At 29.8% G+C, this 111,136-nt stretch overlaps 7 protein-coding genes and 3 pseudogenes across 22 annotated transcripts; 6 read left to right on the top strand and 4 right to left on the bottom strand.

The window, feature by feature from the left end:
• The first annotated feature begins 749 nt into the window (after positions 1–749).
• LOC149886472 (uncharacterized) lies at positions 750–1,787 on the top strand (annotated as a pseudogene).
• Positions 1,788–2,353: 566 nt separating this feature from the next.
• Positions 2,354–11,223, top strand: LOC149886473 (uncharacterized). Of its 2 annotated transcripts, XM_090092668.1 has the most exons (3): positions 2,354–2,463; positions 2,970–3,090; positions 5,013–11,223. In XM_090092668.1, the coding sequence occupies exon 3, from the start codon at positions 5,634–5,636 to the stop codon at positions 11,007–11,009; it is 5,376 nt and encodes a 1,791-aa protein (XP_089948794.1). In that variant the 5' UTR covers positions 2,354–2,463; positions 2,970–3,090; positions 5,013–5,633; the 3' UTR covers positions 11,010–11,223. The 2 variants fall into 2 exon arrangements, 1 of the variants encoding a protein (XP_089948794.1); XR_016454019.1 differs by lacking the exons at positions 2,354–2,463; positions 5,013–11,223 and adding an exon at positions 3,506–4,968 and having other exon boundaries at positions 2,856–3,090.
• A 1,352-nt stretch (positions 11,224–12,575) lies between these two features.
• Positions 12,576–14,108, top strand: LOC149886474 (uncharacterized). Its single transcript, XM_090094401.1, has one exon. The coding sequence runs from the start codon at positions 12,576–12,578 to the stop codon at positions 14,106–14,108; it is 1,533 nt and encodes a 510-aa protein (XP_089950527.1).
• A 503-nt stretch (positions 14,109–14,611) lies between these two features.
• Positions 14,612–27,501, bottom strand: LOC149886475 (uncharacterized). The gene is made up of 3 exons (XM_090094402.1): positions 27,246–27,501; positions 19,059–19,585; positions 14,612–14,617 (listed from the first exon to the last, which is right to left on the bottom strand). Exons 1-3 carry the CDS (start codon positions 27,421–27,423, stop codon positions 14,612–14,614), a joined length of 711 nt encoding a protein of 236 aa, XP_089950528.1. The 5' UTR covers positions 27,424–27,501.
• On the top strand, positions 22,177–23,210 carry LOC149886476 (uncharacterized). Its single transcript, XM_090092687.1, has one exon. It carries the CDS (start codon positions 22,311–22,313, stop codon positions 22,896–22,898), a length of 588 nt encoding a protein of 195 aa, XP_089948813.1. The 5' UTR covers positions 22,177–22,310; the 3' UTR covers positions 22,899–23,210.
• A 626-nt stretch (positions 27,502–28,127) lies between the features above and the next one.
• Positions 28,128–33,605, bottom strand: LOC149886477 (uncharacterized). Its single transcript, XM_090092688.1, has 8 exons — positions 33,236–33,605; positions 32,492–32,600; positions 32,174–32,405; positions 31,913–32,089; positions 31,700–31,757; positions 31,159–31,305; positions 29,617–30,855; positions 28,128–29,572 (listed from the first exon to the last, which is right to left on the bottom strand). The coding sequence occupies exons 1-7, from the start codon at positions 33,487–33,489 to the stop codon at positions 30,378–30,380; spliced, it is 1,455 nt and encodes a 484-aa protein (XP_089948814.1). The 5' UTR covers positions 33,490–33,605; the 3' UTR covers positions 28,128–29,572; positions 29,617–30,377.
• LOC149886478 (E3 SUMO-protein ligase ZBED1-like) lies at positions 28,805–29,521 on the top strand. The gene has a single exon (XM_090094403.1). The coding sequence runs from the start codon at positions 28,805–28,807 to the stop codon at positions 29,519–29,521; it is 717 nt and encodes a 238-aa protein (XP_089950529.1).
• Positions 33,606–41,076: 7,471 nt separating the features above from the next.
• Positions 41,077–80,486, top strand: LOC145184430 (uncharacterized). Of its 15 annotated transcripts, XM_090092682.1 has the most exons (21): positions 41,113–41,196; positions 54,048–54,155; positions 58,278–58,570; positions 58,689–59,241; positions 59,403–59,454; positions 62,400–62,456; positions 63,285–63,312; positions 63,470–63,524; positions 67,609–67,760; positions 68,470–68,592; positions 68,910–68,957; positions 70,322–70,421; positions 72,433–72,654; positions 74,007–74,113; positions 74,226–74,317; positions 75,091–75,163; positions 75,249–75,322; positions 75,940–76,098; positions 76,711–76,770; positions 78,672–78,760; positions 78,886–80,486. In XM_090092682.1, exons 8-16 carry the CDS (start codon positions 63,499–63,501, stop codon positions 75,142–75,144), a joined length of 924 nt encoding a protein of 307 aa, XP_089948808.1. In that variant the 5' UTR covers positions 41,113–41,196; positions 54,048–54,155; positions 58,278–58,570; positions 58,689–59,241; positions 59,403–59,454; positions 62,400–62,456; positions 63,285–63,312; positions 63,470–63,498; the 3' UTR covers positions 75,145–75,163; positions 75,249–75,322; positions 75,940–76,098; positions 76,711–76,770; positions 78,672–78,760; positions 78,886–80,486. The 15 variants fall into 15 exon arrangements, with proteins under 15 accessions (XP_089948797.1, XP_089948805.1, XP_089948795.1 ...); XM_090092678.1 differs by lacking the exon at positions 58,689–59,241 and having other exon boundaries at positions 41,083–41,196; positions 75,137–75,163; XM_090092675.1 differs by lacking the exons at positions 78,672–78,760; positions 78,886–80,486 and having other exon boundaries at positions 41,084–41,196; positions 58,689–58,934; positions 59,017–59,241; positions 75,137–75,163; positions 76,711–76,975.
• LOC149886479 (uncharacterized) lies at positions 49,775–50,898 on the bottom strand (annotated as a pseudogene).
• Positions 79,430–80,095, bottom strand: LOC145190676 (histone-lysine N-methyltransferase SETMAR pseudogene; annotated as a pseudogene).
• Positions 80,487–111,136: the final 30,650 nt, after the last annotated feature.

Here is a 111,136-nt window from a genome sequence, read left to right on the forward strand (position 1 = left end):
TGAAAACTTTGTTGGTACTTAAGGTTTTATACCGTCGCACAGTGGGCCAGTAGGTGGACAAAATGGGAAAAATTTTAGTTGTCTAATCTTGAAAACCTATTTAATTTTAGTATCTACATATATTAGGAGAAATCTATTGATAATTTATTTATATTAAATCCCTTAGTTACCAGGACTCTAAGCATTTGAATATTGAGATAAAATAAAAAAAAAAATTATAAATCATAATATAATTCCTACAGAAATGCTTAAGGTGGTACATCCCCATTAATTTTGAAATTTTTTAGAAAAAATCAATTTTTTGAAAATTGGTTTTTTAAATTCAAAATTTTTCTTAGAACAATATTATTAATTTTTTTTTTAATAAATAAATAAGGAAGTGTGTAAAATTATGCGTTTTGTGGCCATAGTAAATTGAGAAGTCCGTAGCAACGCCATAGCAACGCATTTTAAAACAAAAAATGTAAACTTGCTCAAGCTTATAAACATCAATAACTCTTTTTTACTGCAGCTTGTTTATTTTGTGCCAGGTTTCTGTTGATGGTACCTGACAAAAGAGAGGCCATCAATCTTTAAATGGTATTGTCACTGCAATATCAAGAGAGAATGGAAAATGTCTTGATTCAATTTTGTTAACTAAGTTCTGCAAAGCTTGTAGTTATTGGAACAAAAAAAAGTCAACACCAGGTTATCAAAATTGGAAAATAAATCATGTTTGTGAAGCTAACCACAATAAATCATCAGGATCCATGGAAGCTTCTGGTGCTGTTTCCATTTTTCAACGGTCAATTGAACTGCATGGTTTGAGATATGAAGGATATATTGGAGACGGTGGCAGCTCAGCATATAATGATGTTGTTGCAAGTAATCCATATCCAGGTTTTGAAATAAACAGACTTCATTGTGTTGGACATTACCAAAAGAGACTTGGAAATTGTGCGCGTAACCTTAGAGTGACACTTAAAGGTCAGTCTCTTTCAGATGGAAAAAAAATAGATGGAAAAGGTCGACTGACAGATAAAGCCATAAATACGCTTCAAAATTATTTTGGTATGGCTATCCGTCAAAATGTGAATAACCTATATGCAATGAAAAAAGGTGCTTGGACTGTTTTATTTCACAACAGTGACATAAGTGAAGAGTCAGAGAGACACAAATTTTGCCCACGAACTAGAACTAGTTGGTGTTTGTGGCAGAGTAATAAAGTAACAGGTGAAACAACATACAAAACTAAATTAAGCTTACCATTAGCAATTAAAGCAGTACTTATGCCTATATTTACAGATTTGACAAATGAAACATTATTATCAAAATGTTTGCACGGACAAACTCAAAATAACAATGAAAGTCTGAATGCCTTAATATGGAAGAGATGTCCTAAAGATTTTTTTATTGGGAAAAAAGTTCTTATGATTAGTATGAACTCAGCTATTATAGGATTTAATTATTGAAGCACAGCAGTTGAAAAAGTAATTAGTGCTGGAGGTATCGAACCAAGTATATTTATGCAGGAAGGACTTCGTAAATTAGACTGCAACCGAATTAAAAAAATGAATCACAAATCAAGTGCTAAAGGTAAAATAAGGAGAAAACAGCTTAGAGCCATCAAAAAAGGTTACATAGATATTGAAAAAGAACTGGAAAAGGACCCACAATATAAAAGTGGAGGTTTTTAATTGGGCTCGTGCTTCTTTTCCTAATATAACGAACTTTTATTTTGTTTTTTGTGTTTTTCTCAAAATGTCATTTTTACCAAATACCTAAATTTTAAAACGCAATATTTTCAGTTTGGGACAATATGCTGACTTGAAATTTTCAGGGTGTTTTTGTTATAAATTGGCTTAGGTAATGAACCAAAACTACAAGTAAATATGATGTATAAGTATGTTTAAAATCTTTTTTTCTTGCTTTTTTTGTTAAAAATTTTCTTAAATATATAGAAAATTATTTTTAAAATGTTCTATGCATCTTTAATGCATGATTTTGGTTCATAACCTCTTCGTACCTTTTAGGAACATAGTGTGAAAATTTCAGAGTTAAAAGATATATAGAACTGGAGATATCTTGTTTTAAATTACACCCATATTTGGCAATTCGTATGGAATAAGTGAGGCAAAAGTTGAGCAATCGAGATTTCTTATTTAAAAAAAAAATCAACACACTTGTTTTAACTTGTGTATTGTAGTTTTAATTTTGTATTGATTATTTTAAGGAAATTTTTTAGAATGGGGGTGTACCACCTTAACGTTTAACGTTTAATGTTCAACGTCGTTTCGTCATTAGTTCCTAGGCTTTGAATTAGTTACTAGGCTTTGAAAGAGCGCTTTCTTGAAATGCACGCGGCCATTGGAGAAAGATATTTTGAGCGAGTTAAAACTTTTTTCCTTTTCGAATTTAATTATTAGTTTAGATATATTACATAAAGAATCATCTTAATCAATTATATATCATATTATAATTGAAGTAAGTATATGAAATAGTTATATATACATTTTTATCAGATAAAGTAGAAAGGATTAAAATTTTTATTAGATAAAGTAGAAAGGATTTAAAGTAGAAAGGATTTTAATTTTTTAAATCGTTTAGATTTTGTTTGTTTTAGTTTTTCTTTTAGCAGTTTTATTTTTATTATTTTATTTTTTAGAAAGAAAATAGGGGTATGCAGGCTTGGTCGGGAAAGGCGTGCGATCGCACTTTAATCTTGACCACGCATAAAATATTTATTTGCGACAACTTGGCCACGGCTCTTAAGATGTTTTCAGAACCTTTCAAAAGTATATGAAGCCGTGGGTAAGTTGTCGCAACAAAATATTGTATGCGTGGTCAAGATTAGAGTGCGATCGTACGCCTTTCCCGACCAAGCCTGGGTATGGATGTTATTTGAAGTTATACTAATGCTATTTCCATAAAAGGGTTATTAATACTTTGAAATTTCTGTGATGCTATTAACTATTTTTGTTCTTTTTTAGAAAATTTAGAAAAAAAAATTTAACTTTTGTGCCAACACTGACATGGCATGCCACATGTTATTGTATGTAAAGGTTAAACGTTGTTATGAAGATTACTGTTCTTATGAGAAAAAAAAAGAAGGTAAAGAGAATTGTTTGTAAATATATATTTTGTATCTTTTTAAATTTTCTTGCGTCATTTTTAGAATTTTTGTTTGCACACGTTTATTGTTTGCATATATGCTTTTTTGATATGTATGTGTATGTGGTAATAAGTGCTTTATAGTTGTTTTATCAATGTGTTTTTATAATAATGTAAAGTGTTTTTTTACTGTTTGTGTATGTGTTAATATGTGTTACATAATTGTTTTAAAAATGTGTTTAAATATGTATATAAGGTATTTATTTATTTTAGTATATATTCAACCTTATATACATATTTAAACACATTTATTGTGCTTATAGTTTTTACATATGTTTATATTATGTTCTTTCCGTGTTTTTAAAGTGCTGTGACTTGGTAAACATCTACCTGAAAATCAATTAGTGTATTTTAGAGAAGGAGCAGAAAATATGGCTTTAGATCGTGCAGCTCAGCATGATATGCACCTAATGGCATGGTTTAAGTTAAATACTGAAAATGAAAGAGCATATTGCTATTCGTATGTAGACATTCCTTATCACTTTATATTTGATGATAAACATTGTAAATGGAAGGTTAGATAAAGGGGTGGTAATAAGGTGATAGTAAGAATGTATAAAGTTAATCCAACTGGAGAATTGTTTTTTCTTAGACTGTTACTTTTGCAAGCAAAAGGAGCAACATCTTGGGAGGATGTGCATACTGTTAATGGTATTGTCCTTGAAACGTTTTGTGAAGCATGTGTTTTGAAAGGTCTGTTGTAAGATGACACTGAATGGCAGAATACTTTTTCTGAGGCGGTTTTAACACATATGCCAAAGAAAATTAGACAGTTGTTTTCAATTATTTTGACCTTTTGTGAATCTGACAATCCTTTACATCTCTGGAATACATACACATTTTTTATGATGGAAGATTTCATTCACCACTCAGTCCCACTTCTAATAGCTGAACAAGCTACTCTTCATCAAATTGAAAAGATTATTAATCAAATGTGTTATATAAAACCATATTTGTTTATAGTTGTATATATGTTTAAATTATGTTGTTTCCATGTTTTCAAAGTGGTGTGATTTGGCATTATGTTGAGCAAGATTGATAACCTTGCCAGCCAAGCGATGTACTTATAGCAGAGTTGTGACTTGGCAGCATTTAGTGCCAGGCGGAGTTACTGCTTTGGAGCTAGGTTGTGTTGTCTAGCCTTTTTTAATTATTCTCAAAACACATAATAATGTCTGTTAATGTTTAGCGTAATGTGTATGAGAGTATGCAACCTTGATCTTTAAATCTAGGGTGTTTTCATGTCCTAAATTTGAAGTAATTGAATAACTAATATTGAACATAAAAACAAATATATATTTTTATGTATTTATGTGTTTAGTTAAAAGTTAAATATAGTTAACTTTAAATTGGTTTTCTAATTTTGCCTTTCATATTTTAATTTGGTTTGTTATTTTTGCTGGATTTTAGGATCAAGGATGTAAATATTCTATTGTTATGTGTTATTGTTGTGATGTTTTGTGTTGGTATTCATTTTTTACAATAGACACCTTCATGCTGGTGACTATTGTAAAAAATGAATAATAGGTTGTTTCATTATTTATACTTACTGCTTTTATTTATATACTGAAAGCCAAGACAACATTATGCTAAAAATGCAATTTATATCTTTTGGTTTTTGTTTTTTTTTACATATATATAGTAATTGGTTTTTTTTTTATATATATATAGTATTGTTAATCCTTTTTTACTTCGAAACAGATTTTATTGTTACATTTTCGATAAATGTTTATATTAACTGCCATGTCAAAATGGGTTACTATAAATAGGTAAATCAATTTTCAGTTTTTATGTGGTGTTTTATTTTTATTTTTGTTGTTGTTGTAATTATAGTATCATAATTCCTTTTTTTTTTTCTTTAGGATTAACGATTGATGCATTTATACAAGTTATAAAAAGAAACCTAATTTCCTTTTATTGTAAATTTTGGTCAGTTAAAATGATATAAATGTATGCAATTAGTGCAATTTTTTAAAATATTTCTCTATTTTAAGCCTAATAATTTGCTGTACGTAATTTAGGGAATCTTTTTAAATGGGTGGTGAATATTGTAGTTTAGCGCAATTTTCAAATATCGAGTTAATTAAATTTTATAAGGTTTTTAACTAATTAATTAGCTTAGTTTGCATTTGCAACACTTTTGAGGAAAGAAAAAATTCTTATGTATTGTGAAATCTGGTACGGTGGAGTTTTCCCGCCACGGCGCTCCTCCGTGCCTCATGGCAAATCCCTCTTGTTGTATTATATAGTTTTAGTTGAAAATAAAGAGTATTAGCTGGAAAGACGTGTCTATATAAAAATTGAAAGTCTTTTCCCTGTCTTAAAATAGTTTATATTTTAAATTGGCGCCCGATGAGTTGAAAGTTGTTGCTTTATTGAGTTAGTTTAGTTCTTGTTTACATCGAGTTTGTTTAAACATCAACAAAGTTGTTTGACATAAGTTATAATTTCAGAGATTGTTTTGACATTCATACTCATTTATTATGGCAGCCTTAAATAGGAAAATATCGCGAAGAGCGGGTCTACAAAACGACATAAACGAAATTAATGAGGAAATTGAAACGAACTTGTTAAATAATGGTGATAATAATTTAGTCATTCTAAGAGGATTGAGGAACTCATTAAGTAGCAGTTTAATAGAACTTAGAGAAGTCGAGGAAGAAATTATTAATTTAAAGGAGCCAGACGACATTGCTGAATTCGTCATTCAGTCCAAAAGATTTGTACGTCATTCTAATCAACTTCTTGCACAAATTGATTACAAAATAAATTTTCAAAAAGTGTCACCCAATTCTCAATCTGTTAGTTCACAAAGCATCTCATTTAACTGTAAATTGCCTAAATTAGAAATACAAACCTTTGATGGAAACCCTCTAAAATGGTATTCATTTTGGGACCAATTTAATGCCACCATTAATCAAAATGATTCCTTAAGTGAAATAGATAAATTTTCATATTTAAAAAAATATTTGCTTCATGCTCCTCTATCAGCCATATCAGGTTTAACATTATCAAATGAAAACTATAAAGAAGCAATTGATATTTTAAAGCAACGATATGCAGACCCTCAAGTGCAAATTACTGCACACATGAAAACCTTGTTAAAAGTTCGTCCTGTGACATCAATGGATAATCTTGAACAATTGAGGAAGCTTTATAACGAGATTGAAATCTGTATCAGAAATCTAAATTCATTAAAAATGGACATTACTTCATATGGTTGTCTATTTATACCTATTCTTAATGAAAGAATACCTGAAGAGTTAAAAATCCTTATTTCAAGAAGGTTTGGTAATAATATTTGGTCGTTAGAAAAAATGTTGGAATTTTTTAATGAAGAACTTTTAGTTAAAGAAAGATGTCAAAGTCTTCATGGACAGAAAGAACAGAAACGAAATAATGTGAATGGAAACATTCAATTTACTACACAAAACTTACATGCCCAAGGAGGTCAAGATTATAATAAGTGTTTGTATTGTCAAGGTAACCATTCCTCTACTAAATGTCGTGTAGTCACCAATATTGAAGCTCGTGTAGCCACTCTAAGAAAGTTAGCAAGGTGTTTTGTTTGTCTACGAAGTGGTCATATAAGCAAAAATTGTAGTAGTAATTTTGTATGCAATAAATGTGGTAAACGCCATCATATCTCAATCTGTCAAAAGGACAGTGATCAAAGTAAATATAAAAACCCAAAAAATCAAGAAGCAAAAGAAACTAATGCAACTCACACATGGTCAAACAACAGCAATGCTGTACTTCTTCAGACTGCCACAACTCAAGTTTCAGATTGTCAAAATTCTCAATCAAAAAAAGCGTGTTTAATGTTTGACAGTGGAAGTCAGTTTTCTTACATAACTGAAGAGTTTAGAAATGCCTTAAAACTAAAAACTTTACGAAAAGAGAGGCTCATTATTAATACCTTTGGAAACTCAGTTGGTCAAGTAAAAGAGTTAGATGTAATTCAACTTTATGTGAAACACAAGATTAACAAAGGGTGGACATATTTAGAAGCATTATGTATCCCAGAGATTTGCACCCCTATTAAAAGGCAAAATATTGCAGAAGCCGTCAATAATTATAAACATTTGAAACATTTAGCACTAGCAAACAATAAATTTAATACCACAATGAGTATTGATATTTTAGTTGGAATTGACTTTTACTATTCCTTTATCACTGGTGAAGTAGTTCGTGGTTCTGATGGTCCGATTGCCATTAAATCATCATTAGGCTGGATTTTGGCAGGCCAAAGCAAGTTATCAATTCCAATTGACTCAAATAAACATTTTAACAGTCATTCCATGAAGTGCAGTGTTCTTCCTTTACGTAGTAATGTTGATAGTGAATTAAAAAACCAATTAGAAAAATTTTGGGAGCTTGAGTCCATTGGTGAGTTTAAGGACAGTGTTATGCATCAATTTGAAAAAGATATAAAATTTAATGGTAAAAGATACGTCACAAAATTACCCTTTAGACCAGACCATGTAATGCTGCCTGATAATTTTAACATAGCAAAGAAACGTTTAGAAAACCTGTATAAAAGGTTAAAATCGAATGAAAAGTTGTTAAATGACTATAATAAGATATTCATACAATATGAGAAAGATGGTATAATAGAAAGGGTTACAGGTGATGAAATTATAAAACCACCTGGATCAGTATGTTATCTTCCACATCATCCTGTTGTTAGAGAAGAAAAAGAAACAACAAAAATGCGTGCTGTTTTTGATGCTTCATGTGCTGTAAATTTTCCTTCATTAAATGATATTTTATACCCTGGTCCAAACTTACTCTCAAAGATATTTGACATTCTTATTAGATTTCGCTTGAATGTTTTTGGTATTACGTCTGATATCAAGCAAGCCTTTTTGAATATAGAAATTGTTCCTGAACATAGAGATTTTGTTCGTTTACTTTGGTTCAGTAATTTAAGTCATGATGGTCAATTAGTTATTTATCGATTTACTCGTGTTGTGTTTGGTCTTACTTCAAGTCCATTTATTTTAAATGGAACAATACAGCATCATCTCAATAAGTTTTTGTGTTCTAACCCCGAATTTGTTAAAAAGATCTTACCTGATTGGTATGTGGATGACTTAGTTTGTGGGTGTGACAGTTTAAGTGATGGTATACAGTTTTATCATACAGCAAAAGATATTATGCTAAAAGGAGGTTTAGAACTTAGGAAATGGACAACAAATAATTTAGAATTACAAAGCCACATTAATAACATTGAAGGAATTAACGTTGATAATGATGAATACAGTAAATATGATAAAGTCAATATAAATACTCCATTGAATAATAAAATGATTTTGGGAAATGGTTGGGACATTAAAAATGACCAGTTTGTGTTTAAGTTTCAATCACTTTTAGAAAAAGAGAAGTTGTTACCCAAGACGAAAAGAAACATTTTACGTTTGGCTGCATCAATCTACGATCCTCTTGGGCTCATATCACCAATTACTACTCGTGTTAAAACTATATTTCAAATACTTTGTAAGGATAAACTGGAATGGGATGAGGAGATTCCTGATAGCGTCAAGTTTCTATGGGAGTCCTTTGTATTACAGCTTTCAAAAATTCAGCATATATGCTTTCCACGATACGCTATAAGAGAAATTAAAGAAGATATTATATCAATAGAGTTACATGCCTTTTCAGACAGTTCAACCCAAGCATACGCTTCTGTTATTTATATTCGTGCTATATCAAGAGCATCAATAAAAACCTGCTTACTAACCTCAAAAACTAAAGTTGCACCACTTAAACCCTTGTCCATCCCGCGATTAGAACTGTTAGGTTGTCATTTGTCATCCAAACTCATGAAACAGGTCAGACATTCCATTGGCGATAAGGTTATTGTATCAAAAATTGTAGCATGGTCAGATTCTTTAGTCGCATTACATTGGATAAAAGGTAGATCATGTTGTTGGAAACCATGGGTAGAAAATAGAGTAGTAAAAATTAGGGAGATAATTGGTTGTGATAGTTGGCACTTTGTTCAGGGTGAAATTAATCCAGCTGACATTCCTACTCGTCCTGATGATTTGTCTCATTGTAAAAGCAGTAGATGGGTGGATGGCCCAGAATTTCTTAGGGAGGAAAGTGTCATTTTTCCAATGTTTGAGTTTGATAAGAATCATTTAATAGGAGAAGCTGATAAAGAATGTAGTAAGCATGGTAAAATAGTTGATTCAGAGGTAGTTAGCAATTTGTCTTCGTGTACTTTGTTTTGTGGGGAAGTTGTCCTCAAAAACATAATTGATATAAACAGGTATAGCTCTCTACAACATTTAGTTAGAGTCACCGCATATGTTTTACGTTTTGCAAAAAAATTGTTAAAGAACATTAGAAATATTAATGACAATAGCTTAACATGTGATACACTGACAGTTGATGAGTACAATTATGGTTTACATCTATGGGTTAAAGAACATCAAAATGAGATTTGTAAGGATGAAAAATTTAATAAAGTAAGAACTGCATTTAATTTGTTTGAGGACCAATATGGTTTATTACGACTAAAAGGACGTTATTGTAACAGTGAAGTTTTAAATTTTGATCAAAAGCACCCTATCCTTTTGCTGAAAAGCAGTTATTTGTGTTATCTTGTAATTCAAGAGGCCCACAAAAGGGTATTCCATCAAGGCGTCGAAAGCACCCTTAATGAAGTACGAAAATTATTTTGGATCACCCAAGGTAGGAAGACTGTTAAATCAGTGTTACACAAATGCTACATCTGTAAATTCTTCCAAGGACGAACAATAAAAAAAAAGGGTGAACCTGATCTTCCAGAATTCCGAATACAATCAACCAGGAGCTTTAAATATACTGGACTTGATTATGCTGGTCCATTGTTTATAAAGGAAGATAATGAAAGAGCTAATGTGTTAAAGGTGTATGTATTATTATTGACTTGTGCAACAACTAGAGCAATTCATTTAGAGTTAACAAATGATCTTCAGACACCTTCATTTTTAAGAGCTTTGAGAAGATTCATATCCAGAAGAGGAAGTCCTGAACTTTTAATAAGCGATAATGCAAAAACCTTCAAGGCAAAACCTGTGCGTGAATTTATGTTAAATAGAGGCATCCGACAACAATTTATTCTTTCTGCTTCACCCTGGTGGGGTGGGTTTTATGAGCGATTAGTACGTTCTGTAAAACTTTGTCTCAAGAAAACCTTATGCAAAGAAATAGTTTCATATGATGAGTTGTTGTCAGTTTTATGTGAAGTTGAGTATTCAATTAATCAGCGACCGTTAGTTTATGTTAGTGATGAGGACTTGTGTGAATCATTAACTCCATTCCATCTAATGTTTGGTGCTGACATTTCTCGTAGAGAGTGTATAATATCAGATAATGTACCAATCTGTTCATATCCACAAGACTGCTCCAATCGAACAAAATATATTAGAAAACTGTTTGAAAGTATTTGGAATAGATTTTATAATAGTTACCTGAACGAACTGAGACAACATAATTTGTACAGGAAAGAATGCAATGCCTCAAATAACTGCCAATTATCCAAAGGTGACATTGTATTAATCAAAGGTGAAAACAAAATTCCCCGTGGACAATGGAGGATTGGAAAAATTGAAAAGTTAATCACTGGTCGAGATGGAGTTGTACGAGGAGCAGAGTTAGCCGTTATTTCTAAGGAGAAAAAATGTACGAAAACTGTTAGGCCTTTACAGAAATTAATTCCTCTAGAAGTTAGTACAACACAAAATGTTGAAGAGTTAACACAAGAAAATGAATCTGAAAATACCAAACAATTTGGAGCTACTCGTCCGAAGCGTAGAGCAGCACTTGTCGGAGAAGAAACTAGAAGAATCTTTGAACAACTTTATTAAAACGAAATTTTTTCTTACATAATAGTTTGTTGGTTATATTTGTATTGTTGACTACAAGGGCTGTAGTCAACGGGGGGAGTATGTGAAATCTGGTACGGTGGAGTTTTCCCGCCACGGCGCTCCTCCGTGCCTCATGGCAAATCCCTCTTGTTGTATTATATAGTTTTAGTTGAAAATAAAGAGTATTAGCTGGAAAGACGTGTCTATATAAAAATTGAAAGTCTTTTCCCTGTCTTAAAATAGTTTATATTTTAAATGTATGTTAAATTCTTATAAATATTAAAAAGAAAAAATTCTTATACACGTAAATTATTGTTTTACATTTCGGTTTTCTGGTAAAAGGTCTTCATTAAAAACTTGACTACTCTTAATAAAAATATTCTCCTGACCACCATTAAGGCAAAAACGGGGAAGGGAGGTCCTTTATTAGTGTCAAAATATTTAAGAGAATTAAATTTCGAGTAACAAAAGAAATTTTTAGTAAATGGTAGCAAATTACCGTTTATTAAAAACTGTTGAAACAAAGAGGCCATATATAAAAATGGTCAGATTAGTGCCATATATAGTAATGGTCAGTTATTTTTAATAAATTTATTTGGTTGTGTGCATTTAACGTTTTAAAGACAATTTCCTGTTTTAAAGAAAAATGTATCAAGGGGATACCAAAAAATTAATAAATCATGTATAACTTACGTTCGCTTAATATTGATCTTATTAATTTAAGTTCATGTTATAAAAAATATAACAAGAATATAGCGTTACTTTTTCGTCAATTTAAAGCATGATAAAGTGTTATTATTTTGTGTTAGTAACTAAAAACATGTTGTACTTAGTATCGAGGAAAATGGTTCTGCCTTACACTGATATGATCTATGTCAGTTGTAAATTACTCAATGTTAAATAATTGGTAAATTATTTCACCTCCGCATACTTTTTATTTTAATTTTACAGATGGTTCAATTTTTTCAATTTGAATGCGTTTTTCTGAAAGGGTATCAGTTAAGGTTTCGCAAGTTTAAATAGTGGAAAACAGCCGCTGTAAATTAAGTGACAGACCGACCATAACCCGTATTACGGGTTGCTTTTTGCTAGTAACTAATAATTACCACAATTTGCCATGTGTTGTCTTATATTTATTTGAGCTATATGATGCTTCAATCGAGTTTTAATTGATTGCTCGTCCCCTTAAATCCCCGTTCAGATTTTATGTAAGTTTTAACTTGGTTGCTATGGCACTAAATTTTGCATAGCAACAACTCATTTTTACATTAACGTTGTTTTAACAGAATTTTACTTGCGCTAAATACACAATATTGGGGGTATGTATTAAAATGAGATTCAGAATTCTTATGAGGTTAACTTTTTTTGGTTACTATGGATACCTTACTTTGCATAACATAGCAACAACATATTTTCGGTAGTTGTTAGTAATTTAATTACTTTTAATTTTAATTACTAACACTTGTAGTAACTTAATTACTAACAAGTATTAGTAGTCCAGGCGGCATATATATTATAACATTTTACTTTTAAATACAAAATACTTGTTACAATAATTATTTAGATATGGTTTTGTTAAACTTAGACATTCATAATTTTCTCCAAAAAAGCAATCTTAGTATTTCAAAACAAAATATTACTGAAGATATATTAAAATTTATTCAGCCAAAATTTGCTGATTTTAAAGACGTTGATTTTAGACATGCTGTTCAACGATTTGTTTACTTGTATAAAAAAAAGTGGAAATCTGCAAACTATACTGTGAAAAATTTTGAAAAGAAGTTTGTGAACTGGCTTAATGAATATTTAATTGTCAGAAAAAAAGACAATGAACCAACTGCAAGTAGACGTGGTCGAAAACCAGTTGCATTTGATAATAGTTCTAATAAAACTAAAAAACGGCGTGTATCTTGTTTAATTGAATCTCATTCATCTAATGAATTATTTTTTGCTGCTAATAAAAAGTTTAGAGATGAATCTGTTGTTATTGCTGCCAAGAATGTTTTAAATATATCAAATACAGATAAAGCAACTAAATATTCAGCAGACGAAGCACTGGCTTTAATAATTGATGCAAGTCTGACAAAAGCTTCCTATCAATTGATTAGAAGCGGAGCCTTGGAGAAAGAATATAACATCTACCCCGCTTACAATGATGTCAGAGATGCAAAATTGAAATGTTATCCTGCAAACATAACAGTGGAGGACTATTCAGCTTCAGTTCCTTTAAAAGATTTAATGATTCATACTTTGCAAAGAATCTGTGCAGTTCAGGAACCTGTACTAAGGCACTTGATATTGAACGACAAAGCAATAAAAACAATGACACTAACGTGTAAGGCTGGTTTTGATGGTGCTACTGGCCAAAGCATTTATAAACAAGTTTTATCAGAACCCGACATTAACAGAGATTTAAAGCGTGAAGAATCATTATTTATTACTTGTCTTGTCCCATTGGATTTGACTGGATTTAACAACAGCAACGAAAAGGTGCCTATTTGGAGAAATCAAAAGTCGTCCTCAAGAGCCTATTGTAGACCCATAAGATTTGCATACAAAATGGAATCCAAGGAATCTGTGATTGAAGAAGATCAGTACATTAAAAGTGAGATAGAAAGCTTGGGTATGATTTTATTAGAGGTTTGCGGATCTTCTATTGAAGTGAATTGTATTATTGAACTTACAATGATTGATGGGAAGGTTCAAACAATATTATCTGAAAAAAATAACTCATACCAATGCTGTTCAGTGTGTGGTGTCTCTCCAAAATATATGAATAGTCTTGATATCCTTAATATAGATTATACTAACAGAGAGTTCAAATATGGTCTTTCCAGTCTTCATGCATGGATTCGATTTTTTGAGATGTTATTGCACATTGCATATAAAAAAGAAACAAGAAAGTGGCAAGCAAGATCTAAAGAAAACAAAGAAAAAGCATCTGTAGCTAAACAAAAGATTCAGACTGATTTTATGAACAAAATGGGATTTGTTGTTGATTTCCCTAAAAGTGGTGGTTCTGGAACAAGCAATGATGGCAATACCTCAAGGCGTGCTTTTGCAGCATATGAACAAACAGCTGAAATTCTGGGTTATTGATCGAAACCTTATATTCAGATTTTACATTATCTTGGTAACGCTCTCTTCAGGATATGAAATAGACTGCTTAAAGTTCAAGGATTATTGTTTTGACACTTTTAGACTATATGTGTCCCTTTATCCATGGTATTACATGGCTCAATCAGTTCACAAAGTATTGATACATGGAGATGACATAATTAAAAGCCTTACATTACCCATCGGACTTATGTCAGAGGAAGCTCAAGAGGCTAGAAATAAAGACTTTAAATCTTATCGCGAAAATTTCAGCCGAAAAACATCCAGAAAAGCAACAAATACTGATCTTATCAATAGACTCCTAGTTTCCAGTGATCCTGTTATTTCATCATTGCGTAAATCAACATCACACCAAACAAATCATAAAGCATTTCCTTCAGATGTTTTACAATTACTTAAACAATCTTCAAACGATATTATTGTTTTATAATTTTTTAATGTAATTTAAAATCGATAATGTTTTCTGGCACTATTTTTTGCTTTTATTATTCCTAAAACATTATTCACATAAATACTCAATTTTAATTCAATATAGGGGGGCCAAAAATCCGATAAAATATTCAAATATCAATTTACCACTTTGTAAGAGAGGAAAGTATCCGGTAACTAAGCAATATAAGTATCCATAACAACTAAATTTAAAAAATTATCACTTTTGTAAGAAGTGTGATCTCAAATTGGTACTCATGCCAAATTTAGTGAATATAGCACTTATAAAATATATGCAGATAACAAAAGTAGGTTGTTGCTAAGCAAAATAAAGGTATCCATAGCAACGAAATAAAAAAATATTACCTTCATAAAAAGCGCAGACATCATATTAGTACTCATACTAATTTTAGTGAATATAGCTCTAATATTAAATTAGTTATGAATTTTGTCCAGTAAAAGTGCATTCTGGCCCACTGTGCGTCGTACCGGCAATCATCAAGTTTAATACATATTGAAAAAAATGTAACAAATGAAAACATTAAAAGTAACAACAAAAAAAATGCCGTTAAAAAAGAATTGTTCTTATTACTGGCTTCAAATTAGTCTTTACAGTCAAATGACGCAACCATGTATTTATTCATATGCCTACACTTACTCACCAGCTCTTGTTTTTTGTTTAATAAACTTGCGCCCTTGTAGATGACAATTTCATTTTTTTCATTTACGCATGGGGTGCATCTTCTTGTGGTTGCCTGGTAAGGTTGGATTTTCTGATGATACTCCATTTAATTAATGGTTTTCCGTTTTTTTCTTTTATTATCTACACTTCTTTAGATACCTCTTTGTCGTTTTTGTACCTTGCAGTATTAAGCGACTTAATGTGGCTTCTGTATCGTAACTTACAAGTTTAGTTCACTCATGCCCATAAATACATTTTCTAAAAAGAAATTTGGAAGGTCGGAAGAAAAAGCAGCTTTTTATAGTGTGTTTTCAGTCAGGAAAAGTTGTTTTAGGGGACAATGCAATCTGCTGATACAATTGCAGGATTTCTTATTTTGTGCTTATGCCAGTTTATTATAGATTTTAAGTTCGGCATGCAGCTGTAACAAACTTTTAAAGTGTTTCTGTTGAATATCTTGTTCAAATTATGCTTTGTTGAAAAATGCTTGTTTACTAAACCAAGAAATGATTTGTCAACTTTTGTGATGACATTTTTGCTAAATGGTGGGTTAAACCTTATAATACTTCACTTGGATTATTAAATTTAAATTTTAACTTATAAAACTTTAACCTGTTTTATTTAACGCTACTTTACAACACGGAACCTCTTTGATGAATATTTTCTAATCGGATTACAACTTTATTAATCTGAATTTTAACGAAATGGATATTTGTTTAAAAATGTTAGAAGGTGGTTTGATTTTAAATTCAAATTAATTCAGAATGGTTTGAGTCAAAGTGATATCCAAGTAGTTAACAATTTTTAAGCTGAATTTAATGGTAAAACTTAGTTATTAATCAAATAACTTTTAGTTGTTTAATAGTCAAAACCAGACTCGCGGCATTTTCTCATGCAAAATTATGTCTTCACTAATTTTTTTGTTTGTTTTTTTGTTGGGTAAACACAATTCACAAAACCATGCTTGCAACTAGAAGCTTTTAAAACACAAGTTAAAAATAAATTTTGTTTTGAGTTTGCAATGGTTTTTCCCAAACTCTTTGACACTTTTTGCGCCTCTTTAAATCTTTTTCTTGTTTCCCTTTTTTTGAATTTGCCGAGTTTCATCTAAAGCTTCACTGAAATAAAGCTTGGATTTCTTTTATTGCTTCTATTTTGTAGCCTTGACATATTATTGTTTTTATTACTTAGTTTTAAATAATTGACACTGGTTTTTTACTTTCGGAATGTTGGTTTTTTTTTATAAGTCAGCATGACGGGGGAGTGAAAACTTTCTCATATAGCTTTTGGAACTTTCCGTAAAGCGTTGCAGTGACATTTGCGCAAGTTGCTTGTATTTCAAAAATATAAGTACAAGTCATTTTTGTTTTCAAATTTTTTAGAACTATTATATATATTTACATTTTCATTAACTACTAATCATTAAGTAATTTAGCCGCGCTCATCTGAGTGCATAACCGTGATCAAATGGCATGTTTACTCTTCCCATGTTAAAAAAATGATGAAAACATTTCCTCGGTTATTCGCTCACGACGTTTTTCCCAAAGGAACAAACTCCATTACGAAATTATCGCCGTAAAATTTTCTACAAAACTTAATTTCTTCTTTACGGTACCACACCTTTGTAAAAATTTCTATAAACATCCAGAGTATTCCAGGAATTTCCCTAAAGTTCCAGTAGGTTAAAAATTTTTTTAGAAAAGCTGCAGAAAGCCATACTTGCAACTATTCTTAATATAGCATTTTAGAAACGGTGTGTTATGTATTTTTGTTATTATGTTATGTGTTATGACTTTTGTAAATATTTGTATATATTTGTATATATATTTGTTATATATTATGTGTTATGACTTTTTTTTAAAAAAATGAGAGTAAAATCCGTTTTCATCAACTTTTTGTAAAAGTTCATCGGTTTATGATACAAGAAATAAATCATTTCTAAAAAATTTAAAAAGTCATAACCAATATGTATGTATGTATGTATGTATGTATGTATGTATGTATGTATGTATGTATGTATGTATGTATGTATGTATGTATGTATGTATGTATGTATGTATGTATGTATGTATGTAATGTATGTATGTATGTATGTATGTATGTATGTATGTATGTATGTATGTATGTATGTATGTATGTATGTATGTATGTATGTATGTATGTATGTATGTATGTATGTATGTATGTATGTATGTATGTATGTATGTATGTATGTATGTATGTATGTATGTATGTATGTATGTATGTATGTATGTATGTATGTATGTATGTATGTATGTATGTATGTATGTATGTATGTATGTATGTATGAATGTATGTATGTATGTATGTATGTATGTATGTATGTATGTATGTATGTATGTATGTATGTATGTATGTATGTATGTATGTATGTATGTATGTATGTATGTATGTATGTATGTATGTATGTATGTATGTATATATGTATGTATGTATATATGTATGTACGTATATATATATATGTATGTATGTATATATATATATGTAATACTTTTGTTGTGTAGCAGTGCATTTGTTATAACTAAATATGTTGTATTATACCCATTATCTACTACACGGTCGTTTACTCAAGGATGTATTAATAGATGGACGTTCAACGCATTGTTATAGATCAGAGGTGCCGCCAATTAACCAAAAATTATGCGTGTTACCGTCAATTTTCTAAGTTCATAATACAGATATTCCGACTTCTACCCGTCAAATTTGTTTTAAAAAACCTCCCTCAGTAAACCCATTATAGTTATGCATTTACTGAAACTTATGATAATAAAAGACAAAAAAATTAATCAAGAATAGCTCACAAATCTGAAAAAGGTTGATTTGAGCTATGAACTTTGCTTAATAAAAATTTAGCTGTTTAAACTTTGACGTCTAAAACTTGGCTTTTGCAAAAAAACTAAATATGGTTTGCTAGAATGGATAGAGTAAAGTAAAACAAATTTTCCTTGTTAAATTAAAACTGCTGTGATATAGTTTAAAGGTCAAATAAGAGATTTTAAGTGTTCTTTTCACCCCACTCTCAGATTGTGCTTCCCACTTTAAGGCTCAAATCAGAGAATATTTCTTATTTTTGTCGGAAATGTCGAAGTTATTTGCCTCGCTTTTTTTTTCTCTTGAATTTGTAATTTTTTTTATTTTTCGCGAACGTCCTAGTTATTAATTTTCTAATTTCTGACACCTAAATCGCATTTTGTCTAAAGGTATTATGACTAAAAGCATCTTAAAGTTCATAAAAAACTATTTATTTTAGAAGTTGGAAAGAAATATCAAGTATGTATTTTTTATGAGCATTGTTGACAAACCATTTTTATAAAGTCAGTCATGTAAAGCTGCTTTAACTTATAATGATCTTATTATTTTTATTATTGTTGTTACTAATAGTAACAACATATGATAATAAAAATAATAAGACCATACCTTTCGTTGCATATTCTTGAGCCTTCTACTAGTGGTGTACAACCTTATTTTTAACATTTTCTAGATAAATCAAGAGGTAAATAATAGATAAATCAATAAATCAATTATATTCCCATCTATTATCTAGGGTTCGTTATCGAAATCGAAAATTTCGAAAATTTTCGATTAAAACGGTACCGAAATGCTACTTTTTTTTCGAAATCTATAAAAATTTATGAAAATAATCGAACTAGCCAAAATAATTTCGGAAATAAAAAAGGAATTTCGAAATGTGAAATTAATTTCCAAAGAAAAAAAAAAATTTCGAAAAGTGAAATTAATTACAAGAAGAAAAAAAAAGAATTTTGAAAAGTTAAATTTATTCCAAAAAGTAATTTTAATACCTTATATTTAAAGTTAAAAACATGTTTAAAAACATGTATATCAGGAAGACTTGTATAAAATTGAACTTTTTTTTTGTCTTTTATTAGTTTAAAAGTAGCCTCATCAACTTGATTTTTCAATTTTTTGTTTTTCTTGATGAGTGCAGTATTTATATTTTTTAGTTTTAGTATAATATATTTTGATTTCATATTTTCCTTTTGAAGAAGTTTAATTTCTGCTTTACTGTCTTCTTTTAGTTTTTTAATTGAATTTTTAAACTTCTCGTTTTCTTCTTTTAACTCCTTTATAATTTTGACAGTTTCAGATTCTTCAACAATTTGTTCTTGCAAACAACTGTTAATACTATTTTTTTCATTAAGCACTTTTTCAGCATTCCTCTTTTTTAAAAGATTTGATCTTTCTGAATATATTTTCCTTGATGAATTACATGACATGTCATTAAATTCAATAGGTATACTGTTTTTTCTATTAACTTTTTTAATGGAGGGAACAAAGTCAGCATGATTTTTATCATCATTTTTTCTTCCTAAAAAATAAACATATATATATATATATATATATATATATATATATATATATATATATATATATATATATATATATATATATATATATATATATATATATATATATATATATATATATATATAGGTACGCGGAAATCGCGTTTTACGGAGCCGATTTTTGTGCTAAAATTTTGTTCCACGTTTTTTTCACTTTTTTTTAGGTAGCGTCAGAAAAACGTTTTTTTGTGGTGTTTTGTTTTAGAAACATATATAAACCTAGATATTTTTCTGAAAGAAGAAGGGTTAATCTTGATTTTTATGATGCTTTTAATGTATGGTTACTAATTTTTTATGGTTTGTTATGGTCCTGAAAATATAGTGTATGTTCTCACGTTAGTTTATAGTAGAAGAAATGTCGAGCCCGCTTTTTTTATTATTGATTTAACTTTCTATATGCATTTTCTAAGCACATGCCAATTTTCAATGAAAAAAAAATGGGAGCAGATAGTTTACTATGTGTTATTCTAAAATACCACTTTTTTTAGGTAGCCTTAGGCAAACGTTTTTTTGAGGTATTTCTTTATAGAAACACATGTAAACATAGAAGATTTTTTGAAAGAAGAAAGGTCAAACTTGATTCTTATATTTTTTTTAAAATATGGTTGCTTAACTTTTTTATGAATTTTTTTGCTTACAATTTTCCATGAAAATTTAGTCGATGTTCTCACATTAATTTGGTATCGAAGAAATGTTGAGCCCGCTTTTTTTATTATTTATTCTATTTTCTACATGTATTTTCTTTTTCCCTGCCATATTTCAGCCAAAAAAAAAAGGGAGCAGATATATAACTAAGAACAGCACTTTTGGTACCTTATTTCTGTTTTTATGAATTTTTTTCGGTAACAGCGAACTATAAAAATACGGGGGCGGATAGGGGGGCCAGTTCTTAGAAAAACATTTTTTTTTTCTTATTATTTTTGTTATTAGGTAACAGTAAAAATGGAAAATAAAGAGATTCAAAAATATATAGATTCTTTACCAGATAGTAAGCAATTTTTTTTTCATAATTGTATTATTGCTAACTATTTTTAAAACAATAACATAAATGTAAAAACCATATTTTTTTTGTTTATCTTAGTAAGATAATCTTAAATATAAAGTCTTTATACTTAAGATTATCTTACTGAGATAAACAAAAAAAATATGGTTTTTACATTTATGTTATTGTTTTAAAAATAGTTAAATAGTTAAAAATCAAAGCAGTTTTAATGTAATATTATTAGATTAAAACTGTATTATTAAAAATGGATTATTAAAAATGTATTAGTAATACATAAATGTAATAATATTAGATTAAAACTGTATTATTAAATATGGATTATTAAAAATGTGTTAGTAATACATAAATGTAATAATATTAAATTAAAACTGCTTTGATTTTATTGATAGATAAAAGTATCATTTCACAGATTCATTAAAACACCATATAAGTATAAAAATTTGTTAACACGCAAATAAGTATTAATAATACTTATTTGTGTAATAACAAATACTTTGTTAAGAATAAATTATTTTATGAGATGTATAATTTGCTTCTTTCCTTCTTATTTCTATGGAAGTCTACAAATCAAATTTACATTGATTTATTCTTAACAAACATTTTTTAGTGTTTAGTTGAAAAATGATATAAAAATTACATTCATCTTCTTTTATTATTTTTCTGTTGTATACTACTTCATCCTTTAAATATTAATTAAATAGTTATACAAACATGTCTAATATTTGCTTCTTGTTTAGATCATAGCACTATTATTAACGATTTCTTGAGATTTCGTAAGTACAGTTCCCATAACATTTTTCCATTAACTCAATGTTTCTAAGGTTTTTTTTTTAAATATAAGATATAATTATTATTGTCTATACCTTTTTATTGATGTACATTAATTTATATATGTTTTTTGTTTACATAAGTATATACCCATTCTGAATGTTAGCTTCTTGTTTATTTACATATAATCTTTATATTTTAATTTTTTAGTTGTTATTTTTTGAACTTACTATTGACAATTACAAGGTGTTATTTTTTATTGTACAATTTTTTTGTTACCTTTAGTTGAATCGACAAGGTCAACCATTGGTAAGTTTGTATATTATAACTTTTGTTATGAATCATAATAACAAACGTTTAAACATGTGTCTAGGTTTAACTCATATTTTGTTTAATTCTCCTTTCATTACTTACTATAGTTAGTAATTTTGAAAACAAGTAATTTCTATTTTGTGAATATATTTAATTCTAAACTTCTGTTTTTTTTTTATGCGGTGTCTTACTCCTTTTTTAACTTTAGAACCATCTTCATCTGTTACAGTTGGTAAGTTCTAAAAACCTGTTATGCATTCCTTATCAAATAACACATTTATTTTTTTATAACAATCTTTTAACCTTAGTTCCAACTTTACAACAAGTGGTAACTTTAAAAACTATTACTTTTTAATATGTGTATGCATTTCTCAACAAGTGCAATATTTATTTTCTATTAAAACTTATTTACCTCAGAAACATCCTCATCTGCTACTATTGGTATATTTTAAATACTTTGAAATGACTTCTGCTTGTCTTAATGCAGTAAAGGATGTTTGACACGTCAATATAAGAGATATTTCTCCCTTACTATTACAGAGGAACTTAAGAAGGAGACAGCTAGTGCAAGGCTTCACAATATTGATAGTGAAGAGTTAATTGGTATGTTTAGCGATATCAAAGGACGATGCCCTAATGCAACAATTAGTTACATATCTAGCAAATTAAGGTCCAAAAAAAATAGAACTATAGATTATTTTGATAATCTTGAGGAGTTGTCAAGAGAAAAAGTAGTTAAGTGGTCTATTTACATGGCGCGTAAAAATAGAATTAGAACTCGACTATTACACAGTGAAATTCGGGCAAAGATTGCTGATAGAGAAGCATCTAAACGACAAAAAATGGATGAAAAACAAAAAAGAAAGTTGGAGCATGAGCTGCGTGTATTAACTACCAGCGAAATTATAAATTTGTATAAACACTTATCTGCCAAACAACTTGATGATTTAGATGATGCTATATCTGAAAGAATTGTCGGAAGAAAATTTTGTCATGAATGGTATGTTGCTAATGATTTAAAAACAGTTATTTATGATGGAAGAGTAGAAAAAGTAAACAAGAGACAACAGGATATAATTTACACTATTTCTTACTGGAAGCAAGATGAAACTGATATTGAAGCTGTTGATTATAAGATGAAAAAAATCCAGCTTGTTGCTGATGTTATAACCGGAGAATTAATATTTTCTTAATTTAAATAAAATTAACTTATATGCATTTCATAAAAATGTATGGCTTATTATTAATTATGGTATGCAAAATGGGTACCACAAGTTTTGTAGCTTGCAAATATGGCACAGCAAGTTTTATGGCTTGCAAATTTTTTTTGATAGACGGCTCTGGCTTACCTTCACGTGGTCTCTATTGTTAAAAATGATTTAATTTTATTCATTAATGGAATTGAAAAATTAAAACATTCACTAAAAGCCAAGACAAAACTTAATTACATTTTTTATTTCAAAATACTTGTTGTTTTTTTGTGCTTTTTGTTTAGGTTGGAGTGGGTAATTGGTCCCTTTAAAGGACAAAATGGATATTCAAACGCATCTTGTAATGTGGTAAAACAGTTTTTTATTCTAATTTCTCTCTGTTTAAGACAGCATTTTAACATTTTTTGTGAAAATTGTTATTAAATTTTTTTTCAGGTTTATGGCGGCAGGGGGAGGGGCGGCATACGCCCCCTCCAAAAAAGGCAATTTTATACACCACTAGTTACTATTTTTCAAAGAATTAAAATATTATATTTTTTTTTTATAAATTAGGGGAGATGGGGGCGCATTGATCGCCGTAGCAGTGTTTTGAAAATTGCGCAGAACCTGAAAGAGATGTAAAAACTTATTAACTACGAAACACATGTAGAACTATCTGGCTTTTGGAATATATAAATATTTTGATTTAAAAAAATGATAAACATGAATAATTTTAACTTTTAAACAACCCTCTCAAAAGATCAATGTACCCCAAACTATGGGGTACTATGATCTCCGACTTGGGGCACATTGATCTTATATGCGTAATATTATCTAAACGTTTAACACTTCTATAACTAAATCTTGTAAATAATTTAGTCAAAGGGTAATATTGTATAACATATAATACATCTAAATTTTTTAATTATTTTTTAAATATAGCAGTTAAACCCACTAGTCTAATTTTTAATTAAAAAATGTATAAATCACAGCAGCTATAAGCTACCCGCTTTATATACGTTTAAAACTTTACAACAACTTGAAATTTATAAGAACTGAAATATAAAGACTGAAACAAGAATACAACTTTTAAGTTTACAAAACTTGTTAAAAGTACAATATTTTGATTAAGAATATTTCATCATTTGTGAAAGTCAAGTTGTGAAGCAGCTTTTGGTTTACATTGTTTTTTATTCCTAAGCAAGTAATTCTTAGTTTCTTTCTTATCTTTTGTGGAGACTTTTTGTTGATTTTTGGTTTGCTTCAAAATTTTCTTTTCTTTTGACAAACGAATTTTATTTCTGACAGGAGTATTAGTCAAGATCCTTGTTTTTAACTGCCTACTTTTAACATTTTTTTTTCTGGCAGATGCTTTTGGGTAAGGTTTTAAAACCTCAGGTGAGATTATAGAAGAAACACTTGTTGACACTTTGTTTAAAATACTTGTTTCAATATTTACTATAGTTATTTCAGACTCTATGTGATTAACATGTGCTGGTATCATTTCAGATTCCATGTTGTTGACAGGAGTGATAGTAACTGTATCTGGAGCAGCTCTATCTGTAACTGATGATGGTAAATATTCGTCATCTTTGAAAATTTCAGAATTGAATGGCTCAATGCCAGCTACTCTAAATCCTGTCTGTATATTAGATGGTGAGAAAGCTTTTGTATACGGTTCTCGAACTATTGAAACAATATCATAAATGGTCATTGGTCTTGGGTTTGAAACCATCCAATTATCACATGCAGAATTGTAAAACATTTTCAATGGTCCAAAAACAGTTCTATCTAATGGCTGCAATTTATGGCTGCAATGGGGAGGAAAACTTATCATTGTAATTCCGTGTTGAATTGCAAGCTCCAAGCCTTTAACAGAAATATGACTTTCATGACTGTCGAGAAGTAACAAAACTGGAGATTCCTGAGAACAGTTTGAATATTTAACAAAATGTTTAATCCATTCTATGAAAATTTCTGAGTTCATCCAACCAGAAGGATTTGCAAATCCCACACATCCAGGAGGTCCTTCCTTAATCATGTAATCATGAAACTTTACCCTAGGAAAAATAAATAATGGAGGAATGGAATTTCCAATAGCATTAGAGGCACAACATGCAGTTACCAATGTTCCTCGTTCTGCAGATGTGATTCTTCAAACTTGTTTGCTTCCTCTACCAGCTAAAACCTTTACCGGCTTTTGAACGGTTGTTAAACCAGTTTCATCAACATTATATATACAGTTAGGATTATATTTATATCGATTTCTTACCGTTTTAAGATTTTGAAAAAACTCTCTTACAGTGTGTTTGTTAAAAGCTGTTGATCGAGCGAAGCTCGTTGCTTCAGGTGTTCGTAGAGACAACTCTGGTTGTCTTTTCATAAAACCTTGCAACCAATCAATGCCTGCAATTTTATTTTTGACCCATGATGATGGGCATATCTTATTGCTTTTTAAAACAAATTCATATGCCAATAATCGCGTTGACCTAGTTGAAAGGCCATAGTTCATTTTTGATGCAATTAGTAAATAACTTGATAAACTTTTTTCATCTTCTGCTGTAAAAACTTGTCTATTGTTGTAGTTAGGCTTGAAAGCTTCATTTGGATTAAGCCTCTTTTTACGACAATATCTTTTTAAAGTCATTCTATCTATGTTATACTGACGTGCTACAACATTCAGTTGTGTTCCTTCTAAAACTTTATTAACAGCTACTTTCATTGTTTCACTTGGTATAGCAACTTTATTTGTTTTTTTAATTCTATTTCTAACCATTTTAAGATCTGTAAAAAAATATATCAATAAAAACATGTTTTTAATAAATGCTAATATTTAACATAATAATATTATGTTAAATATTTTTTAATTATTATGTTAAATATTATTATTAAAAAATAATAGTATTATTATAAATAATATATTGATATTAAAAAATAATAGTATTATTATTACTAGCTTATAACATAAGTAGATTTCAAAAATGAAATGCTAAAAGCTATTGTTTGTTTATATATAGTTTTTTTTAAAATTATAAATACAATTCCATTCGTTTAACTGTATTGCTTATAAACAAAAACATGGGGCACTTCGTCTTCTATGGGGCACTTTGATCCTCCAATCAATGGGCCCCGCATAGTCAAAGATCAATGTACCCCAATAGGTATAGGTAACATATTGATAGCAATACCTACTGTATAAATTGCAGCCAAATAAAAATTATATATTATATTATACACCTAACACTTACAAATTTAAAATAAAATTGTTGTTAACCCATACAGACATCTAAATAAAAATATATTTGAATTATAGTACGATTTAAAGAAATCACTTTTTATGACGAAAAACAATATTTTCTTTACTTTTTTTGACGCTGATAACCTTATGAAAAAATATTACGAATAATCAGTTAGGGAAGCATAATGGTTAATTAAATTGCAACCTCACTTTTAGTAAGGCAAAAATGAACGAGTAAAAGCCAAAAGATCATACTGCCCCGGCGATCAATGCGCCCCCATCTCCCCTACTCATTTTAGTAAATATTACGATATTTAAAAGAATGAAATTTTAATAGGGTGTACCTTACCCACAACCTAACGCCCAACTTTAAGATTGACCTGTTATACTCGCTAGCGATGTAGAATAAAGTAATACCAACATGTTATTCATAAATATTATCAGTTTCATAAGAAAAACACTCTTTTATGGAGAAAAAGTGTTTTTTTGTGAGGTGTTAGTGATGGATTAGCACCCCCTCTGGAGCCCTTGATGCGCCATTTACCTTGAAAAAAGTTTAAAATTAAAGTCCATTCTTACACCTATTTTTTGATACCAAGTTATAGATTTTTGAATAAGAATTGATAAAGTTACAACAAATTATGTAAAAAAAAAAATTTTTTTGACCACAGTTTTATCAAGAAACCCATATATCGAAAATTTGCTACTAAAAACGTCATACCTTTTTATAGAATTATCCTATTTTCGTAATTTTTTCACCTTTGAAATACTGTATTTGAGGGCTTTCTAATGATATATAACATTCTAGTATTTGAATAATTTAAAAAAATCAGTCCACGTACCTAATATATATATATATATATATATATATATATATATATATATATATATATATATATATATATATATATATATATATATATATATATATATATATATATATATATATATATATATATATATATATATATATATATTGTTGTATATAACTATATATTATTGTATATAAATATATATACATATATATGTATGTATTTATATGTAAATTTATAAGTGCTCATCTGTTTAAGTATTTAACATTTAATAAATCCACGCAAGAAGACTTGACTTACCAGTAATAAAATGTTCACCGCAAATGTAAGCAAACCCCAAATTCAGCAAAATCTTTCTATTTAAGAAAGCAATCCATAACCTCCTTCGCTCTTCTTCTATCGGAAGCCTATGAAAAGGAATTGTGCTACCTTTAATTTTTCTGTTTTCACAGTATGGTGCGCAACAGCTTTTTACCATTTTTACATTTGTTTACATCTTTTTGCCACCCATCATGGTGGATATAAAATTTTGCGGACGTTCGGCGCTCATATGAGTATCATGCACTGATCTCTATAATAACTGGATAGCGCAACTCCGAGCAAAACTTCTTATTTTTTGACGCCAAAATCGCCATATTGGAAAGCCCCAAAAATTTTAATCCCGTAAGCTTTAAGTTCTGTTTTTCGGCTTATCGCTTTATAGCACATATCAGATTTCATTGTTCTGGGACTTTCCAATATGGCGATTTTGGCGTGAATTTTGATATTAGAGATGCGCTATCCAGTTATTATAGAGATCAGTGGTATCATGAATTCTTATATTTAATTAAATTCAATACATTATGTAATGATTGGTACACAATATTTCACAATGGGCATTATCAACGATTGGTTTAACTCCCTTTAGACAGTATTAAAGATTAATATACAAATAAATCCCTTTAGAGAATACTCCCGCACGAAGTAATTCTCCTACGAACGCACTTAAAAGCCGTGCGACTAAACTTAAGAGAGACGAAACGACAGAGAACAATGAAGAGATTTTATGCTATTCCTTTGACTTAATTTTAATATAAATTTTATTTACTTTTATTCTCTTTTTATGGTAGAAACAAAATGTTGAATAATAATTTTCATAAAAATAGAGTCTGGAATTATTTTGTAAAAAACAATGACTCTACATAACCACGTGTAAATATAAAGATGCATTAACAAACGAAATTTGCAACAATGAGCTGAAGTACAATAAAAATACCAGCTCAATGGCAAATCATTTGTATAGTAACCATCGTATTAATATTAAAGAGTCTAAACTTCCAAGTACAAAAACTGGTCATCTATATATCAAAGCTGCATTTGCAAACTCTTACTCATATTATTTAAGCTCGCAGAAATATAGAGATTTAGAAGTATCTATGTGTAACTTTATTCTTCAAACAGGCCAACCGCTTTCGATTGTTGACAACAAGCATTTTATCAAAATGCTAGATTCGTTTGATAGCAAGTACAAATTACCGACTAGACAAAGGTTTTTGTATGAAATAGTGCCGCTTAAATTTGATTCATTTAAAATAAAGGTTATGAATCTTTTAAACGAAGCTGAATTTTGCCATCTAACAACAAATGGATGCACATCACAAGCCTCGCATTCACACATCGGTGCCACTATACATTTTGTTGATCAAAATTTTTGTTTGAAATCGATTCGCATTGCATTAAAGCACAGCCCAAAAGCTCATACCAGTGTATATTTAAAGGAAAAAATTGAATTAATTCTAAATGAATGGAAAATAAACGATAAAACACTTTAAACAAGTAGTGACACTGCTGCATATATCAAACATTGTCTAGAAGATCTAATGAATAAATTGTACATACCTTGTTTTTGTCACATATTAAATTTAGTTGTTAAAGATGTTCTTGTAAAAGAGAATGAGCAATCAACTGAAGAAAATGATTGCGTTTTCATAATTTTAAAGAAATGTAGGAAACTAGTTGGCGTATTTAAACATAGTAATAAACTTTCTGCTCAGCTAGTTAGCTGTGTTGAATTAAATAATATGAAAATTGACAATCCGGAAGATAAATGTTCAATTAACAAATTAAAACAAGACGAACTTACTCGGTGGAATTCGACCTTTTTAATGCTGCAATCAGTTTTTAAACTTAGCGACTCTATCAAAGACGTTTTAATCAAACCAGAGAACAAAGATAATAAAAAATTGTTGTTAAAAAGCTGGGAACTGGGAATCATTGGCGAGCTAATTAATTTATTAGAACCAATACATAATTTTACAAAAATTTTGAGCGGATCACAATATACCACTTGTTCAATTATATTACCAGCCGTTTATAGATTAACTGATTATTTTACTAACTTTAAAAGTGAATCAAATAATCGTATAATTATGAATCTTGCCATTAAACTCAAAGACAGTTTTAATCGAAGATGTGAAGATTTTCTCAAAATTGAAAAGTTATACGCAGCTACATATTTAGATCCTCGATTTCGTGCTTTTAAATTTATATCGACAAAACAGCAAAAACTGCTTGTATTAAAAAAGCTCATTCTTTAGTTGTTCAATTGAGCAATGAATTGCAGCTCACACCGACAAGTCTTTATAGCACTATTTTTCTTTTTTTTGATGGAATTCCTTAACTAGATGACGACTCTGACCCAGAGTCGTCATCTAGTTAAGGAATTCCATCAAAAAAAAGAAAAATAGTGTTATGCGATGAAACAGTGTCGTCAAAAGATTTGTTATCAGTGGACGAAGAAATCATCAACTATCTAAATATGAATATAAAAGTATCAGAAAATTCATGACCCCTTGCATTTTATAAAAATAATTTATGCCAATTTCCCGTTTTGTCAAAGGTAGCGAAGATGCTTTTTTGCATAACTGCTTCATCAACGCCTTCAGAAGAGCTATTTTCAAGTGCTGCCGAAATAATCACAGAACGGCGAAATAGACTTAAGGATTTGGCTGAAAAATGTGTCTTGTTGAGCCAAGACATATAAAATGCCAATCTTTGTTTTTTTTTCTTCTTTACTTTGTAATTGTAATTTCCGTTTTATTTTGTTTGTTAACTCGATTTTAATTCATCTAGTAGATTAGAAGAACTAAAATCGAACAAAAAAATGCTTTTGTTATAGCACCATGTATTATTATAACAGTATAGCATATCACCTAGTTTTTTTGTTTACTCTCTTGAAGTTCTATTTGTTTCATAACATCTAAAAAGTAAATTGTCAAGCAACATTAAAGTATATGATAATAATAAAATTTTTTATTCAAATATTTCGACTAAATCGACTTTTAGTCGACTTAGTCGATTTTTAGTCGACTTAGTCGATTTTTAAAATGCATTAGTCGATTTTAGTCGACTTTAAAAAATACAAAAATCGATTTAGTTGACAGTCGAATAATTTCAAAGTCGTAACAACACTAGCTGAAACGCATATGATGTCAGAATTTCTTTAAAATTTGCCTCAGCGGAATTAGGTTCAAACATATCAACATATATTTTTTGCATTTGATAAATAGTTTGATGGTCTCTTTCATTCCGCATTGAGGCTAATAAAACATAGAATTTATCAAGGAAGTTTTCCAAAGTACTATTAAATTCAATAACTTCTTTTAGTTTACCTTTAAAATTCTCTAAACGGTTATTAGTGGTATTCATAAAATTTGTACAAGCATAATTTAAACCAAAAACCCACTCATTACGAATGTTATGCCAGTTATCATTAAAATATTTCAGAACTGATGAAACAAATATCCCATAAAAATCATTGTATTGGTCCTCTGACGTTGCATAAGCTAATTTCTGAATGAGCTCAAGACATGATGTTCGTTGTCCACTTGTGATCCCAAGCTTGACGGTAGTAATTTCACGATTGAAAGTTCTTAATATAAAAATTAGATTATTTTATTATTTACAAAATACATAAATTTGTAACACTTGAGTTTTATATGAATAATTACATATAAAACGTTTGCATGAGTTGGATATTTCTCATATTGTCGTTTCTCCATTACAGACTTTATCAACAGTTGATGTGGCAGCAACTCCCTTGCGGCCTCTTCCCTTAATCGGTGGATGTATGTACAGAGATATCTGCCATCCCCACAAAAACAAGTGACGACATATTGCTGATCTAACTATATTAATTGTGCAATTTTACAATACATTTATAAGCTCAAGTTACCTAAGAGTGTGAAATAAGCAAAGTAACAGAGATGCATCTGGAAAAGCAGCACGTAAAACATGTCTCTCTGTCAAGTCTTTGTCTGTCATGATGGCATTAGTCTTTGACCAAGAAACATTGTTTCTCTTAAACGTTTCCACAAACCAACTAATAATTAAAAAAAAGAGTTTATTGTCAATAATTTAGTTTCAAGTGTAAGTCATAAAAATATTTTTGTTTGCTATGACAGTAACTTAGCTAAATAAAAGAGATACCAATTAAATCTGTATTGCATCTGTAACTGACATCTTTGAACATCACTGGAAGAGCATAGGACTGTCCCGCAGAGCATATTTCCCCCAGTTGCAATAAGACATTAGGATTTCAGGTTCAAAGTAACAGGACTGAAGAACTTTTTTTTCCAAATGTTAACTTCTTCAGGTGCTCTAAGTCACCACAATATAGTTTAAAAATGTGACACAAAATGAATTTGAAAAGTTTTTTGGGGGCTACCTATCCATGGAAATCAAATATACGTACTGCATGAGAAAAAAAATCAAACCTCAATGATGCAGCATCCTCATTTGTAAGTAAAACTACAGCAGCTACTTCACTTTCACCTGTTTAATGATATCAACATTAATTAAAAATATTTCAAATCAAATACACAAATTTATTTAAAAAAAAAAAAAAAAGGAAATAATGAACAACTTTGCAAAATATATTGATAGTATGTACAAAAGCAAACATAAAATGTATAAAGCAACATAATAACCAGCACTATCTCCACAAAGTATAATATAAACAGGCAGTCGAATTTGTAACAGTTTATAAATTGCATCTATACATATGAACTCTGGACAAGCATTGTATGCACTATGCATAAATGTGTCTTGGAAAAAAATCCCTTTTAAATTATTTTCAGAGTCTGTTAAAACTTCAACATTAGCATCTAAAAATAATATAATTATGTTTTTATATAAATTCAATGAAATAGTGAACGTAAGAGTACAAAATTATTTCAGAGATTACTTACTATATATTCTTTTTAACGTTGTAACAAAGGTTCCGATATCAGTCCGGGTGTCAATTTTATGAGATAAAGCAGCAATATTAGATATATCTCTAAGAGTTATTATTTTGCCTGTGGAGTTTATCAACTCTTTTTGCAGCAGTTTTTTGTTAGGTTTTAAATGAATTAACTCTGTAGCTTTTTGAATAGCATAATCAGGGAGTCTTCTTTGATTAGGCAGTTGCTTATAGAGAATCTGAATTTAAAAATAAAGATCAACCTGTGAAAAAACAATTGGGTAATAAAGGGGAGTATAAGAAAAGAAATAAAAGTGTAACTGACTTCAGATATTTCATGGTTATGTGTTTTATCCATATCTTGTAAAACTAAACATTGTCCATCTTCTGACACTTTAAAATGCAGGTAGAAAAGACCTAAAGTGTCAGAAGTTCTATAATAATAGTTATAATCAGAATCCAAAAAATGGTCTAATTTAGATATATATTAATTTTAATTGAAATAAAATCATTCAAAAATAAAGCCACCTTAAATGTGAGATTTTTTAAGTGAAATTTTACTGGTTTTTTAAGTTTTTTACAGAACAAAATTATCTCTAATACTTCAAAAGTTATAAGAGTTTTAGTAATACCCTCTAAAATGAATACTTAAAAAAAACAAAAAAAAACAAGAAGCCATACAGCTCATCTTGAAACAGCCATTCATAGCTTTGTTTGTTTAAAGTTGTATCCAACTAACCTAGGGGTTTTATGTTACTAAACTTGAGGTATTAGTTACTAGTTGTATGTAACTAAACTTGAGGTATTAGATATTTCTGCTAAAGCACTAAGTGATAATTACTTGCCACATCTAATATTGGATTTTATAAGTAATAGACATCAGTGTGTAGTAGTCGATGAATTCTATTCAGACTAGGTAGACGTATTGAGTAGTGTTCCTCAGGGTCCTGTAATTGGTTCTGTAAATAATATTGTTTCGTTGTTCATAAATGATATCTCTGAATTGGTCTAAAAAAATTGTAATTGATTTTTTCGACATTATCCTGCAAAAAAATAAACAATAATTTACGAGCTTTTACGTTTTTCCTCTCCACTATATTTAAGTTTTTGACCACCATGTATACAACAATACTTGATGAAATAGTATTTAACCTGAGGTGCTATAACAGCAGCTTTCTTTGGAACAGATTTTCTAGCAGCCTCAATAGTTCTAACATCTCTAATCCATAACTTAACAAAATTAGTATCCTCATACTTTTTAATAGCTTCTTTTAACAATAAAAATGATGAAAAAAATTCGGAGGAAGTAAAAGCGATTGCCATTTTCACTACATGATATTTAACACTTCGATTTGTTATGACACCTGAAAATATTTATTCCACCGAAATTTCTTAAAATTATTTTTTCTACCGAAAGCGTGTTTTATTGGTTGATTTGACACGTGAAATTCTTAGCCAATGAAACGGATTTTCGGTAGGATAAGATTTTATTTTTGGCTACCGACTTTCGGTAGGCTATCCACGGCGATGTAATATATGTACCTACATATACATATATCATATATGTATATAAAAATGCAGCTGTTTATGCAGTAGATTTATTGCAGACATGTGTATGCACACAGAATTATTAACTGATTATGTTTATTTCAACTATGGACCTTGTACTTGTTGTCTCAAATAAAGTAATAAATAAAAAAATAAAATACAACCTTAGTTTTTATAAAACAATATCTTCATTGATGCTGGGAGCATACCAACAATCTTGCACATGGCCACACAAAAAATATGTTTTATTTGCCTCCAATGATTTATATACTTTTGTATTTTCTTTTGTAAACTCACTAGGACACTATGAGAAAAATTAAAACGTCTCTCCAAGTAATGTCAGGCAACTTCGTAATGTCTTTCTTCTAAACACTTTCATTAAAACTTTCTGGATTTAATTCAATTGCGTTTGAAATATTCATTTTTTATTTATTGATAACTGATTTTAATATTTTAAATAGTTAAATTTATCAAGTAAAAGTAAATGTTGACTATAGTTAAACCGCTATTTTAGTTTTTTTTTTGCCTGCCAGTATCCGCGCGCTTATTGTTTACATTTTGCTTATACGTCACATGAAATTATTCTATAAAAATAAATTTTCTTAATTTTTGATGAGTTACTAATCTTTGATCAAAAACTAACTATTTAATTACTTATTGTAAATTTCTGTCAAAATCATTTTTTCGCCTATGGCATGGAAGTGAAATTTCCACTTTTTCCAAACTTTTGTTTAGAAAAACGGCCTCCAAAGAATTTTACTCCCAAAAAAGGTTTTTGCAACGGCCGCAGACTGAGAGGCGGAAGCCAGAAAATTCTTCAGGTAAAATAATTGTTGAAAGATGGTTGCTTATAGGTTTCGCCTCCCGAAAGAGTTGGCCTTTCGACAGAATATTAGTTTGCCTCTGGGAGCTCTGATTTTTTTCCCGTGAATTTATATCATTTACGGCATTTTATTGCGCTTTCGAAACCTCAGTGGCTTGTAATTAGTAATTTTGCCATAACAATTGAAAATTTGTCGGAACAGTGCTACCATCTTAAGCCTAACTTATTTTTCCCAAGTTTTTTTTATCAGGTCTACAATTTACATTCTCAAGAATCTTTATATCCTCGCAGACATTACCATTGGAGTTTACTAAGTTCTTAATAAAAATGCAATTCACTATGGTTCACTTACATTTGACTTTGACGCCATGACTTATTCAAAAGCTTTAGTGATTAAACTGTCCGCACGTTATAAAACAGTTTTCTTTTTGGAAATAAACTCGAACTTTTCATAAAAAACAGATTTCTATACTTCTTGTACTTCTTATACTTCTTATGCTTCCTATAGTTCATACTTAAAATTTTCATATACTCAGTGGCGTAGCTAGGTAACCAAGGGCCCTGGGGCAAATTAAAAAATGGGGCCCCACTGCTATGTAAACTAATTAGGTTTTATCAAATAAAAATATGAAATATACAAATTCTTTAAAAATGCTAAGGTACTTAAGCTCTTTTTTGTGCACTGCAGGGCAGGTAATAAAAATATTAAACAGAAACAATATAAATTACAATTAATACTTGGTGTAGGTTTGGCTAATAAAACGAAATAAAGAAGATTCATGGGTTTATTATATAAAGGTCGGGCCTACCAACTGACTAAATAGCAATTATATTTCAAATTTTTTCCTAGCTTTAGTTTTCGCCAAAGTATCAATGACTTCGTTTAAATCCAGGCTTGATGCGGTTTTATTTTCAATAGCTATTAGCGATAAATGTCGGAGTCGAGTTTGGTCCCTCTTATTTCTTAAATAATTTTTTATTATTTTTAATTTGCTAAATGACCTTTCAGCTGCTGCAGAAGTGACAGGAATTGTTAAGAATAATAACATTGCTGCCCAAGTAGCAGTACTCGTATGGGCCAATGCCGTCTACGCCAGTTCTGGCAATCCATTTACGGGACATTAAAGTTCCATGAATGGCATGCCGGAGCCGATATGAACAATAGTTGTAAAAGATTCATCAGAGCTGGTTTGCCAGATAGCAACTGTCATGTGGTCCATTTGCGGCATCCCAGTCCTGGATATCCAATAATGGGCCAATATATATACACAGATGGCACGCCAGAGCCGGTTAGCCACAACTGAACCACTGCTCAAAACATAACTGAAGAGCGTATACGGCAATTTTTTTGAAGCCTGTCTTGGACTTTCAAGATGGCGACGGAATAAACGAATGCTTATACAAAAATTTTAAAACTGATTGTAATGAAGTTTTATATTTTGAGTTCAAATATTGATAAATATATAAGTTTCAAATAAAAATCTGTTTTTCTGTTTAACATAATATTTTTTTCGCAAAAATATTTACATAAATTTCAATATAAATATATATTTTTTGGTTTACAAAATATACTCTCAGAATAATTTGTTGTATGTTACCTTTTCTGTTTTTCGTTTTTTAGAATAAATATGATAAAATAAGGTAAAAATTCTCAGTAAAACTAAGTATAATTTTTATTTGAAGTTTTTTTAGTGAAGAAAGAGTTATCTAAGTTTTAAATTTAGACCAAAGAAACCTAGCTATAATATACAGTATTGGACAAAACATTTGCAAACAACATCGAACAATGCTAAAAAATGTTCCTAATTTTACATGTCTTAAAAACGAAACGAACTATACTACCACAGCAAACAATTCAGGAGTCTGGAGTCATAGCATGCTATGACATGAGCAATCAGTTGACAGGTGACAGCACACAGGCAGAATTTTGTTCACAAGTGCCATTTTGCAGCGGACAAAACAAGTGCAACATTTTTGGTTTGTTTTATTTTCTTAAGTCTGGTCCGTGTCAACGTCACGGAAGTTTTTTAATAATTGAAGGAAGTATCCAGAAGTTTCCAGAAGCATGCCGAAGCTTCCAGAAGCTTCCAGAGGTTTCCAGAAGAAGCATCTGGAAGCATCCAGTAGCATCCAGAAATATTTATTATTTTTATGACTTCAAGCGCAAAAATGGCTCCCGACAGTCTTGGATTGGAACTAAAAAAGAAAATTATTGGCGATTACGTAAGTGGAATGTCACAAAAAAGTATTTGTGATAAATATCGCGTGAAAAAATGGACCGTATCAAGACTATGTTCCAAATATCGTTCTACGGGGAAGTTGGCAGCAGATAACAAAGGTGGAAGACTGCGTTCCACCACTTCTAGAGAGGATTCTATGATTGTCAGATCTGTCAAGAAGGATCCCTGGATATCATCAGTCGAGATACAAAAGCAATTAGAGCTGCCTGTATCGGACCGAACAATCAGACGACGTGCTGTTGAAGCCGGATTGTTTTCTCGACGCCCTGCAAAGAAACCGCTGATTACACTAAAAAATTAGAAGAAAAGACTCCAGTTTGCTACATCTCATATTGACTGGAATATGCAGAAATGGCGAACTGTCCTGTTCAGTGATGAATCGAAGTTCAACATTATTGGGAGCGATGGCATTTGCCGTGTACGTCGACCGGCCGGAAAACGCCTCGATTTGCGTTACTGCCATAAGACCGTGAAGAATGGTGGAGGCAATGTAATGGTCTGGGGGTGTTTTTCTGCTAACGTTCTAGGTCCAATACATCGAAACGATGGAATGATGGACCGTTTCATGTATAAAAATATCCTGAAAGATGTTATGTTACCTCATGCTGAATGGAATATGCCAATAAAATGAGTTTTTTAGCAAGACAACGATCCGAAACACACTTCAAAAGTAGTCAAGCAGTGGTTTCAAGACAACCACCTATCGATGATGGATTGGCCGCCTCAATCTCCAGATCTCAACCCTATCGAGAACCTGTGGGAGATCGTCAACCTCAGAATTAATCGTGAAGGTGTTCGTAATAAGGACCAACTGTTTGAACAAATCCAAAAGGCCAGGGCAGCGATTCCACAAAGTTTCATTAATTACCTGATTGAATCTATGCTTCGAAGATGCAAGGATGTGATCGACAACAAAGGATTCGCCACGAAATATTGATAGCGAAATACAGCTTGGTTAACATTTTGTCGAGTTGCACTTGTTTTGTCCAGAAGGAAATCAACTTTCTTTAATACTTTTGATTAATTTATTAATTTTCGTGTACAAATAATGAACTTTGTGATGAATAAAACTTGAAGAACTTTGTCTCTAAACAGTTACATAGTTATTTCTCTATATTGAAAAAATGCAGCACTTTTATATAAAGAAACTAAATTAGCATTATTTGGTTGCAAATGTTTTGTCCAGTACTGTAGGTTTAAAATAATAATTGCTAACCAACTTACAACTGCTGGGAGCTGCCAACATAGTAATTTAATAATTGCTTGTGTAGAAATCTCAAACAATAGTCAGAATTAGAGTAAGTATAACAGTATAAAATATTAATAAAAAAGTGTAGCAGATGATTAAAATATTTCTATATTCAAAAATTTGTTATATAATACATTATGAAAAAACTTAAGGTCTTCTTACATGCATTTATATCTTAAACTAGAAGGGATTATTCCTAAACTTTAAGGGATAATTATTAACATTTAAAGATATAAACTTATATGTATCATATATTTTTTGATAACATGCATAATGTTTTATTTTTAGTAGTATGATTAGTAACAGGTAATGTATTTTATTCATATACAAAGGATGTATATTCAAAGAGGCATTAAGAAAAAATGGTCCAACCAAAGATGCATCTGAAAGTGACATCCAAAAAGCCGTTGTTCATAGGCTTAGGACTAAAATGATATCCTTTTATCCTATATCATTTTAGCCTTATTCATACCAAAAAGATGTGATTTATATACATTTAAATGTATAAAACCACATCTTTTTGATATTTTTGTATAATAATTTATATTATATATTGCAATTGTGTCATAATTTATATCATATATATTACATCAATAATTTACATTATATATAATATAAAAATTAAGTGAAAAATAGTTTATTTTTATTAACGAATTCTTCTTTAAAAGATTTATAAATAGCATTTGTTTGTTGAATTTGGTTTTATTTTGATGAAGCAACTTATATTCATTTTGTTTTAAATTTATAAATCGAAAAGAGTTATTTAACTTAATGGTATTTTTTCTATTCCAGTAATAAGGAACATTTAAATGGCAGGCTTTAAAAACTTAATTAAAATAAATTCATAATCTAAAACTTTGTTTTCACATTTGAGTGATATGTACATGCAATATACAAAACTGATGAAGAGGAACGTTATTATAATAGCGAATAACTGTTTTTGGCCCGTCACCGATTCGGCTCTGGTAAATCTATGGGCTTACATTGGACCTTAAAGCATTTGCCAGTGGTGGCCCGTTGAAACGCCAGAGCCTGCAATGGCTAACCAGCCCTGGACCATAATTAAGCCAATGTGCATGGTGGCACTGCGCAAGGTCTGGCAAGCCAGGCCCAGCCATGTTCCGCAGCCAGAACCGGACTATTGTCGGGTCATATAAAGATTGCTAATTGGGTGTAAATACTTCCGTTAGGTCGCATTCTAGCACTCCATATTTGCTCATTATTTCCTTACATAATTGGTGAACAGTCCATGCTTGAGTTAGTTGAGATAAAACTAGATGGTAAATGTTAATAAATTGAAGTGAAAAACTAGGGCCCTATTATATCTGAATATTTACTTTGGAATTCGAAATTATTTCTATGAATTTGCAACTTTGCTTAGTTCTCTGCTAAAACTTTACTCGCCTCGCCCAAATTGATGTCACATTTTTGTAAAGTTTTGGATGCATAATTGATGTCGTTTAGTATACTCTGGATGAATTCGCAAAGCAACACGAACTCAAAATTTAGCATTTTTGTTTTAATACTCTCTGCTTCACTACGCTCATCTTTATTAAGACTCTTTAGAACTATTTCTGATAATGCTTTAATAATATCAAAATAACGAAGCTGTATTGCAGATATCATATTGACCCTACTGAACCATCTAGCCGGACTTAGTTTTTTTTTGAGTGGTGTCCAATTCGCCAGTGAATTTTAACAGTAGTTCTAAAGGTTTGATGCTGTTACCAAAAAAATTATACAAATCTTGCAACGTTGCGAAAAAAATCTGTATTTCCACACAACCCCTAACGGCATCATTTATCACTAAATTTAAATTATGAGTGGCACAATGTACGTACTCTGCGTTAGGCTGGATATCCTTAATATGTTTTTGTACACCATTATACACACCACTCATCACACTGGCTCCATCATAGCCTTGCCCCACACATTTTTTTAAATCAATATTTTTGTCGATAAATAATTTTGTCACTTGGTTGATTAAATCTACAGCGCCATGTTTGATGGCTGCATAAAATATTGTTATCCACTCAAAAACATTCAAAAACGTTCTAAAAGTTTTATGAATGTTTTTGCTTTCAACAGTAGACGAAACATACAACTATAACAACTTTTCCGATTATGTTAAATATAATTATGCACATATTTATTTCGAAAGCTTATTTTGTCCATAGTTATTAATTTTTTTATTTATGTAAATGAAAATTTTATAAATAAACTTGACATAAATATATGAAATAAAATATCTTTTGACAACTTAATAATCGCATAAACTAAAAAAATTTTAAATATTATAAACAAATTTGTTTTAGAACTGACGCGCTGCAGCTCTCAAAGGGTCACAACAAATGCTTTCATTGGTTAAAACGCGCGAAAAAGAGGCCCACCCAAAGCAGTCAGTAGCTTACTAATTAACATCCCATCCCCTGCTGTAACCCAGCCTGGTTCACCCAGGGTTTTGTGAGTGTATTCAGAAGCAATGAGCAACGGACTTTCAAAGTAATAATAACAACAAATTAAAAGTGCGTTAACTCGCGATAAAATAATTGTCAGCTTTAATTTATTAATATTATTAGTATAATCACTGACGACGTTAAAAGTAAAGTAAGCGGAACAAGAAATACACTGATACGCTACAAGTGTCGTTGGGGAATGACGCACATATCACTATCCGTCAAATTGACAACACTGCTAACCTACAGAAAGAATTTAGGAGAATTCCCTAGGCATAACTTTTGAATTTCTCTCAACTGAGTTGTCATGATTAAAGTGGGGTTGCAAATTGCAACCTGTCATTTATTGTGAAAATGGGAGAAATTTCCAAAAGGTCAGTTCGATCGAGATTTTTGGTAAAGAATCTAGGGCCCCCTGAGCTTGAGGGCCCCTGGACACTGCCCCGCGCTGCCCCTAGGTTGCTACGCTGCTCCATATATTATTACAAAATACTAAGCACACTTTTACAAAGGCGAAATCCTATTTAATCTCGTTGCTTTGGTAACCTGAAGAACGTCATTAAAAAAAGAAAGTTCTGTAATAAGTTTGTATGTTATTTAACTTAGCTCTAAGTGGATTAAAAGCGGGAAAAACATATTGCTTCTGTTTCAACTAAGTAGTGTAATGTAAAGTTGTTGGTTAAAAACGAAGGAGATCATTGTTTTGAAAACCAGGTAAATGGTTTTTTCCCTATCTTTTATTAACTTCTATTTTTAAACATGATTATTTTTAATGTTGATTTTAACGCAGCATCTTTTAATGTTAATGAGTATTCAAACAGAAGGCAATTAGTTTCTTTTGATTTACAGAAGCTTTTGTAGAGTAGAATATAGTGCACTGAGTACCAAAATATTTTTTTTGAATTTAAGCCTGGATGATAATATCCTTTACAAGAAAAGAATTCAAAGCAATTCATAACTGTCTTTTCATCCCTAATTTGATCTGATTGAAAAAATCTGGTTGTTCTTTTTAAAAAAATTAAAACTCAGTTAGATATTTTTTGTAAAAATAGGAGTTCTTGATTGGAGTCCTTAAGTAAAATGTGAAAAAGATTTTTGAATAACTGCTTATTTGGTTTTTAGCCCATCTACTGTTTATAACAATCAGACATTTAGGTAATTAATTTTTTACCAACTATAAAAATAGGAGTTCTTGATTGGAGTCCTTAAGTAAAATGTGAAAAAGATTTTTGAATAACTGCTTATTTGGTTTTTAGCCCATCTACTGTTAATAACAATCAGACATTTAGGTAATTAACTTTTTACCAACTATAAAAAACAAAAAAAAAGTGCAAGAAAATATTGACAATCAAAAAAATTGCATCAACAATTTAATTCAACTTTAATATTGTGTGGATATGATTATTTGAGTAATTACAAAGGAAACGTTTGTAAATTAACTTATGCAAAGTTACTTTTGGATGCAGTAGCTAAATTAAATTTTTACCCAAATATTTGAAGGATTTTTTTAAGCGTGTAAACAATGCGCTTAATGTTAATTTATTTGATAAACAAAACTCTTAGTTTAACTTTTTATATTGCGTCATAACCAACAGTAAAAAGTTTGTTTACATTTTATTTTTTTGTGACGGCATTTAAAGTTAACATCTTAACGTGAGTTTCCATTCATCCGCTTTAGCTAAGGGAAAGGGAAAGGGATAGGAAAGTTAATCACGTGAGCATGCGCAGTTTGTAATTTAATTTTGAAAATTAATCACTGCGCATGCTCACGTGATTAATTTTCCCATCCCTTTCCCTCACCCGTAGCTAAAACGGATGCGTGGAAACTCACCTTTAGAACTTTGTTTTAAATTTAATTGGCGCAAAATCCTGCAAAGCAATTACATATAACATTAACATGCAATACCAATAACATGTTAAAAAGTAAAAACTGAGGGGCTGTTTATATGAAAAGCGGGCTAGCTCGTTTGCTGGGCAAGCCCGTTTACCGAGATCTCGATGTTGCCCTTATTTCAACTTAATTTTATTTTGTGTTTATATGATTAAGAGAGCTGGCCCAGCAAGTGAGATCTCACTGTTTTTTGCCGAGATCTTGGCAAACGGGCTAGCCTTTGTCCATATAAACAGCCCCTGAGTCTTACTTATTATGAATTTTTAAAGAACTATTCACTTTCTTTTTTAAAACAAAAATTTTTCCATTTGATTATTTATCTATTTTGACTTTTTCCGTTCTGCGTTTGTCAAAAAAAACAATTCCCAAGGAATCGGAGTTTCTGAAAAAAGTTTTCTCTGAAAAAAATTTTCGTCGGAACTTGATTGTCGCAATTTTTAAAAAATTATGTTGGCTTCGGAATTCCGCGAACAAATGTAATAAGCACGAATAAATACAAAATTTTTACCTGTTGGAATAAAGTAAGAGTCAGAATGTCAGAGTTTTCCGGAATTTTTCGGATATGACACTATTTCGACGGTTTTTTTGGTGTTTTTGATCATTATCAACACTTTAAATGTTGTAATTGACATTTGTTTTAAAATTACTGCTTGTTTTTGTTTAAAATCCCAAAGTTCGATTTTGACACTAGAATGTTTTCATCAGAACTTTCTTAGCAAAATTATTTCTTTTCGAAAAAATTCCGCACATTATTCCGAAATGTAGTCGGTTTCAGACACTTTCCGTAAGTTCCGTTAAAAACTAGAGATTTCGTCAGAAAATTCAAAATTTCTCACGAAATTTTGAATTTTCTGACGAAAGAATTTGATTGCATTTAATTGAAGTTCTTTTATTTCAAATCCGACAAATCGGAAATATTCCGTCCGAACTTTTTTAAAAATAATCTGATTCTGATTACGTCGGAATTCGGAATTTGCTATCCAAAGCGATTAAAATTGCTCGGAACACAGACCCCTAATGTCTCTAACTGGTACAAGACTAGATACAAAAGTTGACTTAGATTTGTTTGGACTTAAGGGGTTCAAAAGTTTTTCAAAAAAACAAATACTCCAGTATTTACCGCAATCTCTTTCACGAAATAAAAGAAATAAAAAAAGTTGCCAAAATTGTTAAAAATTTTTGCTGTTGTTTAAAACTCGGTGTACGTAAAGGTGTACGTAATTAAGACAAAACACACCGTCAGTTCACATATACCTATTTCTACTACTAATGGTCAAATGAGCCTTCCAATTGTTACATCCAATTATTACATATGTCTAATCCAGTTACCATAATGGTAAAATAAAGCATTTTTACAAAAAAATATTCAACTATTCAAATTTTTTATCTATTGAACAAATATATATATATATATATATATATATATATATATATATATATATATATATATATATATATATATATATATATATATATATATATATATATATATATATATATATGTATATATATATATATATATATATATATATATATATATATATATATATATATATATATATAATCAAAAAATATAAATATATAGGAATAAGTATACATTCAGTGAGTCCAAAAATTATTCGCACTTCCTTGGATAACTACTTTATCTTGGCTGTCATATGAGAATAATAGGAGAAAAATACTACTGAGTTTTTATTTCGATTGCTTAATTTTTAAAAAAGATTTAAAAAAAAATCTTTAAAAAGTAAAATGAATTAGAAAATACAATAACAAAAGTAAAATGAGTTAGAAAATGCAATAAAAAAGAAAATGTTCAAAATATAACGCTGGTTTATTTTATGTTTAACATCGTGCAGCAACTCCTGGATTCTTCATTTAGGATAGGGGTGACTAGAACATAAGCTTAGCACTATGCTTTTTCTGCAAGTATTATTCCGATAACAGGTAAAAGTTGTGGAATTTTTATTAATTGTTATAGAAATTTCGGCAGAAAAAGATGATTAGCTGTTTATAAACAGAGTAACAAAAAATGTTCCTACGAACCCAGAAAAAACAACCATATATACAAAGTAGTGAATGCGATTGACTAAAATAAATTCAAAATGCAGAATTAACGCGATGAAAAGGTGGAAATGAAATGATTATTCAGTAGTATGTCATTAAATTATGAAGAGCTCATTTTCAAAACGCGGTCCAAATGATGGGTTTTGAGAAAATCAATCCTTTTTTCTACACAATGAAATTAAATGTTTTGAAATTACAATTTATTAATTTTGTTAAATATGTGTTTTGATTAATAAGACTACGATGACTACTAAAATCAAGCTTGATAAAATCAATATTTATTTTCAGTCGTTACTTTTGTTTTATTTCAAAACGCTGTATATACAAATATTGCTTGTTAACCAAACACTTTAAATCCATTTTAATTTATTTCTTTAATAAATATTGCGTTGTATATTCTAAGATCTACTTGCGAAACACAGATTTTCTTATATTTCTAATACTGTTTTGATAATATTGTTGTTTGATATTATTTAGGGGACGTCCATAAAGTACGTGCGCAGTAAAACCAATGCTTTTGGACCCCTCTCCCCCTATGTACGCATTTGTACGCTTTTAACCAACTCCTCCCCCTCTGCGTACATACGCGTTATTTATTAAAAAAGTATAACACCCCCCCCCCTCCTACCCAAAAAAAAAAGGTTTTCAAAACATTATATACAAAAAAGATCAACATTTTTAGTTAGAGATTTTTCTGCACTTAACTAAAAAACGGGCAGTTATTAACAAAAGGAAAGAAAAATGATTTAGAAAGGATTCGTGTTGCGAGTATTTTATATTTAGCCTTTTATATTTCTACAAATGGTGACTAAAATAAATAAAGTGTGTTATGGAAGACAGGGATAAATACTGCTTCTAATCTTTCATTGGTTATCTCCTCACTGACTTCTTCACTTTCACTTAAATCACTCTCCATTTCAATCTTTATCTTTTGCTTTTTGTGTGCTTTCTTATGTCGTTTCATTGCAGTCTCGCTCGGCCAGTATTTGTTGCATTTGTCGCAAATTTCGTTTAAAAGCTTTTTTTCCAATAAAGGACAATACAGATCAAATGGTATAATTTTTTAATTTAAGCCTTCTGTAGGTATATCTTGTAGCAAAAGCCTATGCGCTAGAGGTTCAAAGTTTGAATGGTTTGATGCATTTTTAAAATATCGAGACGGTTCCATCGCTTTGTAACCATTCTCGTAGTACTCGTAGATGGCCGAAAATGGAATGAAACGTTGGGGGATGGTATTCAGCCAATTTGTTTCAAACGATGAGCAACATAACTTGTCCTGGCATTTCACAATTTGTAGACAGTGTCGCGATTGCTGGGAATGTTTCTCTACCCAAACAGGATCAGGATTCGGCGGTTTATATGCTTTCCCAACTGGTACTGCCCGGAAATTAACAAGGTAACCGTCGATGACGATTTTCTCTCAAACTTGGGATAAAATGTCAGCCGCTTTTTGGAAGTTTTCTACCTCCAGTTCATGGTTGATTGTCTTCCCAGAAGAATCAATGTGATTGCCAAAAAAATCATGGGGAAGAACTATTCTAGCCAAATCACAAGAAAGAGATGCCATTCTTCTTCCAATGGGGTTGAAGGCTGAAAGCCCAGCTGCATTCACACCATGAAGCAAGACATATAAATCCAGCAAGCGGAAGAGACCAACAGCAGTTGCTAACGTTTTAGGGAAGCGTAGTGCCTCATCTTGAGCTCAATAAGTCTCCATTAACATAATTGGTTTACGTCTAACCAACTTGGTTTCAAAAAGCTCCCTAACATCAAAAGCATGTGTAAAAGCATTCGATGTATCGCGTTTCCCATTTCTTATGCGTATGAAAGTGTCTCCACTGTAGGATACATTTCCATTATTGTTAACTTCGCATAAGCCACACATCGATGGGATTAACTTGTGCTGTGGGCGAACAACAAAGTCATGATCCATAAGTTTGACCTTGTATTCCAAATGCATCAGCAACGGCGCTTGAAGGTTTGCAGCAGTAAGACCCAACGGTACCCTGGTTTTACCATCATTGGGCATAAAAAGCACTGCTTTTGGTTCAAATAATTTGCAAACTTCAAACATGTCATCAATAAAAGATTTGGCAGACATTCTATCATCATTTCTTTTTCGCAGTGAATTTTCTGGACGTAGTAGCTTCACTGGAACTGTGTTGACATGCTTTTTTCCTTAAGAAGTGTTTCCACGTCGTGGTAAAAGACGAAAGTACGAACCACTTCTACTCAAGTTGAAGCCTATCTTCATTAGCTCTTTCTGAAGATCATCCAAAGTGGAGACACTACGAAGACATTCTGTTCTTCGACGCTCGTCTGCTGCTGATGAACTTTGCACAACTTTTATGATTGTTGATAAAAGTTCTGGTTGATTAGTTTCGAGCCGTGGTCGTCCAGGATGGTTTCGCATAAACTGTTTCAAAGCTCTTAATACTTCAGGGTTGTTTTGACAAACTGTTTCGATGCCCTCTTTAAGTTTTGTCTCCGTTTTCTTTGTCATGCCGATTCACGAATCATTTTGAAAACAAAATATTACACAAATCTTTGATTCCGTTATAAAACCTTTTATACTTAAGGTTTCCTGGATTCTGCGAACTTTGTAAATCCTCAATTAGAAATTTTTATTGACAATAAAATTTTGAAAGTTTCTGCCTGTTTAAAAATTTGGTTCATATGGCCAAGACGTCTTTCTATACTCTTAAATAAGCTCTATTCGATATATCTCTTAACATTTACCTTTCCAAGTTTGTTTTTTCTCTTCTTATGCTTTCTTTCACATTGTCTAATTGTTTCCTCGTTACAGTAGACAAACAAGAATCGCGTACAATTATCAAGGATGAAAGCTGTGATTCAAGATCTGAGATTTATAGAGATTGGATGTATAGAAATTGGTCGAGTTGTCCAATTATAATTAATAAAACTATGCAATTGAGATTTAGTCGTACAATGAAGTTTAATTACCAATTCGGTTGAATTTAATATATAGAAAATCACGAGAGAAAAAGTTTGTAAATTATTACAAAAAAAGGCTTTTTAAGTTCCATTCTATCAGGTTCTGTCGTAGTTGCGTTCGGAAAACTTTGTATTTTATTTGACGAAGACGGCACTGGATAGATATTTTTTTAATTTTTGCTAGGCGGTGATAAAGCATTTCTCCAGAATGACATGATTGATCCTTTTGACTTATTTGTTTTCACTTTTAATTTTTTTTATTTTTTTTTCATACAAAGGCTGATCATATTTTATTATTTTCCATAACTCCTGTGCGTGCTGATACTACTTTTGTTTTTCAAGTATTATATATGCTTTCTTATATAACTCAAGGAGTTGAAGATACTTTTTCTTGTTCCCGACAAATTCGTTCGACATCTTGGGAGTAAGCAGTTTTTTTTTGTTGCAAAGTTTTCAGTTATTCGAATAGAAAGATAAAAAAATTTTTTTATTTGGAAATAAACGATTAAATCATAAGATTCAGTGTTTAAATCATAAGATTCAGTGTTTAAATCATAAGATTCAGTGTTTAAATCATAAGATTCAGTGTTTAAATCATAAGATTCAGTGTTTAAATCATAAGATTCAGTGTTTAAATCATAAGATTCAGTGACGTTAAAGCAAAGAACGTAAAAAAAATAACCCGACTTAAATTATTTGCAGTTACATTTCTCAATGAAAAGTATTGGTCTCTATTAGCATTAAAATAGTTGTTTTTAAAAATAATTGTTTTTTATAATCGGAAAAAATACATTTTAACTTTAATAATAATTTGAAGTAGTAAATTGTTTATTAAAAGCTAATAATAAAATATTAATTTTAAATGACAAAAATTAATTTGTTGTAACGTTTTAATTGAAAAGATAAAAACCAGATTGCGTAATTAAAAAAAAAAACAAATCAGAAAAAAATTTGCTTTTAATGTCCAATCAAACGACAGTACTGAAGATAAAAATTAATTTGAACAGCAATCACTCGCGTTCTATTTTCTAGGTATGTGCGTATCTGGGTTTTTACGGCACAGATTTTAAAGACAAAAACTGTGACCTTTTTTTTCACAGCTTGCTCGAAGTCGGTGTGGTAATGATGTATTTACTTGTCTTTTTTTTTAGAATTTTATATCAGCTTAGACTTTATTAAAAAAGTAGAATGTTCTACGTTGAATAAATTATGGTTTTTTTTTACGTTTAATAAATTTTTTAGTTTTTTTTATTGCTATTTAAAATTGTGTTCCTGTTCTGGCAATGCATTGATATTGAAGGCATGTTGGTACATATTTGAAATTTTCCAGTCAACTGTATAGATCTATTTTCTATTTCCCTGCCAAATTTCATCAAAAAATATTCATGAACACATACCCTATTGTTCCACGCAGTGGAGGTATGTATTTCCGTTACATAGTGTTAGGGGGAGGGGCGGTTTTTGACAGTAGAGAATTCAGTATATTTGTTTTTTTTATTCGTTATAATGATATATTTTATTAGAATTGTTATTTTTATAAAATTTTATTATAAATTTTACTATTACGTTTTAAATCATTAAAAATACTTTGTTTCTTTAATTCGAAACATTTTTAGTTACGTTTTTTAATCGTTTTGCACATTTCACTATGCAAAATCATGCGCAAATTAACAATGATTCTATTACAAAGCTGCCGTTAGCCGAACGCGAGTTTTATACGAAAGTTGCATTTTTCTTAAGCAATGCCTCATAAAAATAATGTTACTTAAATGAGCATAACTCTTTTTGTAATGATTCTTTTTTCATAAAGTTTTCACCATTTTATTACAAATTCAGAGCTCTTTCGAACCATATATAAAACTTGAATAAATAAATGGTTTGAAATTTTTACACACATACCTATATTTTCTTTGAGTGACCGAAGTCAGAAAAAAACAAGATTATTTACATTCAAGAAGTTCATTGCTTTTTGTTAATATACAGATCAAGTTTTAGGAATAATTCTTGAGAAAGATAGTCAAACCACGTACATACTCGCTGTCTTGAACACCCCCCTCCCCTTGTACGCATTTGTACGTTTTTTGGTAACCCCCTCCCCCCATATTTGCGTACGTACTTTATGGATGCCCTCTTAGTTTAAATAATTATTTAAAATTTTTTTTAAAACTACTCCAATAGGTAACTATAAAAGCGTATAAAATGATAGTTTATGACTCTTCTCATTAAATAGCTTTTTTTGATTTGATAAAAGAAAATCAATTTGATAAAAAAAAAAACAAAACAGAAAAAACACAAGTTTATGCTAGAAAAAAACGTTTGTTTAATATTTATACATCAAACGATGTACACTAAAAGAATTCACAGCTAAAAATATAAATAAAGTTATGAACTGTCTTTTTCACTAAAGTTAGTAACATCTTCACTGGCGTTACAGAGTTGTGTTTTATACATGGCAAGTATAATGTCTTCTACTCCTAGAGTAGGAAGTCGAAAAACATCATCTTTTTCGGCAAGCTTAACACACTTCTTTAATTCCAAATATTTTGGTCGGAAATTGTCCCATTTCTTTCCTTTTTTAAGGAGATTGTGTGATATGGGCTCAGAATGGTAACTGCACGAAACTACTTCTAGCTTGTCAGAACAAATAAGGAGTTTTTTTGCTTCACTGATTTTAAATGTTTTTTTGTTCTTGACAAACTTCTTCACTTCTAATTTGAAGTCAAGTGCGGACCAGCCTTGCCCATAACCCATGACTTTTCGATGCTGGCTAAGTATGTTTATGTATTCATTAGTCTCAAGAATTTTATCTTTTTTTTTTTATATCGAGCTGTACTTAACCAAAAATACGATCTGCTGACAGATATGAGTGCCCACGTTCTGGAAACATTGCTTTCTTGAAACATTGCTTTCTTAGAGCAAGAAGAATAGATGCCATATTTATGTTTTTGTTCTGCTCATAGCATGAATCAGAAAGCAGCCGAAGTGATGAAACATCTGAACACTTTCCATTAGATCATTTTTTAATAGGTGTTGTACGGCTGAACAGATCATATTTGAATCTTTTCAATTCTCACACTCTACCCACGTAAAAAAAAATATCGTTAACAGACTGAAATTTATTACGCCTATGAATAACAATACCTAGAACATATAAATAAACCTGCCAAGAATGGTAGGCTTTTTCTATTGATAATTTTGGTAGTACAAGATTCTCCACCATGTCAAAGCAGATAGTAATCTCATTTGGGTGGATATGATTAAGCAAACTGTAAAATTTTATTGCTTTCCTTCTGTGAAAAATGAAGTGCAGTTTTTCTTTTTATTTTGTCATCAGTAATATTTTGGTTTTTCATAGACAATTTGAACGATTGACATGTAAAACATATATCTGTTGCTGGGTATCCAAATGCTAAATTGTAATATTTTATAAATATCCCATAATAATAATGGTAGCCCACATTTTGAGCAATAGTTGTACTATACTTGTCCAAAAAAAGTTTGTACATTAACAAAATACCACGTGACCAGTTTAACAAAACATGAATTCGTATTCAGCTCATGTTACAGAGATGAATAATTTTTTTTTTGAATTTAGTGAGAAATAATGAATATTAAATAGTAAATGAGTTGATGCTCATGGCGATTTCAACTTAACAGCATTATAGTTTTTTTAAAAATGCTTCCAAAAAGGTTTGGAAGGGAAATATAACGAGATCACATTTTTTGATCACTGATTTTATTTTTTACTATAGTTCCAGCATTTTTATTTTAATTACTTCCTCAATCTCAATAAAAAAAAGTAAAGTTAAAGTCATGTCTGTAAGAAGTTAAATAAAGTTTATTGGTATTTTTAAAGATTTTGGTAAGCTTTTGGTAAGTTTTTATTATAATGTTTAACGCCGAGCATGTTAAAGCTACTCGAAGAATACTTCTTCATTATGTGATCTTTTTCGAGATAAAATTTAAAGATTTTCATTATTTAAACAAATTTCAAGATATTTTAAGGACCTGATTTAAGACAGCAAATTGCTTTTACCTAAATTGATTTTTCGGTAAACAAAATTATTAGCAGCTACAGGTTTTGATTGGTATTCAAACCAAAACGTTGTTCATTTTTTAAATCTATTTGTGAAAAAGATTTTTTGAAAACTTCTTAATTTTTAACGCTAATTTTGAACAATAAAACGTAAAAGAAAAAAAAGAAAAAAAAAGTAAAATACGATTACAAGAATTCTTATGGCTTTGATTGTTAGCTTTATTTTCAGCAATATTTTTTATCCGACGTAATTTCGTGTGTGTTGTCGTGTTTTAGAAATGCAGTTTTAGGATTTTCGTTTCTGAAATTACAATGCAAAAAGTATTTTCTTAATTTTTGTATTTCGCAATCAATTATTACATAAAATCCATGTTATCACTGATTTGATAGTTATTTAATGAATACTTTTTACAAATATATATGAAGCAAATCATATCTATTTTCAACGAATCATAAATTAAAAAAAGAAAGGTTTTATTAAAGTCAATAAAATTTTTAGATACATTTATCAAAAATGATACTTGCAAAAATACACCTTACGTAAAGATCAACATGCGGTCGGAAATAAGTGAAAATGACTCACCTGTCCTAAGAATTCTAATTTAAAACACTTCTTCTCTTTTAAGTTTTGTTCCATTTAGCTAATTAACTTGTGGTTTATAAAAAACTTTTTTTAGTAAGCAAATTGCAAACGAAAAAAGCCATGTTATAAGAATGTCAAAAAGATGGTCAGCGGAGTAGCTAGATGGAATAAATACAAAGATGGAGTTTAGAGTTAATTACTAGTTAAAATATATCCGTAAGTTAGATGAAAAACTCATTAAGGGCCTGTTTATATGAGAAGCGAGTTGGCTTGTTTGCCGAGCCAGCCCGTTTGCCGAGATATCGACGTCATCAATATTTTAACTTAATTTTATTTTGCGTTTATATGAATAAACGAGCTAGTCCGTTTGCTGTGATCTCACTGTTTTTTGCCGAGATCTCGGCAAACGGGCTGGTTAATTTCTATATAAATTTGTACGCATGCGTATAAACTTACATTTTTTAAATTTGAAACCTTCCGCGTAAAATAATAAATTTAATAATAAAACTGACAACTTCCGTGTACTTAAAATTTTAGTTGTTTTGCTTTTATAATTTACCAAAGATCCAGTATCTTTTAAGTAATATAAAAGTAATAGCTACCTATTTATCTGCTGATAGAACTCTAGAGTTAGGAGAAAAAGGGTCAGGAGATAAATAAGGGCTTAACTCTGAAACCAAATTCATGAAAAGAAACCGTGAAAGGCTAAAATTTGTTTTCCATACATCAATGGGAGCTACACTAGTTATTAAATTATGCTAACATAAATCAGTTCTGCCAGTTTTAAACCAGCAACTACGACTTTTTCTTTTAAAGCACCTCTCTCTTGCTTGTTTCATCTATTGAAGTGATTGTGATCGTTTTTGTAAAAGAATAATATTCAAAAAAGTATCAAGTTTAAATTTGTAAAGCTTATATAACACAATTAGGCTTGTAAGAAGCATTATTTGTGTTATAATACCAGTTAAACATATTGTTAAAATGCAATGTGTTTTTTTTTTTTGTTGCTAGCCGCCATCTTTAAAGATATTATTTTACCGATAAAGAGGCCAGCCCTGCTTGAAAAAGCCAGGCTGACCTCGATATCATTTTTTATTTTTTTGGCAAAAATTCATATAAAAGCAATTTTAAAACTGGCTCGTTTTCCGGGCTAGCTCGGCAAACGGGCTAGCCCTTGTCCATATAAACAGGCCCTAAGTCGAATTTTTCCGAAAGTTAAACTTTTACACAGGACTAATTACTTTGACGTCTATTTTCTTGTGGTCATTTGGTCAAATAACCAGTCCTTGTCTTTTTTTTAAATAATAGAATTTTTTCACTCAGTCAGAAGTTTTAGTTAAACGAATATTTGTTAAAACATCCATTCATTTCAGAAATGTTTAGCTAACATCAAGATTTAATTCAAATAATAATAATATTTTGTCTACTTAAAACATCAGATAACAAAAAAACACAAAAAAATCTTTATTTAATTAATATAATTACAATGTAACCCGTGTTATCTCAAAAATATATATTTTTGACTTAATGAGTTATTGGCCAAGGCATATAACGTTTTGTTATAAACACTCCATCTCAGATAACTTTCAGTAAAGCCATTGAAGGTTGAAACGCTTTCACATATTTTACCATGAAAAATACACTAATTATTTGGGTACCAAACTCCTTGCCTAATCGTAACCCAAAACTCAACTTAATCAATGCACAAGACTTTTTATTGGCAGATTATTGCTTTTTTTTGCTGAAAACTTTTACACTTTGAATTGTTTTATTTACGTTATAATTGTATTGACAATTAATAGTTAGATCCTTCATCGGAGATGATGAAAGGTCTATTAACAATTCTTAAGTTCTCAATATTACTTGCTAAAACAAAACGCTTTGTGACATTTTGAAACTTCAAATAAAGATGCAATTACGGAGACTGTGTAGATGGTGGCAACAATCGTGATACCATTTTGCTATACTTTATTTAATTTTATTTAGAAAGAAGTTTCCTTAATCTGTGAGTAATGCCATAAAGTTTCTCTCATTAGATTACACTAATAACCATGAAAGTCCGAGATGCGATTAGAAAGCTGTTCTACAGCGAAGGATCGACTCCATTGCCGACAGGAATTTGTTTGATTTTGTTTATTCTTAATGTAAGTGCCTTTTTATTTGGAAATGTTTGATATGCAGTAGATATGTATACTTATTGTCATTTTGGTTGACATTAAAATAATTATTTCGTTCCCTTAAGAAAGCTTTAAAAAACATTTTGAACCCTAGTATTTTGAAGTTAAAAAATTTTTATACAAGATGTAATTAACTTAAGTCTACTCAATTTCTTTCAGTATAGAATTTTTTGTAAATTAAAACAACCCAGTCGGCACAACTCGGCGATATGTTACGCGTGGTTTCTGTTACGTGTTTAAAACTCGCTAAAACATAGAGAATAACACGTTTTAAGAATCGGTTTTCAATCCGAGAAATAAACTTGCTCTATTAACCGAAACACCAATTACAATTGTAATGTATTTTATAGAATATTCTGTTTTTATGGATGGTTTCACAGTTGCAGAATCGTAGTATGACTTTGTAATAGGTTTTTGTAATGGTTGTGAAACCAGTGATAAAAATACTCGAATATTTAATAGTTGATTTACGCGCAGAAGCAATTACTGAAAGTGGATATGACGTATTTCCTTAAAATCCCAAAATAATAGCATTAGCGGTTTTTTTTTTTATGAAATTATTTGAAGCATTTTAAAAAGTATAAATTGAAGGAGAGACTATTGTAAAGCAGTTTTTAACGAGTAAAGAAGATTTAAAATTAAAAAGTTGTGTTCCCTGCAAGAAAGTAACAGCTGCTTCATTTTATATTTTCTTGAAGATTCAACAGTATACTTAGAGTACATTTGGGGAAATATTTGTCAAAAAAAATATGTTATTAAATATATATTTATATGTTAAGTAATTACAGTTTTTGAATGTATTAGACTTTAATGTTTCTGCTTTTCATACATTTGTTCCCTTATGTAGAGTTTAGACCAAGCCTATGCAATATATTAGATATATCTATATTTCTGGTAAATATTATTTGTTGTTGTTGCCATAATGTACATTAATTTGTTGGATATAAGCAAAGAAAATGTTGAATGCTATAACAATAGTTGGATGGGTAAAGCTACAGTTAAGCGGCCTAAAATAAATTTACATTTTCGCTTTTTACGCTCTTGTTCGCGGAGACTAAAAGCATCATAGAATAGTAGATAAAACCTAAATAAATTTCAAAGTAGTTTTTTTCGTTTTTTTTTTTTTTGAATTTGAAACTGTGTAATTTTTATATAACATTTTCTATTTTTATTATGTTATTTTTATGATATTGTTTTTACTTTGTTACTTTAATACGTTATGCGTAGATTTATTTTTGATTATTTATTTACTAAAGTTATTTGTTATAATTAAAGAATATAAGTTTATATGATAATTGTTTATGCTGATGTGTTTTTAAGAGATATGTGGCTATGAAAATAGCCGTATTATAATAGCAAGTATTTACCTGACAATTTTTTAAGTTTTATAGAAATATAAGATATAGTAATTTAAAATCAAGCGCACTGTACTATTTTTATTCCACTTCTTCTAAACTTAATATAATTCCACTTCTAAAATTTATTTCTTTTTTGAAATCACTCATGCGTGCATACTATTGTTCTAATTAAATGCATTCAAACTCTCCACCGTATTTTTAAAAGCGAAAATGTAAATTTATTTTAGGCCGCTTAACTGTAGCTTTACCGTTGGATGTTATTACATTCTCAATAAAATGATAATGTGTATATCGGTAATATGGCAATATTATGGATATATACCTATATTTATATTTTTTCTCATAATTAGGTTTGTTTCCTATATTTTAACATTTTACAAGTTTTAGTAGTTAATGCTGTAAAATTAGCAGTTTAACAAAAATGAAGACAGAAAATTCAGCATCATATATAACAGAATATATGAAGAAATGTCAAGCAGCTTTAGCTGGAAATATATCTTTGGCTTGTGCTTTCAATTCATCTTCATCAAGCTCTCATTCTCAAACTAATTTCTTAGAAGAAATGTCAGAAGATTGTGAGAGTAATATTTCAAAGTGTTTTCACAATGATTCCCTAAAGATAGCTTTAAGTTCAATTAGTCATTCTCATTTTGATTCCTCAGAAGAAACTGATCCTTTTGAAAGTTCAAGCTCAGAAAATGAAGACACATGTTTAATTAAGCAAACTGTGCATGAACTTTTATTAGTTCTTACCAAATGGGTAGTAAAATACAAACTCCAAAGAGAGTATTTTGATGAGTTGTTAAACTTGAAACAAATTAGTGGTTATTTCATCAAGAAGACATTCCAAAAGATTCTCACACTTTAATGCGTATGCCTTGTAATATAGATGTTGATAATTGTAATTGACAGTATGTTTACCTTGGATTATGAAAGGGTATTTTATCAATTTTTCAAAGAAGCACTAAAGAAATTAGGTCTGTTAAAGTGGGCATAAATATTGACAACTTACCTGTACATAAATCATAAATTTCAGTTTTGGCTGATGGAATTTGGCAGCGTGGAATTTCTATTAATGACATTGAATTGCCATTTCGTGTTCTCTCATTTCTTTGTGATGCACCTGCACAAAGATTTATTAAATGTTTAGTGGGACACACTGCAATGTTTGGTTGTGAAAGATGCTCAATTGAGGCAGCACTAGAAAATCATAGAATAGTTTATTTAAAAATTGGTAGAAAATTGAGAACTGATATAGTTTCGTAAAGGATGTTATCCAAATAACAAACTATTTGATAGTCTTCTTTTTCAGCTAAATGGAATTTAGATCATTAAAGATTTGCACTTGAAGTGACATTTGAACAGGTTACCTCAATAAATGAGTTAGTAAAATTTGAAAACGCCTTTAGGACAATGAAAGAAAAGTTTAGGTGTAAATTTGATGCAAATGAAACTGTGTGTAAGGATGCAAAAGCGCATTGTTATGCAATTTTAGACTCTGATGACGAAAGAAATGCAATCAAAAAGTAACCTTATGTATGGTAACCATGTGCCAAACAAGCAATATGCTGACCATTTGTCATCAACACATGACTTACCTTTGATTTTGTCGACAGATTTATTGTCATTAGTGACACGGAAGATTCCTGAAAAACAGTTAAAGACTTATTTAAGTGAAAGGTTAAAGCAAGGAACAAAAAGACCGCTTTCTGCCAAGAGACTGATCAATTTATGCATTTTCTTTTATTTCCCGTTTTTTAAATTTGCATATATTTATATATATTTATATATATATATATATATATATATATATATATATATATATATATATATATATATATATATATATATATATATATATTTTAAGTAAAGTTTTTGAAGAAATATAGCTATGTTAATTTTTTGGCGTGGAGGAAATAAAGAAAAGTAGAATGTTATAAATATAATGTAGTAAATAATGAAAGGAACATCGATGTTCCTTTATTATGATAATTTATTTTCTTTATTATAAGTTGTACGTTGAAAATGATTATCTTAAACGAACAAGTTATTCTAATAAAGTAAAATGATTTTAAAAGTTTCCTTGATTGAAACTTTAGTATAAACACGTGACAGAATTAGTAAAACTCACGTAAAATCTACGTATTTTTGGTTACGCTTAACCCGTCTCGTACACGTGTTTGATCAAGATTTAGGTTCCAAATTAAAACTTCATTTAATACGTGCTTGAAACCTTATAAGACACGTGTTTAAAACCTCAATAAACACGTGTTTGAAACTTCATAAAAGACGTGTCAAACACCAGTAAAACTTTCGTAAAATTTACGTGTTCTTGGTTTACGCCTGGATCGTGACGAATACGTGTTTATAAGGGTTTTAATTCCGAAATTGAAACTAGATGTGCCGACTGGGAAATGACGTCAAATTTGTATTAATTATAAGATTAAATACCAAGTTTCAATTTGTTTCATATATCCAATAACAACTTTAAGTTCATTGAGACTTCTTAAATCATCCTCGATGTGGACAAAAGAGACAGCCAAGGTTAATGTCTTGGCACTCAAACCAAACCTTTTTTTTTTTTAATAGTATAATCCATATAGTCTCAGAAAAAAAGACTTTTTGATATTAAAATGCGTTGCTATCATATTTATTTCAGATATAAATGATTTGTTAGACTGTAGGAAAAATTCTTAAGTTTCCGCTGGTTTTCGAAATGTATTATTTTTAGTACTGGGAACAGCTATCAGTAGTTTTAAATTGTGGACAGATGTCTTGTGACTTTATTTGTATCAAGTAATTCTCTTAACTAAATATGAATTCTACGATTTGTTGCTGCTAAGAAAAGTACGTTGAAATATCAAATTCATTTTAAAAAGTAAATAAAAACTTAGAAGAACAAGTCAGCTGATTTGAACAGCAAATTCTAGCCATGAGTTGTTTGTCCTGTGAGCAGAAGAGGTCTGTATAATCTTAAAAAGTGAGACTCATCTCGTGGCGAATGAGGAGCTGAAGTATTTCGAGGTATATTAAGTAAATTTCACATTCCCATTTTCATCATTTTTACTTTATTACATTTATTCTTAAATGTACTTTAGTTACGTCGAATGGAAGATCTTCCAAAATCTTATTGTAATTTTAGGCAAGAAGAAGTTGGCTTTATATAATGTTAGTTATTACGTAGTTTTTGCTTAAAAATGTGAGAATGGGATATTCGGCTTATCTGAGGATTATGGGAAAAGGGCATACAACGAGGATCTCAAGGTAGAGAATGGGATAGACTGGAAAGTTTTCAAGAAAAATGTTACAAAACTTGTTACTCTTGAAAGAAATGTGTCAGAATCATGGTTTAATTCCAAGTGCTGAGTGTTTAAGAGGTTTTCGAAATGTAAAAAATTGTTATTTTTCTAGCAACTTACTAATTGGTTTTAAAGATGCAATAACAAATCTAAAGAAGTCGTTTTTTTCAGCGCAAGAGGCTGCAGTAAAATTAGATGTAAAAAAGTTAATAGATTATTGAAAGTCCACACTCTGCAGTGTCATCTGCAACCCTATTTGGAAACCTATAACCTTGGATTGGATAACTTTGCTGAACAATTCGGAGAAAGTATTTTTGCAAAGTTTGAACAAACATGGACAAGGTTTAAGAGACAGGTCACGGGGAAAGACAACCATCAGCAGTTGGTGACTTTAGAGCAAGAAGAATTTGATTTTGTTTCTATCAAAAAAAATTTTGCAAAAAAAATATGAGCAAAAATAATTTGATTTTGTTTTATAAGTTTGATTTTTTTATAAATAAATATTATAAAACATGTACTTTAAAGAATAGTTTTTTAAACATTTGTATCCTTTTCAGGACAAGATAAAAAGTTGGACGGAAGTTTTTATTCAACAATCTCATAACAAATGTAAGTCACTATAAACTTTAAAAAAAAAAAAAAAAAAAAATCGAAAAAAGAAATATCCCCAAGGCTTTTAATGTCCCCTTAAATTTATCTCTTTGTCACGTTTTTGACACTTAATGCTCTTTTTCAGATTTTAAAGACATTCATTTCTAAACTTACAAGATAAATGCTTTAACATTAAAAATTTTGTTTGAGTGCCGCAACATTAAACCTGGAGTCTCTTTAGTCCATAGTGTCCTTCAACAAAACTCAAAGCTTTAAGCTTTAATTATTTAGATATTAGAATTATTATGGAATTATTTTCTCTCAAAAACTCATTTCAAATTTAACTTAATGATAAATCTAATGCATTGAAAATCAATAAATCGATAAACACTATTTGTTTTCATAATTTTATACCAGATGTTAAAAACATCGTGAGCATTGGAAGGAAATAAGGGGTGGGGTGGGGGTTGGGGGTGGAAATTAAATGTTCGCACGAGCTTTAAACAGTAACTCGTGTATTGTAAATATACCCGAACGCCTATCTCAACTAATTTAGTTTTATGCTATTTTTTTCCTCTGAGTTTTCGAAAAAATCCCAACTTTGCGCATATTATAAAGAACAGATAATTTAACAGATATGAAAAAGCAGTTTCTTGGTTGAACAAGATATCTTATTTTTATTAATTAAAAAACATTGGTAATTACAATAAATGATAAAAAGAAAAAAAGAAAAAGAAACATAACAATATCAAAATAAAAAATTAACATAAAAGTTTACTAATATTATTTCATATGATTATCAGATTTTCTTTATAACTAAAAATAGTCAAAAGGATCCCAGCAAGCACACAACGTTGAAACAACGTTGAAATAACGTTGATCAACGTCGATCAACGTTATTTCAACGTTATTTCAACGTTGTTTGCATGCTGGGATGTACCTTAGAGGAGCAAATTGTTTGCGAAGGAAAGTTAAGCGGAATTTATTTTAGCGGGTGCTCATTTAAAACTGAGTGTAAATTTAGGGGGTATAAAATGAATAATGGCGAAGCAATTGTTTTTCTCATGTAGCAAAACACTTCGATGTACTTAAAAAATTAAAAACCTTTTATCTACAGCTCTTATAAATACTATTTATTTATCTATAGCCCTGTATAAGTACTGTTTGTTTGTATATACTAACTCAACTGTGGTGGTTCAAATAGTGATATAATTTTTGATGTCTGGTTGCTATGTATACCTTTTTTGCATAGCAACCAGATATTTTGTCTCAGCTATATTAGGAAAATATAATGCTTTGAAATATATTTTTATGTATACACTGCTACAAGTACCATTCTTGTCAACTCCAATGATAAGAATATAATAGTTATATACTTTGATTAACAACAAAATAATTCAACGTAGTATGAAATAGCATGTAGGCCAAGTAGGACCTATCAACTACGACAATAAATTGTCAGAAACGGAAATCAAAATATTCTTACAGATCTGCTCTACCAGGAAGTGAAGGTGGTTTTCAAGGTTGCATCACTTCTAGATCAAATGGTTTCTTTGTAATTGAACTTTTTTTCTGTAACATCTGAAAAGTGGATCTGAGGAACAAAGTAGTCTATTTCACACATCCGTGTCAGTTTTTATTGGTTAACGTTTTAAGCGTGAAAAATGTTCTCAGAACTGCTTAAAATCCTTGTTACAGGATTCTTGAAGTTTATTCTAATATGGTGATCGCTCTTAAAAAAATTGACCTGCTGCTCTATCAAAACCAATTTTTTTGCGCAATGTAAATTTTTATGTTAGGTTTCTAAAGTAATTAGTCTTTCTAAAAATTAACTAGGCAAGCAGCAGTATGGTCTAACAAATTATGAAGATTAACAGAAGCTGAGAAATCAGTAACACTTAAGTTGTCTCTAATATATGACATACGTTTCTATTTTGCTTCTTGAATAGAATTGTGAATGGTGAATACAGTTTACAGCCTGCTTTAACTGCATTAAAATGAATCTGCTGATATCATCTTCATTGAGAACAGGTGTTAAAATCAGTTCATTTTTCAACCATCCTTTGTTTTTTTCTTTGAAGCGAACTTTGGATCTTCTACATATATGCTACCTTTCATTATAGATGCTTCATGAAAGTTGATAGTTAATCATTGACAGTTAAGTTCACACCATTTGCAGTATTTTTTAAATGCACTATTCAAAATTTTAGAATCAGTCATCTTGTACAATAAATGAATATCTATATATTTCAAGGTCTAACTACAAAATTAAAAAAAAAAAAAAATTATATTTACAAATTTGCAAGATACTATAAATAGATAATGTTTTAAGATGTTAACATATAATGTAAGTTTCCAACTAAATATCAAAGTTTAACTGAAACCTTAAAAGTAAAGTACTGTCAGTCAGAATATAATAAATAGAATATTGTGTATGGCGCAATAAAAAATAAGGTTGGTCATTTGGCTTGTAGACATGATTAATAGAGGATGACATCTGATGATGTTTAATCAAATTTAAGTTGTTAACATACATATTGGCATAGGTGTTTCTGCAATAGATATCAGGAGCTTGGATTTAGCAAATAAAATGCAAAAACCATTAATAGTTGTGTAAATTATTCTTTACTCTATGGTACAGAACTCTCAAATATATTGGGATTTTTTAAAAACACAAAATTCAGATTAATTTTTAAGGGATAAACTGCAAGAAAAAATCAAAGTGTGTTTGCAAATTCATTTTTTTGAATTTTGTAAACTCACTTTGATTTTTTCATAAACAAAAGAGGCAAGTTATTTATATTAGGTAAAAATATAAGTTGTGCTTCATTGAACATAAAAAGGCAAGTTATTTATATTAGCTAAAAGTATAAGTTGTGCTTAATTGTTTTTAAAAATTTGAATGAAATTATTATTCTCTCTATTAGCAAATAGTGTTATATAATGAAAGTCATTTTTTTTAGTTTTTTAATGCTGTGGTGTTGACATCAGTTTTCTCATATATTCCTCATCTTGTCAAGGTATTTCATTTTTATTTATGTTTTTTCAACAAAGATGCAGTCGTTTAACAACATAAAAAGAGCTTAATAAATAATTGATGAACATAAACTATAACAACAAATGGATTACAAACAAATTTTCATTGAAGTGCTAATTGTTTTAGAAATTTTATGTTAACTTTTCTCATTCAAATGAACAGTTCTAAAAGCCTATGAACCAAAACTTTAAAACCAACTTGTTTTTGTGGACATAAAAGATGTATTTCAAAATTGCCACTACAGAATGTGGGGACATGTCTATCATCACCCTATAAAGGGGGGACTCTCATGTCAGCTACTTGGGCACTATCCCCAAAAAAAGCAACAATAGGGCCAGTGTCATTTTCTAGTAAAGTTTCCTATTGAAATTGAATTAATAAGATTCTTTAATATTTGATTATTGACATTTTTTTGTCGCATAATTATAAAAGAAGGTTTATATCTTTAATTAAGTTCAACCCAAGTTAATATTATTATGCCTAGATGTTTTAATGTATTTTCAAAGCCAAAGTAAGTGAATTATGTTGAATATTATATGAATTGTTATTATTATTGTTGATGCTATTCACATTTAGTTTTAGCTGTTATTTTTGTGGTTAATTTTATCACTTTTACTGATATTATTTTCGTGCAGATTTTTATCAAATTTACTTTTACTAATAAGTAATTAGAATTAATATTATTAATCATGAAAACTCTTACTGTTTATATTTTTTGTTGTTTTACTTTTATGAGTCTTACTTTATTTTTACTCTGTTTCTTATTGTTATTCTGTATTTAAGTGATATGAGCCGAGGTTGTTATTTTTAGGACTATGGAACCACTGAGGTGGATACTGGTAAAGCAATTTGAAAATAATGACATTTCTTGTTGGCTGTTGAAGTTTTCTATCACTTAGAGTTTTTATATATTTATAATTTGTGTGTAGTGAATTTTTTTATTTTTTTAACAAATTCAACTAATAATTTATAAAAAAAAATTGTTTTTGGTTTTAGGAAGAAGAACAGGAATACTTGCATCAGCCATGTTTGTTGCCAGAATATTCAGCAGGTAATTTTTTTATTTAGTATTTAAAAACCTTTTGAAAATTAGGAAACCTTTGAAAAAATATTTTAACCCCTCACAAAAATAAAAATAATAAATTTAAAGTAATTTTTAAAAATAATGATTAATATTACCAATTACATGCAAAATATTCTTTGTTTTGAATAGATGCATTTTTATTTATGAATCAAATTATAGTAATTATAATATTCATTTAAATTTTTTCAAATTTCAGTTTTCTGCAGTTAATCCATATTCAAATGCATTACCTGCTGAAAAGCATGTAATGTTGACTGTGTGTACTGAAAGACTTTAAACGGTCATAACTTTTAACCAAGATGTCTTTTTAAAAAGAAATTTGTAATCTTTCAATGAATTTTGATCTAGCTTAATGTAACAAAAAAATTGAAAAGAACTCATTGGAAACCATATCCATGGGGATGACTATTTAGGGGTCAAGTAGGGTTTGTTGCAATCTATTAAATATTGTAAAAAAAACTTTCTGGTTTTTATGGTTAATTTATTACTATTGATATTTTGCAGTACAAAATGATATTAAATGTTTGTTCATAAAGGGATTTAATATTGTACTTTTTACTGTGTATTTTAGTGTGTTAACTTTGTTTGGACTTTACTCTCCAAATCATTCATCAAAACTAATTGAAATCCTAATGAATGGATTGGAGAACCCTTAGTGAAATCTTTAAGCTTTTTGCTTGTTTATCTGTCATCCTTGCTCAATTTCTCTGGGATTTTTTTATTATTCTAACTCAGGTTTTTGAGTGATTGACAGAGAGTAACTTTAAGGAATCCTTGCCTTCCATCTTCATCTAATTTGATTTCAGCCTCCTTTGTTTCTTGATTTCTATGATGAAGCTTCAATGCTTCAAGCTCTTCAATTTAATTGCACTACATAATAGGAGTATCTTTTTCTACCAACCATACATACATAAAAAACTAAAATGAGTTATTTATAATGCAATTTAATTCTCTAAACAAATAGTAGATAATAGTAATTAACCTATTATTTTCATTTACTTCAAATAGCAATAGAATTCATCACCATTGAACAATTTTCTAATCAGCTTGATGCTCTCAATCAGTTTAATATTGAAACCAGATTTTATATTTCCATCCTCTCTCACTTCTCAAAAATTGTACTACTTCAATTGTATTGCGATTACTTAGAAATCATAACAAAACCATTACGAAAATTGGCTTTAAACTTATAAGAAAATTGTTTATCAACTATTTTTTTTGCAGCAAAATCTTACTTGGTACCATGATTTGACTTAACAAAGTCCTAAATTTAGTTATTTTAACTAGCAAGATGTCTAGTTAAAAATAACTAAGATATTTTCCCCAAATGTTTATTTTCATATATATATGAAATTTGTCCTTTCTTAAATTAGGACTTTCTTAAAGCATAGGGCTTTGTTAGGTCACACCATGGTATGTAGTTTTAATTAAAGTTTATTCAATTTATCCAAAGAAAAGAAAGGTTTCTTAATCTAAGTTTTTCTGAAAATAAGTTGCTTTGGACCAAAGGTTCTCAGAGCTAAGGTGTTCCCAAATTCATATATACTCAAATCTTTTTTTTGAAGCAGACAGAACTTTTCCTTGTGTTTCAGGGGATATTGGTTTTACAATGGCTCTCTAATTCTTTTGTTTTTTAAACTTTAAACAGGAATCGTGAATTGGAATGTTGCTTGTGCAATCTTAAAAATTATGACTTTCTGAAATTTTAGTTGAAACATCTTCAGCTTTAAATTTTAAATAGTCATAAATCTAAAAAGAAAAAAGATTTTTTGATTAAATTTAAGATCTATTGGTGAAATTTGATCAAGCAAAAAAACAAGTTTTATGATTTTAGGCGAAATACTAGGAAGGGTTAGGTTACCTCTAATTTCCCAAACTTTTTGCAATGTTTCTTCATTTTGCACCATTAGCAACATACTAGATATTGTCGCATGCCTCTAAGTTACCTTTCTTAAATAACAAAATTCCTGGACACTAAGGTCTTAGAGCATATTCCTATTCACATGTGTCTTATTTCCTTTTTGATGATTTTAAACATACTGCTGATAAAATATGCAATGGTGTTAAAAATATTACAATCATCTTTAAATTTCATTGATTTCTTTGGCTAGAGCATGGGTTTTTTTATTTTTTCATCTACATAAAATAACATTTTAAATTTACCTAATATCAATATTAATTTATAACAAAAATAAGATTATTTTGCTTTTTAAATCAGTTTATAAAAATGTTTTAAAATTTTCAGGCGAGTTTTTCTGGTTTTCTTTCTTTTGTAAAAATATGCAGGCTGTCTGATGATACACTATTTTAATGTTTTTAAAGTCATTCTTTTTTGCTGTGGAACAGTATTTGAATACCTAGAAGCTTCATTTTTGATATTTAAGTAATTAATTAAATAATAAAAATATTCCTGATAAAAATATTCCTGATAAAAAAATAATTAAAAAAAAAAAAAAGAGAAGTCAGTGACTTAAGTCACTGACTTCTCATTGCTAAGCATAACAGAAAAAAGTTAAAAAAAAGAGGTTAAGTATAAACCCTGCTGAAACTTGATACATTCTCCCAAAAGAGCCAGTCAAAAACAATGGTCTTGGTCAGAATAAAGTTCATTCCAGCTAGCGAAAACTTGAAATAAGAATGAAACCATTTCTGAAATGCTGCGCATCTGGTTAAAACTTTGTCTTACACCTTGTACCGAGCAATTTTTAGTGACGAAGTGCAGGATAAATAGGTAAATAACTAGCAAGCAGTTTTGGGATACCGTGGAGTAGCATACTAATAGGGCTACCACTAGTTGTGTCAGATGTCATCTCATCCAGTCAAGACTCACCATTCACTGACTGAGGAAGAAGTCTCTACTGGGACCCAAATGTCACCAGATGACCAAGGATTACCAACATTGGACTGCTGCTGATTAGAGCAAAGTTATATGAGTGACTTGAATCTATTTTATAACTTTTTATTGGATTATTATACATTTCTAACCTAGATCATAAAGTTTTTACTGTTACTTTTTCTTTTTTGGTAATAAGGAAACCTGACTCAATGAGATGGCGCCTAACTCAACTACTAAAAACTTTGATATTATGCTGTTCAAGTGCAGATTAAAATTGTTTGACTCTTTTGCTTATTGTTCAGCAGCAGTTTTTCCTGCATTCCACCACCAAATCAAAAAATTGAAACAAAAAATGCAGAACCAAGTTGTTCTGTTTGATGATTAATGTATTCACCCCAAGCATGTAACTATTTATATCTCTTATTATATATATATTTATTTCAAGATCAGTTAACAAAAATAGTTTTATACAACTTTAAATAGAAAGCAAACTCTAATCTCTTATGCATGTTTTTATAATGCGTTCCATATGAATGCACTTACATAGTTTGTATCAATGTAATTACATAATTTTTTACTTTCAAAAATAGTGATAACAAAATCAGTGTTTCTGAGACAATGTCAGTCCCATATCAAGTTTTCTCTTGAACATTATGAGCTCCTCTCTTACAAAGACCAACTTTCTTGGCAAACTCCCCTTAAGAAAATGCATAATGATTTAGTAGGGCTTCCTTACCTCTTTTTCTTGGTTTTCTGAGGATCAGAAAAACAAAAAAAGTGTTTAAAGATTAAGAATGGAACATACTAAAGTTAAATTTTATAAAGCTGCAAGGTATGCAAATACTGCCCCAAAGTAGAAAAAATAACTGTTTGAACGTTGTATCTTCAGACTTTCAAGACATTTTTACAAAAGATAGAAAAGCAGACCGCCTGAAAATCTCAAAACTTTTACTAACTTGTTGAAATTTCAAAGTATTTTGTAATTTTCTACAAATACAAATATACATTAGCTAATTAAATACTGTTGCTAACTTGATTTAAATGAAAAACTAAAAATCTCATGTATCAGCTAAGGAAACCAATCAAATTTAAATACGATTCTAATATTTTTCTTACCACTGTACAGAAATAAATATATACAAATTGTCAAACAAGTATTTTCAAAATATTTCATTGTTTGACTGTTTTTTTTTAAATTACTTTTTTTTTTTATAGTTTTACATGGGGATATATTAGCGATAAATGTGGAAGAAAGTTATCTCTCCTAGTGGCTGGAAGTAGTCTTGCAGTTGCAACACTGATGTTTGCCTTTTCTTTCAACTACACATGGGCTGTGGTGACAAGATTTTTGCAGGGTCTGAGCATGGGTAATAAAATGTTACTAATTTTTTAAGCAAAAATCCCATTGCATGGTTTTGTAAAGACTATATTTATTTTAAAACTGAAATATATTTTGTTTTTATCTTATACTCTCTATCTGCTTTGTCATTATGATATAGGTAATTGAATCAGAATTAGGAAAATGAGTAAATCTTTTTATATGCTAATTGATATAAAAGTAGAATATATAGGTTTCTTGAAGAAATTACAAGTTCTGACAATGATGCTAAAGAGAGGAAAGCAAGAATCTTGTTAAAAACCATTAAAAATATTTTTATGCAAGTTTGGTTAAAATCATTAAGAATTTTTTTATTCAAGTTTGGTTTTTCCTCTAATTTCACAAGGATGATTTTTATTAAAACTTTAGCATGAATATCATAAAATGGCATTACTTTTATAGTTTTAAGGAATATGTTAAAATCATTTTAAATTGGAAACAAAATTTAAATACAAATGCTGTTGTCTTACAAATGAATTTAAAACAGATAGGGATTTGGTTCAATGAAGAGAAGTAATTCAAAATAAAGTAATAAAAAAACTCTTCTTTAAACATAGGATCATAAACTTTTTTCTTTTTTTCACCTGTTTCTTTCAATCAAAGTTTTTCAGAATGTGAGAAATGTAAGCATTTTCACATTCTCAATTCAGTCATTTATGCTAAGTGGCTTCAATTTTAAATGGTGCATTTCTTTTCAGGAGTTCTTGTGATTGCAAAAGCTTACATGTCAGATATTGCTGATGACACAAACCTTGCAACTGGTATTGGTTTAATATTCTCAGGATACAATATTGGGTTGATTATTGGTCCTAGTATGGCTGGTGAGAATACTACCATTTTTTTTGCATTTTTAAACCTTATAAAATACATTTACAGACCTGCAGATTGTATTTACAGATTGTAAGAAATAATAAATTTCTGATGATCAAATAAATGTCCATTTCACTCTGTCAAGGATACAAATGTGATAACTTTGAAACTGCACTTTTTGAAGCATAGATTGGATTTGACTGGTTGTATTGTAAAATCAGATTGCATACAATGCAATCTGATTACAAAATACTAGCAGCCATAGCGCAATTCAATGTTGCTAATAACAGCATGAACTTTTAGTTTTTTTTTTAAATTTTTCTTTCAGGATTTCTAGCCTTTCCTGCTGAGCAATACCCAAAGATTTTTAGCAAAGGTGAAAGTTCTTTTTATTTTTTGAAGATAAATAAAAAAAGTTAAGATAAGATAAAAAGTTAAGATAAGTTAAGATAAGATAAGATAAGATAAAAAGTTAAGAAAAGTTAAGATAAAAAGTTTATAATTGAGTTAAAAGTTTTAATTATTGTTTTTTTGATACCTTTTTTTATTTACATGTTAAAATACTTTAACCTATTTCAAATGAATGCATTAAAGTTTTATAAACTTTGTAGTTATTAGATACTTCTTTAACTAATTAAGATCTTTTAATAAGCTTGTCTCAAAAGATTTTTAGGAAAGGTAAAAGTTCTTTTTATCTTTTTAAGATATATATTTTTTTAATACCTATACAACTAAAAAGTCCTATCTTATTTGTGTCACTGTACTGCAACTAAAAATAGCTAGGTGTTCATCCTTTAGTTGACATGGAATATCGGTAGCAGTTTTTTTTGACATTTGTAGTTGATTGATGTTTAATGATACAATCTACTTTTTTATGTGCTTTTCTTGGTCTTCCACTATCTTTTTAAACGATCAATCAAACATCATATTTTAAACATTATCCACAATGGTATTTTACAATGATATTATTCATAATCAATTTGCTTATCAGTAATAGTGAAGCAATTTCAGAACAAGATTTTTGTTCCTTTTAAAAATTTCTTACTCTATCATGAATTTGGATATGCAAATGTCAAGCCATTTTTATTCCCTTATGATCTTTTATGAACCAAATGTAAATATTTGTTTTGCTATTATTTGTAATTATAATTTTGAACCTTTTACTATGTCAGTTTACATTATGTGATCAGAAACATTTGCACATGTAAATATAACAATTACAATAAATGTATTACCAAACATAAATAATATATATTTTCTCTACATTATTTTGCAAACATCTTTGAATACAAACATCTTTGAATAATTACAAGTAATTTTTTAAAAAAATATTAGAATTCGAAATGTCACTGGCCAGAAACTGTTGCACGCAACTGTATGTAATGACAGTATCTGTTATACTTTAGCAGTTTTTTATTCTCTTCATTTTTTCCTTTTCTTGAAATTTTCTTCATATTCTTTATATTCATCATATTCCTCCCATATATTTTCTTCATTCACTCCTCATATCTTTCATAAATTTATATCCTTTATATATAATCTTCATATCTTGCACTACAAAATTTACATTAAAACTTTCAAACTTATGCACTATGCAATGCATAAGTTTGAAAGTTTTAATCTAAATCTTATATAAATTTAAAAACAGTTTTATTTAGAATTAAAAGTTAAACAATTTTATTTATATTTGTATTTACTTTTGGTTTTGCTCCATCTCTACGAACTGTAATCTGATTTTAGGTTCATTCTTTGACCATTTCAAAATATTTATCCCCAACATAATTATTGTTGTTGGGACAACATTAGCATTGTTTAGCGCTGTCTTTGTTCTTCCAAAGAGGTAAAAGTATGTTTTTTTATGAATTTATTTAGACTTAAATATTCACACATAAAAAAAGTGTAACAAACTAGTAAAATAGTTTCAATTTTTTCTCAAAAGTTTCACATTTTTAGTGAAGAAAAAGTGTATCATGATAAAAATTATTTTTCAGTTTTTTTTATCTTTCCAATTATTTCTAAAGTTAATGCCAAATCAAATATTTTCCATTTCAGATTATTTTTAATACAATGCTCGGCAGTGTGGGGAACAATCCCTAAATAAAAAAAGTTGAGATAAATGTTTGTACTACACTAAAAATGTTGTTGCTGGGGTTTTTGTGTGTGTTTTAGATTTTTCCCAATTCTGACTTAGGAAAAGTTGCACTCTTTTAGAAATATAATTCAGTTTTTTAAAAAAGAAACAAAGCACTCCCTTTCAAATGTCATTTTAAAATTTCAAAATGTCATTTTTTAAAAAGAAGTCAACCTTTTTTAAAACATAACCTCTGAAAGTCAAAATAACATTTGTTAAAAAATTGTTTTCTTAATTCTGACTTAGGATTTTTGGGAAAGGTTGAACTTTTTAAAGTTTTGACTTACAAAAAGTTAAACTCTTTTAAAAGAATAAATGTTTTTTTTAAAAAAAACCTGCCTTTCAAAAAGTCTAACAATTTAAAAGCAAAATCTTGTTTTTTAGAAAAAGTTTGGCTTTTTTATAGCTTTTTTTTCAAAACTCTTTTATTAATTGTTAATTGAAAAAAACAACTTTTAACCATTTTATAACCTGCTAATTAGAAAAAAATGCACAAAGTTTTAAATCAAAAATAAAAAGCATCAAGGTTTGATTTTTTAATTTTGAACAATTATTAACAAGTAATAACAAACTGCTGTATCAGTCTTAGATTAACTGAATTTTCTAAAACATATTAAAATATAACTTTATATGCATTTAAAACGGCAAAGCATTTAAAGAGACAAGATTATTTTCATTAGCTATAATTTTATTATTTAAAACTTATAAAAATTAATTTTATTCAAATAGCTTGTAAAAATAAGGTTTTATTTGAATATTTATTCTGTGCAATCTCTTGAAAGGATGAAATAAAATCACATGGAGAAGAGTCAGGCTTTTTAAAAAAATGCAGCTTCATAAAAGTGCATCTTTTTTAAAAGAATGACATATAGACTTTATGAAAGTCAAAACTATAAAAAGGTTCTTCTTTTTATAAAAACATGACATCAAAGTTTGAGCTTGTTAAAGGCAAAACTTTTTTAAAAATAAATAGATTTCAGAGCTTTTACAATACTGATACAACTAAATAAGCTGTTTATTGCAGTTATTTCAATAATTGCCTAATGTTTATTGTTTACTTTTTACTATTACTTATTAAAGATTTTTAACTATATATGTTTAACTAGATGTAAATTTAAAATTTAATGTCTAGTTAGACATGAATTTAAAAATCTGTTTACTGTCTCTTTCTTTAAAAGCATAAGCTTTTTTTTCCAAAAATTCCTTTATATTATTCATATTCAGAAATATTTTGAGTTTAGTAAACAAAGTCGTGTTTGTAGGTTTTGTTTTCATAACCAATCTTTAAGTTCTTAAGCTTAATGATTTAGGTTAAGTTAATCATTTTTTGCAATACTTTGGCATGGAGTAGCACTTTTGATAATTTCATTGATCAGATATTTGGGGTTTGGTTAACTATGTAGAAATATTAAATGTTTAGTTTTATTTTAAAAAGAATTACTTAAATTCAATTGTGATTAACAATGCAAGTACCAGTCAAGAGTATTTTTGATTATTATCTTAATTTTTTCACTTTTTTTTCAAATGTAATTGAAAGTAAATACTTTTGACCCGAAAATACTTGTTTGGTCATAGGACCAAACAAAAAGCATTCTAGCATCCTAGAATGCATTGTTCATCATCTTTTTGCTTCTAAAAAGGGTTGAAAATCAAAATTCAAAACTGCAAGATGTTTTATATTAAAACAGTAAAGTTGTTAAGTTTTATTGTTTATTTACAGAGTTTCCCGTGATGTGGTATCAATAACTATTCAAGACAAGAAAGAAAGCTCTGAGGACACTATGGATGTGGATGCTTATCTTAATTGTTCTATTGATAGTACGTCGCTAAGAAAAAATAATCAACCAATCTCTGAATCATCAAGATTGATTGATCCCAAGCCATCAAAAGTTGAAACATACTGGATATGGTTGAAGGATAGTAGCTTTGGAAAACTATTAAGGTATTAGTTCAATAAAAAAGAAATTATATAAAAAAAAAAAACTACTTATAAACTTAAAAAAAAATCCATAGCTTTAAAAATTGCATCAAAAAAATGAGTTCTTCATTAAAATAGTTGAATTCTTTTTGATGTCATATCAAGTATAATTTTAAGAATCTGTTTGTGGGTTGGTGAACAAACAAATTAGGTAATTTTTTTTGTGTAAATGAAAAAAATTAACTAATCAAACATGAAATAAAACTGAAAACTAAAAACAGATTTTTGTCTTTTCCATCAACAAAGATTCACAGTTGATTTGAAAAATTATAGAAAATCATACAATCTGATCCAAAATAACAGTAATTCTTCTTACCAAAGTATTCTCAATTGTTAAGAAATTTGATCTGATCTGATCTCAGTCTTGATAGAATATTTCTGGTATATTTTGGACAAACAAATTTGTAAACAAGCATTTAAATGCAGAGATGACCTGAAAGAAGCTATAATGAGTGCATAGGATAATATAACAATGGGGGAGACACAAAATTAAGTCAACTCAATGTCAAAATGTCTAGCTGAAGTCATCATGGCCTAAGGCAACCCCAATTTTCATAAAATTTGTTTTTACAAAATCTGGTTAGTTTAAATAATTTGGTTATAAACATAAAAGATAACTTTCATCTTATCTTTTATGTTTTTGACCAAATTATTGTAGTGGAAAGTTTTTTAATTTGAATATAGACCTTTTTTAACAATTGTTTAATGGTTTTGCTATCATAATATCAGTTTGTTAATATAATAACTATGTACTGGTCCTGAATTGCAGGATATATTATCCTACTGACATCCTTATGGATGTTAATCAGCCAAGGCATCAATTAGAATTCTATATAATTAAATTTACATGATATAGTTATACTTAATTAATATAATTATATTATCCTGCTGACATCTTTATGGATGTTAATCAGCCAAATCATCAATTAAAATTCTATATTATTAAAATTGCATAATATAATTATACTTAGTTAATATAATTATATTATCCTGCTGACATTTTTATGGATGTTAATCAGCCAAGGCATCAATTAAAATTCTATATAATTAAATTTACATTATATAATTATACTTAACATAATTATACTTAATATAATTTAATTAAACTTAAAGAAAGATTTTGGTTTTACTATTTTAAAAAAAAACTTTTTAACATCTTTTGTCTATTTCAAAATAATTATCATTTGCCTGAAGTGACAGAAATTAATATTATTATTACTATATTATATATAAATATTTATTTATTTCTGTTGAAAATTTTCTTTTTTTTTAATGTTTTTTGTTGATTTTTTTCTAATTTTTTTTTTAAACTTTAGAAATAGAGACTATCTACTTTCCGCTTTGCTGTATGGTTTATACACTGTGTTTACCATTGGTTATGAAGAATTGTTCCCTGTATTTGCTGCTACTTCAGTTCAGTATGGTTAGTCTTTCTATTTGATATACATGTTTGCATAAACATTTTGATTGTTTTTTATTTGGATAAGTTTTATCCTTTGTTTGAATTTGGCTTTTATTGTTTTCATTTACTACAGGGGGTCCTGGAATGTCACCATCTGAAATTGGTTTACTGTATCTACTTGTTTCAATTGCTATGTTTATTGCTCAGATTGTTTTAGTCAATAAGGTAAGATCTTCTTGATGTTTAAAGTTTAAAAAATGGAATGAATTGCTGAAAATTTTGAGTTTAACTTGGTAAAGATTTTTCAACAAATCCTAAGTATTTATTTGATATTAATAACTATTATGTCGTTAAATTACAGGATCCTAAATACACCAGTATATATACAAATACATGTACAAATGTATATACAAATGCATATATTTCAGTATACATACAAGTATATATATATAAGTATTTATATGCTAAAAAAAAGAAAAAACAAAAAATACATGTAAATTGAAAAAAAAAATCTTTTAATTTTCTTTTTAATTAATTTTCATTTTTAATCATTTTTAAATTTGATTTTGTACAATGTTCAATTTTATTTCTTATTTTTTTATTTTTTTTGTAAAATAAAAATGAAATTGAATATATATAAAGTATTAGGCAGTTTTAGATTGATGCTTTAAACATACAATATCCTAAAAACCTCCAACTGTGCATTGTAGTTATTTTTTATTGTACTGAGAATGTTGTATTGTTTACTCTTTTTTCTAAAACTAAAAAGTAAAATGTAAAACATATCATGGTTTGAATTCTAACTTGGGGTTAAAAATTTTGAACTTGAAGATTCTTTGAATTAAGCTTTTGTTCCCAAAACTTGTTGTCACTAAAACAAATATTCAAAAACTTATTTATGATATTGTTAGTTTTATTGTTAAAAATATTATTTATCAATCATCATTGTTAATAACTTTAAAGTTGCTACAAATGCAATTCTCTATTCTTTATTGCAGTTGATGCATTGGTGCGTATATGCTATAGATTTTTATGTGATTATAGATGATTGACCGGTTTGGTTCAAAAAAGGTAAGTTATTTAAGAACTTCAAAGATTGTAAATGTAATCCAGTTACGCATCTCGCTAAGATGTCTGACCCTTTTTATGTCTGCAGATATTTTTGGCGTCGTCTCTGCTTTTTGGTGCATTAATGCCATCAATCCCCTTAATTGGTCTCATAAAAAAAAAGTAAGTAATTTGTTCTACTCGTTAGGGGAAACTGGGGCTATTTATTGCTCATTAGGGGAAACTGGGGCTAGTTGGCTATAGTTGATTTAATTTCAGAGATTTCTGCCAGAGAGAATCAATTCATTGGCCATTTTTACTTGAGACCAGTTTGTGTTTTTGCATAATAGTTATCATGATTAACGTTTTTTTTACTAAGATATTTTTGATATGATACAAATATTTAGATAAGTTTAGAAAAGGTCTGTTAAATTAGGATTATTTTTTTGTCTAAAGTTAAAATTAAAATTTGTTTTTTTGGCTAAAACTTGTTAACATCCTAATAGGATTATAATAAAAAAGATTTCTACTTAAATTTGGCCCTGAAGGATTATACCGTTAATGAAGGTACTCCAAAAGATGATACTCATAAAAATGTAACCTTTGTCTTTTTTTGGTGTATTTTATTCCTTTTTGAGATCGTCTGCTTGTTATATGAGATAGAGATACAAAGCCTTAACATCTGGTCACACTCATCAAATACTTGCAAATTTTTAGGTTTTCAAAAACATCAATCATTTTCATCCGATGTTTTCTATTTGAAAAAAATTATATGAAAGCTTTCTGTTTTTATTGTTTAGAACAGTTCTTTGGGTTGTTTTGTGGTTTAATCAAGTTATTGTGCGCATAGCTATGATGTCAGGCTTCGTTGCTATAAATGTGTTTATAAATAACTCTGTTGAATCAGCCTTGCTGGGCCTAGCTAATGGGATTGGGATGTCTGTATCTTCTGTTGGAAGGTGAAGAACAAGTTTTTATATTTACGAGGGTAATTTTGAAAATCTGTGAATTAACATAATTTGCGGTAAATTAACTTTTATAGTGGATTGCAAAGTCACCCCTATCTTGGCCTTAAAATCTACAAATAATATGCAAAATTGTTTATCCAAAACATGAATTTAAAGTATTTTTTTGATTGTTAAAAGGAATGATAATTAGGATTTTGTGTTTGAGGAGAGGGGGAAATGGGAACTACTACGCACTGCTAATTTTCACAGAGTAGAACGATAAGACTTGAAAATTTCATTATCAGCTTTTCGATTAAGTTGATCTATTTGTTTGAAAAAATAAGTAAAAATAATTTATAAAAGAACCTATAAATCTTTGATTGTTAGATTTTTCTTGTACCCATGCAACTTTTGCATCCAAAGTAAAACTTGCAGCTTTATTAAAAGTCTTTCATATTTCCACTCCTAATATTAAAAAATAATTTCTCGTTTGATTTCTCGTTTTCTACTGTCTGTTTAGACTTATTGGGCTTGTGGGTAATACTTTAAAAAAATCGCTTTTTTTTAGTATGAAAATGTTGACAAAGCTTTTATTTTATTTTAAAACTGTAACTTTCAATTTAGATCCATTGGAGCTGTAGGTTTTGGTAGCGCTTTCACCTGGTCTTTGGGAGACCAGAACAGGTCGTTTCCTTTCAACCAATATTTTGCGTTTTTTTTAATTGCAATTGTTACTGTAATCGTGTCGTTGATCACCCTTCGTGTTCCAGAAAGCTTAAATAGAAAGAAAATTGAATCACTTGGACAAAAGCAAACAGTAACGGTTCAAACTAGTATATTTAAGTTAATTCAATGAAAGTTTTTTTGCTGTTAAAAAACATGTGAAAAAGAATTACTAAGGTTGAAGTTATTTGTTGTGGCCTTTTATGGTGGAGATAATGATAAATTTTTTCTCCTTGAAAAATTATTGGCCGTTCTTAGTATATGGTGCTCAATAGCCCGCCGTCGAGAGCAGTTATATTGAAAATACAGCAAAGGGCAATAATTTTGTTGGTACTTTAAGTTTCAAGTTGGCGTGCCGGCATATTTTAATTAAATTACAATTAAAAAACCGTTGCAATAAATAACATTAAAAAAAATTAAAAAGCCGTTAAAAAATGAACTGTTTTTATTAATGGATTCTTATGTCGCAAGCATGACTTTGTTCACATCTACACTTGCTGACCAGTACTTGTTTCTTGTTTAATAAGTTTGCACCCCTAAAGATGGCTTTTTTTTTCATTTAAGCAAGGCGCAGCTTATTGTTGTTGGTTGATAAGGCTGACATTTCCTGATAATACTTCATTTCATTGAAAGTTTTTCGTTTTTTCTTTTATACGCCACACTTCCTTAGTTGTTCAGTGTCATATTTGTGCCTTGCAAAATGAAACCATTTGATTTGTATAACGTAACTTAAATGGTGGTTCATTTGTACCTTTTTATAGATTGTCGAAATAATTCGGAAGGTCGAAAAAATAACGGCTTCGTATAGGGTGTTTTCAGTCAGGCAAAGTTGGTTTAAGGGGCGATGCAGACTGTTGATACAGTTGCAGTATATCTTATTTGGGTCAGCAACTTCGTCGATAACTTTGTGTTAATGCGAGTTTGTTTTAGATTTTAAATTTGGCATGCAGCTGTAGCTAACCTTCAAAATGTTTCAATTGAATATTTTGTTCAACATGGTTTGGTGGAAAATGCTTGTCTAATAAATCTGTAAATGATTTGCCAACTTTTTTGATTACTTACCTGCCTAATGTAATGCAACTTCATAACATGTAGTTGTCTGACAAGTATTTTCTCATTGGATTACAACCTTTTGAGTTCTAACAAACCGTCTGAGTTGGATTCTCATTGGATTACAACCTTAACATTCTGAGTTCTAACAAAATGCATATTTCTATAATAATGTTTGTAAAGCGGTTTGATTTTAAGCTTAAATGAATTTAGAGTCGTTTGAGCTAAAAGTGATATCCAAGTATTTAACAATTTTAAAGTTACATTTAATGGTAAAATTTAGTCCATAACCTGTAAACATTTTGTGACAATCAGAAAGAGTTAACAAAACTTTGTTAACTCTTTCTGATTCTGAACCCCTTAAATATACCCACTAATTCACATTATTAGACTAATTCACTTTTTTTAGTCCCGTTATTAGTAACAATTGTCACATCAAATAAACAGCATCATTTTTTTCATCATTTATTTCAGCCTTTATTACCGTGAAACGGAAGAGATTTTCTAGAGTGGTTATACTATTCTTTTTTCTTCAGCTGTAATATAAAAGCGTTTCTCAGCAATAGACATTTTTCTCAACAGATCTCCACAAAAAAATTGATAAAATCGTTAATATTAAAAATGACGAAATTATCTAGCCTCTTATCTCTTGAACACTCTTAAGCCATTCTATTACGTTCTGCGTGTTTTTCGATTGGTTTAAATTCAAAGTGCTTCTTATATATATATATATATATATATATATATATATATATATATATATATATATATTGTGTTAAACTTGCTTATTTTTTCCAACTCCTTTTTTGCAGGATTTGTTAACCGTGCATTAGAGAGCGTTAACCAATATCAAAGCAAATACTCTAAGTTAAATACTCAGAATAGGCGAATGAAAACGCAGGTGTGCTTTAATTCGTTTTAATTTAATGACTTGTTAGAACATTTGTATCAGAATGTCACTAATAGCGCGAGAAATAATGGCTTCAAATGCTTCAACCATAGTTAGCTTATCAACTAACTCTTTAGACTTAACACAGCTCCAAGAAGTCTAAAGGTGTCTATCATACAAGTTCGGTGGCAAATTCACCCGATGGAGACAAGAAATGAATTGATCATCAAAATATCAGGCAACCAAAAAAGTTCGTGCGGTTTTGCAGATCCATAAATAAATACACATAAAAACAGTTTTAATAAAGTTTATTCTAAAAAATAGTCTTCTTTAGCAAAAATAACTTTCTCCCATCGTGAAACAAGCTGGTATATTCCATTTTTATAAAAGTCTTGAGTTTGGTAGCTAAAAAATTTAATCAACTCATTTTCGAGATCTTCTCTATTTCGAAACTGTCGATTCCTCATAATTTTCCAGGGCCAAAAACAGGCGATAGTCGCTTGGCGCAAGGTCTAGTGAATAGGGAGGGTGAGGTAGAATCTCCCCTTGTAAACGTGCTAGAGTTTGCCGCGTGATTTTTGCGATGTGCTGTCTGGCGTTGTCCTGGTGGAATACCACACCTTTTCTGTTTGCCAAAGCTGCTTGTTTTTGGTGAAGAGCAACCGAAACTCTAAGATATACTCAGCCCAATTGGGCTGAGCATATCTCAGCAGTAATGGTTTGTCCACTTGGTAGCAACTCATAGTGAACGATACCTGCTGTAGTCCACCGTACACACAGTAAAACCTTTTGTTGGTGAATGCTTGGTTTAGGAGTCATCGGTACTGGATCGTTACTGGCTAGCCAATGATATGTTTGTTTTTTGTTGCAGTACATAATCCATTTTTCGTCGCACGTCAACATCCGGTCAAAAAATGGCACTAAACTGTGGCGGGAAAGCAACGAAGAACAAATGGTTAAGCGCTGTAGCTTGTTTGTTTCACTCAACTTGTAAGGTACCCATTTGCTCAACTTCCAACGTTTTCCAAGTTGGTACAAATGTAAACGAATAGTTTCATCACTCACATTAAATCTTAAGGCGAGGTACTGACATGTTTGACTGGAGTCCTGCTCGATCGCCAGCTTGATATCCTCGTTGTTTACGATGGATGGTCTTCCAGATCTTGGTTCATCTTCAAGGTTTTCTTTTCCAGAAGAAAATATTTTAAACCACTTTAGACCCGTCCGTTCTGCTATGGTACCTTCCCCATAAGCAGCGCATATCTTACGACAAGCTTCTGCAGCTTTGGTTCCAAGTTTGAACTCATAAAGTAAACAGGCGCGAATTATCGCATCTGACACAGCCATACTCCACTAAAGACTTTTAAATTTAAGACGCACTAATAAAACTTATGAAACACACTGATTGATTCTCCTTAAAACAAGCTTTAATTTATATGCAAAATCATCCCCCCACCACAACCAGTTTTCTTAATACATTTCTTAGAAATAGGCAATTAGGATAAACCGCACGAACTTTTTGGGTTGCCTAATAATAACGCAATAAATCCATTATTTCAAAGGCTGTATAACAAGAAGCAGAGTATTAATGAAACCAATTGTTGTCAACGTCTTGAGCTTCAGGTTCAGGCAGCAAATTATGACGTCGCGATAACGGACGCTATTCACAGTTAAATTAGCACTTGCCTCATCTTTGAAGAAGTATGGACCGATGATTCCACCGGTCCATAAGTCACACTAGACCGTTGTTTTCAATGAATGTAATGGCGGTTCATAAACAGGTATAAGTTACTCTTCACCCCAAATAAGGCGATTTTCCTTATTAACGTAGTCAATCAACCAGAAATGAGTTTCATCGCTGAAAAAGACTTTGGTTGGAAACAGCGGATCTTATGCAGAGCCAAAATTACATAGCTAAGGAAGTTCGTTTACGTCAATTTTTGCTCAATTACAACTTTATATGCCTTCAAACTAACATCTTTGCGTAATAAAATTCCCGATTTGTTCCATAAGACAAACCAAGTTGTTAAGAGCGGTGTGAAATTGACTTCAGGGCTATCGTAGAAACTCTCAGCTACAGCCATATTATTTTCTGCAGGTAGTCAATTCCGGAAGTGATTATTCGGGGAGTGCCATCTAATAATGTAAAATGGTTCTCAATTTTGTTGATGGTCTGCCGAATAGTAAGTTCGGTAGGTCGATTTTGTTGACTGTAAATTGGTCTAAGAGTTAAATAACGCTCTTCACAAAAAGCTGATTTTCATAATATGAATTTAAAGCGTTGTTGCAGCGTAACGAAGCCATAACGATTTGGGATTGCAATCCCGGAGGTCTTTTTCAATCCCGGGATTGAAAAACAGATACAGCATCTATTTAGTATTAAGTAGAATAAAAACAGTACATTTAAGTAAAAATATATTTATTAAATGAATTCAGTTTAACATGTTAATTAAATTTCACATGTAAATTAATGTTAAAAAATTATGTTAGAAATAAGGAGATATATTATGTTTTTTGTGCTTCGAAATGCGACTTCAGGAAGCATAACGCGTCCAAAGTTTCATCGCCCAAACGGTTATGAATTTTTGTATTGAACCGTCCAGCGGAAGAAAATGCCCGCTCAGCCTCAACACTTTTCGGATTCACGGTCATTAGAAAGGAATAAACTCTTTCTAAATAATCGCCACGTGTACCCCCATTTTCAAATAGTGTCATTTCTTTTTAAATTTTTGATGACAATGTTTCATGTCTAATTGGCTGTATTGGTGATTGTCCTTCTTTAATAACATCAAGTTCCTTTCAATACTTAAAGTATTACTTTCAAACTCAGGTACCGTTTCAGGTTCGTAAATCAAATCCAGCATGTCAGACTCAACTGATACTCTTACTAGAGCAGGATTGGAAGCATTTAATCTTTCCAGCAATTCTACGGAAAGTTTTCGACATTCAAATGAAGAAGGCACTGTAATTACTTGTTCATCGACTTCAACGGGGCTTCGACCATTATGCAGGTATTGCATAATGGTGGAAGCCCCGTTGAAGTCGATGAAGCAATATGTCGTCGAGAGTCTAACCTATTGACAGCCGACATTTCTATTAATTTCATGGTTACAGAATTAAAAGTTGCTGACAATAATACAAGCAAAGAAATGCGTAGCGCTTTAATAACTCCAATGCAAAATTCCGTTCCAAAAAACATGATTGACGAATCTCTGTATTAAATGTAATTCAGGAACACGGCATTTAGCTATAACTAACATAGAATCTGGTTCGTTAAAAAGTGGAAGGTTCACTGTGCTCATAGTGTTTGGGGCATCTCTTTTTTTTATTCCTCCTAATAGCTGAAACCTAATAAAATATATATTAAACATATATTAAATGTTTATTCTTAAACAGGTGAAAATACATTGATAACAGAAAATTATTTAAAACATGTTGTAAATTTTTAACTGTTGTAGGATCTTCTTAGATCACCATATGTTCACAAACCTGCACAGTTATAGTTCAAAGATTTCAAAGAAATATCTAAATTGCAGTTTACACCGCATATATTTTCTTCCTGCTGTGTAATTAATCCTCAGAGTGACCGTAATTTAACGTAGCAATATGAACAAGGATTTGTTGAAGTGGCTGTCTGCAGACCATTGACAACCAAAATTAATTTAAAATCTGCTACAAAAACAAAAGGAATCCTATCTAACTTAATTAGATTAAACAGTAGTTTCATGTTTTCATAAGATTCTTTGATTTGAGGTACTATACAAAGTATTATTAATCCGTGAACAACTGTTAACTTTCCTTTTTTGCTAGCTGTACTCCCTTCAGAATACAAGGATTTTTTTTTTTTTAGGAAAGCTCAACTCCTCCTAGTTTTTTAACTCTTCAGTTTCATCCTAGGTTAATTCACGATTTAGCTCTGGATAGCAACCAGACAAAAATTATATCACCATTTAAACCACAACAGTCGAGTTAGTGTTTACAAACAAATGGTACTTATAAGGGACTAAGATAAGAACTCTATGTAAAAATCTACCTAATGTGTGTAAGAAGTGAGTACCATGTTCTTGGTTGCCTTTATAGATGGTTTTTTAGCATTTTTTTAATGAAAAAATTAAAAAAAAGCAGTTGCAATACAATCAAATAAAAATCTTTTATGAAACAGCGATTACTAAAAAGTATTATTATGTTCAGATAAGAAGTTAATAATCTTTTAGTTAATAATCTTCAGATAAGAAGTTAATTATCTTTTAAGTACTTCAAAGTGTTTCGCTGCAAGAAGAAAACAGTTGCTTCGCTATGACTCATTTTATTTCCTGTAAATTTACATTCAGTTCTGAATCAGCATCCGCTAAAAAAATTTCTGACACAAGAAAATGTTCATCCGTAATTTTCAGTCCCGTTTAACTTTCTCTCGCAAACAATTTCCTTCTTTAAGATTCATTCTTTCGTCTATCTTAGCTACATAAGCGTAATATTCCTCAAATATGTTCTACTTAGAAAAAAAGCTAACTGAAAAAAAAACGTTCAATGATTTTATAGTTAAGTATTGTCGATTTGTCAAAGCATATAAATTTAGAATGTGCTATCAACATGATATTTGTAAACTTTAATGTTAACTTTTATTTTTTAATTATTTTGATACTTTGATTTTATTTTGTTTCTTTTTATTTTTTCTGCAATTATTTAATGTACTTCGCAATGTTTTTTTAATTAGTAAAAATGAAGATATCTTGTTCAACCAAGTAATTGCTTCTACTCAACAGCAAGTGAAAAACTTGACTGCATGCATAAATTATAACTAGAAAATTATAGCTAAAATTTAGTGAAGACAAAGATTTAAAGAATTAGTACTGAGGATTATAACAGCTTTGAAAAATATCCGTTCTTTAAAAAACGCGCGAAGTTGGGATTTTTTCGAAAACTTAGAGGAAAAGGTAGCATTAAATGAAAGTAATGGGATAGATGTTCGAGAATGTTCACAATATACGAGTTACTGTTAATAGCTTGTGCTAACCTATGATCCACCCCACCCCCACCTCTTCTTTCCTTCCAATTTTTTGACTTTTGGTGTAAAATTACAAATAGTGTTTATCGGTTTATTGACTTTTAATGCATTAAATTTATCAATAAATTAAATTTGAAATGAGTTTTTGAGTGCAAGTAATTACTTAATAAGTCTGCTACCTAAATAGTTAAAGGTTTAAGTTTTGTTGAAGGACACTGTGGGCTAAAGAGACTCCAGGTTCAATGTCACGGTAATCAAACGAAACCTTTTGAATATTGGAGTATTTATCTTGTATGATTTGAATAGCATGGATTTAAAAAAACGTGGCGAAGGAATAAATTTGAGAGTGGTACGACCCATTTAAAACCTTGAGGACATTTGCTTTTTTTGTTTTCATGTTTTTAGTTTTTTTAAAATTTATAGTAACTTACATTTAAAACAAAACTTGTTACATAAAAATTTCCATCCTTCTTTTTACCTTATCCTGAAAACGATACAAATGTTTGAAAAACCATATTTTAAAGTACATGTTTTGTGATATTTACAAATAAAAAATCAAACTTTTAAAAACAAAATCAACTTGATTTTGCTCCAAAGTCAACAACTGGAGATGGTAGTCTTTCCTCATGATCTGGATGCTTCTTTTGTCTCATAAACCTTGTCCATGTTTGTTTAAAATTTGCATGAATACTTTTCTACACTGTTTGGCAAAGTTACCCAATCCTTGGTTATGGTGTCTTACATTGTACATTACACTGCAGAATGTGGACTTTCCATACTCTATTAGTTTTTTTACATCTAATTTTACGGCAACCTCTTGTGCTGAAAAAAACGACTTCTTTAGATTTGTTATTGCATCTTTAAAACCAATTAGTAAGTTGCTAGAAAAATAACAATTTTTTACATTTCGAAAACCTCTTAAACACACAAAAAATGGAGTTAAACATGTGAATGATTCTAACAAATTTCTTTCAATAGAAACCAAGTTTCCCAATACTTTGCTTAAGAAGCTTTCCAGCCTTTACCATTCTCTACCTTGATATACTCGTTGTCAAGCTCTTTTCCGAGAATGCTTAGATGAACCAAATATCGCATTCTCACGTTTGAAATCGAAAAAGACGTATTAACTAACATCTTGTAAAGCCAACTCTCTATAATGCGCCTAAAATTATAATTCGATTCAGGAATATTTTCCAATCGACCTTTTTCCGTTCATCTTTAATACACTGACGAGTGTAAACTGTCAAACCATTTTTTTGATTTTGAATCTTAATATTTATTATAGGGGAACCTGTTGTACCTTTGACCACGTTGTACCTTTAGTCACTCTGTCATATTGGCCGACTATTATCATTTTGCAAAAAATTGAAGTGTCATTTGAAATATTAGTCCATGACGACACTTTTTACCTTAAAATATCATGGTTGGGGAAGATTGTGTTGATCCACAAGAAATTATTAGTTTTAGCTCTTAAAAAGTAAATATTTATGTTTATCTTATTTTGATAACAAAACTGTCATAAATAGTTGTTTGGCTAATGTATGATATTACTTACATTAAACAACATCTTTTTTTTATTATGGAAAAGTTTAAATAATTATTTCTAACCCTAAATGGGGTTTGTGATGATAATTGTTGAAGAAACCCATCTCGTGTACCTTTGACCAGCGTAGGACGTTGTACCTTTGACTGGTTTGTACTGCGCTTTAATTTTTTGCGAACTTAAAGAGGACACTTTTATGAAATTATTCATCAAATTTATCAGACAGCTGTGCTCTTGCATGTAAAAATCAGCGAAAAGCGTACTATTACTTTCTTGCTGGTATTTTGAAAGTTTTAAATATAATATAAGTGATAAAATAATATTAACAAATTATATTTTTATATATTTCTATATCTTATGCATTGTTTTATTTAATTTATTGATAAATAAGAGTAAATTTTACACTTGACACACAATCCATTATTGGAATGTATATTTTTATGTACTTATAATGCTTGATAATCAGTTTTAATAATTAAGTTAGTTGGCAGCTGTAGCAGCTTGATAATTAAGTTGATTTTATAGTTGTACTTGATTTCTGTACAGCAATAAGGAAGTAAGAACAAATAAATATATAATCATTTCTGTTAATATGTTTTAATCTTAAAATGCCAAGGAGTAAGGTTGGTGTTTTTCGTAAGAAGATTTGCGAGAAGGATATGTTTGATGCAGTGAATTTTGTTCTTCAACAAAAAATGAGTCTAAGTAAAGCAGCAAGACATTGCAACATTAAAAAATCAACTTTGATATATCAGTTAAAGCAGTTTAAAAAATCTGGAAGAACCCAGTATTCGTATTCACATAAGAAACCAAAAAAAGTATTCTCAACAAAAGAAGAATTAATTTTGGTAAAATACTTGGCAGATGCTGCAAATATGCATTATGGGCTTACATTAAAGCAAATCAGATTCTTTGCATATGAGTATGCTTTAGCAAACCATAAAAAAATTGAAACTTCATGGATAAAGAATAAATGTGCTGGTGAACAATGGCTACAAGATTTTCGGAAAAGATATAATGATAAGTTATCCCTACGTAAACCGCAGCCAACAAGTCTTGGTAGATCTTCTGCATTCAATAAAGAAACTGTAAGAATTGTGTTTAAAAATTATAGAAATGTTTTAGAATGTTATCATTTTGAGCCTTCAAACATTTGGAATTGCGATGAAACAGGAATTACCACAGTTCATGTACCACCAAAAATCCTAGCCCCAAAGGGCAAAAAGCAAATAGGAAGTATGACTAGTGCAGAACGAGGCAATAATGTAACAATGATTGCAGCCATTAATGCTACTGGAAGTAGCATTCCACCATTACTTGTATTTCCGCGTGCAAAATTTAAGGACTACATGTTGAATGGTGCTCCTCCTGGAAGTGTAGGAGCAGCTAATAAGTCTGGATGGTCAAATAAAGTCATTTTTCTGCAATTTCTTGAGCATTTTATTAGTAATGTACGACCTTCGGTAGAAAAACCAGTTCTTTTATTAATGGATAACCATGAAAGTTATGTTAACATTTCTATTATTGAATTAGCTAAAAGATCAGGCATAATTTTAATGACATTTCATCCTCACACAACCCACAAAATGCAACCCCTTGATCGTGGTGTTTTTGGTCCATTTAAAATATTTTATAATAATGCCATGAATAATTGGATGATATCACCAGGAAATGCTGGTAAACCAGTTACAATTTATGATATATCTTACCTTGTTGGTCAAGCTTATCCTCATGCTTTTGTACCGAATAATATTGTTAACAGTTTTAAATGTACTGGGTTTTTTTCCTTTAATGAAAATATTTTTACTGATATTGACTTCTTAGCTGCAACTGTTACTGATAGGCCAATAGTGGATACTGAAACTTGCATTTCTAATGATAGCAATGAGGTTGAAACCACTCCTGGCAATTTACCATCAACATTGGAAATTGTTTCACCTGAAATAATGCGACCTCACCCAAAAGCCAAATTAAGAAAGGCAGCTATTTCAAAAAGGCGTAAGGGAAAATCACGCATTTTAACTGATACACCTAAAATGAAAGTTATTTTACATTCAAAATCTAATAATGAACAATGTCAAAAACCTTTTTCAAGACAAATAAAATTCATGGCAAAACAGATTATTTTTAATCAACATTCTGACACAAGTTTAAATAATGAAAGTTTTGATGAAATTGATTTTGGAATAAATATACTTGACAAAGAATCAGAAAATAGTGAAATTGTTTCAGGAAGTTTCTTACTTGTCAAGTTAAGTGAAAAGAAATTCTCTAGACATTATGTGGCAGAAGTTATTTAAGTTGTTGGTTTAGTTTACAAAGTTAAGTATCTTAAGAAATCAGGAGACAATAAATTTATACGAGAAGATGACAATATTTATGATGTAGAACTTGAAGATATTATAATGAAAGTTCCATCACCAAGTGTTGGTCATGGATCATCTAGACGCCAGTATTTTATGTTTGATGTTGATCTGGCATCTTTTACTGTACAGTAATGTTTTTTAATATAATTTATTTTAATTTTATATTTTTCATTGTCTGCATTAAAAGATTTCCTCTAAAAAGCATTATGGTCAAATCTAAATGAATCTGACAACTAAAAATAGTTTTGGTTGGGTTTTAAGAGGTTTCTAAGTTAAAAACCTATTTAGGGGATATTAATCTACTTAGGGCCAGATTTTTTGTATGATCATATCATACAAATTACTTCCTATTGATATCGACATAATTACTTAAAATATAAAACTCCGCCAAGTAAAAGGGTTTTAAAATCGGTAAACTTAGGTACAATGAGTTCATTTCTAATTGTACCTAGGCCACCAGCTAGTATAGCAAGTTATAGAAATATATTTTTGCTCTTAAATGATCTAAAAGATAGCAACAACTTAATTAAAAACGTTTTGTACAATTCAATCACATTTGAAGTTTCCAATCTTAACCCTAACCGTCCCATGTAAATAGCATCCAACTGAAAAAATGTGACTAAATCGAAATAGTACTGATAATTGATGTCATTTTCTTTTATTTACTACAAAAAAAACAAAAAAGCAAAATCATAAGGATTATGACCGTAGATGTTACTTTAAAACACGGCCCTAAGTACAAGGACAATGAATGGCCCTTTGTACAAGACTAGATACAAAACAAAATCTATCAAAAAATCCAAACTAAGGGAGACTTATGTAATGCTGCAGTTAGTAGTTATTTTTCAAAGCAAAATTAATAAATTGAATTACAACAAAACGTTTTACTTGAAATTGTAATATAAAAGTGACAAGAAACAAAATTTTACTTTAGACCATCAAAAAATGTTTTTTGGTTATAACTTGCTGCGGCTATGTCTTTAATTTCTTACAAAATGGTTTTATATAAGCTTTTATTGACATGTGGTTGGCTAGAAATTTCTTTATAACATATAGCAAAGCTGTAATATGCCATGATTACTTATTAAAAGTCCAAATAATTCATAAGAACTTATTAATAACATTACGGTCAAAGGAACAACACCTCGGTCAAAGGTACAACGTACATGTTGTACCATTGACTATTTGAGTACTTTTTTAAAAACGCTCAAAAATGATACTTATTGGTTGAATGAGAAAAAAGTCAAAAGTATAATTTTTGCGCAAAATATAAGAGAATAACATAAACTTTGAATGGTATAAATTGATTCAACCGTCGAGCAAAAAAACGCCCGGAAACAAAAAGTGGTCAGAGGTACAACAGGTTCCCCTATATTATATGTAACATTTTAAGCTGATAATTGGAAAAAAAGTCAAAGTTATGATATTTGATATTATTCAAATGTATTTAAAAATATAAAAAAAGATGAAAATGGGAATTTGAGAATCACTAAATAAACCTAGGGTTACTTCAGCTCATCATTCACCACGAGGAGTGTCTCACTTTTTAAGACTAACAGAATAAACAACTACCATTTGTTGGCTACCATTTGTTGGATAAATTGGATATCCATGAAAGAGAAACAGCTGACTTTGTTCTTCTCTGTTTTTATTATTTAAGAAGACTGATATTTCAGCGTACTTTTTTTAGCAAAAGCAAATTGCATAACTCATTTTTAGTTAAGAGAATTACTTGATACTAATGAAGTCATAAGACATCTGTCCGCAATTTAAAACTACTAACTATAGTTTCCAGTACTAAAAATTATACATTTTGAAAACCAGCGGCAACTTAAGAACTTTTCCTACTGTTATAGATATCATTTATAGCAAAGATAAATAGTAAGGAAATACATTTTGATTTCAGAAGGACTTTTTTCTTAAACTATATGAGTTTTACTTTTAAAAAAAAGATTTGGTTTGAGTCCTAAGACATAAACCCTGACTGCCTCTTTAGTTCACATTGAGAATGATTTAAGAAGGCCTAATGAATTTAAAGTTGTTATTGGATATATGAAGGCAATTGAAACTTGGCAATCAATCTTATTCATAAAAACTTGGTATTCATTCTTATTCATAAAAACTTTACGTCATTTGTTTTAACTTAAAAAAAATTTAATTCTATTCTAACAGAAATCGAGTAGTCTGAAGTTAACTACACCATGCATAAACTTTTTTTAAATGTTCGAAATACTGGCGTTCGAAATAAAAACGAACTTTTACGATTTATCTTAAGGGAACGAAAAATTTCAATTTCAAACTAAGTGACAAGTTAACTTATCTTTAGCAAAGGTAAAATTTTTATATAAAAAGGCACTTAAATTAAAAATAAACAAAATCAAACAAATTCCTGTTGGTAATGGAGTTGTTCCTTCGCTATAGAACAGCTTTCTGATCGCATCACGGACTTTCATGGTTTATATACGCAATCTTGAAAGAGAAACTTTATGACATTACTCACAGATCAAGGAAACTTCTCCCTAAATAAAATCAAACAAAGCGTAGCAGAATGGCATAGCGATTGTTGACCATCTTAGCGGTCTTCGTAATGGCATCGATATTTCAAAATGTCATGAAGCGTTTGTTTTAGTTGGTGACATCAAGAACTTACGAACTGTTAATAGATCCTTTCATTATCTTTGATGAAGGACCTGTACTGTAAATTGTCAATGTAATTTATTACAATGTAAATTTTTTGTGAAATATTTTTAGCGAAAATGTTTCTTAAACAACAAGCTGATCTACTAAACTTTGGAAAGATGAAGTAGTCATTTTTGCCTAATTCCGACCGCATGTTGATCAAAACGAAAGGTGCATTTTTGCAAGAGCTAGTATTGATAAACATATTTAAAAATAATATTGGCAAATTTTGAAAATAAAAAAATTTATTGACCAGTAAAACTTTATTGTGTTTAATGATTCTTTGAAGATGAATATGATTCGCTTCGAACATATTTGTAAAATGCATTCATCATATATATATCACATTGTTCAGTAATAACAGATTTTACGTAATAGTTGATTGCAAACAACAAAAAATGAAAAATAGTTTTTGCATCGTTATTTCAGGACGGAATTCCTAAAACTGCTTCATTTCTAAAACACGACAACACACATAAAAACACAACGGATGAAAAATATTCTTCAAAATAAAGCTAACAATGGAAGCCATTAGAATTATCATAACCATAAAGATTTTTTTGACGTTTTATTGATTAAAGTTAACGTGAAGAAATGAAATTTTTTCAAATACTCTTTTCCACATATAATTTTAAAAACGAACTGCTTCTTGCCTAAAATACCGCAGCTTCTAGTAGTTTTGTTTACCAAAAAATCATTTCTGGTTAAAGCGATAAAATCTCTCTTGAATCTGATCTTTAATCTGGTCCTTATAATATCTTTAAAATGAATAAATAAGAGCATCAAATAGCTATGTTAAAATAATAAAAATTTTTAGATTTTATTTTTATCAGCTTTCGAAAGCATCATAAAAAAGCTGTCAGAAGATTGATTAGGGGTATCATGAAATATTTTGAGTCTTCGAGTAGCTTGAACATGCATGGCATTTAACCTTAATATAATAAAAACTTACCGAAAGCTTACCAAAGTATTTCTAAAAACACCCATAAAACTTTAACTTCTTGTAAACAAACGACTTTAACTTTGACTTTAACTTCTTGTAAACAAGACTTTGTTTTTTCTATTGAGATAGAGGAAAGAAATGATAATAAAAAATACTAGAATAATAGTAAAAAAATAAAAACTGATTAAAGAAATGTAACGCCATCGTATTTCTTTTTCCGAACCTTTTGGAAGCATTTTTGAATGAATAATGCTGTTAAATTCAGTATTTCTCGTCGAATTCAAAAACGTTTTTATTCAGCTCTGTAACACGAGCTGAATATTCATGTTTTGTAAAACTGGTCACGTGGTATTTTGTTAATTACACAGGCCAACAACAAAAAAAAAATTTACTGGTGTCTAAAATATTTTAATGAATTTGGGGTATTTTTGGTGTGCTGATTCTGAATATGCTATCAGTTTTGCCAGATTGGCTCAAGTTTTTGATATTTTTGGTATCTTATTTATAGCACTTGTTGGTAAATGCGACACATTATCTCATTAATTTCTTGGGATTAGTACTTGAACTGAGCAGTTCTCAATATGGTTTTTTGTTAATTAGTGTTCTAAAAGTTTGTTCATAGCTTGATTTTTGCACTAACTTTATGTTGTTGTCTGTTTTCCAGTGAAAAGCATGAATTCATCAAGAAGAAGTTGTCTTAACGATCCAGACTCATTCTGTTACATTTGTGGTGAATATACACTGCAAAAACATAGAAGAAACATAACAGACTTCATAAAAAAAGTGTATTTGGCCTATTTTGGGGTTATGCTTGGGGACCAAGACAAGTCTTGGGCACCACTTATAGTGTGCAAAGCGTGTATCGAATTATTACGAAAATGAAGCAAAGGACAAAGAAAAAGCTTCAAATTTGGTGTTCCAATGGTGTGGAGAGAGCAAAAAAATCATCATGATGACTGTTATTTCTGTGCACTGCAAGTGCAAGGATTCAGTAAGCATAAGAAACAAAAATGGGAGTATCCTAGCATGGAATCTGCAACAAGGCCTGTCCCTTATTGTAAAGATGTGCCTGTACCTATGTTTACCATGTTACCTGACCTTCCCCCACCTAATGATGATGAAATGCAGGGTATGGAGCTAAGCATTAGTTCTGGAAGTGAACCAGAGTATGAAGGAAGTTTCAGAACACCTACGCAATTTACCCAAGGAGAGCTCAACGATCTAACAAGAGACCTCAACCTCTCAAAAAGTGCATCTGAACTTTTAGCTTCAAGGCTAAGTGAAAAAAATTGTCTGACGCCTGGAACTAAAATTACATCTTACAGGACCAGAGAAGAAGCACTTCTTTAATTTTTCTGTGAAGATGACCTACTTGTATATTGTACGGATATTCCTGGCCTGATGCTGCAAATGGGTTTACAACAGACTTGATCGGGAAAGGCGTGCGATCGCACTCTAATCTTGACCACGCATAAAATATTTATTTGCGACAACTTGGCCACCGCTCTTAAGATGTTTTGAGAACATTTCAAAAAGTATATGAAGCCGTGGGCAAGTTGTCGTAACTAAATATTGTATGCGTGGTCAAGATTAGAGTGCGATCGCACGCCTTTCCCGACCAAGCCTAGTTTACAAGTATATCATCCTGAAGACTGGAGGCTTTTCATAGATAGTTCTAAAAGTAGTTTGAAATGTGTTTTGTTGAACAATGGCAATCAGTGTGCATCTCTTCCAGTAGCTCACTCAACTAAACTTGCAGAACAATACAAAAATGTCAAAATGGTCTTGGAGAAACTGTGCTACCCTGAACATTTGTGGCTGATATGTGTTGATTTAAAAATGGTCAACTTTTTACTTGGACAGCAAAGTGGATACACAAAGTATCCTTGCTTCATCTGCATGTGGGATAGTAGAGCAAAACATCAGCACTGGGAGAAACTGAATTGGTCTCAAGGGGACACCTTGACAGTAGGAGCATCAAACATAGTAAACGAACCTTTGGTGGACAGGGAAAAAATCATTCTACCACCACTTCACATAAAGTTAGGATTAATGTAGCAGTTCGTAAAGGCATTAAACAAAGATGGTAATTGCTTCATGTACATCTGCAGATCTTTCCCTGGTCTTAGTAGCGAAAAATTGAATGCAGGAATCTTTGATTTTCCTCAAATTCGGAAACTCATTAAAGATTCAAATTTTCCTAAGGAAATGAATGACATTGAAGCTGCTGCATGGTGTAGTTTTGTGTTGGTAGTGAAGAACTTCTTGGGAAATAAAAAGGCAGACAATTATGAAGAACTGGTACAAAACATGCTATTGAGATTTAGAAATCTGGGTGTACACATGAGCATTAAATTGCATTATCTTCACAGTCACTTGGACAGATTTCCAGAAAACCTTGGAGATTTTAGCGAAGAAACAGGGGAGAGATTTCATCAGGATATTATGATGATGGAGGAAAGGTACCAAAGCAGATGGGATAGACATATGATAGCTGATTACTGCTGGAATCTACAGCGTGACTGCCCGAATAGCTCACATAGAAGAAAATCATATAAAAAGCGCTTTTCCAGCAATTAAATGTCTCCTATCTTTCATGTCTTGTTCATTTTTGAAGATTACTTTCTAAAACTAGTTAAAATAAACTAAAATCAACATTTACTTTGTTAAATTTATTGTATCATGACAATATCAATAAAGTTATAGCGCGTGTAGCAAATTACGTCATTTTTTTTACACATTTCACAAAAAATCTCAAAAACTTGAGCCAATCTGGCAAAACTGATGACATATTTAGAATCAGCACCCCAAAGTTACCCTAAATTCGTTGAAATATCTTTGGCCCCGAAAATGCTGTTGACCTGTGTTATTTGTTTGCGTACATTTTTTAAACTTGAGAAAATTGAATAGCACACTTTAATGATATATTATTGAATAAGAGAGAATTTTATTTTCACCTTTAAAATGCGTCAATTCCGCATTTCCGAATTCATTTTAGTAAATCGCATTAGCCATTTTGTATAAAAGGTTGTTTTTTCTGGGTTTCTTGGGATAAACAGCAAATACTTTTTCTTCCAATATTTCTATAATAATTGATAAAAGTTCCTCAACTTTTATCTGTTATAGGAATAATATCTGCAGAAAAAGTATAGAGCTAATCTTAAGTCCTAGTCACGCCTATTCTGATTGAAGAATGGACAAGTCGCTGTCGAAATTGTGTTAATTCCTAAAAATTCCGGAAAAGTGCAATACTCCGACTTTATGCCGACAGGTAAAAAAATTTCGTATTTCTTAGTTGATTGTATTTGTTTGTTTTTTTTATTATTGCTAAAATAATAATTACCTAAATATCTAATTGTTATTCAAAATAGATGGATTGAAAATCAGATAAGCAATTATTCAAAAGTCTATTTACATTTGATTAATTCGATTTCATCAAGAACTGCTGCTGTTATAAGGGTTTATCCAAATGAGTTTAAAAAATTTTTTAAAAAAAGATCAACCATGATGTGCTTTGTTTAAATACTCATTCACATTAAAAGATGCTGCATTAAAATCAACAGTAAAGGTAATCATGTTTAAAAATAGAAGATAATAAAAGTAAGTGAAAAAACTGTTTATCTAGTTTTCAAAACGATGATATCGTCAATTTACAACCAACAACTCACATTATACAACTTCGTTGCGACAGAAGCGATTTTTTTCCCCCGCTTTTAATCTACTTAGAGCTAAGTTAAATAATTCCCAAATTTGTCGAAAAACTTTTTTAAATTAAGTTCTGAAGGTTACCACAGCAACGAGATAAAACAGGATTTCGCCTTTTTTTAAAGCTGTGCTTGTTTCGTAATAGTATCTGAAAACTTTAGGTATGAACTGTATAAGAAGTATAAGACGCGCAAGAAGTATAGAAATTGGTTTTTTATGGAAAGTAAGAGTTTATTTCAAAAAAGAAAACTTACGTATAACGTGCGGACAGTTTAACCACTAATACGCTTGATTAAGTCATGACGTCAAAGTCAAAAGAAAGTCACGGTGGTTTAAGCCTGTTATTTTATTGTGAGCATGCGCATATGTTTAATTTTTTGAAGTAACGAGGAAAAAAATGGCGAATCGGTTTTCTTGCAAATCACTAAAATTCGTTGATTTAGTTTGTCAATCAATATCAGTATTAATATCAATATATTTCGTGTTAAGGATGTTACAAAAAGTACAGGTTATTGCAAATAGTAATTCACTAATAAAACACAATGACCTAAAATAAAAGACAAGAGAAAAAAAAGAAATAAACTAGTCACATAATAAAAGTAGAACTTTACAAAAATTTATTAGTAACACTTATAAAACAGACTGTTAAGAGTTAAAATACAGGTCAAATAGTTATTATTATTGATTATACATACGTATAATACATTAAAATAACATACGTGTACATACGTACATACACGTACACAAATAAGAAATTATAAAATGTGCATAAACATAAAGAACATAGTTAAAGAGGTAAAGAATAAAGTTAAGCGTAATTTTTTAGGTAGAATTTATGGAGTTATATTAAGAACCGATTGTTGGACCTAAGAATAAAATCTGTTTTTAGGAAGGGTGTTCCAAGAAAGGATACTGGAATGCAATGGAGTTTATTCCATATTTAGTTGTCTGTTTTGTTGGGATGGTTCATGGCCGTAGACAACTTTTCATCTTGGGGGGGCTAGAAAGAGTTGGGGCGCAATTAACGTCTGTTAAAAATAAAACTCTTCGGAACTCTGTAGTAATGTCTATACTGTATGTATTACACTAACTTTGTTAAATGTGATATATTTAAGGTCTTTGAAGAAACTTATTGCCTAAAAATATTTTTTGTAATGTGAAGTAAAATTCGGCCTAAAAATTTACGTATTTACGAATGGGTACGTAATTCGGAAATTAAATTATAGATCAGAAACAGAAACCAAATTTTGGCTACTTCTACAAACTTCAAGTTTTATAAAGCATAAGAATTTTATAAAACATTACAGCAGTTTCTAGATTTTTTTTCAAAACTGTCCAAATACAGTTTTTCTACATTTACTTCGGCTACAAAAATCATTGGCTATACACTGTGACCATTTTCTATAGGCGCATGTGGATTATGTCTTAAAAATGTACTTAACTTTATTTTTATAGAGCATTGCAATAAATTATAAATAAAATATCAAAAAGTAATGAAAATTATCAAAAACTAATATCAAATTTGAAAATAGGTCAATCATAAATGAATTAAATTCAAAAGATAACTGACTATTTTCTATTGACGCAGTTCACATTTTTTAACAAAGCTATCCAAAAAAAATGTTTTTGTCACATTTTTAGTACTCGATTGGACCTCCTTTGCGCTCAATTACTTGATAAATTCGTTTTGGCATACTTCCCACCAAGTTTTCCAGCACTTTTGGCTCCATATCCTCCCAGCATTCTGATACCGCTTCTTTTAGCTCTGCCACAGAGTTATATTGCTTCTGGTCAGCATAGATACGTCTTACAATGATTCCCCAGATGTTTTCAACAGGATTCAAATCTGGACTGCGAGCAGGCCACCACATTTGCTCGATTTTTTTAGCTTCAAACCAAGCTTTAGTCTCGTTACTTGTGTGAATGCTGGCGTTATCTTGTTGAAAAACAAACTTTTTGCGTCGATATTTGTTTTGAAATGGAATCAAACATAATTTTAGCACATCAATGTATTCAGAACTTTTCATTTTGCAAGATGTAAATGCTAAATTTAACTTTCCTGTTGCACAAAACCCAAGCCAAACCATTAAAGATCCACCACCAAAATTCCTTGTCGAAAAGTATTTGGGTTCTCTCCTCAAATCACGCCAGTAGCCACTAAAACCATCAGGCCCATCAAGATTAAACTTTTTCTCGTCCGAAAAGATCACCTGGTATTGAAAACAAAAATATTCAGCTATTTAGACATCTCACGTATTTATGAGAATTTAATCTAAAATTTCTTACTTGTTCCCAATCGCGTGCCATGTTTTCGCGGGCGAATTCCATCCGTTTCTGTTTGTGAACAGGCTTCAAATTTGGTGCTTTATTCATTTTTGATCTTACAATGTGTGGGCTGTCTTTGAGAACTTTCCTAATCGTCTCCTTGCAAACATTTAAACCCAAATCTGACTTAATTGTTTTCAAACTTTTTGCTGAATTTGATGCGAGTCGAACAATCCTGCGTTTTTCACGGTCTGAAACCTTAGATTTCTTTGGTTTCCTCTTGATTGTTGCATAATCTGTTGGATTTTTCAAGAAATTACGGATAACGTGATCTGATCTCTTCAATCTTCTAGCAATTTCTCGATTTGGAACTTTTTCTCGATGATAAGCCAATATTTGACCTTTTTCAATATTGGTAAGGACCTTTCCTTTCGGCATTTGGTTAAGTTTAACTTAATTTCGACTCACAAAATAAAAAATACTACAGAATATAAGAAATTTGCGACAAAACTCGTAAAAACTTTAGTGCGTCTATAGAAAATTGCCACGTGAATATTAAAAATTTAATTATTTTAATACAATCAAGATATTTAATAATTAAATGCATAATGGATCATTGTTTTCTTACATATACTTATTCAAAAGTACCATTAGAACAATTTTATTACCACTGTAACACTGTAAATCCGCTAAATTTTACATGCGTCTATAGAAAATGGTCGCAGTGTATTATTATGTTAAGTTCATCAGTTTTTTGTGTGTGTATATTTAACAGCATACACCAGTTTAACCGTTCTTGGTTCATGGTACTTCTTAACCAAGTTTTGATTCTTCTTAGTCTGCTGAAACCTCTCTCGCTAGTGGCGTTTGTTGCTGGCGGTTGGTATCTGCCCTTTCTGACATTTTCTTCAGTCGTTTACGACGCTTCCCTTCCGCACCAGACAATTTTCGTATTAAAGGCATACCACTGAAGTAAATCATATAATAGATTGTCACATAATGTTACTATAATTATCACAAACTTATTTAAATCTAATTTGCTAACTGTAATTGTTAGATAATAAATATCGTCCAATAATATTTAAATTTGATTATTAAATTCATGAAACTTAAAACTCTAAATAAAAAAAGGAAAATGGAAATTTATTTAAAAAAAAAACCCTCACATGAACAAAACAACTTTTTATTAGTTGTAGCAAGTTCAATACCACGTTGTAACAAGTTCTATACAACGAGTTCTTTTTTTTATTCGAAATGTAAAATTTTCAGTTATTCACTAAAGTTTACATATTTGCGGGTTTTTTTATTTTTATCATTCATTTATTTGCGAAATATTTTTTCATAGTTGTTTCGCAATTAAAGAAATTAGTTATAGATATTTAAATAACGAAGTTTATATAAATGTTTTAAAATGCTTATAAAAATATTAACAGAGGCGCAACAAATCGAAATGTGGGCCGTGAAATCATGGCTGTAGACAAGTGGGTGCTATACCCCCCAAGCCCCCACTTGTCTACGGCCTTGTGGTTAAGTTGTTAGTTAGATACTAAACCTTTACTTATATCTCATTAAAAAACCTGCACTATACATATTTGAAATCTTACATCCTAGAGTGTTTATAGTAAAACATAAAAATTATTAAGAACATTTGTAAACAAAGAAAATTTTAATGTTCAAACTGCAAGATTTTTTGAGTTAAAAAAGGAAGCATTTATTAGACAATTTAAGTTTTTTAGCTAAAAAGTTAAAAAATTTAAATCGTCTAAAAAAGAAAAACAATACCGAAATCTTAAAAATTTTTTGAAATCTCAAAATATAATTCATAACAAGTTTAGTATATTTTTTAAAAATCTTTATGAAAATGGGATGTAGTACTGCAAACCGTAAAAACCACCAAATAATAGCCAGAGATATAAAACATAGCCTCCGCAAACTTAAACTTAACGAGGATGTTTTACGGTTAATATTAGAAAGATCTTACACTTTGTAATATAGTAACAATTTGTTTTATGGAGACCGGGCTATTTGGCTACAGTTTTTGAACTCTGGGCATTTCTGGGTGAAAATTTTTGAAGATACAAACTGCAGTTCAAAAGAATATGAATTTAAACAAATATGCTCAAGTGTCAAACATTATTAAAAAAAAATATTTATGCTAACTCACCGCGGTCCGAGGTAAATTTCCTACACTCTCAGGGTAGGTTGGCACAACATATAAAAAGAGACAAGTTTAGCAACGTTAAGCATCTATTTCAAGTGCATCTTTTTTTTATGAAAACTCTTGATATTTTTTATCTAATAATGTTTTTTGACCTTAAGTCGATCGAAAAGACTTTCCTTCTATAAAAATAGTATCAACAGCATTTTGTAACATTTTTAGAATTTACAGGCCTGTCAACTTTTCTTTTAGAACTTTGCATGTCTTTGGATCTGCAGTGTTATATAACTTTAGTGAATTTACGGCCAAATCATTGCAGTTATTGTGCCAACAAACCCCAAAAGCTTTTTGCTCACAAAATGACTATTAAATCCCCCAAAACGCAAAATATTGAGAAGCACAAAATGCGACTGGTTAGAGTGAACCATACAAAACTTACATATAATCGAGTTTAACTTTAGCAAATGCTATTGCTTTTTAAATTGAAAAAGCAATAGACAAAAATCGCTGTAAATTCAATACGCATGCGCTTATAGTCCTGATACAACTTTCAAAGATGAATTAGTTAAGTAGGAAGGTTCCATGTAAATTTTAGAGGTTTCTGGTAAAAAATTCCAAAGTTAAACGTAGTGTGTCAATTTACCCCTGTAGCCAACTAACCCCAGTCTCCCTTAAATAAATATTTATTTTCAGAATAGTATAATAAATATTTTCAAAAAAAAGTTAAACAGCACTCATTGCGTAAGCTATGAATCAGAGCTGATAATGCCTCCCGGAGGAAAAGCAACATTCTGCCTAAAAGCCAATTTTTTTGGGAGGTGAAAGCCATTGGTAACCTTCTTCCAACAATTAGTTTGCTCGCAGAATATGCTTTAATGCCTTTTACTTTTGTCACGTTTAATTTTGACAGATAAATCGTTAGATAAGTAATTTCATTTAACAGAGCATGTTTAGAAACTCTATGATTTATTTCCAATTAATGCAGTTGCACCTGAAATGTCGTTAATTGATAATATACAAGGTCAGAATTTCAGAAAAATGCAACTAATCATTCAGTAATTGTTTTAGAAGTCTCTTTGCCACAAAACAAAACTGATATTTTACATGAAGATGTGTACAGAGCTAAAACATCTGAATTGTTAGTTAATCTATTGTTGCATCTTTCTGGTGTAGTTTTGTCACCTGATGAGACTAAAACCCAAAAAATAGCACCAATTTAATCGAATCATTCTATATTGCTTTCAATTACTATCTCTCTACCTAATATGCAAAAAAAGAAAACCAGAGAATGTTTAAGAAATTAACAATCCACTATTAAAACTAATTCTCCAATGAGAAATGTTTTAGACAATAAATAGCAAAAGAAAAGTAGGAAGAAACAAGAAGTAAAAAATACTGCTGGTAAGAAGGGAAAGGAAAAATTTAATCAAACAGAGGTTAATCACGTACGATCATGTAAAAAAAAAAAATCGAGCCAGAAGCAATAAAGAATTTTTGCTGTTTAATTTGCGAAGAAAAATATGAGGATCCGCAAACAGATAACTTGCTTATGCGTCATAAATGTCAGGCCTGGTTGCACGAGAAGTGCAAAATTTGTGAAAGCACATCCCGGGGATTTTTTTGTGATTTTTTTTGTATTAACTTTTTAAAACCTTAAAATTCAAAAAACAAAATTTAATTTCAAAAAATTGCTGTTTTACTAAGAGGATGAAAAGTTTCGTGATTCGCCCACGGAAGACTGGATTGTGTTGCAAAGTAAGGCCTGGTGAGGTGAGTGTATCCCGAGCTTTTATCTGTGATTTTTACACTTAATTATTAGAATTAAAATTTTGTTTGTTTTACCGTACAGTGTTTGCGATTACCCCAAAAAACTTCAGTTGAGTCATGTAATAACTAAAACGTTTAAAAAAGAGAAGTTTTTCAAAATATTTCTTTTTTTTTTATTTGTTGGAGCAGAAAGTTTTTGGAACCATGTAAATATATGGATATTGAATTTGCATTAATTAAAAATCATATTGAAAAGGTTTTTGTACTCAGAAAAGAACAAAAGTGTCAGAAAAGCAACTTGTAAGTAAATCGAATGATGTTTTTCCTAAAAATTTTAAACTGATTGAAAAATTAAAATACCTTGCAGTAGTTAATTTTGACTGGCCAAAAGAAAGCTTTTAAAACAATCCTTAAAATACAAAACTAAAAGTATACCAAACATGACAGCCATAGATATCAATATAATTATTCTTGACGCGATAGAAAAACAGAGAGGAACAAAAAAAATGTCATCCCTAAAGTTTCACTGATCTAAAGCTGCACACAGGAAACTTATTCTATTTACAGTTATAAGCACTATTTCTCGAGGTGCTTTTAAAAGAATTTCTATATACATAATGAAAATCACATCGCTGATCGTGATTCTGAGCCTTTTACACAACCAAATAAAAATCTGTTATTGGCGAAAATTCTAGCATTGTCACTTCACCTTACTAAACCTTCCAATTTTTTAAGGGCCTTAGTCATTGAGTATAGCAGGGATACTAACTGAATGTTTACCTGTCCTTTCACTTTTTAAAGAAGAAACCAGTGTAGAAAAATTATATTGATTTTAATTTAGAGGTCAAGTGCTTCTTAATTTCATTAATTGTTTTATTTAATAGAGAAACAATGTGAGTTAGATTGTGTTTTAAGAAGACCACATTAAATTTTTAATATCTTTTTTTTCGTTTTAGTTTTTCAATGTATAATGCTTTTTGTTTTTAAATGTATCCATGCAAGTTTTTTAGTATCGTGTAGCGAACGGTCATAACTGTAAAATGGTACATAATTAATCACTATATCACTCCACAAGTTTTAGTAGTTTAGCTTTTTTCAAATCGTGAGTGCTCATTTTTCAGTTTGGAGTCATTTGAAGAATGATGGAAGCATGAGCAAGAATAAGTAAATTCTCATTTATTGGATTTTCTTTTAAAAAATTTTGTTTTTCTTATGTAACTCGAGAGTCATTGAGGTCTTCGCAGTTAAAAATCTTATTTATTTCATCAAAACTCTTCACAAAGTTGTCTGCAGGACACATGATGATGAAGTGTTTTCTAATTGAAAACAGAAGTTCAATATAGGGCGAAGATATGGTGTTTAAAGAAAGTATATATATCAACCCAGTCCTTTCTCAACATTTGGAAGAATCTCGTCGGTCTCAAGGTAACGAGAAAGGAAACTGCTGATATAACTTACTTTGAATTAGGTGCTGAAGTAGCATATCGTTTATTAGGTCAAAAGTATGGAATCATCACGAACAATGAAATAGCATAAAAGTGACATTTATGTAGGCAGCTGAATAGTGACTAGGCATTAGCTTATTATATCGAATCTAAATAGTTATTCTTATAAAAAGGAGCAAGACTAGTCATTAAAGGCGCAGTGTTAAGTGTTTCCATTTTCACTCTTTTATAACTATTATATTTAGAGTTCCAGGTTTTAACAGTGTATGTCTAAAAAATTGTTTTTTTTAGTATAACTTGATTTTAATATTTGAACTACCATCTTTCTGCTGGTGCTAATAGGACAAGTCTATTTTAAATATTTAATCACTTTTTTGTATTATGGCTGTATGAATTTCTGAATACATTTTAGATTATTTGCAAAAGTATAGATTGCTGACAATATTTGAGATTAGGCCGTAACAGTACAAGTTGAGTGCAACATCATTTATATTTATAAGGCTATTTGTTCTCAATAATTTTTATTGTTGAAGCCACATTACCTTTCATTGTAAAGACTCTTTTTTTTCATTAGAGTTTTGTTGATTTTTTTGTGTAGTTCTATATTGATATTTAATTTTCATTGCTATTTTTTATTGACAGTTTTTTAAATCTTGCAACTTCTTAAAATTTTTATTAAAATAAGTTATTAACATTCACTTTATTTGATTAATAAAGAAATGAGTGATGGACGAAGAGGGAAAGCTATGGTTGACATTGTAATGCAAGCAATATCTTCTGATTCTTTTCTCAAAGTGTCTTAACAAAGAAAAGATTGGTGCAAGCGGTTTTTTTAAATACAACTTTTTAAATCTGATCTTCAAGTTTGCTTACTTGTATGATTATGACAGTAAGCAATGGAAAAATGTAAAATTATTAAAAAATAAAATAAAAAAGACATAAAGTTGTAAAGAAAAATGGTTTAAAATTAATAGAACACCACTTTCAACAGAACAAAAAATGAATTGGAGAACTTTACCTATACCCAAGAAAACGATAGTTCTGATGGTTGTAAAATTTTCTTTAGGTTTCCAATACAAGTTCGTTAAGCCCTTAAACAACAAAGAGAAACTCAAGTATATTAGAACAAATAAATTCATCTTTTACTACTTCAGATGAACCAAAACAATCCAGAAAAAATACTCGTAGGGAAAGATACTTACAAAGAAACTCCAGGCAAAGTGTGTGAAAATGTTTGCTTGATGAAAACACTGAATAAAACACAAATATTTATTACTATGGCTGTTTCTCTCAGTCTGAGCTTTACAAGTGGTGTAATAATGATCGATGTATGAAATACTGGACCAGCTGTCAATAAAATGTTGTCTTAGCAACTTCTTGAAGTTACAAACCATGTTAATCCAATTCCTGCATATAAATCTCATTATACAAATAGGAAGAGTGACAAAAAGTATCTTCCTGCATTTACGAATATGTAAATGTTATATTTCATTTAATGCTATGCTGTAACAAACCCTGTTTTTAAAAAAATCTATCAGACTGAGTTAAAAATCGAATTTTAGCTATAAAACTCCAAAAGTAGATACCTGTCATTATTACAAAGTGTTGAAACAAAAAAATGGAAGGCACACAATGAAGAAGCTGAGGTAATCGTCAAACAAAAGAAAGAAAAATATCTAAATTCTGCAGATGATGCTCATCTTAATAAGAAATTTGACGAAATAATTGCAAGGGACGATAATTCAAAAGTGCTTAAGACCTATAGCCTATATCATTCCCAGCTTGTCATTTTAAAAGAGACAATTATGATTTATAATCTAACAATACGTGACACAAACAGTGAATTAGTTTCCTGCTTTATGTGGCGGGAAGCTGAGAAGGACGTGGTGTGAAAGAAATGGTAAAATTTTTTTACAGGGAACTTGCACAACTCCCAGAAAAGGTCACTTCTGCCACTATCTACTCAGACAACTGTGGAGTTTAGAACATCATGTGGCAGTTACTTCTTATTTTGATGCAGAACAAATGATCTCTTAAACAATTTGACCATAAATTTATGGTAAATAATCATATTCAATTGGAATGTGACGTTGACCACGGGAACATAAAAAAAAAATGAAGAGTACCAATATTGCATTATCGATATCACATGACTGGTACCAACTTGTTCGAACCGTAGGGACTAAAAAGCCACTAGAATTTATTTCAGAAAAAATTATACCAATGGAAATGCCTTCGAGGAGAACGACATGGTTAAGGTACACAAGAGAAAAAGCACGTTTTTCTTCAAGTACACTCGAAATTTTATTTTTGACTTTTTCAGGTTTTAAATAATCGGGCTAAATGGTGAAAAGGTCCACAAAACTACACACCAATCTTTGTGTAGAGGTGATTTTGATTTGTTCTGTAATAAAACTAAAACTCTTTTATTAACAAAAACATGCAACAACTCTGGTCTGTGCTCTTTTAATGTCATTGAGATTAATTGCAACTGCCCTAAGAAATGTTCATGTAAAAACATTATTATTTATTTCAGAAACATCTTATTCATCCTAATACTTTTTGGTATGGTGTAAACGTGTCAGCGCGTTTTAATTGAACATAAAGTTTTAAACAAAGTGGTTCAAAACCACCTGCTAAGTTAAAAGAACAACGTTTATCTTAATTTATCATTACATACATACATACATACATACATACATACATACATACATACATACATACATACATACATACATACATACATACATACATACATACATACATACATACATACATACATACATACATACATACATACATACATACATACATACATACATACATACATACATACATACATACATACATACATACATACATACATACATACATACATACATACATACATACATACATACATACATACATACATACATACATACATACATACATACATACATACATACATACATACATACATACATACATACATACATAGAACAACGTTTATCTAAATTTATACTTTCCTTATCTCAAAAAATTCTAAAGAATAATGTAAAATTATGTGCAACAGAAACGCGCAATAGATAATATAAGATTAAAGTTAAAAGCTAGCTTTCCCTCAGTTTTGTAATATCAAATTGATGATAATGATGTATTATCAGAGGTAAATTTTTTTCCAATTCTTCATTTGGTCATTAACTTGTTGCTCAGAAATGAAAGGGAAACTCAGCTTCTCCCAAAGTGTCAGCCGCTACTCAGAAATCTTTAACATTAAAATTCTCTGTTTGATAGAATAATCTTACATTTATTACAACCTTATTTATCTAGCTGATAAAAGTTTCTCAACTTAAACACATTGTCGTATACGACACTTGCATTCCGGGCTGACGAATCACATTTTTGTTAAGAAAATTTGCTTAAGTAATTTTGCATTGTTAAATTTATTTAAAAATTTAATTTTATACTAATATATTTATAAAATACATTCAAAATATAGACTAGAAAAAGACTATTTTGATTGAGAAATCTATACATTAATTTTTTATGCTATAATGAAGTTGGAAGTTTGAGAAGTGTAATTATAAATTATTATTTGAGTGTATAAAAAAGAATCTAATTATTTTAAGGTTAAAGAAAACTTTAAAAGAAGTAAAGATAATGGAAAAGGTAATTAAAACTTACTTTAGAGTGCTCACACCACTGACTTGTGATCTTTTCAGATATACAAACTTTTACAACACAGCTTTATAAATGCTATTATAAAAATGCAATGGTAACAACATGGTAATGAGTGCTGAAGTTTCCACTTTCACAATATTTGTTAATTTAAGTGTTAAATTTTATGGAATTTATTTATGGTCTATTGACTGTAGTTTTTGTTTTAACAAGTATTGGTGTAAAAAGTAAAAGGATAATTGAAAGTGAAAAATTTCCTCAGTATAAGTTGTAATGCAGTGGCATATACAATTTTATATGCTGATTTTTGACAGGTTAATCTTTTAAGTATTTTTTGAAATGTATTTAGTATTGATATAATATATTTCGATTGCTTTGCAAATACAAAAGATTATAGTGCATTTATATATTATACAGATTCTGTGAGTGCAAATCCTATGACATAGGAAGCCAAAAACGCTGAAATTGAGTTAGCAATAAAAAAATGGCTGTGTGTTCTTCTGATAGAGATGGAGGTCGCAAAAGGGAGAGGAGACCAAGAAAGAGTTGCCTGGGATAAATGCAGAAGACTTTTTTTTAGCAATATTTGTAAAGCTTCGACAAAATTCCCATTTTTTATGTTTGAAGTGTTACTTTTCTTTATTCATTATTAGTGTATGATCGTTTTTAATATATGGTAATATATTTGTAAAATGTTAAGAGTACTGTGTGCTTTAGTAACTTTTTCAATATATCGCAAAAAAATAAAGGAAAGCTGATATAGAATCTGTCAGTCAAACCGATTCTTTTAAACAGAACTTTTTAAAAATATCTTTTAAAACTTTTTTACCCTTTAACCTCAACTTAAGTTTATGGTAGGGTTGAAGTAGCAAAATGCGATTAGAATTTAGTTAACATTTGGATTTTCGGTTTAGTTTCTGCTCTCGGTAGGTTTGATTCGGATGGGGATTTTGTTAAAGCAGCAAATTTTTAATGATTACTTGAAGATTAAGGATTGCTGTGGGACGGGATATATAATGCAATGGGGTATGTTGTGGGCTATGTTTGTTGGTATGCAATGGGGTATGTTGTGGGCTATGTTTGAAAAAATTGTGCTAAGGAATGGGGTGGATTTTTCCTGAAAAATGATTGGAAATTGAAATAATATTGGTAGGAAATCAAAATAGACTCTGTTGAATTGCACGTATGACAAAGGCGGCCTCCTCTAATCTGGAAAAAAAGTAGGGTTTACCAGATAAATTAATTTTCTGGTAAACCCTACTTTTTTCCAGATTAGAGGAAGTCATGTTTGCCTTTCAATTTGCAACAAATCGTTCTTTGACTAAACTATATTTTGTAGTAGCTGACTCTTGTCTCAGCGTTTTAAATTTAACATCTTCAACATTTGCAATGGTCCCCCTCTGTATAGTCTTTGTTTTTTGTGATCTTAACCTCCTTTTTGCAATGACTTAACATTTAAAAAAAATATTAATGTTAATCTAGTTTGACTCTGAATTACACAGAAAATTAATTAAAACTGTAAAAAGGTATTGAATAACTGTTTATGTAAAATATTGAAATAAGGTTTTAGAAAGTATTGCTGTTGGATGACCAACATCTTTTGATGTCACTTTACACATTATGCGAAGTTACCCCAACTTTTACCAAAAGAAGTAATTTGTCTAAAGCATCGTAAATCTTTAATTTTATTTACCGATAACAGGTTTAACACTCAGTGTAATTCAAAACGATACCAGAACAAATACTATTTTTAATCACCTATGAATTTAATTCTAATCTTTTGTACAGATAAAAGTTGCAAGAAATAATATTTTTTTATTTTTTTTTTCTGTATTTAAATGAAACGACTCGTGTTCCAGAAATCGCATTTATAAAACTGTTTTACATGAGTTGGTATTGGCTCTAGAACTAGCCGTCAATTTCTAAATGGATTTGCATTTGTTGTTTAAACTTTTTATTGTTAAAGAGTAAAACATCTTTGTCATATCGTCGTGGAAAGTTTTCAACGATTGTGCAAATTTTCCAACGGTTGCGCAATTTAAGCCACATTTACGGTAGCACTAAAGTTTCAAATTTGTCAAAAAAATCTTGTCAATTTTTTATAATTCCATCTAAAGAAAACTTTTGTGATTTCTTTAAAAATATTTATTACGATAGTTTTTAACAATGTGAGCTGTAATACCTTTCACTCGAAATTCGAAAATTCAGTTTTTCATAACAAAAATTTTTTAAAAAATCTTCGGCATTATATTATCTTGAATTTCCTTAGCATTAAACCTTAGCATTATATTATCTTGAATTTCTTACAACTTCGAGTTCATGACAAACTTTCAATAAGATTTCAAGTCGAGTGAATGTGCGGGCTAATCCGAAAAATGTATAATCCCAGCTGACACATCTGGTTTCACTTTCGGAATTAAAAATCTTACATTATGTATATTATTATTATCATGGTTTACGCCTGGATTGTGACGGACACATGTCCGTCACAATCCAGGCGTAAACTATAAACACGTTGATTTCGCGGGAAGTATTACTAGTAGTTTAATAAGGGTCTGCGTATCGTTCCATTTCCATATCGTTATTATACCAAAATGATATCGGAAAAAATAACTGTCATCAGAATGATTACGACGTAATATTGCTTAAAAAATTTTAACTGGTAATCTAGTTAGTTTAAATTTCGGTATATAACGGAACTCTCGCCATTCCGATGATTTTTTTTTTCCGATATCATATCGAAACGATAACGATACGGAAATGAAACGATACGCAGACCCTTACAGTTTAACATGTTTTTTATGAAGTTTCAAACGCGTGTTTATTGAGGTTTTAAGTACGTGTCTTATAAGGTTTCTTGCACATATTAAATGAGGTTTCAGTGTGGAACTTAAATCTTGAGTAAGCACGTGTTCGAGATAGATTAATGATACTTTTGATAATAATAACAATAATATTCAAAAAACCCATTCCTCTGACTTTTATTTGGCATTCTAATTCAGTTGAATAAATAAATATTTGAAATAAGAAAGTAGGCTTGTTTTTGTACTGACCTATTGGATATAAAGAAATTCAACGATCAACATGTAAAATGATTAAATTAAAAGAAGAACGTATGAAAAAATTTTATAGTTTAAAGTTCGCTTAAAGATTAGGCCGGGTGAATAAAAATGAGCAATTGCTTTTACTCAGTAATTGGTCAGCTTTACGTGAATAGAAACTTCAACAACTTTCCTTAAGTTTTTATTCACGTAAAATTGAGCAATTACTGAGTAAATTGCTTACCTTTACTTGAATAAAAATATGAGGAAAACTGCTAAAGTTTTAATTCACGTAAAGCTGCCAATTACTGAGTAAAAGCAATTGCTCATTTTTATTCACCCGGCCTATTGATTTTAGAATAGTAACTTGAATCAATTATGTCACGTGATTTCAATTAAAGTTACCACAATTGTTGTTATTGAAAATTGATTTACCTACAAACGATTAAAGCACCAATCTAATAAGGAAATCATCATGATCTCACACTCAATAAAAAACAAGTTTTCTAAACAAACCTTATAAAAGTTTCGGTTCAGTACGGTAAAGCACAGTGGTGGACAAAAGTAAAGCCAGGTGGTGGACAAAAGTAAAAAAAAAAAACATTCTCAAAAATGATATTATTATATACCATTTTACGTATACATTATTATATACCATTTTATATCTTAAACATCCAGCTTTTATAAAAAAATATGTATTTTTCTATAATTATCATGCCTTTTGCATTTTAAGCTGTTGATAAAAAAGTTTTTTTTTCAGATTTTTTTTTTTCAAAATATTTTTTTAAATTTAATATTTTTTGTGTTACTAATAAGCATAAAATAATTAATAACTTTAAAACCTCTCTTTTTATTACGTAGTTTAAGTATTATCTTTTAAATGAGCTATTGCAACGCTATTTTGCACGCTATTAAGATGAGCTATTGCAACGCTATTTTGTTATGTCAAATAAATTGATTTTTACAAGTTAAATGATGTATCAAATCCACTTATCAGCAGTTATATAAAAAAAAAAAGTTCAAGCAAAAAGAAGCCACTCGATCTAGAAATGATATAACTTTTAAAACCACCTTTATTTCCTGTTACATCATAATCCACACCGTCTTGAATATTTTAAGAAAATTTGTTTTTTGTGAAAAAATGTAAAAATAAAAATTCTTAACCACAACTTTTTAAAAAACTTTTTAACCACAAGCATTAAGTTCCTTTTTTTATATGGAGACGGTAGTTTCAAGAAATATAAAATTGAGCCAAAAAAATTTTTTGGAATGCTTTTGTTTTTTTTAAAAAAATAAGCAGTTGAATAGTCAATTTAATCTAAAAAATGGCGTTTAATTATCGTTTTTTAAAAATAATTAACGCGATATTTATCGCTAAAAACAATAAATATACTTGAATATCGAAACGCAAACGATATTTTATCGAAATAATGTAGAAACATATCGGATCATATCAGATCTTATCGAAACACATAACCGTAAAAAATATCGGTTAGTTTCGATATTTCCATAACGATAAGCTGATGCTTAGCCAAAACAAGCTGACGGAACAATCGAAATTTCGCATTTACATATACCGATTTTAAAATCTTTCTATAACAATTTGTTTCAATTTTTTGAGAAACATATAAAGCTATCAATTTTTACAAAACAAAGTTGTCAAAAATTCTTAAGCGCAAAATCGTAAATTTTGCGCGTAAGAATTTTGGTAAATACCAAATCAATAGTGTCATCCAACTAGGTGGTTACTACGACTACATCGTTTCGAGAAAATAAATATACGAAAACTCGCATTGAAGTTTAGCGCTTTT

Source organism: Hydra viridissima, unplaced genomic scaffold, assembly GCF_058129835.1.
Source record: "Hydra viridissima isolate aposymbiotic clone 2 unplaced genomic scaffold, HvirCarnegie_v1 scaffold_7, whole genome shotgun sequence".
Taxonomy (NCBI): Eukaryota; Metazoa; Cnidaria; class Hydrozoa; order Anthoathecata; family Hydridae; genus Hydra; species Hydra viridissima.

Excerpts from the sequence above, each read along its gene's own strand:
- LOC145184430 (XM_090092669.1), top strand. The coding sequence starts at position 54,063 with ATGAAAGTCCGAGATGCGATTAGAAAGCTGTTCTACAGCGAAGGATCG. Across the intron at positions 62,457-63,284 it reads ATATTCCTCATCTTGTCAAG|GACTATGGAACCACTGAGGT; the intron begins GTATTTCATTTT and ends TGTTATTTTTAG. Across the intron at positions 63,313-63,469 it reads AACCACTGAGGTGGATACTG|GAAGAAGAACAGGAATACTT; the intron begins GTAAAGCAATTT and ends TTTTGGTTTTAG.
- LOC149886477 (XM_090092688.1), bottom strand. The coding sequence starts at position 33,489 with ATGGCAATCGCTTTTACTTCCTCCGAATTTTTTTCATCATTTTTATTG. Across the intron at positions 31,758-31,912 it reads ACTTTGTGGAGATAGTGCTG|GTGAAAGTGAAGTAGCTGCT; the intron begins GTTATTATGTTG and ends ATCATTAAACAG. Across the intron at positions 31,306-31,699 it reads GAGGATGCTGCATCATTGAG|TTGGTTTGTGGAAACGTTTA; the intron begins GTTTGATTTTTT and ends TTTAATTATTAG.
- LOC149886476 (XM_090092687.1), top strand. The coding sequence starts at position 22,311 with ATGTTTAGCGATATCAAAGGACGATGCCCTAATGCAACAATTAGTTAC.
- LOC149886478 (XM_090094403.1), top strand. The coding sequence starts at position 28,805 with ATGAATAAATTGTACATACCTTGTTTTTGTCACATATTAAATTTAGTT.
- LOC149886473 (XM_090092668.1), top strand. The coding sequence starts at position 5,634 with ATGGCAGCCTTAAATAGGAAAATATCGCGAAGAGCGGGTCTACAAAAC.
- LOC149886475 (XM_090094402.1), bottom strand. The coding sequence starts at position 27,423 with ATGGTAAAAAGCTGTTGCGCACCATACTGTGAAAACAGAAAAATTAAA. Across the intron at positions 19,586-27,245 it reads CGGTGAACATTTTATTACTG|GAAGAAAAAATGATGATAAA; the intron begins GTAAGTCAAGTC and ends TTTATTTTTTAG.
- LOC149886474 (XM_090094401.1), top strand. The coding sequence starts at position 12,576 with ATGGTTTTGTTAAACTTAGACATTCATAATTTTCTCCAAAAAAGCAAT.